The 121,896-nt window shown below is 40.4% G+C and overlaps 4 protein-coding genes across 10 annotated transcripts; 1 reads left to right on the top strand and 3 right to left on the bottom strand.

Moving 5' to 3' along the window:
- Positions 1-14,547: 14,547 nt before the first annotated feature.
- STK31 (serine/threonine kinase 31) lies at positions 14,548-50,030 on the bottom strand. Its single transcript, XM_061370315.1, has 24 exons — positions 49,934-50,030; positions 49,647-49,685; positions 49,497-49,552; positions 47,978-48,076; positions 46,609-46,683; positions 45,820-45,978; positions 44,574-44,929; positions 41,933-42,101; positions 40,170-40,285; positions 39,284-39,443; positions 37,917-38,039; positions 33,821-33,997; positions 31,067-31,183; positions 29,889-30,008; positions 29,303-29,434; positions 28,183-28,284; positions 27,273-27,353; positions 26,829-26,954; positions 25,866-25,991; positions 25,531-25,617; positions 24,479-24,628; positions 22,768-22,893; positions 20,751-20,819; positions 14,548-16,192 (listed from the first exon to the last, which is right to left on the bottom strand). The coding sequence occupies exons 1-24, from the start codon at positions 50,016-50,018 to the stop codon at positions 16,007-16,009; spliced, it is 3,036 nt and encodes a 1,011-aa protein (XP_061226299.1). The 5' UTR covers positions 50,019-50,030; the 3' UTR covers positions 14,548-16,006.
- Positions 50,031-53,527: 3,497 nt separating this feature from the next.
- Positions 53,528-63,918, bottom strand: FAM221A (family with sequence similarity 221 member A). 3 transcript variants are annotated; one of them, XM_061370316.1, is made up of 7 exons: positions 63,753-63,915; positions 60,736-60,909; positions 60,058-60,248; positions 57,466-57,672; positions 56,546-56,656; positions 55,800-55,888; positions 53,528-54,088 (listed from the first exon to the last, which is right to left on the bottom strand). In XM_061370316.1, the coding sequence occupies exons 1-7, from the start codon at positions 63,806-63,808 to the stop codon at positions 54,026-54,028; spliced, it is 891 nt and encodes a 296-aa protein (XP_061226300.1). In that variant the 5' UTR covers positions 63,809-63,915; the 3' UTR covers positions 53,528-54,025. The 3 variants fall into 3 exon arrangements, with proteins under 3 accessions (XP_061226300.1, XP_061226302.1, XP_061226301.1); XM_061370318.1 differs by lacking the exon at positions 63,753-63,915 and adding an exon at positions 63,333-63,355; XM_061370317.1 differs by lacking the exon at positions 56,546-56,656 and having other exon boundaries at positions 63,753-63,918.
- A 6,272-nt stretch (positions 63,919-70,190) lies between these two features.
- CCDC126 (coiled-coil domain containing 126) lies at positions 70,191-84,434 on the bottom strand. Of its 4 annotated transcripts, none has more exons than XM_061370322.1 (4): positions 84,419-84,434; positions 74,718-74,855; positions 73,692-74,095; positions 70,191-71,315 (listed from the first exon to the last, which is right to left on the bottom strand). In XM_061370322.1, the coding sequence occupies exons 3-4, from the start codon at positions 73,927-73,929 to the stop codon at positions 71,134-71,136; spliced, it is 420 nt and encodes a 139-aa protein (XP_061226306.1). In that variant the 5' UTR covers positions 73,930-74,095; positions 74,718-74,855; positions 84,419-84,434; the 3' UTR covers positions 70,191-71,133. The 4 variants fall into 4 exon arrangements, with proteins under 4 accessions (XP_061226306.1, XP_061226304.1, XP_061226305.1 ...); XM_061370320.1 differs by having other exon boundaries at positions 84,331-84,433; XM_061370321.1 differs by lacking the exon at positions 84,419-84,434 and adding an exon at positions 84,106-84,225.
- Positions 84,435-87,482: 3,048 nt separating this feature from the next.
- TRA2A (transformer 2 alpha homolog) lies at positions 87,483-114,514 on the top strand. 2 transcript variants are annotated; one of them, XM_061370339.1, is made up of 7 exons: positions 87,483-87,735; positions 97,230-97,363; positions 99,648-99,819; positions 103,451-103,639; positions 111,825-111,940; positions 112,450-112,572; positions 113,291-114,514. In XM_061370339.1, the coding sequence occupies exons 1-7, from the start codon at positions 87,700-87,702 to the stop codon at positions 113,364-113,366; spliced, it is 846 nt and encodes a 281-aa protein (XP_061226323.1). In that variant the 5' UTR covers positions 87,483-87,699; the 3' UTR covers positions 113,367-114,514. The 2 variants fall into 2 exon arrangements, with proteins under 2 accessions (XP_061226323.1, XP_061226324.1); XM_061370340.1 differs by having other exon boundaries at positions 87,485-87,735; positions 112,465-112,572.
- The last annotated feature ends 7,382 nt before the right edge of the window (positions 114,515-121,896 follow it).

Genomic DNA, 121,896 nt, shown 5'->3' on the forward strand with positions numbered 1-121,896 from the left:
ATAATGGTCATGGTAACAATTAGACTGAAGGGAAATTCTTGATACAACATTTGACGTTGGAATTGTAACAAACCTTTATTTAGGTCCATGCTAAACCCAATCTGCCTGAGCTCATCCAGAAAAAATAATGAAGGAATTACTTCTGTTCATCTGTTTGGCCTATTCTTGCCTCACAGTGCTGGAACAGACACTGAACTCCGTGTTCTTTTTTTCCCCAGCAAAACCAAACGATTGCCAGTTTGTTTCCACACTCAAACCTGAAATAAAAACAAGGATCCCACACACTCCTTGTGCAGCCTCTACAAAGTGACTCTTTTTCTCAGAACAAACTACAGTAATATGGACCTTTTTAGGTGGAGACTCAGCAAACAAAAAAAGCAAAGGTTATTATTTCCTTTTCTCTTTTATGTCCTAGAAATGCAGCCCAAAGACTTTGTTTTGTTCATCCCAAGACTTTCTTTTGCTTAGCACTTTTGTCAACAAAATTTAGGGATGTTGAATATGTTCTGTCTTTTCTCTGAAACAACCCAGAAATACCCAGCAAGAAACAGGGTTCTGAATGTTCAGCACCAACAGCTTTCCTTCCATTCGTCAGGATGTTAAGACGAATCTGCTTTATACACCACCTGCAAAAGAGAACTGTAAATGCTGTTACGAAAAAGAATCATGCTGCCTCAGTTAACCAGATTCATTTGCTTATAATGAACGACCCTGTAGGACAAGCCTGTGAACACCAGCACGCTAGTCTTCCATAAAAATGTGAAGTAAACAAGATAATTTTGTAATATGAAAGCAAACAGAAGCGAAAATTCTGGATGCTGTTCTAATACTTCTTAGAAGAGCAACAGAAAGTCCAACGCTTTTACCCTTTTGTAAGTTATCACATCAGTCACTTAGGAGCTGCACCATCATTTCCAGATGCCTTCTCTATCACGGGAAGTTTCAATTAAATTGGTTATTAAACCAAATTAATTAAAGTTGCAAGATTTCTGCACAGATGCTCTTTTTTGTTCAAGGGAGGCTTACTTGCTCCTCTTTCTAATCAACCTAAGCAAAATCAATATATGAAATCTGATGCAGTCTGTTGGTAGTTGAAGGAGGAATTCCAGCTCATTTAGTTACAGTTCATTTGGAAGAACTTTCTCTACTACACAGAGCCTACCCAAATTGCTACTCAGATTTTCTCTTACCTGAGAATCGATCCTTTGACTTGATGAAGGGGAGCTGAAGGGTGTTAAATGACTAATTACTGTTTTCCAGGTAACATTTTAAGTGAGGAAGAGGAGAACTCAGATGACAACAGCTTGTCAGAGCAGGAAACCTCCTGCAACACAAAATGGCCACAGCTGTGTAGTCACCACTCTGAGATCCCACAAGCTGCTCCACACAAGGCCTAACATGGAAAGTTTTGCCATAGTTTTGACTCATCTTCCCTCTCTTCCCACTCGCGTTCCGCTACCTTTTCTAAGTGCTTTTCATTTGGTTCCTACCACTCAACATTTCCTTCATCCCTTCTCCCCTTCAAATCCTCTCTTGACCTTCACTCCGCTTGTCTCCCACCTTCTCCCAGTTCACTCCTCCCATGCTTTTTCCTCTCCAAGTCCATTCCCAGGCACTTTTAAATGTGGCCACTCAGCAGCGAAGCAGAAAGGGAAAACCCAGGCGTCAGGGGAACCTTACTGCATAAGTCTAACCTGAAATAGACTGACATGGGAGCAATTAGAATGCAATTTTATGTAATAAGATGATTTATTCATTAGCACAAGGCAGGGATGAAAGCTTACCGCTGATGAGAGAAGCAGGTTTGTTACAGCTGTCAGTTCCACCAGTAAAACGTATTAGTCATTTAATTTCTTTATTTTTTTTAAACACCAAAAGCATCTTATAATTACATGTGTGTGCCCTTCCTTATAGAAGGAGGCTTTGCAGCGTTCTTTAATTTCATAATGAAACAGCAGCAATTAAAGCATCATGAGATGATTGGTCTGTCAGTGAGTTTGATTGACCTATGTATTACCAAAAAAACATGTTAAAGGAAAAAAAAAGTAATAGTAAGATATTGGACTCAAAATACCCATCTACTTCTCTGTAGTAGGAAGCTTAATTAGCAGCAGGTACTTCAAGCATACTCTTAACCAAGAGACCTATACAAAAAATCACACGGTTTCTTTTCAAGGACAGCTGCACTAACAGGAGACAGCTCTCATTTCTTCCAAAGCAATTTCAGCATAGGAATCCGAGTACCAACATCTAAAGCACTCCTAAAGTTGGCCTTCCAACCAATACCAGTAAGTCCCAGCAAAAGATCACCATGAACAACATCTGCACTGTTGATGGGCTGAGGAAGGAAATGAGAACCTCAAGGCTTTGGCTCATTGTCTCACACGCTAGCCACAAAGCCTGAGACTGTAGAGAGTAAAGAGCACTCTGCTTTATCTTAGCTATCATGACATGAGAGCACACTTTTATCTTTGCTATAGCTCCTACGTACAATTCAAATAGAATGGGAGCACTCAAAGCCTGTCCTATTTCTATCTGCTGGAGAGCCATGTGAACACTTAGACCTCAGCAAACCATACCTGAACACAGACCCAGCACTTAGTGGACTGAACTGGCAGGAAAAATGGTCAGGAAGGACCATTGCCCAGTACCAAGTCTCCTGGGTCACTCTACCTCCCCCTACTTCCCATCTGCCTCCCGAGCCCTTTATGTTCTTAAGAATATGAAATGATGTACTAAGCACCAAAGAAGGGTGCTTACCACAGGAACACTGATGATGGTTCACTTTAAGCAAGATTTCCAAACCCTATGGACCAGACCCTCTCTGCTATTCAACACACAACAGTGGAGAGCATAAGCACCACTTTTGCACTATTATGGGGGATTTTGATTGTTTGTACCTATCAGACCTCAGTAACTACATTAGTATGCCTGGCCCTGTAAATGTTTCAGACAGTAAAATTAAATCCCTAGGACCCAGCTTGAGATAGAAAGAAAGAAAGACAACTGGTGATTTGTGGAATCAACTATGGCTGGTAGAAAGGCATACACTCAACAGTGAGCCTTCAGCCCCAAAACCATGAAGTGTGACAAGAGGAAGGTCCCCTGAGGAATGGGGGAAACCAAGGAAGACTATACTCTGTCCATGGATTTCCCAGTGCAATAAGGACATCTTGGGGTAACCCCATCTTGGATGGGTCTTTGGAATGCTTTGATGCCTCACCTAGGCAAACTGCTAAAGAAATAACCTCATTATCAGAAGAGTGGGAGGTCTAACCTAATCTGCAAAGCAGGAGCTGTCTGCAAGAACTGATAGGCGTTATAGCTAAAAGGAAAAAATCTGTAAATAGCTCCTTGATTTTGTTTAAAACAACTCCGATTATGAAGTTCTGACCCTAAATGTCCTTTCTTCATGCTCTTTTTGAGAAAGGTGTCAGGAAAATAAAACCTTTAAAAAAAAAAAACAAAACACCACCACACTAACATCTTTCCACTGTTACAAATACCATTCATAACAGCCTTCAGGGACACCTCATTCCTCACAGGAAGGAAATAATCCACCACTAGAACATACTGACCTTGCAGCATTATTAAGGCAGGAGGTACACACAGCAGTGGAAGGGGTGTCTGTCTCTATTTAAACTGCAGAAGCACAACACAGAGAGAAATAACAAGGACTAGTCATACAGCACACAAGACACTTTGTTCTGTACTTTATGAGAAAGCATCAATTACAGAAGGGAAGGCAGCCGCATAACATGGGAATAGAGCAAAACCTTTCACAGACCATAGTGAGTAATGTGACCAACAGCCCAGAATGACTACAGGGAAGAGATTTCCCAGAAGAAATCCCACTATTTCCATTTGGAAATAACTTTCATCATGGCTGACTCTACACTCGTCACTTAGAACAGCACATCCAATGCGCTCTTACAATGCATTGTACCACTTAGAAATGGAAAAGCGTTCCTTCAAGTAGCTCCCCACAGGCTTTGTCTTGGAACAAGTTACACTCCCTATAGCCGCATCCAGGCACATCCTAAAACCTCAGATGGCTGACACTTGCATTGCAGCAGCTGTGCCGGGTGTCTTCCACCCTTCTGTCCAGACTCTACACCAGCCTACCAGTTACAGTGAAAACAGTGTCTCCTTCACAGGAAATAGTTGGTGAGGTTTTAACTTTAAATTATAGCAGGTCTGCCCAGAGTTTCAACAGTGCAGCTACCTGCTTACACGCTCTATCTTTCACCTCCCATTTTTCCTTCCCATTTGCTTGGATTTAGCTTACAATGACATACGTTTCTAAACAATTCCCACATACATTTTCTAGATTCTACAATCTTCTCCAAAAACCTCTATTTGACACCAAGTCTCACAGTGCACTGGTCAGGACAGAATAGTACCATCCAGAAGTGATTGCACAAGACCCATACGCAAACATGCCCACATCCCTCAGATATTAAATGACAATTTAGTATCTCAATCTCACTTTCAGATCCTCCTTAACATTCACTCCTTTCCTGCTAAAGAGGAAATCCTTAGGGATGTGTGCAGGCTGGAAGAGTGGAAAGGCTGGGGCTCTCCACCTGAGAACACCAACTGGTGGCTGTAAGTAACACACCACAGAAAGCGTGACTGGGAAGGATTTGCTCCACTGCTTCACAGCACACAGCAAAGGGAATACTTGGATTCAAGGTTAGAACCTCGGAAGTTGTAAAAATGTTTTTCCACCCAATCTCAGCTTTTAACAAAGATAACTGAAGCCAGATACAGGAGTAGACACAACTAATGAGCTGCAACCCAGGAATCAAGTGCCTGCTGTTTCTCCAACTCCTGAATGAGTTTCATTGGGATGCCATAGGACTCACATTCCATCAGCAGTTATGACTTTGGGTTTTTCGCTCTTTCCTTTAAGAGCAGGGATAGGTTCAAGAGTCATCACCCAAGACTTGTGTGCCTCAACTGGTCCAGTGTTTCCATCGGTTTGGCACAGAAGCAAGTTACACCCTCAAAGCAGTCCCTTTGGCAAAAGCCTTCTGCTTCCCAAAATACTTCAGAAATAATCATCTGCTCTATGAGATGCAAAGCATCCGGCTTCTGAGCAGCAGGTTCTGTGGCAATAAAATGACAAAACAGGTCATCTCCAGGGTCAGCAGTGCTGGTGCCTTTCTGCACTGATTAATATGCATGACTGTCACAACCAGGGACAATCAGTGAGTCTACAGCAGCCTTCAGCTGGATAGCTTGAAGATACAGATACATCAGTCATAAGCAGGCTCTTTCAGGAAAATATCAGTACAAACATTTCTGCTCCCTTCTAGAAAAAGCAGCCTTGTTTAAATGCTTAAGACGCTGGTATCACCTGAAAAAGTGGTAGGACACTGCACTGAGGGTCTGCTGTAAGAAACAGAAGAGATACTCTGCAAACTGTTGTGCCAAAACTTCAAAAACACAAAGAAAAATCCAACAAAACAGGACCATGCCATGCCGGTTCCATAACTAAATCAATAAGGAGAATTAAGTGATATTTTGGAGTGACCTTTGGAGAGACATGGTTTATTAGAAATCTTTGTTCCAGACCTGAAAAAATTATCTCCCCTTCTCTCTCAGGCAACAGGAACTGGCATAAAGCAAAGGCTGCTCCTGAAGCAAGCAGGTAACATGCTGAATTACACTGAGGATGAACGGCCTCCTCCAGCCAGCAGGCAAGGACACTGCACAGTTACTGTTCAACTGCATAGAGGTTTGCAGCCCGCAAGTGACTGCTGGACTGCGGCAGCATCCAGAGGCTTCTCTCAGGCTCTGGGCCTTGTTATGCCACAGAAGCTCACGCATGAAAACCTTCTGCTATGATTTTTCTAAACCAGGTGAAATGAATGGGTAACAGTAAGTGAAGGCAGCAGAAAGACTGAAAACAGCAGGTATGAGGTTATAGGGTCTCACTGCGTATAGGGCAAGAGCAGCTCCAAATTGGACGTAAAGTGCACACATGAAGACCATTATTTGTAGCTGCTGCTCGATCTTGCCATTAGCCTAACATCTCACAGATATCACAGACAAAGGTTACTGTAATCCTATGCACTCAAACCTCCTATTGAAATGTCCACATCAGTGCCCATACATCATCATAGAAAGGCTTGGAATGGAAGGGACCTTAAAGCTCACTCAGTTCCAACCCCCCTGCCACAGGCAGGGACACCTTCCACTAGAGCAGGTTGCTCCAAGTGCCGTCCAGCCTGGCCTTGAACACTGCCAGGGATGGGGCAGCCACAGCTTCTCTGGGCACCCTGTGCCAGTGCCTCAGCACCCTCACAGGGAAGAACTTTTTCCTAATGTCTAACATAAAACTACCCCCTGTCAGTTTAAAGCCATTGCCCCTTGTCCTGTCATTACATGGCCTTGTAAAAGCTCCTCTCCAGATTTCCTGTAGGCTGCCTTTAGGCACTGGAAGCTGCTATCAGGTCTTCCCTGCACTTTCTCTTCTCCAGGCTGAAGAAGCCCATTTCTTTCAGCCTGTCTCTGCAGGAGAGGTGCTCCAGCCCTCTGATCACCTTCGTGTCCTCCTTTGTACTTGCTCTGACAGCGTTATGTCCCAGAGCTGAAGGCAGTATGGGGGGGGAAGAGGAGGTATATGTGTGTGTCTCACAAGAGCAGAGGGGCAGGATCACCTTCTTTGACCTGCAGCTTATGCTCCTTTGATGCAGCCCAGGCTACGGTTGGCTTTCTGGGCTGCGAGTGCAGATTGAAGCTGGCTCTTGTTCAGTTTCTCACCAACCAATGCCCTCAAGTGCTTCTCCTCAGGGTTGTTCTCAACCCACTCTCTGCCCAGCCTGCGTTTGTGCTTGGGATTGCCCCTACCCAGGTGTAGAAACTTACACTTCAAACCCTTGGACATACTCAAGACCCAGCTGGGCACTGTTCTGAGCAACCTGCTGTAGCTGATCCTTCTTTCTGCAGGAGGCAGGACTAGACAATCTCCAGATGCCCCTTCCAATCTCATCCACTGTGTGGTTCTGCATTATGTTGGTTCTAAGTGTCTGTTGTTAGCCTAATATTCAAACAAGCCAGCAGCACTCAAGTGAAGGAGAATAAGCACAAAGGAATATGCAAGCTAAATCCATTTATCACAAACTTTTTTTCTTCTTTTTTTTTCTTTTCATAGCATGTGTACATCACAGATCTGTCTACCCACGCACTTGTGACAGTTGTGAGTTCTGCTGTGGCATGCCCCAAGTTGTTCACATCATCTCGGGGAATATTAAATTAAAATGTCAGCTTTCAGATTAGATACATTTGAGTGCCTTTCTGTATCGTTGTCAGCAACAGGAGACAAAGATCTTTGATGCAAACAAGGCTCTGCCGTAACATTTACTAACTCCTGGAGAAGACTAAGTGAGTTGAGTCACAGTGCAAAGAAGTGGATGCAAGCACATACACACACACACGCAGTTTTTAATCATCACCCCCAGGAGGCTGCACTGATTTCACACAGCAACACTTTGAGGAAGTATGAGGATGCAAACCCCTCCTTCTGCATGAAAATCAACAACTACAAATACAATTTCCAACAGGAATTTTACACTCCTGTGATACAAGAATTTTAAAGGCTTCATCATCTTGAGAAATTGAAGCACTAACTATGGTTTGATTGCTGTCAAATGATGCAGATAGATTGAGGTGGCAAGGTAAAGGCCCAATGCTGTAATGAAAATGTTCTGCATCCTTTAGTGACCTGTTAAAGAAAGTTCAAGTAGACACATGAATAGGGACACCTCCCGTGCCACTAGCCAGCATATGAAGTGATACAGCCCTGTGAGGTTGCACTCAAAGGAAAAATACCCAAAGACAAGAAGGAAAATGGAGGAAATGGAGGAAAACAAAGACGAAGATGCACAAACTGCATACTAAAAATGAGATTGAGATAAATCATTAGGTTAATGGAAGTGTAACAACTCCTCTTCCACCCTAGTCCTGCACAGGGCAGAATGTCCTTCGGCACAGAGGAAACGGTACACTGATGTGAACTGATCCATTAACTTCATCTGAAGAAGAAACTGAAAGTCACCCAAAATTTGTCCATGTCAACACCACCTCCTTTTGCACACATAGATGGTCATGGGACACACATCAAATCGAAGTAGTGATAATGAGCTAAACTTAATCCACAGAAAAAAAATGATGCTGATCTCTAGATGATCATCTTCTATGCCATTACAGAAAGACAAACATCAAAATGATAAAGGTATCAGTAATAGAAAGGAAACCTCACTCCAAACAAACCAATTCCAATGCATTTGGATATTTTTTCATGGTACTAAGGTATGAAACTTGACATCTTGGTCTGGAATTCAGATGAACTCTCTCCTCACTTCCACATCTAAACCAGCCCAGGAAAAGAACATGGTAAGTGTTCAGAGACCAAAACACCATCATTAACAACAAAAACACGCAAAAAAAAAAAAAGGAAAATGAATAAACAAACCCATACCAAAGCCAACCCACTGGCAAAACATCAGAAACTTGCAACTTTTTACATCATTTTAAGTGATTAAGAATGAGATATTTTTTTGAACAGTTTTTTTTTTTTCCTCAGAATTATCTGGAACATGAGATGTAAACCGCAAGGTCAGATCTCACCCCAGTGCTGGAGAACACCATGAGAAACATATGGTTGATACAGAAATTATTAAACAGAAGACTGAATTTTTTACAAATCTGTAGCTGTAAGAGAGCTTTTCAAATATGTTTTTTATTTGATAGATTTTCATCAAATCTTTTAATAACAATTTCAGAAGTCAACATTCCTATTTTCTTATTTCCTTAGCCACGTAAAGCGATGAATATTAAACATTTCAAAGTAGTTTCAACTGATCAGATTAACAATGAACTTTAGAAAATAAACTCCAAAATCCCCAAGTATTACTTTGTTTTTTTAAAGAAAGGCTGCATTTAGGTAAGTCTATCATAAAGTTTTCACAACTCTAAATTAAAATGAAAAATTAAACTGAATCTCTTCTGGAACTTTTGGCACATTGCTCTCTTTGAAAAAGAAGCCTCCTTGCATCACACCCCATGTATTATTACTTGTTTAGTATTAGTCCTACCAGGTATAGGTGAACAAAAGCAGGAGTTGCATTTCTTAGAAGTTCACTTTGTTCTGCTGCTTATTTCTCTGCCTGAAGGCAACCGTGACTAGACCATTATAACTACCTCTGCAGCAGGTATGCCAAACAAGCACAGCAGATGAGGAATCAAATTCAGATGATGACATATATAGGAAGCAAACCTGTTTTCATCATCAGGTACCATCTGTAAAAAAAGAAGAGATATAAAAACAATGGATAGGATTTTGGTAACCCCTCTCAAGGGACAAAGTCAGTTCCACTTCTAAGCAGGTATCTGGGAGGCGTTGGGGTCCATGTGAATACTGATGTGCATGCAGTTTCGTACCCAACCCAATGAAAATTTACTGGGAGGCAGTGTGTTATCCAGTAATTTTTCCCCCATGGCACATTAGACATACATGGAGCATACTCTAAAGAGAATGTTTCCCAACAGGATGAGACACCCATAGGTGCTTTCAGCCTTGTATCCAAACAAATGCTCAGTATCTTATACCCATGACGTTCTGACCACAGAAGACAATTACTGCTCACAGCAATACAACTGACAACCAGCTAAGGACAACAGGCCTTTGTATAAAATAAATCCAAATGCTTTAAAACTGAATTAGAGATGTACTGAATAATATTTCACAATTGATAAAGCCTTTGCTGAAGTCATCCTTATAGGCAGAGCCCCACTTTGAGTGCTGCAGGTCTCTGCAAATGTCAAGTTGCCTTTGGTACAGAGTAAGTCATGTGTGCAGCTTCCTATAAAGAAAGGCGGCCAGCTACTTTTTGAGCTTCCTAGGGCTGGAAACTGCAGATGCATCTCCATCGCATGCAGTTAACCTAGGTCTCCTTTCCCTACCACCTGCAAAAGAAAGATTCTGACCCAGGTTTCTACCTTTTAATTTACCCAATTCAAGGTACTCCAAGTTCACATGTTTTTTTTCTTGATGAAACCAACCTATCTAATGTTGGTGGCTTAAGGCAAATACATTAAAAAAAATAAGTAAGTTATAAAAGACAGAGACAACTAGAAGTGAAAAATAGTTATCTAGCCCAGCTTCCACCCCACAGAAGTTATACAAACCTGTGTCATTCCTGCCAGACAGTTGCTTTGTCTCACTACAGCACAGGAGGGTTCAAGCCTCCCTAAGCCATACATTCCAGTACTCAATTATGCTGAATTTGGAGGTTTCTTTCCCTAACATTTACCCTTAACTTCCTGTGCCGTAAAAATCAACCCATTAATCCCCAAAAGGCAGAAGTAGTAATAACTCCATTTTGCTCATCTCTGTTCTAAGCTTTTACCTCATTAAAGGCTTAAAATCCACCCTCTCTTTACCCAAATCTTTTTCTTTTTCTAGCTCACTGATCCTGGTTTCTAGACCTTTGATTTTCTCATACTCTTCCCTGATGAAGTTTTTATTCTTCCTTGATGTCTGAAGTCCAAGCTGCAAAAGGTACCCTGGCCAAGAAAAAAGTGTACCTCTCTTATTTTACTGAAAAAATGGATAGTAGCATCAAGATCACTAGAGATGTTTTAAGCCTCAAAAATTCTGTCTTCTCCAATTGATTTATTCTGAAGTTGCCTGGTATTCAACTTGATAAAACTGATTTAACCTGGTTCTGAGACTACTAGGATAATAAGTGTATGGTCAAAAGAGGTGATTCTGCATATTCATTAGAAGTGACCCGATCTTGCTCAGCAACTTACACAAACGAAAATGAGCTACTGGTTCCTGAAAAGGCAATAAACATTACTCAAGCAAATTCATTCTCCTGAATAATATAAGTTCTGATTTAGTACTGTATCTTTACCTACCCATCTATCTAAAGGCTGATCCTTTCTGCAAAGATTTTCAAATTTCAAACTGTAGTAAGTGGCAGGTACTGTTGCTGGCACAGCACCTAAAAAGAGGGGACATTCCAAACCAAATCACACCACTTGAGCATTTTAAACTGAAAGTGAACCCACAGGCAGTAACAGGTATATTACATCTCTCTAATCTGAGACATCAACCATTCAACAGCCTGACAGTACTCCTTTGGTAGCGCTGACTTAACATTAAGCAAATGCTGAATGATCCCTCCTTAAGCCAGCCCAGAATCATTCTGTGCCTGTGCACTGGTCTATGGTGTAGGCCACCTTCAGCAAATGAACAAATGCACTGCAAAACAATTTTAACAAAGTACAAATTTTAGGTTGAAGTAGAAGTCATTGGATAATCTGAATGACTTAATCAGCAAGTGCTCCACTGAAGACAGGCAGTTGTTCTGCAGATTAAAGAGGTCAGAGGGACAGATTTACTACATATATGTAGGAACAGTCAAAAATCACTCTCCTATGACTGTGCTAACACAGGACAATTCTGCCACCTTATATTGAGCTATTTATCTGGTGACACACTAAAAAGAGAAACTAATAGACTTATGAATCATAAAATGATACTAATAGCAGAAGATGATGAAATTCATGACTCAAGCTACTAAGATTATCACGTTCCAAATTATGCTACTTGCATTTCTTTTATTTATTGCTTTGCAGCTAGTGTAATTTGTAGTTACCATCTATTAAATGTCACAAATGGAACTTCTAAAAGATAAAATATGAATCGTGATGCTGAGCCAAAAAGCAAATAAAAATGTCAAAAGATTAACTTTATAAATGCCATGAGGCCTAGTATTAAGACTAGCACAAAATGCTGGTCTATCAGTACACTCGGACTAGAAAATGTTTACGTTTTTAGTAAACCAAGTTCAGCATTTTGGTCCATCTAACAGCACTAACAAGTTGTTTCCCACCATTGTGGTCTTGCAATGGACTAAAGTAGTAGCTTCTTGTGGAGTCAGAGCCAACAGGAAAGAATACTGCTCCCTGTGCTTTGAAATAGTGTATGGGTGGTACGTACAGACACTATCAAATACTCTTCAAATATATTGCTTAGAACAAGTTACAGTGCACATTTCTTAAGCTTCCTATCAAAACCTGTCCTTTTTCAGAGAGACTTTCACTGAACCAGAGATACCCAGCAAGGAAAAAGTAGTGTTCAAAAACTAAGTCACCGGTATCCAGTTATCTCCCCAATTTCCCCACACCATTTTTGTCTCCAGCAGTGGGAGCAGATTAAATAAGAGTGAGAGGTTTGATCTTATCTTTAAAGATCAATTGCTTCCCTAATAAGATAGTGAGACAAGATGCAGCACACATCCAGACGTGGCTGAAAGTCTATTATTAAGTTGGAGGGAAAAGTGCTGCTCCACGACAAATCACTACAGCATACCCAAATGCTCTGCCTCACAGTTCATACACATTAACAGTCACATTAGTGAAAACGGGACCACGAAGTAAGTGTCATCTCCAAGAGAACATCCACACCAAATCATTCTACAGTACCAATGTTCGTAGAGATAATGTAAGGGATTAAATAGTGAAATACAGACTAGATATACAGACATTTTTTTACAATGAGGATGGTGACAGACTGGAACAGGTTGGCCCATGTCTACCTGAATATAGCTCGGCTCATTGCAGAAGAGCTGGACTAGATGACTTTTAAAGGTCCTTTCCAACCCAAATCCTTATAACTTGAAGTGTATCCAGATGCTATAAAATTCAAAATGTAAGAATTAATCATTTCAGAAAAAAAACCTGACACAAATGTGCAGAGAAAACAGGTAGCCACAGCAGCCAATCTGAGTCAATGGAGAAGGTAAAATCAGACAAACAAAAGCTTCCAAATAGGTTAAAAATTTAAAAAAGGAAAATAAAAACTTTACAGAGGAAAGGAGACAGTAGGAAGTACAAATGAACAACAGCTCCATCTCCTGTTGGCAAGAACAGAGGATAAATAATACAGGCAGATTGATGAGTACAACAATTGCACACTTGCACCACGAACATGGACAGCAACTAGCTGGCAGTAGAGGTTGGCACTGCTTTTGTGGAATCATCATTTTGACACTTATCGTAAGTTAGGGCAAGGAAGTAAAGTTGCTATGGAACAGATCTGCATTCCCCAACAGGAGACTTCAACTTTAAACAAAGTCCTTGGGGGGGGGGGGGGAGATGTTTTTCAAATTAAACCACTTCCAATTCCAGCAGCCTCCACCTGCACCTCCTGATATTGAGGTGAGCAGGCTTTACTTTGGAGTATTCACCCAGCTTTCATCACAGTAGCTGGACTATAAGGAGAAAATTCTTCCCTGTGAGCGTGCTGAGGTGCTGGCACGGGTTGCCCAGAGAAGCTGTGGCTGCCCCATCCCTGGCAGTGTTCAAGACCACGCTGGAAAGGGCTTGGTGCAACCTGGTCTAGTGGAAGGTATCCCAGCCCGTGGCAGGGGATTGGAACTGGATGAGCTTTAGGGTGCCTTCCAACCCAAACATTCAATGACTCTATAATGACCAAAGCATCTTCACTCTATTAGCTCCAAATGCATCCTCCTGGTTATTCTCTCGTTTTTTCTCCTGAGGCAGACAGTCAAACTTGTAAAGTGCATGTGAGATACATGCAACAAAATAAACCCTCCGAGTTGTGGTGGCTATACACATTTGCACTGTATGTTACTTACACTGCACACGGCTTCTCACATGTTTGTTCAGTGTTTAGCTTGTAGGACTTCCACAGCTTGCAATTTATCACAGTTGATCCAAACACAGCATAAAAATTTCAAGTTTGCTAATTACCACTTAAGATCCTTCCACTGAACCTCGATACATTCAAAAGACCATCTACTGGGTACATAACTCTTATACTCTCCTTCAAGTCTTGCCCCTGTGTCTGCTCTACTCCTGCCTTGGCAGGGCAAGGCGAGAGCAGGCAGCAACTTAACCCACCACAGCGTACATAAGGCAACACTATTAAGAACCTGCATTTCACAGATTTTCAGATTCCAGTAATACCACCACAGACTGCCCTTGAGAGTAACAGAGAAACCTTATAACCAGTGAGGACTTGGAACAGAATAAAAGCTCTCAAGAAGCTAGTTACAAAGAGAAGCTGCAGCAATGCATAGAGGACTTGGAATTCAGCTTTGGCAGGACAGCTGTGCAACATGACTCTGAACCACCTTAACTTTTTAAGGCCTCTGGCAAGTAGAAAACAAAGCCAGAGCTACAAAACTGCCATAGAAAAGGTCGAAGTACAAACAGAACTGGTTACATTAAGACTGTAATCAACATTTAATTCAAATGGAAAGGCTGTCTTGTACCCTGACGCTCGTATGTACCAAAAGTTTTCATAAGTTTCATTGCTAGGTTCCACAGGTAAAATTGGGCTGAAGAGACTGCAGTTTTTTTTTTAATCAAGCATACACAGACTTCTGGTTTCAGAAAACCAAAAATGTTACCAATTTCGGGATTTAAGAAGTACACTTTAGGTTGCAGGAAAACTGGGCAAGAATTTATTCCAATGTATATGACACAGCACAACACAAACCATCAGGATAGTCTTCTAACCTCTATTCAGTGTTTAACATTCATTAAAACCAAAGCTAGCCTTTTATTAACAATGAAAGACTGCAATCAGTTAGCTAGAAAGCATCACAAAACTGATAAACTGTTTATTTTTGTTGACAAAATCCAAGGTATTATTCTTCTGTGATTTCTGTAATGAAAATATTTATCATGCTAACCAGAAATTCTACATAAAAAAAAAAAACTTTTAACAAAGGTTATGCTAGCATTGGTTATTACAGAAATAAAAAAAAAATATCATTATCATTTAATGAAAAAAAAGATGAAGCATCTTACAAGCTATCACATATAAAAAACCTAACTGGTTTAAGGGTAGAAAACCCAGTCTAATATCACAGGTGGACCTGCCAAGGTGGTATCTTCTATCCATGCTGGGTTGTATTATCATACCTGAGGGCTCCTCAATTCCCCTGGTGATGCTTCTTGCTCATTACATACTACACTTCTGCAGTCTTCATCTGACAAAATGCAGCTTCAAACATTCCTCTACAAAATACTATGTCTGCAAACAGTGCTGTCCAAGAGCAACACCCAGAGGCTAAAAAGACTGCTACAGCAACTCTGCACATTTTGACCTGTTTGTTTCTGAGATGAAAACCTTCACAAAGATAAGAAACAATTTCCTGTAAAAATAAAGAAATGACAAAACTCTTCCAATGGTAACATTAACAGCAAAGTGTTGCAGGCAAACAAACCTGCTCATGAAAATCACACCTTTATAGATATTGCAAACAAAAGTACAGATAATATATACACACACTTACATAGAGCAAATAAGCAGTAGTTCTTGCAAAGGTATGCGTAGTTTGGTTGGCAGCAGCATTGCAAAGGAACAACTGGAATGATGCCTGTTCTCTAGAAAGCCAACTGCATTTTTTAAATACAGAAAGATAGAAAAGAGGCAGGCTGCTCACCATTTCCTCTACCAGCTGTCAGAGCAGTACTTTTTCTTCCTTAAATATTGAAGGCAGTTGCTGTAGGAACAACTTGTCCATGCAATAATAAAAAACTTCCAGTAAACAGATAATTCCCTAGAGCACCTTTAAGAGGACCAGGTTATCTGGAATCACAGCAGGAAGAGTCACTACAGCTTCATCTTAAAGATCTCCAGCATCTAACAAGATTATTCTCTGTAAAGTTAAAGCCTAACCTAACAAAGAAAAAGGCTGACTACTAAGAATACAATCAGTAACACCATACTTATACCCCTGAACACTTATTTAGAACAAAACATACTCAAAAGAAAACACAGTGAAGATTGTGTAATCACAAAACATGACTGCATTCACCAAGCCTTTTGTATTTTCAGATTACAGATGAGGACAATGATTTAAAACCAAGCAAACCCAAAAGTCCCAATCAAACACCTGATGGAAAAGATCCTCATCTATTCTGTAGGGATTGCTCCATTCTCTTCAGTTAATCACTGATTATTTTTTTTTATGTGTCTTCTCAGAACCATGTTCTCATGTGGCTCATGCTCGTCACCTGCTTGTGGTGAAACTGGAAACTCATCAACTACAAGGAAGCAGTCATCCCTCAGCACCTGCTCAGCTGTCAGTCTGTTACAGCAGAACAAATTCAGGAGCAGAGATTTAACTTTCTCATCCTACAAACAACAGAGAGAAGGATGCAATCAGTAAGCAAAACAAACTTGATTACAAATAACAACCAATTATTTGATAAACACATCTTGTACATTCTTAGGACCAAAAGCCCTCACAAAATATTGTACCATTGCATTCCAAATGGTCAGCAACACTTGACAGTCATAGTGCTAATTAACAACAAAACAAAAGCAAGTGTTCAGCACCAGATCTGTCAACCTGGTGCCAAAAGATTTCACGGAAGAGCATCAGTTATTATATTTTAAAATACCAATGCACTGAACCAATATACATTAGAAAAATACTGCAGTTTGTCTTGCAACTGAGAAGGAACAAACTAGGCACCATTCACCTTCTCCAACTTCATTTTTTAACTTTTGTTATATTGTTTTCTCTCTCTACAAGAGCATGGGGGGCCAGGGGAGAAGTAAATTAAACTATGTAGACTAAAGTAATGGGCTCTAAGTCAACAGCAGCTATTTTGCTATTAACCCATCACTGACATACAGGCTCTCTGGATTTATCAGAAGGGATTACGTGCCTACATGCTTAGCACATTAACAGCACTTGACTCCATACGCAAAATGTAACAGGGCTGCTACACATATGCATAAACATCAGCTGTTGAGGGAGGAAGAGCGCACTCTGGATTTGGACAACGGGACTGCAAGAAAGACAATCTCAATGCTGCTCTAGAGATCTAGATTACCAAAACTCCTGGGTACAGAATCTTTCCGTAAGAAGGCTTGCTTGCTCACAGTCTCAAGCCTACACCTCTGACCCTAGCCCTCTGAGCAGGGTCAATAAAGCACAAGATGCATGTACACCTCTCACCTATCCAAGTTTCACCCAGATGGAAGAATGACTGTGATGCAAAGGAATGTACACAAAGTCCAAAACTTGGAAGAAACATGCTGACTATTTCCAATTCTTCCATTAATTACCAGAGTCACTCTGGAGAATTAGCCACTTCCCAAATAATGTTAAGTCTGGGTAAAAAGGTAAGAATCAACAGTTTTGAAACCTTACAGGCATAAAGATTGGTAAATACTTATAAAATATTTTAAATGCTTGAAGAAATGTCTCTAGTTAAGACAACCCAAACATGTGCAATGAAATACACGAGTGAACCATGACTATACCCTTCCTCTACAAAATTTAAACTGAAGAAAAGTCTGGGCATGTGGAAAGCTTGAAAATCTTTGTACTCGTGTATTTGCATTTCATGATACTATCAAATGCCTGTCAGCAACAAACATCCCCCTTCACAGCATTTTCTCTCACAAAGGAAACCAAAAAGTGATTCTACACAGAACACTGCTGTAGGACAACATTTCATCATGTTTATTCCATTTCACTGTGTTTGCTCTTATTTACCTTTTTTTTCTTTTCCCCTGAATACACAAAACTGGATGCTGAACCACACTGAACACTGAAGCTTGGCACATCTACAGAAGCAGCTACAAGATCTTATCTCTAAACTTTGCTTTCTTAACAGTTACCTTACATTAATATCCCTTTTTCCAAGCTTACTGTTATTTTCCTATGGCAATTTACATTTGCTGGAAACAACAAAAATTTTACTAGTTGCAATTGTGCTATTCCTCTGGGCACGAGGCTGATACAGAAGGGAAATTACCAGCCTGTCAAGAGCCTGCAGATGGGCATGGAGATTAATTCCAAATAAGCTGATTATAGGTAAAGCACTTAAAAGCAAAATAGATTTTCCCCAAGAACTGGGACAAGGATTAACAGCCAGGGGTCTAAAGCATTTCTCAAGAAACAGCTGAAAGATATTTACTAGTATTACATTTCTTAGTAAGACTCATGTGTGTTCCTGTGCACAGCAGGCAGCACAGACTGCTTTCCAGCAGACTTTGGTGGTTGGTGTACGTGCAAGCACATAACCCAGGATGAATCCTGAAAAACTGACAACAATGATATATTGATTATATCACCTGACAAGGTCAAAATCAAATGCTGCTTCTTTTCGTCAGGGGAAAAAAGTCAAAGAAACTTGCTCTTAGTAAAAGCTGTAAAATTAATTAATCTCTGCAAAGAACAATAATGGCTAAATTCATTAATTGTCCTTGAGATAAAGCAGCTCTTTGAACTTCAAAAGGTACCTACTAAAGGAGAACACAGAAGCATAATACCCTGAAACTGGCCATTTAAGCTTTGATTTGCATACTTCAGACCTTATTTGCACAACATTATCACAGCAGAAATTTTATGGAAACAGAAGTGAACCAACTCCTAGTTTTAACATCCCAAGACATCTTTTCAATTTCCTTGAACAATTAAGTTTTCCTTACGCTTGAGAGAAAGTTAGGGGTTTCTGTATCTAAAGATTACTGTGCATTATCCAGATCGATGCACTGGACAGACAGTTCTGTACAAGTTTTGTGGAATACATTTATAACCCCCTAGTTAGCCCTAATGGTGAACGATGAAGTACTGGATCCTCTTTCCTACAATATTGTGTGTATCATGAGATTCATTTAAGAAACCAAGCAACTATAATGAGCAATAATAAACACTAAATCAGAGGATCACCTCCCTGCTCAAATGATGTGTGTTTTATTTTCCATGGTAGTGTCATGCTAGAAATAACTTTGCAGAGGGATTTGGTAGACAGTCCTGTGCTTTATCAGTAATGCTTTCATCTCTGGATAACGCTGCTGAAAAGAAGTTATTACAACACATACTGTAGAGGGTAAGAGTCATCTAATAAAACAACATATTTACAGTGCTGTATCATGTAGTGATACACAAGCTACCCTGCCTGGACACTGGAATCCCTACAGTTGTGTTAGTCCAGCCCTGTATCACGACAGTTTCTTACCCTAAATACAGTTAAGCAGGATACATTATGCTTATAATGAACACAAATTCAGTAATTTAGCCCCATGCTTCAATAGTTATCTCTGCAAAGCAAGCAAATAATTAATACAAAAGTATAAACAATAAAGAGGGATTTACTATCTGGGTTTCTTTTTCCCTTGACACAACAACCCAAACTTATCTGACCAACAGCAACTCCACTGCTTTGTTTTCTACTTTTCCATTTAAAGTTTTTTTCTACTTTTCTGGAAAGCATGAGATTAATCTCTAACTCTTCTCTATGTTCCTTAGAAAATTCTAACCATAACTTAAGGCTTCACTTAAAAGCTAAACAGTCACCTGCTTGCAGGTCACTTAGTAAAAGTATAAGGCTTAATTTAAGGAGTTTCATGGCCTTCTCAAATCCAGATAAAGCAGCACTCATTTAAAGTAAGATCAACAGAATAAGTGTGATATGAGAAGCAGTCCATACAGATATAAGAAAGAAAAAAAAAAAAAAACAAAACTCAAGGGCAATCTTCTCAAGAGATGGGAGAGATAGAGAACAAAAACAAAGTGGTCAGTAACTAGCCAGCAGAAATACAGCAAAAAATATGAAGTGGAAACTAGTTTAGGAAAGCTAATGATCTGAAAGGTCCATAAACCCCCCAGTAAATGTCTTTAAACTAGATATGGTGGCATGTCTTTTGTTGTTCCAACTTTTTTGAGGAGGAAAAGGAATCACTTGTAGCAAAGGCAGAAGAGGCTAAAAGCAGGCAAGAAGAAAGGTTTTAACTCCTGGCCAGAAGGCTGAAAGCTTATGGGAAAGAGAGCTACACAAGAAAATAAACCCAAAGAGAAATGAGTGCTCAGGTAACTAAGACACACAGAGAGAAGGCCATGAAATTATCTGCTTAACATCCAAGAGATAGGCAAGTGAAGGATCTACTTCAAAGTTGGAGACCCAAGCTGGGAAACATGAAGGCACACAAGCTCTCTTCCCTATTCTCGAAGACTAAATGAGACAGTGGGCAAGGATAACCTTCAAAAAAGGGACTGAAGATAGTGTTCAAGGTGACAACAGTAGCTGGCATACAGTAGTCAGAGAACAACAGTTAAGAGTAGGAAGAATGAATGAAGCAACACAGATTTGTTATCATGCAGAGTCCATGCATTTGTTTCAGAGGCATAGGAAAGTTTGTTTCACACACACACAAAAAAAAAACCAACACAAAAACCCCAACACCACAATACCAAAACCAAACTGAGTAAGAATTGGCATAATACACTTTCACAACTGCATTTATGTGATCAAAGTGAAATGTGGCTGGTTTATAAATGCTCAAGCATTGTGCAACCATTATGTAGAAGACAGGTGAACAAAGACAACTTCCCTGACTTCAGAAAAGACAGGCTCCTAACTGAAATACCTCCTTTGAGGCTGAATCATAATCACTTATTCCCCAAGTCTGTAACTTGGTGTCATTCATTTAATAGTTATCTGTGAAGAAGCCGCTCCTCCTGAGGTCAGAGCTCGGTATTAAGAAAACTCTGGGGTTTTCTATCTTCCCAAACATCATTTTATTTTTGCATGCTATTTAAAATTATCCAGATAGTCCATTAAAACCATTTTCTCAACCCAGCACTTACAATGAAATGTCTGATGTTTTTAAAAGTATTGATTAACCACCTCTGAACAAGAGCAGTCTCATCTTCCTTATCTGACAATTAACATACCATGACAACCTCTTCCACCTCAGGTGTTCCATCTTCTTTTATCCCAAACTCCTGGTTTTGAATGCAGAGCTGTAAAGATACATACAACTTAATACCGGTGGGTTTCCCCCCCCGCAGTTACTTTAACAAAACCAAACATCACTCAAGGCGATTCCAGGTTTCAAGTGACAATGGATTGTTATGGTGAAACGGCAGGAAAAGGCTTTTTTCCTAATTTCACAGTAGGGTAAAACATGCAAGGATATCAAGTTTGCCTTACACAGAAACAAGCAGAAAACAAATCAGTTTCAGAAGAAACTTTTGGAGCTCAAAAGAAATAGACTTTTAAAAGCATGTCTCAAAGTCCATGCTCAAGCTGGATTAATTATATAATCCTCTTTAAGAAGTGCTATGGGGTAAGTGCACTCCAAGAGACAAATGTGAACCCTGTACCTATGAATAAAGCAAGATTTCCCCAGTCTTTACTATTGCTAAGAACCATGCCAGAGTACAGCACTTTTCAAAACCCTGCCTCCAGGTTAAGCTGAAAATTCCTCTATTCTGAACAATTACAAAGGCAGCAAAAGGAAGCACGTATTTAGTCAGTGCTGGGCTCTTGTGACACAGATCGGCAGAGAACTCTGAAAACCACCTCCATTTTAGAAGCAGCACTTCTGTTTAATGAGAGAGAATACAATTTCAGACACGCAACATGATACTGGCAACTGCTGAACATAATACTAACACTTGAGCTAGAATCTTCCATCAAATAATCAATACAATGACAAGTCTGAACTGAATATTAGTTACACATGGATTAATTGAAGTTCAGCTGGCAAACTTGGATGAGGTTTCAAAAGAATGACAATCATGCAGCACCCCAGATATTCTCTTCAAAAAGAATCAGCCATTTGTAAAACTTTGGTTTTTCTTTTTTTATTCATTTCTACTTGTAAAAAACTTCTTTTTGACCAGATGAAAATCTGAATAGTACTGAAATTGTCCAACTAAACCATACCACATGAATAAATTATAAATATCTATGATATTAAGCCACATTTTAGTTTATCCTTTTCAATACAAAATAATTATAAGCACCTGCCTCCTATATCAGGAATAAAACTTAATGAAGAGTGACTTTTACATGAACCAGCTTTGTCTTGTCAGCTCAGGTATCTGACAGCGGCTACCTACCAATTAGCAGTTTACATCTCTGTCAGGAAGTGTTTTTAAGATGCTAGGGCACAGAACGGATTACTGAAGCCATCACTGTGGAGTTACTGGAACTGCCAATGTTTCCCAGGAAGACCCCTATCTACTTGGAGCTCCAACTCACTCAGTGAACCAGTTCCAATATACCAAGTGCTCATGCAAAAATCAGTGCCTAGGAACATCAGCACTTGCTGGGCAACTTACGGCTTTTCAAGTCCAGGAGACTGGAAGTTTTCCTACTCAGAACACATGGTACTGACACCCTGAGTTGGGGAGGTAGCAATACAGCACCAGAAGACAAAAAGATATGGAGGAGATGCTGTGCAACATACCAGCTAACACAAGAAAGTCGATTGCTTTCTCCTCCCTGGCAAAACATGCACTGAGAAACAAAACAGCTCTCTAAGCACTGCTGCCAGCAACAAAACATTCAGCAGCCCATCCTTACCTTCATCTTCCCTCTCTTTTGGTTTAGGTAATTCCTCAGGGGCAAGGTCACAGAAAAAAAGTAAAAACAAAAGGCTCACACGGAATGAACAGGAAGTGCAGTAAGAACTGACAATCCACAGCATAAGGTACAAAAGGGTAATTTTTGTTCATATTTATATTGATATATAAATCATATTTATATTTACAGAAAATGCACTGTCTTCTGCCCATAATCATAACTCCCATTTGTTCCACACTTACTACTCAGTTGAAAACTTGGAACACTTATTTCGCCAAAATAGTTCAAAGCTGGAGTTGGAGACAACATTTACTGTTCTTTATAAGCCCACTACAGTTTCACAATATTACTAGAAACTCCCCACAAGCTACCACATACCCAGAACAGAAGGCAGCCATAAGCATACATGTCAGAGGCTGGAGAAGCTGGCTGTCCCATTTTCAGTTCAGGAGAAATTAAGCTCAAGGTACTGACAACCATAGTGTTTGCAGCAGCACGCTGTTCCTATGGGGAAAAAAACTGTAGCTGTAATTTCAAGCAAGACTGACAGCACATTGAAGCAAATGTATCACCCTCTCCTTTTTCATCTGTCAGACAAATTTACCATAGCTCTGTGCTGACACAGACTGAACTGTAAAGTCCCTCTTTACTGATAAAAACTGGTGCATAAAGATAATGTCAATTTATAGTATCTATAAATCTAAGAATAGGCATGGCAGATTTTACTCCACACTAGAACTATTAAAGCTCATAAGGTGGTAAGGAACACAAACTAGAAAACTTCTTAAATGAGGAAAAATCCACCCATGAGTATTAAAAATCATTCAAGTTCTAAAGTTCAGTTCTGCCAGCTTTCCTACTTTTTTCTTCTCTGCCAGACTTTTTTCTGTCTCCAAATTGCCAAGAGTACTTGGTAACACATCAGTTACCAGCTCCACTCCTGCTTTTTGTGATCATGCAGGAAGTACCATCACTGAGCAATACTGACATCCCTATAGAGAAGGCACAGACTGGATCCAGGCTGTGAAGCACAGATCCCTGCTCTATCACACTTGAACTGCTCTTTGCAGCACAGCCCATTCCTGCAGGTAAGAGTAAAGAGAGGGAGAGTCTTCCTCAGCTCCTGCAATATTCACAGTGACACCATCTGTACCGAGTATGACCTTGCAGAAAACTCAGCTGGCAAATAATTTTTAAGCATCTCTCTTTAGCATGTTGAAAACTGAAATTTATTTCCAAGGGAAGCACACCCTCCTGTCCCAACATTTGACACTTCATGAGATTAACAGATAGTACATCGCCAAAGCAGAGATAAGGGTTCTCAATGAAACTGTAATTTATAATATGCTTATTATATTAATATGACGTATTATTATATTACCATTTAAAGAATTAAATAAGCATGAAGCATACCCCAGCATAAAAATGTTTTAGCTCAACCAACTTCAGTTTAGAAAGTCAAAAGGTGACTACAGAACAGATGCCATTCTTGAAGACTTTGCTATGTAAACACAATGAATAGTAAGAAATATTATATATTATTATATATTATATAGTAAGAATATTATATTTTCCCTGAGAACCGCTAAGAAACTCTTTACTACAGAAACTGTGGACTAAATCACAAATACATATAAATACAGGTACACATAGGCAATGTGTAAAATCCTGTTAATTACCAAATACCACAACAGATTAAAAACACATACTAGAACTTCATTACCTACCAAACACAAAAGCAAACACTTCATTTGAGCTTGACTAGCCCTTCTCCAACCACATCACCTCTGATGATGCTGATTATGATTAAATATACAAGACAGCAACAAACAGCTACTGCACTTCTCTCTTTTATTCCACTGTTTTATTTAACCAGAGCCCACTCAGTAGTTCTTTTTTCCCCCTCCAAGATTTGACTGTGTTTACAAAAAATTTCAACAAGAGTCCACCAGCACAACCCTATTAAGATTACGAAACAGGAGTCTCACTGCAAAGCACGAAGTTTATCAAGAAATCTTTCAAACTGCAGACACAGTTATCTGGTTTGATGTATAATTCTGATTAAAAGTCACTAAAGGATTTTTTTTACCTCTGATTTTGTGAAATCAAAGTCTCCAACGATTCCTTGTTTTCGATCCACAGCAAAAACATTATTTCCATTCAGAGATCCATGTACTATATTAGCTCCATGCAATGTCTGTAGACCTCTGGCCACACCTTTCATCACTTTTAATGACTCCTAATGATTTGAGTGTTTATTGCAAAGATAGATAAGATAGTTAAGACAGATAGATAGGAAAAAAAACAAAGTACAGTAATAAGTAAGTTTCTATCCAGAACTAAAACTTTTCTTTCTTTTTTTAAAAAGGTTTGTACACAGAGTTCATTCCAATTCCATTTTATGAAGTATGGATTAATTCACAGTAAAACTGTTATGACTTGCAGAGCCAGGTAGGGTGAGACATGACACCACTAAAAAAAAAAACATGCAACTTGGATCTTTGCAAGTAGGTTCAAGTCAGCAAACAGAACTAGAAAAAAAGACTGTACTGGCTTCTAGCTACTGCTTCTTTGAGAAGAGATGACTATCCGAACTGCCTAAAGATTGTGCAGGGAGGAGGTAAAGGAAAGGAAGAGGAATGAAGGTGGAGGGATGATTTACACACACAGGAGTCCTCTAAAACTTCCATGTAGAAATGCCTGCCCCTGAACATAGAATCACAGATTACCTCAAGTTGAAAGGGACCCGTAAGTATCATCAAGCCCAACTTCCTGCTCCTCACAGGACCACCTAACACTATGACTAAGATTGTCATCCAGATGCTCCTTGAACTCTGACAAGCTTGGTGCTGTAGGGAGCCTGTTCAATTTTAGTACTTTTAAAATGTACGAGTAACACAGCTAAGGCAGTCAGTTAAATAAAAGAAAAAAGCATATCCAAGCAAACTCTCTTTGGGAAAGTTATAAATTACTGCCTGACCAGATGCTAAGAATGCCAGTCAAGCTATCCTGTGCAACTTTCAGCTACCAAAAAATACCCTAATAAAACATCATCAGCACCATAAGATAGAGACCAGCAAGAAGAGATCAGTTCAGAAACATACAAAATAGAACACTGATAGTTTAAGTAGTTATACTTACTTCTAAAGTTAAAGGTGTATCAGCCTGTACAGCTCCCAGACATGCTCCTGGGTAATACGGGACCATTAAATATATCAAAGGATCAGACTTCAACAACAAAAAAGAAAAGGAAAAATAAATTGCTTCAAATATCAGGTATATTGGGAAGTTTAGCATGCACTAGATGTGTGATAAATCAATTCATTATGTTTACAAAGTAAACAGTTTATCTATAGTCAGAAAGGAAATAACTTTTCTGATTCCATGCTCAAAGTTAAAATACATTAAAGCTTTAAGGTCCATCTGCACGTCTTCCAGCTTAAATCAGAAATCAAGGTCACTGATTTGAATCTTGCCTTGCAGAAAAGAAGAAACAACAGTTGTAATAATCCAGATTTTTCTTTCTGTTGATTCCAAGCTCTGTGATACTTGGCAACATTTTCTATGACTTTGGCTTCTGAGCTTACATCTACAGAGTAGCCCTTAAAAGCAAAAGAAGATACCAAACTGTTACTTTTAATGACCATGACATTACTGCATTTATTCCTTTTTTAATTAAAGAAAGGCATATTGTTAGGTGCCGTCAAATAACTTCCTCTTCTACTTGACACAAAACTCAATGCTGACTGTCATAGGCTATTCCTGTATTTTCTTGTTAATGCTTAGAAATTCTGTACCCACAAAACAGGGATCATGTCTTTAAGATTTAAATAAGTCAAGTCAAAACCAAGAATATTTACAATTATGCCTCTTGTAATACTACATCCCCTGGTTTCCCAATTGCTAGCACACCTGGCAAAGAAGTAGAGCATGGGAAAAGCAGCAGTTCCAGAAATTTCTCAGTGAAATCATCAGAAAGACAAACCAGCATCTGCCAAAAGGGACGGAAGTAATGAAGAGGATAAAAGGTCCACCAGATACTAGAAAGACAGACGGTAGAGGGGAAGCACTGCTCACTACAGCAGTCCTGAAAAGAAGGCGAGTGGGGAAAGAATTAGTAAGCAGTATGGAAGTAATCCAGAAGGAAAACCACTTCATGTTCTATAGGTCCCAGCATGAAAATCTGCCATTAGAAAAGGCAGACAAGGCCATGTAGATGAGGACCTCAGCAATACAGTTAAGTTGTGGTCTTGACCATCCTGGGGTAATGGTTGAACTTGATGATCTTAAAAGGTCTTTTCCAACCTAGTTGATTCTACGATTCTAAGGGCCGTTAAATACAAAGACATGGCAGGAACAGCAGAGTTCATTCAGAATCATCATGTTAATAAGCCAAGGCTTCACCTACAGCATCAACTGAAAGCCAGTGCCAACATTACCTTTAAAAGAACCTTCTGGCCCCAAATTTCTGAACACATTAACGGTCGCTTTTTGCTCAGTGCCTTCATGGGCTCAACATCCAAAAGATCTCGCTCCAGGCTGCATGTCAGGAGTCCACTGGAGTTCTGAAGCACATGCACACGTAGATATTCAGGGTAACAGCTGGTAAGATTCAGAGGCCTCATCTACCTCTCCTCTTCCTCACTCTTTAACAAAACAGCTGGGACATGTTAACAAGTTACAAGATCTATTACCAAGAGATTGGCCATGATGAGGCAGCTAATGAAATACACTCCTCGAACATCTCCCAGAAGACGGTAAGAAGGAGGAAGACTACAACAGACAATGCTCAGGGTGTCTGTCTCACAAATGGACAGACTGTGCAGAGCCCTGACTGTGCCCAAAACAGTCACTGACAGTGCATTCAAACAATTTCTGCTTACCATATAGTTTAGAATTCCTGCTTCTGGATAAAGAAGTGGTAACTCAGGGAACCATTTCTGTACCAACCATGTAAGCTTCTCCTAAATGAAGGAAACAAGGCCACAGCTTCAGGTCACTAGCTTCTCACATATATACTGACATCTGCAACATATACCCAGCATATTCAAATGTACATTGACCATGACTATACCTCCTTCAACAACACCAAGGTATCAGATTTTTTAAATCTCTGAAGATGGGTACTGTTAAGGCCCCAAACAGCTCATGCACTATCACAGAAAATGTGTCATCTTTTCTACAAGAGGTTTTATCAGGCCTAAACAAAGTAAAACAACTTCCCTACAGGTAAGTGGAGGAAGACAGAAATAAAGTTGTAACACAGACCAGGCCAGCATCTCACGCATCTCCGCATCCCACACAGCTGTAATGCTGCAAAGTAACTACTACACATAAACTTTACATCTGCAGAGGTAAGTATACCGCGACCACACACTATGGGGCCCTTTATTTGCTCACAAGGCAACGGTTTTTGATTCTTCTCTCCATATAGAGGGCTTAGAGAAAAAGTGGTCTCCTTCACTGCTTCAACCTAGTCATGAGGAAACAGTTCCCTTCTTCAGCAACAGAGCTTACACTTTCATCTGATGCTCTTCTGGGTTGAGAGCTACTGCTTACACTTTTTTTCTCAGCTCACCCCCTTACAGAGGAAAGAAAGGGGGGAAGACCTGAAGAAATTATATCCAAATAGAGATAAAACTTATCAGCCTCCATGCTTTCTACCATAGGTTTCACCAAAAAAGGGCCACCTTAACATTCAACACTATAAAAATCACCCAGAACACACGTTAAACCAACTAATGCAGGTGTGTCTCATATGGCTTTTAGTTGCCTCAGTAATTCAATACTTACATATTCTTCTTGTTCCTTGGCTATTTCCTGAAGAACCCTATTTCGAACTTCAGCAATTTCCTCTCTTATTCTTGTCATTTCACACTCACTGTAATCATCAGACTGCATTAGGAATAACAAAGTTAGTCTCATTTTGCTATTATACCAGAAAACAGCAGCCTACTACATCAGGATTAAAAAGCAGCTTCCATATCACATTTTTGGAGTGGAATGCATTCTCAAATACATATTTACTCAATCTGCTTCCTGGAAACAAGAGAGAATCTCTTAAAATCTAATCCCTGAGAAAGGTGTTCCCTTTATTTGACAGACCAAATGTTCTACCCCTTTGCTTACTTATTTCCTAAGTCAAAGAGTTGTGGTTTTTTTTTTAATTAACTGATCACATACAACCACAACAGCAACACCATTCATCTACCAGGAATGTCAGGTTCTATCATTCATTCATTTTTTTTTCCTCCCATAAGCAGGCATTTCATGATGTCAGCTCATTATTCAAAAATCCTTTTCCTATCCATTTCCTTAGTGTGCCTCATTTTAAATCCCTCTTGGAAGCTTACTGCCCCTTTACAATACTTATACAGAGACACAGACAGGTTTTTTCTCCTTAAGCATCACCAGAATAATTAAGGTGCAATCAAACAAACAGCACTGAAGCTGGAGTAATATTTACATTCTTCAGACTTCCCTGAGGGGTAGTGGGGAACCCTGAAAACTGGAACAGACATTGACTTCTGTCACCAAAGAGGAGGTACACACATTATTAACGAAGTAAAATCTTATAGTAATTCTCAACCAGCACAATAAAAAGAGCTGAACAAGCCTCCTCGTGCTGTGGACAGCAACTATCGCCAGAGGGACTCAGTTAAAAGCACAGTGCCATGATTGGGGAATGAAAAAGAAAAGTGGACATGCACTGAATGCATTTTATTTCTTTTAAGCCATTTAGGCTTCATCTCAGGGGCCTGTAAAACTTCCACAGTTAACAGCAAAATCAGGGTCAGAAAACAACACACAAAAAAAGTGTTCCTAATAGTTACCACTTAGCTGGAGTAGACAGAATTAATGTTTCTAAACCAATCTGAAAACAACAGACAAAAACACTGTAACGGTTTCATACTTCCTCCAAGTTGTTCTTTTCAACCAGCTTCCACCTTAACTGGGCCTTTAAGGCTTTCACAGTTTTCTTAATTGACAGTAAGCTGTTGATATTGGGTCTTATATTCATCCATTCCTCTGCCTGGTTTTTGAACTAGGATGTGAAAAAAAAATAGATGAGAAAGTGTTCAAGCATTTTATTTTACTACGCTTTAGTCCAATTCATTAGAGAAACTGCTTGAAGCCTATTTGAATGCAGCTTTTCACAGTATTTTTCCAAAGAAGAGAGGTTTTATTGTGTTTCATTGTAATTACATTAACAAACTTCTGAAAAAAACAATATTCTATTTAAAGCTCAATTCTTTAAGTTACACACCCACCAATCTGCAGCAAATCCAGAGGTTCCAGCTTCTGCTTTTTTTAAAAAGCATCTTTGTTTTTAACTGAAATTAATCATTGGCTAAGGCAATATACAACTGCAATTATCAAGCTTTAACTCAACCAATCTCTCATTACCAATACACTCCTAGAAGTTCCTTGTATCAAAAAGAATTTATATCAGAAAGGGTTACTACTACAGATCAGAAATAAAGAAGGCATAAATTCACCTCAACACTGGCCAAATATCTGTTCTCTATGACAGAGATCATACTTTGCTCCTGACGAACTTTATGTATAACTTCATTGTAAGCACTCATAATTATTCTCTTCTCTGCTTCATCATGCTCCTGGGATTGAATTACAGAGGGAGATTAAAGATTAAGAGCTGTTCTTCATCTATATACACCAACGTTTGAGTTGCAAAACCTTTACTGAGAAATTCCACTATTAATGGGAAAAAAAAATATCACATTTTTCTCTTCTTAAAATTGATTCTTAAAGGGAAGTTTGCAAGTGGAAGAATTCATCCAGTAGTTTCAATAGAATACAACTGATTGACACTTCTGTGCAGAAGACCAATTTCATATTCCACATGCTATGAAAGCATTTATTTAATTTTTTAGCGGTTAAATAAAATATGATGCAGCAAAACATGCCACTCTTCTTCTGAAGGACAGTCATTGGTTCTACTAGAGAGCAGTCACAAGCAGACTAAGCTACTGGTTTGTTGTTAATATAATGCTACATCAAAGGACAGGTTCAACTCTTGCTGACATGACCATTCTCTGGCACAGCAGGGACTTTCATTACAGAAACAATGCAAGTGCCTCCAAGAGTCAGCAAAAGAGAATGGAAGAAATGCTTATCAGAAAAAGTAAATAACTGGGGGAAAGGCTAACAGAAGCACAGAAAAACATCATCAGTAAGGCAAGAACAACTGTCCATGCAAAATGAAAGTGATGAAAAACTTAAGACTGGAAAACGTATATGTATCCATACATATCCACACACAGAGGCAGAGGCAATCTCTTTAATTTTAAAGAGAGACTTCCTTTCCTGTATTTTCAGCAAGCACCAAAACTCGGTAGAGCTCAAAGAGAGCTTCTCTGCACACAGAGAGGGAGGAACCAGTTTTCCCAGTGTTTCTTAGTTAAGCCAGTCATATATACAGCTAAGTTCCTGTAACCCAAAGATGTCCTCTGCCTCTGGAGAGGATTGGAAAACACATTCTCTTCTCTCTGGAGAGCAACCTGAGTGACTTCTATCACATTTCCACAAAAAAACAGATTCTGCCTTGCAGCAAATAAACTCATCTGATATATTAAGAAAAGCTTTAAGATGAAATTAAAGATGTATAAAATACACAGAAGTCATCACACAGTAGACATGATCAGAACTTACTTACATTTAAGTCAGCATCCAGTTCTTCACAAATAGCCAACTCAACCTTTTTCAGAATTTCATCTGCCTTGCCAACCACTTCATCTAGCTCTGAAGATGCTTCTGACATCAGGTCAAAACACTTCAAGGGGGGGAGGGGGAACAATCAGCCTTGCAATTGTAAGTAAGGCATTAGCAAGCATATAGCAAAAACAAGCAAGTTAGTGCTACTGGAAATCTAATCCGGATTTGTGTCAGATCTCACCTTTAACTGCCTCACACTTGAGTGATACAACCATTTCTAGAACTAACAGAGTTAAGATTCATCAGGCAAGAAGAAAGTTGATTCTTGCCTTAACTGGATTTTATTTTCTAATCTCTTTTTGATTTTTGCCAAAATGAAACAGTAGAAGAATCCAAATCCTTCTCTTACTGAGTCTGTCAAAAATCAACATGTGTGCTTCTCACACAGTGATACACAAGATGCACAATACGGCAGTTTCACTATCAAGTGCAGTTTACATTCCTATGTAGTACTACCTGAGATAAAGAAACACCCTAGCATCTATTTCACAGTCTATCAAGTGTGAAATAAGGTTAAGATTTCACCAGGAAACCCTAACTGTTTTCACATAAGTCGGAAATAACTTCAGCTTCAAGATACAACACAGGATATGCCAGAGAAAAAACAGTAAGATCAGCTTATAATTACGTTAAACGTTCTTTTCAGCAAAGTTTTGTTACTCCTATCTGCACAAGGAAAGACACTTCACTGGCAAACAGAACTGAAATGAAAATATGGTCCTGTAGTTACCACGCAAGATACACAGTCATGACAGAAACCTCTGAACTCCAAACCCACTTTGCTCATTTACCTAACACTAAAGACTGTAAAAATATTTTGTTGCCTTTACCTTAAAGGCACTTCAAATAAAACTGTTAACACTGCCAGTTCAAACAGGATGTTGCTCCCCAAAGCCTAGAGCTACTGGAAATGAGCCATCCAGTCTCTGAAAATTCCCTTGTCTGCCACTGACCCATTTCCTATTATAGATTCCAATCAGTGCTACACAAGATTAATATAGATTCAGGAAGAGAGGAAGAGGAGTTAATCTGTTTAAAAATAAGGGGAAAGGAAACACTTCAAAGAAATGTTTCCCTTACACAACTGCTCACACTTTTTATTAAAGAGGCAGAAATTATATTGCAACAGCATAATTGCATGTCAAAAGCTGACAGGATTAAGACAGGTAAATAAAAAAATTATTCCTTGTTCTACCTACAAGGGCTTTACCAACTCATGCCAAAAGCCTGTATGCTTCCTGTGCCTCTGAACTTTCCAGAGTTCAGATCTGGAATCTGAATGGGAAGTTCATCACCACACTAACAAACTTTAGCCAGTTTCATACATGACAAATAGCACTCTGAATTGCACCCAGCAATCACAGAAACCCACCTGCAGGTTTGTTTGCCCCCTCTAATAACTGACATGATTATTAACAAATATAATTACTTGCAGATGTTTATGTTGTACTGCACATGACACGCACCAACTGATGCTGCTTGCTGCTGCTGAACAGCATTTATCATCAGGTCAAGGAACAGTGTCATCTGTAACAGCATCTGACCACAATAAATGCTCTGGGTACAATGACATGCAAGGGCAGAAGACCTGTTCAGTATGAAAGCTCATGACCCTGGTGGATTATGTACAATTCATATGGGCAGGAAGTTTATGCTGACATAAACTGACAACATTTGCACAAAAAGCACAAGGAGATGAAGGAAGCTGGGCCTGCAGGAACAGAGAGAGAAAGAGCAGCTTACAGTCTTTCCACAGAGTCACAGACTTGTTAGGGTTGGACAGGACCTCTGAGATCATTTAGTCCAACCCCCCTGCCAAGCAAAGTCAAAATATCAAAGCTTAACCCAATCCTTTTGAATGAGGGAAGATTTCTTTTTTTCCCAGTGTCAGGAGTCCTAAACTGAGCAAGACCATAGATATTAAGCACAGAGACAGGGAAGTCATGAAGCTGCCTCCCTGCTTTGCACTTTCTTTACAATGAGAACTCAGTGGATGGTAACCCGCTTCCACCTTCCATCTCCTGTTAAGACAAACAGAATGCACTCCAACTTTAATGCTCCAAATCTCCTACAACTCAAGAGAGACACACAGCATCAGAATGGTATTCCAGAAAATACTGCAGGACATGCAAATAGGAGTGAACAATTTATGAGAATAAATTCTCCACACTCAGCATTTCAACAAGGAAAAAAAAAATCTACTATATATTTTTCTGTGACCTGTACCTAGATCATGTCAAGTCAGACTGACTTCTGCTTTGCACTCTATCACCTCTTCCAGCAGCATTTACAAGCTGCTTAATCTTTTAAAACCTTAAAGTTTTTCTATCCAAAGACCATGTGAAAGGACTAATTAAAGCATTTCAGTCACACAATGAACAGATAGAGCACACCCCTACAAAAGTTATACTTGCATAGAAAACCTGGTCTTGATACAAAAGATGTTCTTTCAAAGCAAGCATAAACTCTGGCTCACCAAGAAGGTACACTAAGAATAAAGGTAAATTAATACTTCATTCCTCAGCACATTCCCTTTCCTTTTGTATTACGGCACTTTCATTTAGAGCCACTAATTCATGGCACAATTCCCCTGCCACAAGTAGCTATCCCTATTAATGCCTACTGCTCACTAGCTCCATTAGCATCATACTTCATATTTTTCACCAACAGGAAAAAAATGACTGTACATCCTTACCTTTAAGACATCACTGAACCAGTCAGCAAGAATTCGCAGAGCTGTGTCTGTATCATTTCTGACACAAATTAATTTCTCTGTTTTAATACTCTTCCACTTAAAGAACTCTTGAAATACCTCCTCAGAGTCACCTGCTTCAGAACCTTGATCATACATCTCCAGAGAAGCAGACAGTTCCTGCACATGAAATGAATCAAAGAAAAAAAACAGGTCTGAAAACAAGAACAATTTTGTGACCACAAGCTATCTATAAAAGTTAAGACATTTAACACACGAAGGTTAGCACTACCTGCTGGCGTACCATTATTTCTACTACATAAGCCTCTTTCTGTATCCAGCGTAGTATATTTTATTTATACTTTCCTCTCAGTTCTAGTGCCAGTACGTCAACCAAAAACTTCGATGTAGAAAAGGATCCCACACAGAGGTCGCAGAGTCTGGTTTTTCCCTTCAACACATGGAAGGAAAAGACACCCCAAAACGTTTAACAGCTCTTAAGAAGTCATTTGCCTTCTAGTCATCTTACCCTATGGATTTAAAGTCATACTCATCAAGATAAAAAGAAAAATGGGGTTCACAGAATCATAGAATGGTTTGGGTTGGAAGGAACCTTAAAGATCACCTGGTTCCAACCCCCCTGCCATGGGCAGGGCCAGCTTCCACTAGACCAGGAGGCTCAAAACCCTGTCCAACCTGGCCTTGATTTATAACGGTCCTCATAGAATTGCTTGAATTCAGAAAACAAAGTGAACTTGTACTGAGAAACAAGGCAAGCAGCAACACACTCAAAGAGTGCTTCTGGACTGATTTATCCCTTCAAAAGTCACTAGCAAACCTCTTCAGAAGCACCTTCATCATCAAACCGATTCCTAGATGGAACAGGAATTACCTAGGTGCCATGACACCCGTAGGCTGTCTGAAACTAGTTTTACAGTCTGGAAACTTCCATTCCCATATAATAGTCAAGTATTCCACAAGTATACGAAGCACACAGGGTCCACCTTCTTTTGAACTGTATTAGAAAAGAAGCTGAAGTGCTACACTATGCACAACGGAACAGCACTGAGGCTAAAGCTCAGGGCAAACAGAAATCACTTTTAAACAAAGGGCAGTCTGTCAAATGACCTGAAGCAACAGCAGGGTCAGGGAGGAATGTATCAGTCAATTACCAGTGGAGACAACATCCTAACAGAAAGCAGCCTTCCTAGCACCTGGGTAGAAAGTCCCATGATAAAAAAATTCTCAAGAGCTACATTGGTGTTTGCAGGCGATTTGCTATAATTCAAAAGAGAAAATTCTCCTGAACAGTTGGATTTGACTGGATGAACCTGTGCTTTTGTAAAGCTCTCAAAATCCATCATTTTACTTACACACATCACACCTGACAAGATAACTAAAGAAACCCTGAGAAAGGCTGCTGGCAGCTTGGTTACATGCAGTGTTTCACTTTCTCTCCCTTTTCTCAGATCCTGGAACATTTGAGTTAAATGTCACAGACCTTCCCAAACAACAGTTGCGTCATCCTGATGAAGAAAAACACCAAAAGAGCTCTCCAACTTGAGAGAGGTTTCCATCTTTGCATCTCCTCATCCTCAGTGGCCAATACCATGGAAAAAGCAGTATGATGGAACTTAAAGTCATTTGTCAGAAGCCTTTTAGACATTTTCAATCCAGTGGTCATATAAGCAACCAAATATAACTTAGACTGACAGTATCACCACAGGCCTGAATGAAGCAGCAACAGCCTCCCCTTGCTGAGGATTGCAGGTACTGTGGCAGTGAGGAAGTGAGCTTGACATGATGATGCCACAACCAGGACTCATCTCTACACACCAAAGTTTGCAGCAAAAGTTCGGATTAGATACAAAAGCCTAAGATTTTCTTCACATTATAACTAAATACATTGACACACACATAAAAACTCCAAAACAAACAAAAGAAAACCACCACACCAGCAAACAGTACTTTGTAAGAATTATAAAAGCACCTTCATTACAATAGCTGCTACAAAGAACAGCATTCATTCAGTACAATTGCTTAAAACTGCAATTTCCAACTCAGCCAAGTGATATGAGCTTTGAACAAATATGCTTGTCTATAAACAAATACAAGACGGAGGTTTAGTGCTAAATTTATGGAGGCTGTTGAAGTTATTCAGGTGCACAACATTTTTCTCACATTCTTGTTTTGAACACCTGGAACTTAATACACCAGGATACACATGGTTAGAAAATGACACAGCAAAGTAGAAGCCAGGTTCAAAGTGAAGAGCCCGAAGGAGGCAGAAAAAAAATCATCCCATTTAACAGCAACCCAAAGGGGGTAATACAGCTGAGAAAAGTGCTCAGTAAGTTTCATATCTACTATCACACCGAGTTTACAAAAACAATAGCACCAGTCACACCAGTACAGTATCTGCACACATTCCATCAGGCTGCCCTCAAAGAATCCTGTAAGTTATGTCCTATTTCTTCACCCTTACATTTTCATATTATAACACACTTCCCTAAAACATTACCAACTTCACAAGTTACTATACAAAGATGGCTCAGTGGCATGCACCTGTCCCAGCCTCTAAGAGTGGTAATTCAAAGGGAACAGAACAAGCTACTACATACTACCAATGGGGCAAAAACCATGCTTACACAGGAGAGCTGATAACTGCTCAGCTCCCACTCTAGCTTGCTTTAGAATAACTTATGTGTATGCCCATGCTCTTGGCTTTCCTCTTAATCAATGCATTATCACTCAGGCAACATGGAGCTCACCAACTCTTATTTCCATCCTAGCCAGTTAGACCCAGCTGTGGCTGAAGCTGTTTGAATTTGTCTGCATTTTAGGCCAACAACAATTGTCATCAGAAGGCATAAAACAAGCCAGAAGAGATGTGTGATGCAGAAGAGAGGTTTGCAATATGCAGCCTCAGTGAGAGAAGCATCAGCCCCCAAGCTCCTGTTCTTCTGAAAGACACTGGAAAAACACTCATTTCTCTAGGACAGCACAGTATGACCCCTTCAACTCTGTAAAATTGCAACCAAGGTTCTCACTGATATTTTGTAAATATTTCTGTTTCCTTACTTAGGATCTAGAAGATCAAAATAGTTTCCCCAGTAGAAGGGACAGGATCATCAACACAGTTAATCTAAAGACCAAAATTCACTTAACACACCCAGCAGCACCTCAGTACCACTTCAAGTATTTTCAAAGCACTGTTACAATTTCACTGCAGTGCAATTATCTAGAAGATGCTTAATGCCTACCACCTAGTGGATTAGCACAGCATAACACACACCAAAAAAAAAAAAACCCAAAACCAAACCCACCACAAAACAGAACAACACAAACATCACACCACAACTTTCCATGAAATGACATGAAATCCTTACCCTTTCAGTTTCTTTTGCAATTAAACACCAATCTGTACATCAGACTAGGACCAAAAAATATTAAAACTTATTTCTGAATGACACTGAAAAATAATTCCGTTAGAAATGAAGTAATTCCATGAAAATTTGAATGCTTCCATTTATTAATGCTGTTCCAACCTTACTCTAACTTATGCACAGCCTGTAACCTTGGTGATTTTTCAAGTTAACAAGAAAAGAAATTATTTCTAGTAGCAAAGGCCAGTAACACCAGCTTAGTAATATTTCAGTTGGTGAAGTCCTCTTCAAATGTTCTTACTGCCTCTACAGAGTCTATTTCCCCATCTACTTCCCCACCTTCTGTTGTTGGCTTTGCTGAGAGGGACAGAGATTCTTGACATAAACATGTGCTTCTGTAGAGCTTAACTTTCGCATGGAAAAAGGGGTTTAAACTTTTTATACTTTGCTGCACCACTCCAAACTACACAGCCACCTTAACAAGAGGGCTTAGGAAAGCATATAATCAAACCACAAAACCCACTGCCATAATTCGCAGGGTAACTGCATTGACTTTTCCATTGTAGGTGTCAGATGTACAACTTGGAAGTGTCATCTAAAGCTTCACCTGCTGCTGTCAAGGTCTCCAGCTATAAAACGTTTAACATTTAAGAAGCACCCTCCACAGGCTCTCAGCCTTTCAGAACCAACACTGATAAGGGCAGCCTCCTTACCTGTAACGTTCTTGAGCGCTCAGAAAGGGGCAGTTGATCCACTTCCAAAATTAATTCTTTCACTGCTGAATACAAGTTCTGCTGCACCACATCTCTCTTGCTGATCAATTCATCTCTTTCATCCTATACAGAAGGAAAAACACATCAGCAACTCACACCCAAATGCCACATACACAATGTGGAAAGTAATATGAAAAAACATTATTCGTTGCAAAGTCTGAATAGCACAATACACACCTGACTTGGGATGGGTAAAAAGGCAAAGTTTGGTTTTAACCTCCTGTGGCAGAAGGGTTGGAACTACATGATTTTAAGGTCTTTTCCAACCCTAACTATTCTATGATTCTATGACATGACCACATTGCATAAAAACAGCATCCTTTAAAGCATAAAGATACGACATTATCAGACAACTAAAGACACAGTTTCTGCACGACTGTTGATCACAGTAGAAGTCCTAACAGCCACTGCAAACTTGAAATGTCCTATTTGTGCTGCAGTTTTTGACTGTATCACACAAATGAGAATTTGTATTTTCCACAAAGTCAGACTGCAGAAGATTTATTGCTGGAGAAAAATTCTTTATAATAATTATTATTATTATTATTATTTAAAAAAATCCTTGTACCATTTTTTCCCCTTGCCTTTCAGCAGGAAGGCCAGGTGACCTGTAAAATCCCTATTCATTATCTACAGTAAGATCATTAACCCAAAGTAATTTTCTACAAACAAAAAGGAAGTTTCTCTTGGGTGACTGGCAGGATTAGTTCTGCTCGTGAAACCCCACATTCATATCAGCCAAGGTACCTAACTGACTTGCCAAAACCTTTCAAAATCAGTAAAGTGCAATACAGCAATACAGCTTCAGCAAACATGTTTAAAATGTTTTAGGTTATACATACTGTGATACCTGAAAATAGTCACAACACATTGCTTTAATTCTCCGAGACACACAACTACCATCCCTTCCCTGCCTTTGCACAATGCCTGCAACAGATCAGGAAACCCTTCTGTTCCTAAAACAGCATCACCGCACGAGAGATGTGGTAGGTAACCATCCTTACCAACGCAGCTATGCCTGCACACCCAGGCAGGCTTTTCAGATCTGTGCTTACAGAGAAGTTACACTAGATGGCAGTTTTCCCCTGTATAAGACCATCCTTCAACACAACCGCATTTGCACACTGAGCTCTCTATCCCTCCCATACCAGGGAAGCCTATACTAAGGAGCTGCAAGCTGCTTTAACAAAAGGCTTTGAAGACAGATACTGCAGCTGCACAGCTATCTAGCTGCACTTACAAGACTAAAATACCATGTCAGTAGCTGTTAAATTTCAGCTCTTGAGAAAAGAATAATTCTAACCTACCATATTTGTGCATAACTGAATCCTCTCTTGAGCCAAGTCATACTCTGTCCAAATCTTCTTCAGTTCTTCCAAAGAACATGGAACAGTGAGACATCCTTCTGTAACCACCTTTATGGCTTCCAAGAGCTTCTCCCCAAAATGACAGCTCTTATTTGCATGCCTAAGTTTTTAAGGAGGTAACAACATTTTGCAATGTTAGTAACTCAATTTCTTTCAAAAGGTAGCAGCAGCAATTTCTCTCATTTAGCTGTTGAATCTATTTTTATCCAGGAAGGAGGAAGGACCAAGAACACATTCTTTATACTTCAAAACTGACGAGGCTTTAAATGGAAATTCCCTCCTGCTCTTAATTTCCCTTTTGTCCTATTCATCTTCCATGCACACATATACCAACATACTACATTTCTTCTTAAAGGATCCGATGGTTATTTCTATTTCAAGTCTTTGTCTCACTGCAGTTTTGTCTCTTCTTTTAAACCTGGAAGGATAAGCTGTGCTACTCAGAGATACACCTCTCCCAGCAATACAGACACACAAGGAACTCTGACTACACAGTTACTTTTAACACCTAGCAGCATTTACTAATTAGCATCTTCCCTGAAGAGGGAATTGAAAGCTTTTCTTGAAATAGCTACGGTAAAGGAGCAGAAGTGAACCAAAGTCATCTGATAAACACTGAGAAGCAGGCAACACAAATTCCAGTGTGAGCTTCCAAAAAGCTCAGTATTCAGCCTGGCTTCTGGGAAATACAGCCCTCTGCAGAAAACACTACATTTTTCTTAGAAAATTAACAAATGAAATGAATTATTTCAAGAGATTAGCAGGGCAATGAGAAATAGTATGGGGGGGCAGGGGGAAGGCGGAAAACAGAAACAAAACAACATACCTAACTTCTTTCAGTGCCTTCACCTTAGCAGCCAAGCTTCTCATTTTTGTTCCTATGTAAGTATGCAGGGTCTTCTCAAAACTTTCAGTAGTTTTCCTAGACAGTTCCTTTTCTTTCTGAATTATTTACCATTTGGGGAGCAATGTTTCAACAAAGAGAGGTAAAAACAGACCAACAGTCAAAACAGTCAGTCAGAGGTACTAACATGGAGATCACAATTTAGACTTTTGAAAACTAAACACCTAAATGCAAGCACGCACACATGCAGAACTGGCCCTCTTCAAAATGCTAACAAAATGCCTAGAAGGACATGAAAACCAATGAGAATAATTTTGTATTAATAGCTACTTAAAGGTTAATGGTTGGTTTCTTTTATCTCATTTCAGTAGTGATGTGCTCAAGCACGTTTCCTCAATTACCCCCCATTTGCTAGCAAGTCTTCAGGTAACATGGAATTTTTTCTTCCCTCGCTGAAAAATTCCTCCCCATTAATTGGAGGAAATCAAATCCAGGACCTCGGTAATCTCCTTATTGCCATCACTACCAAGCATCAAAGTGGAGCAGCAGAACAAGTACTGCTGCTCTACAATGCTGTATGTACAACCATCCTGACCTTCCTACAAGGAATATTCTTAAGACAAAATAAGGAATATTTCTGACCCACATCAGGCTATATTCCTTAAGGGGCGAAGGGTCAACCTAAAGGTAAAAGCTTTTGCTCTCATACCACAGAGATCTTTTTATAAACTCCTATTAAAGTAATGAAACAGTCTTTACATGCTGTTAGCCTTTCAGACTCACTACATATCCTTTCATTTAAGTATATTTTCTTAGATTCTTTTAAAAAACAGACATGTATTCTGTTCCTTGTTAAAGTGCATAAACATCGTATCTTCAGTGGATGGAGAATCTGTGCAACGACAGGTTAGCATATGTAGAAACAGAGGTGTCCTAGGTAGAGGTAATCAAGTAGCAAAGCTGGTTGTAAATAGTTTTATTCCACAAGAAAGAAAAAGGAAACAGCTGTGTGCAAGTTCAGGTCTGGGGGAAGGGGGGGTCAAAGGGATTTACACAATGGCAGATTTTCCTTTCACCTCTGTAAGGATCAGAGTTTGCACATTTTTTCTGAATTCATGCAAACATAACACCTTTCACACAATCTCTTCTTATTACTGCTGTTTATCACATTTAAAACCATTCACAACATTTGTAAGTCTAACAGTAACTATTACCAAGGACTGTGCTTCTCAGATAGTGCTAGGAAATTCACCTGAAAAGAAATATAAACATATTCTCTGTCACAGAGCAATTAAGGAAATACTTCCAGGTCTAGGATTCCACAGCTGCTGTGATTCTGTGATGCTTAGGAATTTCCAGCCCAACACACAAAAAGCTGTTTTTCCCTTCTAATGAAAAGCTGGCAAGGATTACATCCATACATACAAACAAGATTTTAATCACAAAACTCCATGTTTAAACTGAACACCTACATCCAAAGCAGCACTTGCATCAAGCACAGGAACAAACCAGTACATGCACCAAGGGGAGCGAGGGTCCAGCCTGGACTGCAAAACACATGCTAACACACACTGACAGCCTCTCCTCCCTGCACCAGGGCAAGTCTTCACTCAACCAGTTTAATCCTCTTGCATTCCAAACAAGAGTGCCCAGCTGAACTGCAGTATAATGAAACCGTAAGACAGAAGCATTGTCAAGAACACTTGCAACTAGGAGAGGAGCATCCTCTTCACACTTCCACATACCTGAAGCTCACATTTCAGCTGTTGAACCTTCAGTTCTAGATCCTTCTGCCTCCGCAAGAGATCCAGATTCTCCCTTCTCAGAACTTCGTTCTCTTCGGGCAGCTTCTGATCTGGTCTTACTTGTGCCAAGCTGGTGTCTGGCACTGAGGTGAAACCTAGCACCTTTTCCCTTTTAAAAATGAATTAAGAGGAATTAAATAAGTAAAATAAAGAAAACAAAGAAACCCACAATGTGCTCATTCATTCTTGCTGTTGTAATTTCAGTAACGACCACAGAACACATCAAAAAGACTACAGAAGCACCTACACAATCATGCTTTACTTCTTCAGAATTTGTATCCCCCTCAATGCCATTATTTACAAAGACTGTTACGTAACACAGAGGAAAAATATATGTAATCTGAAGACAACTCTATACATAATCATCACAGTCACTAACTCAAGTCTTTCCCATCCACAAGAACCATCTTAGGACACCACACACCATTTCCTCCTTCCCCTCTACTCTGCCCTGGTGAGACCTCATCTGGAATATTGTGTCCAGTTCTGCGCTCCTCAGTTTAAGAAGGACAGGGACCTGCTGGAGAGAGTCCAGCGCAGGGCAACTAAGATGATTAAGGGAGTGGAGCATCTCCCTTATGAGGTAAGACTGAGGGAGCTGGGTCTCTACAGTCTGGAGGAGATTGAGGGGTGACCTTATTAGTGTATATAAATATATAAAGGGGGAGTGTCACGAGGATGGAGCCAGGCTCTTCTCAGTGGCAAACAATGATAGGACAAGGGGCAATGGGTACAAACTGGAACACAAGAGGTTCCACTTAAACTTGAGAAGAAACTTCTTCTCAGTGAGGGTGACAGAACACTGGAACAGGCTGCCCAGGGAGGTTGTGGAGTCTCCCTCTCTGGAGACATTCAAAACCCGCCTGGACATGTTCCTGTGTAACCTTATCTAGGTGTTCCTGCTCCGGCAGGGGGATTGGACTAGATGATCTTTTGAGGTCCCATCCAATCTCTAACATACTGTGATACAGCATACCCAGAAAAGTCAAGGTCAATTGTAATTCAAATCTTCTATAAGCCAAAGAACTTTAATACTAGTGGTCTGAATCTACGCCCTAAAAGTATAACAAAGAGCAATGTGCTGCCATCTGTGTCCACGTACTGTGACAGTACTGCACAGTACCAAAGCTCCACCAGACCCCCCATCAACTTCATCATCATCACCTGCATAGCTCTGGTAGCATCCTACCTGCTTTATTTCTCCATTTCCCTCACTGCCATGCCAACCCAAAAATGCCCGTATGTGCAAAATTTAAAGGACACAAGAATATACAGAAATGGAATTGAGAATCCAGCTATTCAGGCTGGCCAGGACAGCCTTGTACACAGAAGAATCTCAGCACTGTGTGGGGCAAAGGAGGGGGCAAAGGGATGCTATTTCTTTTTAAAAATCAGATTCAGCGTCTCCCTGTAACTGCAAACAGGCTATAGCACAGCAAACTCAGGTTGAGGCACTTTACTATAAATTCAGACTCTTCTGAAGGGCACCTCATTTCATATGGACTTGCCTTAATCATAGAACTAGCTAGGCTCAAAAATCCCAGGACTGCCAAGACCACCACTAAACTGTATCACTGCGAATGATCTAATTGCATACCAGATTTGGATACCACGCTGGGATGTGGAAGGACATGCCCTCAGGTGGTTCATTAACATGTTCCAGAAGCTCAAATTAAGGAACGCTAGCGTATTCTAAACAAGTTTTTTTGGAGAACATTACTTCTTACACCCTCTCAACTTTCTGAACGCCAAGTACCATCTTTCCCACCCACAAACATTTCTCTCAGCAGCCTGTTGCCATGGCAATGCTAGCAACTGTAGGACAAGTCTCTTTAAAAAGATTTCTGACAACAACTGTAACTGCCAACTTACCACCACCTCTTGTCAATGTAATTACAAGGTGCAGAGAAACCGCTATCCGCTAAAGCTGACTTCAAACTGTGATAGCTGGCTTTATTTCTTGTAAGCACACACTGTTACATTCCTACACAAATCACCAAAATACATCTGTCTGCTCAGCAAGTGTACTTTTGCATTCCACATTTGTTTATACACCAATATTTTAATAGACGTAAGTAAATAGGGGGGAGCTACAAAAACCCTCAAGGACAAGCATATGGAAATTACACAGATGCTAAACCAAACACTACTCCATTGCCTATCGCTGCAAAAACCTGCTAGAGGCCTCATGTCCTACAACCTTCACTTCCAACTAAGCTTTCCAGTGTCATCTCTGCTTACTCACTGCCACTCCTTCCTTCTTTTTCAAAATCTTGCATTAAGATACATACAAATAGTCAGTTTCTGCAAAATAAATGAGGAACAAGCTATCCAACCAGTAACAACACTAATGAACAGTTTCTGACAGATCCATGTCCTAATTCCCATCACCACAGTGTGCACACGCACACACACACTCATATACAGCCTTTCATTGAGTACCACTATTACCTGATGCTGGAAAGACAGAAATTAAACCTTGTATTTTAGATACACACACACCCCCACCCATATAACCACCCAGCAACTAATCTGATCAGGTCACTCATACAAAGTCTTCTATGACATCTCACTGTCTTACTTTGGGGAAGACATTCGGTTTACAGGAAAATTCCAGTTCCTGGTGCCGGCAGGTCTTTGCTCAACACGCCCTCTTGAGGAGCTGTGCATTGTGTGATCCGACCTGTTTAACCACAGCGGAACCGAAACCTTCATCTTCCGATTCTGCATTTGTATGACATCTGCTTTTTTCTCTTCTGCCTCTTTAGTGTACCCTGGAGATGTGCATCTTTGAGCAAACCCTGCCTTGGCCACCTCTTCTCCAATATTTATGTTTTCATGTTCTGCCTGGGCAATGATGGCACCATCTTCGAGCTTGGCTTTTTGATGTATTTTTACTTCTTTTTCAAAAACTAGGCTGCTCAAGAACTTCTTCCCCTGTAAAATAAAAGACAATGAAGGTGTGTACTGGACATTTTGCATACTTCCATCTGAAACCAGCAATTCTTAGACAAAGATGAGTTTAAGATCAAAACCCAAAGAGCTGCACAGGCAAAGCTTATGTTTAGCACATTTACTCTGAAACAATGCTGTACCTCATCTAGTCACTGTCAATTCCAGACAGAACTTGAACACCAATAGCTCTCCCTCAATGTTCAGCTTTGAAGAATTCAGATTCATACATGACACAAGTCCAAAGTCCCATCAACCCTCAACAGAAGTTGGCAATCGCGTTATCCAATTCTTATAGAAGATACTAAACCAACTATGGAACAGTACAATACAAAATAATATGAAAATAATTGAATTACTACACTGTTTAACAGCCTTGTAATAAATAGTCCAGAAGTTGAAACTGAATATAGCAACAAAATAAATATTATGTGTATCTGCCTTACTGAAACTACTCATTTAGAAATTGGGATACATCACAGCATTCTAGCAGCTCACAGATGCAAGCGAATTTGGCACAGGTTCTGTGACCAATGGAAGTATTTCTGCCTCTGAAGGGAAAGGAACAGAGGTACTTTGTTTCCTCAGCACCAGAAAGAACTCAGGTTAGTCAGAAATAGACATGAGGCTCTGAAGATGGCACAAACGTACTCTAAAAAATCACCCTCCAGCACAACTTGAAACATTTTTTGATGAAACTATTTTAGTTTCTAGAGTATGTTCAGGGCAACAGGTCAAGACCATCCTTCCCAGCATGCCCTGCCTTCACAATTAAACATTCAGCTTTTAGAAGACTCCTCTGGTCACACTGTGCTGGTATCTGGCAGCATCTGTTACAGACCTATCATCTACATTCTTCAAAATCTGTTACTCACCTCATCAAACATGTTTACATTTTGATCAGCTGGTATCTGCAGTCCCTGCAGCCTGTACTTCTTGGCAATGCTCGGACACTGCAAGTCGAGTGGAATTTCCACTATGTCTGATCTATTCAGAACCTCAGAATTTCCATAGTCTATGTACAATACCTGACACTGCAACAATAACCCAAAATACAAAGCAGCAGAGGTTACACAAATGTCCTACAGAAATATGCACTAACAACTATGGGAGCATACACATTTTAACTTGTATGAATGTTGCAGAGATCAGAATCTTTCATGCTAAGCCTTCAGAGGAAGGAATCAAGTCAAATTATAGAAGCATTATAGAAGACTTTCTTCAGCGGACAGATGTCTAATCTAAAGTTTCCAAGCCAATCAGCCTGTCCAGATATCATAATTTTTAAATAAGAACTACTAGCCTTCTGTATCAGTCACCTAATGCTGATTAACAACTCTTTCAGGTTATCAGTGCTAAGTCACAAGAAGGCTGCCATTCTCACCACTCAGAAGTTTTGAAATTAAATTAGATTGCTTAACTACCACTCATGAACCTCCTTATCAGGAGATACAAACAGCCCTTTGCAAGTATATCATGTTTTGCCAGTCTTTTTATCAGTATTTGTCAAAACTACACCTCACGTGAATTTGTGTCCCCTGTATTCACTGTTTGTATATACATTCATGCAGCAAGTTTCAAAAAGAGAAGGGGCTGCACTTATTGCTATCATCCTGCAGGTAGAACTGATACATGATTGAAGTCTTAAAAAAAACAGTTCCTACTTTTTCATCGCTGATCACTTGCTGTACCATACACCTGTACCAACATCTGTCTTGAGAAAAACAGCCACCATAAATCTGGAAATTAGGGAAAAAAGATCATGAGTAGCATTCTGAAAATACAACCATACCTCAAAATGGTATTTGCAATACATTACAAATCTTATTCCCACACTTTCCAGTAATTATTCAAACAGCAGTATGAAAACAAAGTAATGCATTTGATATCCTATATTTTATAACAATCACAGAATCACAGACTGGTTTGGGCTAAAAAGGACCTTAAAGCTCATCCAGTTCCAACCCTCCTGCCATGGGCATGGACACCTTCCACTAGACCAGGCTGCTTCAAGCCTCAACCAACCTGGCCTTGAACACTGCCACAACTTCTCTGGGCACCCTGTGCCAGCACCTCACCACCCTCACAGAGAAGAGTTTCTTCCTAATGTCTAATCTCAGTCTCCCTCTGTCAGTTTAAAACCATTCCCTGTTGTTCTGTCACTACATGCCCTTGTAAAAAGGGCCTCTCCAGCTCTCTTGTAGGCCCCATTTAGGTATCAGAAGACTGCTCTAAGGTCTCCCCTGAGCCTTCTCCAAAAACAATAGCTCAAAGAGAATTTCGCAAGTAGAGAACACCAACATTTTACACAGCAGACTCCTGGGGCTTTTCTGTTAACGTGTGGCTACATTTTATGGACACTGACAGCTTAGCAAGCCCAACAAAGGAAGAAGCCAGTCACACCACAAACATGCCACATTTGCTGTTGGTGTGTTTTCTTCCTTTCCAAGAGGAATGAAGGTCATTTACCTGCGCACACCAGACAAATCACTTTATTTAAACCTTACTTTGCAACCCTTACTTTAGCCATTAGTACTTCACACAGAAAACCATCACTCTTTGTATGCTTGTCATAGAACTGCTATTAAGTGTCCTTTTTAACAGCACTTTGTCCAACACATTTAACATTACGGGTTACTGTAAGATCTTCCACAGAGCTTGAGATGGAGTAAAGAATCACTTCTCTGCCAAAGCACTGCTGTCTTGTTAAAGGTAACCCATATATTGGACAAAAAAAGAGAATTCAGCATTCTGTATATTATTGTCTTGTGTTATCCCCCCATTTTTAAAGAAAAGAAAACCCAAAACTATGGTCACATAATTTAACTGAAGTCTGAAGTGCAGAAAGATTTAAACTGCACTAACAAGTGTTTTCTTTCTTTAGGAAAGCCAGCAGTTCTTAAAGAAATCTTAAGAGAGTGTATCCCACACCATAATCAAAGATCAAGACAATACCTAAGGAAGTGGTGGCACAGAATTAAAGCTTTTAGATCCAGGTGAAAAACAAACTCCACATATACACAACCTACTTACCTTATCAAAATCAGGTTTGCCAAAAACTGCGTTAGCCTTGGGACAAGCATCTGCCAGCTCACAACTTAATTTCAAGAGGTCATTACATCTACTGACATTCTAAGAAGAGTGAGAGAGAGTGTTACGAGTTATTAACTGTCACTTTTAATAGACGCCTGATGGCTCATAACAGCCTAAAATTAAATCAAAACAGTTACACTGCTGTTGAGACAAGTAATACCCCACCTTAAGATTTCCATCTTCATGATTTCAAGTTGTGTTTGTAAGCCTGCTCTCATTTTCTTCCAAAAATTAATGGAACAGTTCAGAGCAGGTAACGTACCTCAGAGAAACAGTCTGCAATGAGTTCTTTTAACAGTTTAATTACCAGGTTCTGCGTGCTGTATACAGATCTCACTCATCAATCCTTCATCACAGATTTTAGTACCCTATTTGGTGTTCTTCCTTCTCTCCTTAATACAAGGAGACAACAGCTCTGGCACACCCCTCATATTCCTTACAGGCATGACTTGGGTTTTGGTTTGCCCGCTCTTTCCTTACACGCATGACTTGGGTTTTGGCTTGCGTGAGAGCAAGCAGTCTCTTTCCACTTACAACTTAGTATCTGGAACACTGTAAAACTGGGTCAGTTCCAGTAACGCAGCATTTACTAAACAACATTCTACATGCAAATCAGAGCAGGAAAACACCCACCGGTGCAACTGAGCATTTTGTTAACACTAAAAGTACACTGCTAACTTTTGTACTTCACAAAATTAAAGCCCTGTGATCAAGTCTCAGAATGCTAGGGTAAGAACCTAAAGGAGAATAACCTATGGCTACAACATCTAAAAATCCCTTTATTAGAATATGGTATTCCATTAACAGAACACCCCCCCAAGTTTCTATTAGGGATATAACAAGCAACATTACTCCACCAGCTGGCTCACAGGCACACAGTGTTGACTAACACACACCCCCCAATTAGCCAGCAGCCCAAATAGGAAAGGCAAGCTTTGGTACTCACTCTGGATTTCCCCCTCTCCCTGCTGCACCCCCACATTAATAAAAAACATCGATTTGGGTTTCTTCCTTTCCTTCACTCCCCTCATCCAACACCCTCCCGCCCATCTACACCAAACTTTAAAGGCCCTAGCACCTCTGAGCCACCCCCTCATCAGGCTTCATTGAAACTGTCCCGAATGCTCAGCTGGAACAGGGGGTTGTATACCCCCAGCAGGGCTTCAGCTGCCTCCTACCACATCCTAATGACAACAGCAGATAGTTCAACCCTACATTTGTATTTTTGTCCCTAACCATGAAAACCACTCAAACGGATGGGAAACTATTTTCGACATTTCACAGAAGAAAACTTATTTCAGCTTAAAAGGGAACAGTAACACTAGAAATTCTGAAATCTAAATTAAGTGTTTTCCAATGTGAAATGGTACCACTTACTCTCACTTTCATAAAAACTTCTAGGGGAAGGAAGGAGGCAATGAAACACCTCAGTTAAAATCAAACAGTTCTTTGAATTCACCTGTGCCCAAAATGTTACTGCATCTTCAACGTGGGTGCCCACAACATGTTCCACAACTGCAGGGAAGGGAAAGAAAAAAACACAACGAAGTCCATTATTCTCCAATATAAGATTATTCATGTGTTTGTTTTAAACACCACCTCGCAGTACCTTTGTCATGCTCCTTGTCTCCGTCCATAACAACGGACTCTGAAACAGGACAAGGGATTTGTAGTTAGAGAGCAGCGGCGTTCCCCCCGAGGGCCGCGGAGGAACACGCACCCACACGGTGACCCTCCTCAGCACACCATGGACTCACTAGGCTCCTACCGCCTCCCCCCACGTTGACCCTCACCCTTCTCCTCTCACCGGACAGAAGCCCGTTTCTTTAGCTGAAAACGCGTTTTAACGCACGGCTGCCGCGACCCCAACCCGCTCCCGACGCGGCCCGGCGCTACCTGAGGCGGCACCGCAGGCTCCCGCCGACGGCTCCTGCCGCGGCCGCACGTGCCCCCACCAGGGCCCGCCGCCGGCTCTGCGCATGCGGCCGCCGCGGCCGCCTCGCCCGCCCGGCGCCTCAGCGCTGCCGCGCGGCCCGACCAGCGCTTGCCAGGCGGGGTGCGGGAAGTGCCGCCGCTGCCAGCCGCGCCCGCGCATGCCTGCGGGGTGGAGGAGCCGCTGCTCCCGGCGTCCCGCACGGCGGAGAAGCCGAGCCTCGACTGCATCGACCCTTTACGCTGGGCGCGCTTTGGGTCTTATAGGCGCTGGGCTTTTCCCCCATTCCGTAACTGGGCCTGCATGCGTCCTTCACCACACGGGGTGTGCGGCTCTGAAGCAGGAAGGAAGCTTTTGTGTCCTCGACACTCTCTGCTCTGGCTTCCATGTACCCTTTGAACGTGCTCAGCTGGTTGCCTTTGCTTGACGTGTCCGTGCTCAGATTTTGGTGTGAATGAAAACTGCGGAGGCACCCTTGAGTTTCAGGTGCTGGTGTTACACAGGTGATGTGTTATGGTTGAGTCCCTCAAGGAGGCACGTGAAGTAGTGCATGGACTTTATGCCCAGCTGAGGCCCACCAGCAAATGTAAAATCAGTGCTAAAACCAGTGTAAAGCAAATAATGATCAGCTCCACTTGAAGACAAATGCCAAGGGCTCCAAAGCAAGAGTAGGCTTATGGACAAAATTAGTATCTTTTATTATGGAAAAAAACAAACAGGTACACCTGTGCAAGGCCTTTCACACTGGTAAACCCATGTTGTTGTTTTCAATTATATTCATGCTAAGAAAAAACACTATTGCTACCTGCAAAGTCATCTCTTAGGCTGCATAGCCACAGCAAAACCACAGCTAGAGGCCCCAGGGACACGCAGACACAAGACCTGCAAACCATTTAATATGCACAGCGCACTGTAAAGACACTGACAACTTGACAAAGTAATTCTGCATGGATGCCATTGCTGGATGTGGCTTCACACATCGCATTCCCCTTCCTCCCAAACCTGAGACAGGCAGACACATTCTGGATTTAGTATCAGAAAAGCACAGAATGCGAAGGAGCCGCTTGCCCTCCACTTGGGATCACTGACCAATCTGTGCTATAATAGCCAAGGTACATCAAAGCCATTTCATAGGACGAGCAATGAAAAGATGCTTTTCCATACTCTAGGAGTGTTACAGCAATGGCAAAACATCAATTTGCAGGCCGGCTACTTAAAACATGAGAAGTGCTTAGCACCTTGCCTGGGACCTATGCAATTAGGCTTTAACAGCTAGGAGTACTCCAGTTGTATGACAATAAACCATTTCCCCTGTGCCAGATTCCTTGGATTAGGGTCAGAAACGGTTAATGTGCCTAGCTGAATGACAGATACACACCCATCAATAAATCATACAGATAAACCAGTAATTCATCTGTCCTGTGATACTGTGTTCAAAGTTCGTGACTGCTCTCAGGAAAATAAACCCAATGTTAATAGCAAGCATAACAGCATGTGGTCTCTGCTTTTACCTTTACAGAAATATTCATCTTTAGAAAACAGAGAGAGATTTCTGAATAGAATTGAAGGTTGCAATTTTGATCCTACAAAATTGTGATTTTTTTTTTTTTTAGGCTAAAAAATAACAGTAAGTCCAGGTAGGTGCAAATTTCACTTAAGACATGACATTAGTGTCCAGTTTTTGCAGCCAGCAACATTATGAGATAAATTGTACCTGTTTTTTCATGTATATATAAAAATTCTGGGGAAAAGTCCTACATGAATATGAAGAAGTCAAAAGTGTGTCTTTTAGTAAGGAAAGTGAGTTTCTTTTACTTGGACATCAACATGGGTGAGAAGTGGTAAGAACTCCCAAGCAGTAGTTAATGCAGTTGATAGTTTTATGATTCCACCTGTTTTCCAACTGAAAACAAATATAGTGAAATAAATGTAGTAACTTTCTCATATCATTTAAGTGGAAATATTAGTTAAGTTTAAGCACAGAATAAAATCTTTGAAAATTTACTTTGTTAAAACCAGTTTACCATGGTCAAAGTAAAGTTTAATATAGAAGTACTTACGATTGAATTTGGTAGAGTGGTCATTTAAAACCGTCAACTGTATTTACCTTAAAATGTCAATAAAAGCACAATACAGTATTTCTTAAAATGTTATCAGCATAGAAACACAAAATACAATGTTTTTGTAACTATTAAAACCTCCCTCTATAACAATATTTTGCTGTGAGAAACCTCATCTCTGAAATACACGCATTTCTGGAACTGCATTCCCTAGTGGGCACAGCCACGGGGATAAATACTGAAGTGGAATAAGCTTCTGCTATTAAGCTTGTACTAATCTATCCGACGACTGAAATGGTTTTTCTATATATTTATTTACCATTTGTTTACCAATTGTTTTTACATTTGTTGTTTCTTGTAATTCTACTGTGAAACCCCATTTACTTACAAGATCCAGTAGAGGATCTGTAGAAATTATTGCTTATTGGGACCAGAAGAGGGAGCTCAAATTAACGTTTTTATTGATTAAGGTAAAGCAGCATGGAACAGTGTAGAATGTAAAGGTGAAGGTACTTCTAAAACATTAATTAGTCACTCTGATATATTATGCATTTAAATTGAAGTAATGGATTAACCTCTCTGATCAGCATCTGGAGTAATGGCAGCATAGGTTAGAGTTATGGTAAATGGCATTTTTTCATCTGTCATTTTGGGCAACTGAGCCTTCCATTCCCTCTTCACTCGAACTTCAGCCATCTCCATCAGTCACTGTACGACCTGCATGCACTCCTAAGAACTCTCTTTCCCTACAACAGGTGGTGTCTGAACAAAAGGCAAGCTGTCCTGCATGACATGCCTCCAATCTCACCTCTTTTCCACTGCCCATCAAGCACATACAGGCATCAGGCACACAGAAGCATTCTCTCTGATGGGTATCAGAGCTTTGCAAGCTATTCCCAGCTCTGGCTGTAATGTCTCAGTACACGCATATCACCTGTAAAATATTCAGTCCAACACACATCTTCAAGTATTTTTAATGACAAACTGACTTACAGCTCTCTTTTTAAAGGAGACTAGCAAAGTGATTTCAGACTCTGCTTTTGCCTCCTAAACTGCAGCCTCTGCCAGTTATTCTGTACCAAGTTCTTGCTGTAGTGCTTCAGATTTAAACCACCACACAAAGTTACCAAATATTACATTTTCCTGTGCACTACCTTTAATACAACATATGCTGCCACAGCTGAGAATATAGACCAAAAAAAAAAACCAAACCCAAGCTCATCTCCCTTCTTGGTATGTTTTATCTGTTGTATAAGTGTTTGTACCAAACACTATATAATTATTTGTTTACAGGCAATAAATAGTATATCCATTTCCATTTAATGTTTTCAGAAGTTTAGTGTAATAGAATCATTGTTATGGACATCATGCTACAGAAAGCAGCATCCCTTCAAGTAGCCACTAAGCACATGTGGAAATGGGTTTACAAGCATACAGAACTTCACATGTAAAAAATATTTATACATTGGCAAGAACAGAGCCTAGAGAAGCCTGAGAAAAGAAGGCTATGTTTGAATTTTATGTGAAGGCAATGAAACCAATAGGAAAAAAAGTATTTAAATAAAATTAAAATGTTAATATAAACAGAACAAATTTCACCAAATAAAAATTCATGAATGAGACGAGTTCTAAGGACTCTACAAATAAAGTGTGTTATAGAAGTTTAAGAATAAGGCATATTTTCTTTGCCCTACTACAACATTATACTTAAATACATGATTATTCTCTCAGATCTTCAATAACAGTTCTGTAAATCTCTAAATATGATTTTCCGTTCTCAAAGGAATATCTATGTAATAATTCTGGAGATTAGAAGTGTATTGATTAAAGTACCAATTTTACTGCAACATGATAATAAAAAATTCATTTCAGCAATAGAACAAACCATCAGAATAAAGAAATTAAGAAATAAAGTATGCAGGTAGGCACAGTAAAAAATACTCTTCAATGCAATGATTAATACTGTGGTATATAATAAATAGTTCTTTATTAAACTTATGGCTTCTTTGATGGCACTGCACTTTTCTGTTTCTGTTTAGCAGCCTTCTCCTTTTTCAGCTGTAACAAAGAAAGAAACCAACATTGGTTCAAGTACTAATCTGCAAGTCAGCTAGTAATGCAATATTAAATCTCCACATCCAGTCACAACTTTAAGAGTGATATACGCAGTGGAGAGAGCTACAGATCCTTGTTAGCCCAATCTAGCATTGCTTACTTTTGTACTGTAGGACAAAGCAGCACTGCCAATACCTATGCAGCTCCTTCACTATTCAAAACAGGACTGCCTTTATCTCTGATAATGCCAATCTAGGCATTTATGCATCCCTCAAGGCCAATGTGCCTCACAAATGCTCACGGGTTTATATTTATGTCAATGAAACATAAAGAAGCTTTATCACAGGTGTGCAACAGACATATTTAGACTAATCAGCATGCACAAAATCACAGGGGAAGTCCTTACTGACCCACAAGGTCATGTCTTCCTCTCATAAGGTTTTTCCTTATACAGTAGGCTCTTAAAACGTGGTCTGATTTACATATACATTTAAATCTGCCGTTTTGTAATAAGACTATTAATACAAACAAATATTTCTGTTGGTTTTAGAAGCAACAATTCCCAAGTATTGTTAAATTAGTGAATGACATTCTATTTAGAAGAATTATGTAAAATGCATGCATGGACTTTTTTATCCCATGTAATGTAAGATAACTTGTTGCTATCAAAAATGCAAGAAAATACAAAATAGTATTTTTTAAATGCTTTTTTTTTTTTCCTCATGTAATAGTGTCAAAAGGAAGAAAGCCCCAGTCCTGATTTGGATGTCTACAGATGAGCTCACCGCTAAGCAATTCTGCTGTTGGTCTACACAGGAACTCATTTTAAAACATTTTTCCATATTTGGAGGCTTGAGCTTGTTTCTGAAATTCCTGCTACCTTTTACAAAGAAAGTAAAATCTTGGGGGTCAAAGAAACATAGCAATTTCCTAATTTCTTGTTTCCTAATTTCCTAATAACTCGTTTTCCCCTATAAGCTGATAATGCATTTTTAACATCCTACCGTATTTTGTGATGATTTCCAAAATAAAGTATTTAAAATTTCACAGAGCTAGATCAGCTTTTTCATTAACAGATGCCGTGTTGCAAGCAGCAAGTATAACAGCAGTTAAGGTTTTAGAAGTTAATTATGCAATATTGCCTTACAAAAGAATTCATAAACAGTCAAGACATACTTCCAACTGAGATGGGGGAGCTAAGGAGACAGTGCAGGGAAAGAACAGGTATTCAAGCATCTAAGTAAACTACACTGCAGAGCATTTAAATTTAAGTCAGTCAGTTGAGTGGAGGAGGCACCTCTAAGGGGTGATTCTGATCATCTATGAAAGACACACCAGATTTAGCCCAACTACACAGATATTCTCATGGAAAAGAACATCGGAAAGTTTAATAAATGAGGCAGCAAACACACATTCCTACATGTCACAGGGGACTTTCTGTGAGTCTGCTTTGCTGTTTCTTTTTGTCACAAAGTAATGGAGAGCTACCTGAATAAACACCTGTCCAGTTAAGGTACATGCCATCCCAGACATGACTGATATCTGAAATCCTGCAGTCTCTCATAATTGTATTAAAAAATTTAAGTGGCTAGTGTTTTCTCAGGAAGAGAACGATAGAATGCATTTATATGCCACTTAAATCATGCACTGATCTTTTTTTAGATATTCTCTTGTGCAAACATGTCTAAATTAAGCAATAAATGTAGTAACTTGCCCGTTCTTGATAACGTTTCTCAAAGTAAGCCATGTCATCTTGTTCTGTATACTTTCCAGGACAAACTTGCCTTTTGCCACTAGAACCACCTGAAAAACAAAACCAAAACCCCACCTTTTTCATTCATTATACTTGCTATTCCATTAGTCATATTTTACATTTGGCAAAACAGATTTAAAATGAGAACTCAACTCTACAGGCAAGTAAAAAAAAACCCTGCAATCGGGACCACAGAGTAACCTGTTTAGTCTAGGCTAGCAGCTATTATAAATAGTCTTGGCGAAGTTCAGCAGTTTTATTGCTAAATTCTTAAACTAAATAAAGGACATAAAATAAGGATAACCAATCCATAATTCTATGCAGAAAAGACTTTCTGGCAGAAGGCAATTTCAGAGGATTGTGCTGAATATGTATGATCCATTCAGATTTGATGAACTTCCAGCAGGAATGAAAAATTTAAGAAAACTGATCCAATGAATAAATGGCACCATTAAAGGGGAAGATACCAAATTCCAGGGAAAAAAATCATTAAAGGTTAAAAAACTCATCATGGGCAAAAGTAACAAGCAGTAACAAAAGTTATTCTAAGCAGCTCAGCTACGTGGATGTTCTACAACTTTTCACATAACAAGGTTTCAATACTCAACTTTGATTTTACTTCTAAGCATCCTTCAACTCTTAAATAAAACCGATTAATTCTATATTAAATACTTTTTGTAAACGGTATTATCCTACTAATATAGCACCTGCTATCTCTGGGATGGTTTGAGCAGAACTAGAAGGTCCCTGAAATGCTTTGAGAAATGGATGATCCGTGCTGGTAACAGGGGATTCTGAAAGTTCATCAGAAGGAGCCCCTGTTAGAAAATAAGTTGAATGAAAACAACAATGAAATTCACGAGAATATGACAAGCCAAAACAAGGCTACAGATTCAGATCTACAACACTCAGTGCACACCCCATAAACTTCAGTTAATAAAAGCATAACAGAGGATGGCTTCAAAAGAAATGAAAAACCCTGTTTCTTTAATTATTATTACCGCTACACTGCTTTAGTTTCTAAACTTCAGGCAACTTCAGTAAAACAGACCAGAATTTAAAAAAGAAATAATCAGTACATGGCAATAATAAGTAAAACAGCACTTTAAGACAAAATGTGAGAATTACTAAATGACAAAATCACACAGCAGCACACATATTGAGGCCAACTAACATGCCTGTCAAAAAGTTCTACAAATGACCTTTTCTATGTGAACAGCTATTAACCTTTGTGTTTGGGGGGGAAAAATGCTGTAACTGTATAACCAAGGGCATAACTGTATAACTGATACCTGGGCAGTATCAGGCTAAAGGACTAACATAAATATAACATGGAAGTATTAACAGAAAAACAGAAGTGGCAGAGATCTTTCTAAAAGATGTGTCTCATTTCAACCAGAAACTATTGGGCTGGACACCAGACTTGTTGATGAAGAGTTATTTTATCAGTTCACTACAGGAAGTTGGACAAGATGGCCACAGTGATCTCTTCACACTTAAGGACTGTTACAGAAGAAGAAAAATCTTTCTTAAGTCCTACTCCTATTGATGCAGTTTGCTTTTGAACTTTGAAAAACTATGTCGAATTACTACTTTTCAAACAACTTAGTTGGTCAGTTGCACTTACCTACACCACTGTTGTCAAGTCTCATGTAGCCTTCTGCTAGTGAACTAAAACCAGTCAGTCCTCCCATGGCAGCATAAGGAACATCCTGGCCCACAGGCTTTCCTTGAGCTAAGCGTTCTTCTTTAGTTTCCACGACTGTTTCATGAGCATATGTTGGCTCACCACATGCACAGGTAAAGCAACTACGAAAGCCCAAACACTTGGAACCTGATTAACAAAAATACAACTGTAATTTATACCTCACTTCAGACAAAACAGCTTGTCAAAAACTAGAGTTCTTTCACTGCAAAAGCGTCCAGCTATATGAAAATGTGGGGATTAGATCATAGGGGTTGTCTAGTCTCAGGGTCTTGTTCAGTCCAGTTTTGAGTACCTTCGAGGATGCAGATTACACCTCTCAGAGCAGCTTGAATCAACATTGTTTTTCCTTTGAAGCAGACATCTATTTCCTAGTATCTATTGTATTTCCCATGCTGTGACTTATGTCCACTGCCATCAGTAACACCCTTCTCTGTCCCTCCCCTGGCAAAAGATGAAAAGAACAAAATTTCTGTCACTGGGTGAAGCAACCAACCTGCCAGCATTCTGGCAGTGTTATTTCCAGAGGTGTATGGCACGTGTCAATGTTGCATGGACAGAAAACTTCACATCACAATTTATGATACAAACCACAATTTAAATGCCTTTTGCAATTAGAAAAATCATCTCGGCAGTAAACAGAGGCTGTGGCAGTAGCAAAATGGTTTCTAAGGAAGAGTACCATTAGACTGTCTTTTGGGGTTTTTTTAAGCCACAGGATGTAACTGAAATAGCTGTACAAGTCACATGTGACATTCAGAAACACAGAGTGAAGTGAGGTATCTACCCTAGCTACAGGTAAGACTGTCATAAAAGCCCTGCTGAAGCAATGTTGTGAACAAGAAATTGATGAACTGATTTTTGCACATTTCATTATACAAATTACCCTGCTTCCAATTCCCCATTACAGTTCATTTTGCAGAGCACCAACTAAGATTTTTTAAGTCTTGTGTAGTATGTTCAAGGATCACATTTTGGAATGTTGAAAAGCTTTTTCACATAATTCTGGGCACTCCTCAGTAAGAGAGCTCTTACTCTGTGTTTGGATACAGATATAAAGGGCAACAGCAGTATTTTTTTTCAGTTATAATTTTCATTTCATGTTAGATTTATACAACACTGAGCTAGACTAATACCAGTACATTAAATCAACACAAGCCCAAAATGGAAGTTTTGACACTTCTCTGTTTAATCTGTTAAGCCCTCAGAAGTGCCCAGTATTTTTGAGAAACACTAGAAAAAGTGCATAATGTCAATCACAGAAATCACAGAATTATTGAGGTTGGAAGGAACAACCAAGGGTCATCTAGTCCAGCCCTCCTGCTCAAGCAGGGTCACCTACAGCACACTGGCTCAGGATTGCATCCAGATGACTCTTGACTATCACCAGGGAAGGAGACTCCAGAGCCTCTCTGAGCAACCTATTCCAGTGCTTAGTCACCCTCACAGGAAAGAAGTTCTTCCTCATGTAGTGATTTAATTATTATTAGACACGCTGTGTTTACAGATTCAGTCTGAATCATCCAACTGCGCATTTAAGACTTGCACATTACTTAGAGCAAATTCCTGAAAGGCTGTCATATAAATATTTAATGTTTTAATTCTGTGGGATGTGATTTTCATCCAGCAGAAGCTGTTTACAATCTTTCCTGTACAAATTAGACACACTTCATGAAATAAATTTACTACCAGTATTGAAGGCTAAGCTGGACGGGGCTTTGGGCAACCTAGTCTAGTGGAAGGTGTCCCTGACCATGGCAGGGGGTGGAACTGGATGAGCTTTAGGGTCTCGTCCAACCCAAACCATTCTAAGATTCTATGAACTATAGAAAAAAAACAAAATCTTCCATTTACATAATTTGAGGTTTCAAACTAAAACATCTTTATGCATTATTTTTTATAGTTAATAATTACTGCTATTTCATTATAACAGCTTGAACAACTGAAGCAAAAAGTTTCCTCTTAATGCCTTCTCAAACCTTTTTCTTGAAACTCCATTCCAATTTACATTTCTAGACCCACAGTGTGCTCAGAAACTGCTTTGTTAGAGTGCTAACAATAGTACTATTTGACAACAGAGCACTGCTTCCTATTGGGTTGAGAAAAGACATAAAAATACATTAACATTATATTCAACCAGGCAACAGAGGAATGGGGATCAACACTTCACTCTCTCAAACCACCAAGTTCAAGTAAAAAAACGTCATGTGCCTGAAGCAGTGGAAGTGACAAACTGCAAATGGGACGCTTTCATACTGCCTGATTTTAGTTGGCTGTCTCCATTTGTACCTAACTGAATCATTCAGACACACTCCTTCACAGGAGTTAGGAGAGCTAAGGATGTTGTTCTAAACCCTCCTGTGCAAAAGGCGATGTCTTTCTTCCCATCTCACATCCTTCCGTCACTGACAAGTGCAGTGCATACTTAATACTCCGTGAGCAGAATACAGATCCCTAACGCTGTTCCTGTTAAGTTTCCTCACAAAGGACACTGCGAGCCCATCAGTAACTTACAAGAGTTACATGAATGTCCAGGTGCTGCACTGTGCTGGTCAGCAAAGTGTTTGCATCTGCAACGGATGGGCTGTGTGCCATTTACAGGGACGTAGTGGTAGGACTGGCATGGACAGCGGCTCACTCTGCAAGGCACATAAATAGGACGGTCTTCAGGAATCACTTCATAGTCCGTTTTGTGTTGTTTATACCTGAAACAGTTAAAAATAACTTTTATAACTGTGTTAATATTTAGCAGAAAACTAACTGACGGGCTTATAATTTATCTTTTAAGTTCTGTTTTGAAATATCTTGATTTTTATTATTGCTGTTAATTGTTACTTTTCGATTAAAGGTATAATATCAGGTGCTTTTACGTCCATTCATTACATAAATAGAACAGATCTTTAGGTTTCTTTTTGATAGATCAGAATTCTGATATTGATCAGAATCAATCTGATCTATAAAAACTCATGCCTTAAAGCTGAATTTATTGAAGACTAAAACAATCATTTTGGTCTCAAAAAAATGTAGCAAGATTTATATTTAAGAACAGTTCTTATGATTTAAAACCTAATTTTCTCGACCCTTAGACCTTAAATTAGCTTCCTTATACTGCATTGCAGTGCACCTGGACATACTTTACATTTTCCTGATTTTTAAAACTACAACAGTGCAAAAAGCAGAAGAGATACCTACCGGTGAGTACAAAAGCACAGTGTCTCTGGCCCCACAAGCTTACAGTCCATGCCAGTTGGTGATCTCCAGCTCACGTACAGCCTGTTCCGTAACCGAATTGGCCCAACTTTTCTATTGTACTCCTCATATTCCTCAGGGGTAAAGAGCTTTCCTCCATCATCATCACCTACAATTCTTTAAGCATGCATTAAAACACATAACAAAATGAAGACAATTAAAGTAGGTTCCTGAAGTTACTTTTTCAATAATACATAGAAACACATCTGTCGTAAATGCAAAAAACCTTCATATTCCATAATACCATTCTAGTGATATACATTTAACAGAACTATAGCTGATCTTCAGAGAAATTTTGTGAATAATGCTTTTTTAATAAATTTGCTTTGACAGACTGAAAATCAGCACTTTAAGGAAAAAAAAATAAACTATGAAGCTGCTTTTCATGTATCTGAAAAAGCAATGGGCATCAAGGGTTGTGTAAGCAGCCAGCTCTGCTGCAGGCATTTTGAATGGCTTCTTGCAAGTCATTTCACCCATATGTACCTAACCCTACTGCAGATTTTTATCAGGTTATCTAATCTTAGTCTAGTCTGAGTTAAGATTACTCAACTGCATGTAGGTAGCCACACTGCCATGAAAGTAACAAACAGTACATTCAAGTGGGCTGCTTGCTGATTTGCAAGAAGAGCATGCTATTACTGCACAGAAAGTTGGTAACAGATGTATCCTACACCTCACAAAGGCCTATTTGTTTAAACTATCAGTACACTCAAATTCAGGTCACTGAATAGCTGGAATTCCAGAGCAGCACCCAAATACTTGATTTATGGAGACAACTGAAGACAATGTCCATTTGGAGACCAATAACGAGTGGTGTCACTCAGGGATTGGTGTTGGGACTGGGCTTCTTCAACGCCTTTGATGGTGACATGGACAGTGGGATTGAGTGCACCCTCAGCAAGTTTGCTGTGTGGTTTGGTTGATACGCTGGAGGGAAGGAATGCCATCCAGAAGGACCTTGACACACTTGTGAGGTGGGCTGATGCCAACCTCATGCAGTTTAACCATGCCAAGTGCAAGGTCCTACACCTGGGTCAGAGCAATCCCAGGCACAGCTACAGGTTGGGCAGAGAAGAGATTCAGAGCAGCCCTGCAGAGAAGGACTTGGGGGTGCTTGTCGATGAGAAAATGAACATGAGCCGGCTTCAGTGTGTGCTCACAGCCCAGAAAGCCAACCGTATCCTGGGCTGCATCAAAAGGAGCGTGACCAGCAGGTCGAAGGAGGTGATCCTGCCCCTCTACTCTGCTCTTGTGAGACCTCACCTGGAGTATTGTGTACAGTTCTGGTGTCCTCAACATAAAAAGGACATGGAACTGTTGGAACAAGTCCAGAGGAGGGCCACGAGGATGATCAGGGGACTGGAGCACCTCCTGTATGAAGACAGGCTGAGAAAGTTGGGGCTGTTCAGCCTGGAGAAGAGAAGGCTGCGTGGAGACCTCATAGCAGCCTTCCAGTATCTGAAGGGGGGCTATAGGGGTGCTGGAGAGGGACTCTTCATTAGGGACTGTAGTGATAGGACAAGGGGTAATGGGTTAAATCTTAAACAGGGGAAGTTTAGGTTGGATATAAGGAAGAAGTTCTTTACTGTAAGGGTGGGGAGGCACTGGAATGGGTTGCCCAAGGAAGTTGTGAATGCTCCATCCCTGGCAGTGTTCAAGGCCAGGTTGGACAGAGCCTTGGGTGACATGGTTTAGTGTGACGTGTCCCTGCCCATGGCAGGGGGGTTTGAACTTGATGATCTTAAGGTCCTTTCCAGCCCTAACTATTCTATGATTCTATGAGAATTGTCAAATTGAAGACAAATGCAAAATACAATTTAGAATTAATTGCAGCACTTTACTGAAGTTTAGTTTTTTAATGCATGCAAATATTTCAGTTATTATTTGTTGGGTGTGCTAAAACATGCGGAATGATCCTTTGTTAAGTATCTCTGTGGGTCTGTACATTACCAGTACTGTGCAGCACCAGAATGATGTGCCAACACATCACTGTCATTTGCTTGTCAACCCAGCTGACATCCACTGATTCACTGTGTAACTACTTATGGAAGAAATACCACTCCAGTGTTTCACTCAAGATTTTTGTAAGCTAAATTAAGACCACATTTCACTAGAACCATAGAATGGTTTGGGTTGGAAGAGACCTTAAAGCTCATCCCATTCCAACCCCCTGCCGTGGACAGGGACACCTTTCACTAGAGCAGGTTGCTTCAAGCCCCTGTGTCCAACCTGGCCTTGAACACTGCCAGGGATGGGGCAGACACAGCTTCTCTGGGAAGCCTGTGCCAGTGCCTCAGCACTCTCATAGCAAAGGACTGCTTCCTTATATCCAACCTAAACCTCCCCTGTTTAAGTTTGAACCCACTGCCCCTTGTCTTACCACTTTGCTCAACTCAAGACGAATGACAAGATGAGCAAAGACACACGCAGGAGTGCAAGGGCACATGTTTATAACGCTGCAAAGCTTCATCCAGGTGCATGGAGTCCCTGTTTCCTGAAGGAGAGGTACAGCTGTCAGACAGCCCCTTTCTCCACACCTCACAGCACACTGTCAGGACCGCAGGTACGTAGTCCTGGACGGGGGACACGACGCATTCCTGTGCTCGCAGACAGCCACATTCACAGCACGTCTTCACACCAGGGAGGTGCGGGGTGCAAGTGGCTGAGGCCTCTCCAGCGCAGCTGCTGCAGCCCAGGAAGGGATGCTCCCTCCCCGCGGAGAGCGGCTCTCGCCACCTTCACGGAGCCAGTCACGGCACTCCCGATTTCGCCAGTGCATGGCGAAGCACGGAGGGAGGGACACAACGAGCCCGCCAGGAACGGCTTAGGAGAAACGCGGCCCGCGGGCGGGCTGCGGCCGTCGCCTGTCCCCACGGCCGGGATGCAGGCACCCGGCCTCCTCCCCAGCGACCCCCGCCGCGCCGCCCGTGTCCCCTCCGGCCCGGCCCTTCCCTCACCGCCGGTACTCCGCGTACTCGTCCAGGGCCGCCGCGTCCACCCGCAGCCGCTCCATGGGGCCGCCCGCGGGGAGAGGCCGGGGTGAGAACGGCTGCGGCGGCGGCGGTCCGCAGCAGGTGAGTGCCCGCCCCCCGTCAGCACGGCAGGCCGGCGGCTGAGGGGCGGCCGTGTCCCCGGAGGCTTGTGCCCGCGTAGAGCGGCACAACGGCACAACGGCCCCGGCGTGGATGGCGGTGACCCTCCGCGGCCCTCCTGGACTGCAGAGCCGGGGCGCGGGCACCGGTTTGTTGGTAGCTCAGCACAAAAGGAGGCGGACTTTGCGCAGCTTCGTAGACTGGCAACCTGCAATTCCCAGTTCCGGTCCGTATGCCACGAACAATGGCACCTTGTTAAAATAACTCCAATGTGTTTGAAGGCTGTAGTAAATAGACCACAGGCTGCTGTTTCTGGTGCTGCGCTGTGTAAATCGACTGCTTCCTCTTGATACAAACATGTTGGTCACATAGTGACTGAACATGTGAGCTAAAGTAGTGTGTTGGTCTTAACTGAGCTTTAGGAAATTGGCATTTAAACTGCGCTTTGCATTGTTGGCATAAGCCACAAGCTTTATGAGCTCCAAGAGGGTAGGCAGGCTTTTCACATACAGTCAAATGACAGGTGCCTGTCAAAAAGGCACAGCAGTCAAGGAAGCCTCCAGATCGTTTTGCACCAGGCAAGCCACCAGCAGTGGAGCAGAAGGTGCAAAGAGCACAAGGACCCAGGCAATGTTTTGCCAAAACATTCCCCAGAGAGAGATGAAACAACAAGGAGACTCGGGTTCCCAGCAGTATCAAAATAAGGATAGGGCATATGGTCTGGGCATTTGTCCTGTGGCTATGCCGCATGTATGAAATGTCAGCAGGGCGATGCAGGATGTACGTTCTGTCACACTGAGATATGAGCACAAACAGGTCCCCGTACAGGCAGAAAAGATGTGGGAGCAAGTCATCGCTGCAGTCAATGTGTCTGCAAGCAAGCAAGCTGAGGAAAATAAAACCACACAAGGAAGTCGGGATTGTTTCTCCAGGGAAAACTGCTCCTGTGGCTTCACATTCCCCCAAAGCTTCAAAAAAGAAACAGGTGGGGAAAGGGGGCCTCGAAAGCAGGAGCAGCAGCTCTGTAGACAGGGAAGTCAAACATACTGAGTGAGGAACACACTGCTGCACAGGAGCTACACAAAACTGAAGAGCTTCCAGACACCTTATCTGTATGCACATCACACTGGTGCCAGAGATCCCAGTACTGCCAATAAGGTGCGGGGGGAGAGCTCTGGCACTCCGGGTTCACAGACAATGAGCAGAGCTCCTATGTCATCCATTGATGTACCTCATCTGTGCAAGATTTCTCTTAAAAGCAGTGCTCTGAGACACAGTTCTGTTTTGGAGAGCAGAGCCAGGTTTCTGAATAAAGCAGCTTCTAGTGAGAGCTACAAATGTTGGTCTGTATTGTACTTTAGTATCAAAAAGCCGGTGAACAGCCAGTGAGAAGGTAGTAACAGTAGGAAAATGAAAGCGGCTTTTTGACAGGCACCTGTCCTAGGAACCACCTCCCATCTTAAAAATAGAGCCTTTATTCCTAGATTTGATCACAGCAAGTTGTTTCCTGCAATAAAGAGACTGCATGCAGCTTATTAGCACCCCAGCATCTGCTTGGATTTGAATTTGTGCTCACAGGCTTACTTGGGAACAGATATAAAAGGTAAGACTTTAAGAAATAGTTCTTAGGTAATAAAGGTATTTCAAGCACCTGCTGGTTTACTGTCATAGCATGGGTATTAGAACACATGCTGGACTCAGGAAGCCCTTTCCTGTCTCTCATCCCTTCTAAGAGATTGTTAATGGACACCTGAGATAAAATTCATTAAAGAGTGAATCAAACCAGGTTTTTCATGGTAAACTGTCAAATAATTTCGAATAGAAGAAGAAAGAAAATGCATTCTGCTATTGTGAAGAGACCATGGCACAAGGTAAGTAGAAGGAACAGAAACCCAGATGGCATGTTTTACCTCCTATGGCTGATGTAGCATACGGATGCTGCTGGCCCAAGATCTCTGAACACATCAAAATGGGTTGAACATATGGACCTCCACTTACAGTACAGCTCTCTGAGACCTAAGGTGCTGCCTACACATCAAAGCAACAGCTTAATGCCGTGTAGGGTGTTGACAGCCTCTCTCAACACTCTGTTAACAATAAAATGTGTGACCCTTTACATTTTTTAAAATCCTTACAAGTTTGACAAGTGTTTTAAAATTCATGTCGGTGAAATACCTATGTAAATGGAAGAGAGCTGCTTTATTAATGCAATAATAAATAATTCAGAAACAACTGATTTAATATTTTAGACCTCGAGTCATCATTCTGAAGTAGTAGTTATTCTGGAGTAGCAGTTAGTAATCCTGTTTCTATGCATCTGGTCTCTCAGTAGCTATTCTGAGAATGAAGTGGCATAAAGAATAATGGAAACAGTTTCCATCAAATTGTTTCCTCCTCCTGTGTTTGCTACCAATATTCTGATAAAGGCAAATGCAAGAAGTACTCACAAACTTCTAGCCATGACCATACATTATGCTACAATAAAAACCAGGTTTTGTATTGTTAACTCTAGTTTATAGGCATTTCAAAATGTCAGCATGCTTCTCTTCAGTTTTCCTATCAGAGAGACAGAACATGATTAGACATCTACCAAACAGAGTAAGTTGATGAATGCCACAGGGGATATGTAAGCTCATATGCAAGCAAAGGTCAATTAATTGCTGGAGGTACTGACAAACATCCTGGGAAATTTGTAGTAATTAAGATCGCTTACAGGTAAGACAATACAGTAGGATGTGATGCCGCTGATGTTTAGGATTTCATGTGTGCATGTGATGTGAATTTTTTTCTTTAACTTGGGCTTCATTTTTATAACCTAAATGATATTTTTAAACAGATACAAATGCACAAGTGCATTATCCCAGACAAACTGAGATGCAGTGAAATATCATAAATGGTTTGTTCTCCTCAACCAACAGCTTGTAAAACTGTTCATCAGGCAGCAAGTTAAAGATACTCTAATAGTATGCTACCTCTAGTTTTACACGAAACCAGCGTTATCAGGGATTGATACAGCAATATGTATGTCAGTGTCCATGATACATCTTGCCCCAACATTTGTGGCCAGTTTTTCTGTGCTGTATAGCCTCTGACTTCTTTCACCAGCTACATCCATGACATCTGTGCTCGAGCAGCACAGAGAGTGGAAGCTGAGCTTCATCCATTCTGCTGAGATGACAGCACTTTTCAGAATGGCAAAACTAGACTGCAGGTGTGCAGGCTAAAGAAAAAAGGACAAGGAAGGGATAAGGAGAGGGTCTCAGCTGCCTTTTCTATAAACAGCAGTAGCAAGAAAACATCTGCATGTTCTACCTTGTTGCCTTCTTTATAGGGATATTTTGAGAGGTATGAGAGCTCTACAGTTGCAGGAGGTTGTGTGAAGAACCCAAGGGCTTGCCAAAAGGAAGGCAGAGAACCCTATAACTCACCTCACATCTGAAATGCTTTTGGTTGTGTTGCCAAATATTTTTTTTTTTTTTTTAAGAATATTTAAACTGTATTTGTGCTTACAGTTCCTATGATGCACCTACGTATTTCCCATTTCAGATGATAGCACAGATCCCCTCAAAGTGACCTGCTTCAAGTTTTGTGAATTACAGAATCTCCTTAGGGTTGGTTGGTTCTTAGGCCGGATTGGGGATAGTTGGTTTTGATTTTACTTCCTTTTTCTTTAGAGGGCAAGGGAACATACAACCTCCCTAATATAAAGGACTCCTGATCTGAGGGTTGCAGGAGGTATTTGTTTCAGTTTAGTTCTTGACATCTTACAGTAAATTGCGAGACTTGAATTTTCCCAGCTGTGTTTCCCATTGGCATCCAGCAATATGTCCAACATATTGCAGAGCTCTCTATTCTTCCAAGTAACTGCCAAATACTTGTTTTTCATTAGCACAGCCATTTAAAGAAGCTGGCTAGATAGATCTAAATTGTAATTAAGAATATTTGCTAATGCAGGCTGCATAATCTCTGATGTGTGGAAATTGCCTAAGTGACCAAGTGCCTCCTGTGCAAATATGTATTCTGAGGGTAATTGCTGCTGTTGCAGCCTTTCTTCATGGGAATGCAGAAGAAAATTAAATTTGGGAACCTCTACAAGTTTGTTAATATTCTGATTAACAGAATGAAATAAACATCTAAAACATTCTTATTTAACTGGTGTGGTATTTTGTAAAGGTGATGTAGAGTGTCAGTTGACACCTTTAACAGTTAATCCAGATAGGACCCTCCTTACCTAATGATTTTGTCCTGTCATTATTTTGTGCTTTACAAAGTAATGCAGTCTGCTGTCTGTGGGGTTCAATTTAATACATCTGATAGTATGCCTTTCTCAAAAGCAAGAGCAAAATGGGAGAGGTTTTTTTTCATAGCAGCTAAAAAATTATTTAAACTTTTGTAATGTTTTTCATGTGCAACGAATTGTTGCTTTCTTAATACTGGTGTTGGCTGATGAAAAGCTCAACATGAGCTGGCCATGGTCATTTACAGCCCAGAAAGCCAACCATATCCTGGGCTGCATCAAAAGAAGCAAGACACACAGGTCAAAAGGGGTGATTCTCCCCTCTACACTGCACTGATGTCCCACCTGCAGTACTGCCTTCAGCTTTGGGGCCCACAGTGCAAGAAGGATGTGCACATATTGGAGCACGACCAGAAGAGGCCACGAAGGTGATCAGAGGGCTGGAGCATCTCTGCTATGAAGACAGGCTGAGAGAGTTCAGCTTGCTCAATCTGGAGATGGCCCCCAGAGACTTTACAGCAGCTTCCAGTGCCTGAAGGGGGCCTACAGAAAAGCTGGAAAGGGATTTTTTACAAGGACATGTAACAATATGGCAAGGAGTAATGGTTCTAAACTGAAAGAGAGAAGATTTAGATGAGACATTAGGAAGAAATTTTTTCCTGTGAGGTGCTGAGGCACTGGCACAGGGTACCCAGAGAAGCTGTGGCTGCCCCATCCCTGGCAGCGTTCAAGGCTTTGAATGGGGCTTTGAGCAACCTGCTCTAGAGTGGAAGGTGTCCCTGCCCATGGCAGGGAGTTGGAACTGGATGAGCTTTAAGGTCTATTCCAACCCAAGCCTTTCTATGACTCAGTGAACCATATTAATTAATGGAATTTATAGGTAGTTCACAGTTCTCCCTATATATTTGTCAAATACAAGCTAATTCCAATGAGTCACTGTACTGCTGAAACCTGAGAGAAGCAACTATTTGCTAATGGCACCATGAATTACTATGTACATAGCTACACATAAGCTAGTATAGCAGCCTCCAAAACTCCTGAATAGAACCTCTGTGTGCACACAGGGACAAATACCTTGCAACTTTTGTTATGCTTGTTTAATAATCCTTAATAACTTTAAGATTTCACATACCCTTGCAAGAAAAGAAAAAGTCACACACAGAGAACTACCCATATTACTGTTTACAGTGCAAAGGGACACTCTCCATCAAGGTTTTGGTTGGCACCAATCAAGTACCCAGGGAATGAAAAGCACAGATAAGATATAAAAACCCACCTTCACATTGTCAGTAGAGATTTGCAGGTTCAGTAGAAGTTAAGCACTGGTCTTCACTTTTCAGAAGTGAATCTTTACCATTAAAAAATCTAAATTTTTAATTCATTTCTTCCCTCACCTCTAACCTGAGGAAAGTCCCACAGCATTAGGATCTCAAGAACAACAGAATTCACTGATCAAACAGGAATAATAAAGAATACCAGAGAGACTACTACTAAACTTGAGGGACGTAAGATTTTTCCAGTCCAGAAACGCCTAAACCATGTGTAACCAGAGAGGCTTTGTCCAAAAAACAGCAACAAAAAAACAATCAAACAGGAGCTTTTACAAGTACAATTAAAAATTTATTTTTCTCTTTCTGCATTGAAGTGAGTACACGTTTACACACAATGTAACAGGGGAAAAAAAAAATCACCTGGATTCTAACTAAGGTTGTAAGTGTATTTTCCTTTATAACAGTCCAAAGTGTCAGCAGATAAATTAAACCCAAACCAAACTCCAGATGGTATACCTGAAGCACCTCCATTTTTACCCACCCCCAAAAATCCCACTCAGAGCACACTTTTGGCAGAAATCCCTGAACATACCCTCCCCCCCACAAAAAAACATTCAGCACATATTAAAAGTCAGGCTCAGCGGCACTTTCTCTTGAATATGACTTCAGTAACATTTTGAAGTACAGTGCATTTGCACTGTACTTCACTTTGATGTAAGGCTAGCTTAGACATAAGGCAAACATCACCTTAGCTCTCAAGCGCTCCATGCTAACATACCCTTAGTACATGGGGTGTACTAAGTATAGAGATGCCTTGCTTCCTTTCATTGCTTTTACTCCCAACGAAAAAAGCAATTTAGGGAGATGGTGTGCTGTACTCATCATGAATTGCAAGGTACTAAAAGGTTCAAGAGAAACAGCAGTGAATAAAAATAAACAGTATTCACATATCCAAAACTTATTTCCATCACTTAAATAGTTTTATCTGCAATTACAAAATACATACACTTAAATATCTTTGTAAGAAATTATCATCTAAGGTATCACATATTATGATTTGCTTTTGATATTCTAACCGCACTAACTCTGGCATAAAGATACACCTAGACAGTGTTACTACCTAGGGTGCTTTCCCATTATAATTAATTTTCTTAAATATACAGTAAATTCTCTCTAGCTATTCTGACAAACAGTGCAAATAAAGACATTCTTTGGGTCACAATTTTTAAATATTACTGCCAATGCTATCCTCAATATTGTTTAGTAAATGAATAACAAAATACTGTAAGTATATACATTTTCTGCCATCTGTTTAGCAATGTGTTTTCCTGTTACCTCAGCTTAATGCAGATCACAAAACATGAATAAGCTACAATACTGCTCACCTATCCAAAAGATATGTTCTATTTATACTTAAATAAATATACTTAGAAACCTACCTTTAAGTTCCCCGTTGCTTTCCATTTATTGTTATTATCCAATGGCATACTACGTCAAACCGTGATATCAAAATATCTTTAAAGACAACAATCACTTCGGAAGTATGGCTCAAAGGCAATGACATTATGCTTTGAAAACCTATGCACGTAAGTTAGACCTATATAGAGCCAGCACATTGTATAATAGAATAGTTTATGCTTCTTTTAGAGTCAACTACTGCATTGCCCTAGCCAGAGATAAAATGCTTATCTTAAAGATTACCCATCATAGATGTAGCAACACAAAGTGCCCCTGTGTGCTATCTAATGTTGCTCGCTGGTTTTGCACGTCTATTTGAAGTTACTGGCATCTGATTGCTAGTTCCATTAGTGGTATTCGTTGCTGAGCCATTCACAACGATGTAATCAACTTTGTTTTCCAATTTCACAAGGCGTTGTAAGATGTCCTCTAGAAGAACAGCAATTGTTCTTTTAAGATCAGCTGAAGATAATGGAAAAAATAACCAGATTAGATCCTGTTATTTGGACTGTGTGGAAAAGAACTGCTATTTCAGCATACTCACATCTTAAGACTGGCTATCCTTCCCACTTTTGGGAAAGAGTGCAGATTAGTATACAAATACAGAAATAAAGAGCTGCTTGATTTTTCATATTTTAGGCAAGGAAGATACCACCATAATAGTGAACTGTAAAGGAAGTGCAAGAACAAAACCACTAGTTGGAACATTGGACTAGTGACTTTTCAAAGACAGTATTTCAAAGTTAATTTGACAACAGCACTAGGATACTCAGCTACGACAGCTTTTAGCCTTGGACAGCAACAGAATATACTTATTTTCCAACATAAAAAAGGTTGTTCTAAATAGTAGATCTGTACCACAGAAAAACAGCTACAAGAAAGTATCTTACCACTTTTTACATAAGCTATGAAGAAGGAAAATAGAAATATCCATATATTTAGACCTATATTGACTGAAAAATAAGAGAAAGGACAGTAAAAAAAAAAAGTCCATGTTCTGGAACACAAAACCAGTAACAGACCTCTCAACAAAAGCTAATTATGCTGTTGTCAATACTGTCTTCTGTCAGATTTGGAAAAAATGAACAAACTTGTCAAGTTTTACAAGGCATTAAGATTGCCCCAAAACATATGCAGACACATTCTTTCCCTCTGATTTAGTTCATCAGTTCTTAACTAACCACAGAAATTGGGGAGTAAAAACACGGGTATGAAGAAAAAGGCATTAACCAAGATAAAATTAAAATACTAGCAGTAAAATAAAGTCTCAGATCAGTTTCTCCCTCTAAAACTAACTAGTTCTGGTTTAGCAATGTTATCTTAGGGGCTGGTAAGCGAGTTAAAATCTGAACCAGAGCAGGGTCTGCAGTCAGTGACACAGTAGGCCATGTAGTCTGTAGTACCATAGTGAAGAAAGGAACTGCCTATTCAAGTTGCAAGTCCGATGTTCAGCATGTAGATCAAGAGTTGACTTCATTATTTTTATTAAACTTCAGAGAAAACCTCAGAAGGCAAATCTCATTTGGAAATACACTGGAAGATTTATGCAGCAGTAGAAAGCTGCAGTACACAAGGGTTTTTAAAAGAAATTACACAGAAAAGTAATTACACAGTAAAGACAGAAAATCCTTGAAGACGTAAAAAAAGGGGGGGGGGGGGAGGAAGGGGGAAGAAAGGGAAAAAAAGTGTTTGACTGGCAAAAATGTTAACTCAATGAATGAAAGAATTCAAGACCAGGACATTTTAATACTGCTGTCCTCGCCTTCAGTTGCTTCCTGCTCATCTTGTCATCAGACTCGCCTCCTTGTTCCTGTGCAGCAGCCAAAAGCGTTCAGATCCACTTTTGCTCTTTGTGCTCCTATCAGAGTGCCTTTTAAGGACATCCTACAACTGGTACAGCCCACTCTTTCAACAATTCCTTAAAAAGGGGATCAAAGTACATTAACATAGATCTTTACATATATTCTTTTTAAAACATACTTCTTTTTAAACCTCATACTTCCCTTATTTTCACAGATACATTTCTTAAATTTGACAGAACACAGGTAGTTTCTTCAGACCTAATACCTAAGAGACTAACTAGAGCTCACTGCAGCCTTCCCTCAAAAGAAGCTATGAGAGACCAGAGAGTTCCAATTAAGACATTTTTGTAGCTTTGCTGAGAAGATCTCAAAACTACAGTCCCAAAGCTATCTTTTCTGTATTTCAGAAGATGGTGAATAGTGGCCACATACTCATCAAGTTAACACATAAATCAGAGAGATATGATGCAGCAAGTATCAAAGCTACAGAGACAAGGGACCTTACCTCTAATGGCTACTTCTAAAGCAATAAGAGATTCTCCTAAACTAATAATTGCCTTGCAGTCTCAAGACTGTAAACTTAACCAATATGTTGGTTTCTGCTGCTTTTTTTACTACTTGAAGAGAATAAAATTACAGAAATAAAAGCAGAAAGTTAGCAGTGAGGCATAAAAAGAATCCAGAATGTTGAAGTGACTTAGTCTAAAACTGTCCCCTTAGCAGACATGTGCTTATTCCTCAGTAATGTAAGATTCAGAAAAAGCACAATGCTTCTCTTAATCCCGTAACAGTAGTCATATACCTGGAGATACATAAACATTCCTGGAAAACGAGAAATCTCATGTCTCAAGCTTGATTTTGTATCACATCTTAATCTTCACCTTCAGTGAATAAACTAAAGTCAACTTCGTTAATACAGAGAGCTTTTCCTCTTACATAGCAGTATATATTACTTTTAAAAAGTAGGAAAGTATAGCTTTACAGTTTGCAGGGAAAAGGGGTATTTGAATAACTAATGTTTGTTTTTTTCTCTTACCATATCCAGCCATAGAGGCTCCACCACCACCATTCATTAAGTTTTTATTTTCTTCTGCCAGTGCTTTGACATATCTTTTGCTTAGATCTAATATCTGTCCACGCAACTCAGCACTGCTTTGGCGTCTTGGATACTGAAAAGTGTAGCGTAGCAACATCAAACCCCAGATGATGCCAAAAACTAGTAAAAACATGCTCAGTTTCTGGGACATATTTTTCCTTGAAAATGCTAGAAACATTTCTGATGAAGGTCACAGGCGTGTCTTAATTTCAAGATAAATAATTGAACCTGGCTCTGTCAAATTATATTACATTATAAACAAAAATAAGATTCTATGAGGTGAAAAAATCTTCTGGTTCGATCATCTTGAGTACATCTTCTCATGTTGTAGCTGATCTGGACTCCTGAAATTTGTAAAAGATCACCTGGTTATTCAAAACTGCTACAGTTGTGGAGATCAAGGACAAATACCAGTTTCCAGTATTATCGCAGTCTAGCAAACAGGTGTGGATTTGTATCGCCTTAGAGATATAGCCATCTTCCCATCGCATGTGTAATTTACAAGTTTTCCTCTGATTTTACCAATTTTTATTCTCCAAACCCCAAACTTTTATGCTTCTACAAATCACCTGAAGTATTTTAAATACCATAATTTGAACTGACATTAAACCTATTTCACACAAAATGCAGTATCTAGAAGAGACCTGTAAGGGACTTACACAGAACATTTTGATAAATGTTATATCATTTGTATACACACACGCAAAAAAGATCTTGTGAAATTCTTCACTTGATCTTTATTTTCCACTTAGAAACATAGGACAACTATAAACAGATAAAATGCAGAACAGAGTTTCTTGTTTTATTAGTTAGTTCAGAATTAGGCATCATCCTTTTCTGGTTTTGTACAGCATTAATATTCTTTTAGATTTTGTATCTTGCTAATAAATAAAGAAATAAAACCAAAATTCACTGACACATTGCACCCATTTTTAGCACTTTACTACCACTTTAAAATTGTCTTACCATAGCAGCCAATTATGATCCCTTAATAGATTAAGGCTTCAGGAGAAAAATAGATGGCAGAAAAGCTTCAGGAGTTAAACAGCAAATGTCCAGACAGTTTGAAGCAATATGAGCCAGACATCTTCAGGGAGCTCTGCACTGGGGGAGGACAAAAAAATACAAATTAAATGAAGTGCAGGACTAAACAGACCTTCATTTTCATGTGGAGTGGCTGAAGTTTAGAGCTTCAAACCACATGCGTTTAAACCAGAAATTTTTAACTTAACTTCAAGGGAAGAAAATAGAATCTATTTCCATATTATTATAAATGCATACATTTAAATGCCTAATATCCGATTTCAACATACTTTAAAAAATTGTAAGAATCTCACAAAAATGTGTCCCTCTTCTCATGTTACCAGGCAGTGACGGCAGATGTTCCAGATTCATCATAAATGATACGTATGTACATATATGCTTACATATGTTCTCTTACTCATTTTTCTCCCCCAGATGACTCTGATCTTTTCCATCTCTTTACATGTACCTACCTCGTATTTCTCAGTTTCAGCCAACTCTGAAACTTCTCCAGTTATTCAATATTTTTGAGAGGGAATTTCTATTATTTCACAAAATCTGGATAAAGCCACTTAATTTTACATAATAATTACATTTCCCCTGTTATTCCCCATTCTTCCCCATATATTGCCTGACATGAGTGATTTTCAGACTGAAATCACACATTTAACAGTGTTCCCCACCAGACTTTCTATAGTGGTACTTCAGTGTCTGGTTTTGTTGGACTACTGAGACAGAATTTTTAATCCTGCTAAGCACTCATTTAAACCCAACTCTTCCTCCATGGCATCTTTCATTGCCTCTGCTGACCAGTACAACTGGCCTTATGCCAGCACACCAGTTTGCTGCAAACACAAGTGTCATTGCAGCAGGGTTCCAAGTTGTGCTTGTCACCCTTCACCTTCACTCCTCAGATAATGCTCTCAATAGGCAGGCCAAAATGACTGATTCAAGTAGCAAATTTTCAAAGTGCTCTAAAATCAACATGTATATCTAAATTAATCTGAAAGTTATCAGCCCAAGGCAGAGGCAATATTAGGACCTTGATGCCAAAGCTGCTGTAAAGTAACAAGTTATTGTGTGTAAAATGACCTATAGTAACTGCCGATACATAAAATCTTCCTGTTGCCACTGCAAGTGGCAATCACAAGTCATTTAATGAGGAATAGCTTACTTCACCTTAACGGTGAGATATGACCGCACACACAGACAGACAGCCAACATACAATAATATGAAATCCCACTGTAAATTCAGTGTGGTGTACTTTGGTCAAAAAGTGTGCTTATACCTCCAAAAATACTTAAGACATAAATTTGTCTTAAGTACCTAAGAGAGAAAACAATAAAAGCTTATCTTCTACAGTATCAGCACGATTATTTGGAATTGTGTGGTTAAAGATTTCCTGAAACAGATCCTCTCTACACACGAGTTAACCAAAACTTCTTTTCCCTAGCTCTTTGCCAAATCCATGGCTCTGCACTCACACTTTAAAGCATAAACTGTACCTACATCATTATGAACCCTACACAATTCCCAATTAGTATGAACTATGATGGAACACATTCACATATAAGGTCCAGGAGTAGGGTATTAACATTATGACTCAGAAGACCAAATAGTATCTCTCAAGGAGAGACCACAAGCATCAACCCCTATTCCCAAAAGCCTACATTCTGCATTATTTAAAAAAAAATTAAAAAAACAACCCAACAAAAAAAAACCTCTGACAATAACAGACACCTTTTGCAGAATTTAAATTAAGTTCAGCTCTCCACAGATCTCCAGCCATATCTCCTCCTAAAGCATTCAGACAATCTCACTACAGAGCTTTGGAATGGAAGTAACTCAGCATCACACTGTAAGAGCACAAGCCAGGACAAGAAGCAGAGCCAAAAGGAACAGACTGCATAAACTCCAGCCAAAGAGCAGCAGGAATTGCAGACTGGGTCTCTGCCACGTATATTTGATTCACAGTGCACATGCCGACTACTGAAACTAGCGGAAATCAAGGATTTAACCTGCTGAGCAAATGGCGTAACACCCAAATACTGACACAGGGCAAAGGAACTGGGAGTAAGGTGTACCAAAATGAAGGAAAGTATTTGTACTTGTCACTTTTCCTACGCATTTTTAGAGGCCATTCCCCCTAACTGAATTTAAGGTAATTTTAAAGTTCTGCAGATTGGGCACTGAATCATGCCCTTCTAGTGACCCATAACACACTTCCTGCAAGAGCCTTCCAAGATTACACAGTGTGGAGCAGCAATAAAAATAAAAGCAAGCTCATACCCATGTGTTCTGCAAGTAGGAAAACAGGGTATTGGAGCAGCAGGTGTACATATAAGGAAGAAAATAGCACAACAAGTAAGATGGATAGATTGGAATATTCTTTTGCCTCTTGTTGCCCTGAAGGGTCAGCATTTCTCTATATGAACATTATAATTTAAACAAAACTTGTCCTCAGAATGGACCTTTGATTTTAGTATTTCAGAGGTAATACCCCATGAGATAAGAGCATACATGTGAGAAGGGAACCATAAGTCTTGTGATCTTTCCACTCCCTCATTCTTCATATTCCTCCTTACCCACCAGTCCCTAAGCAAGGAAAAAGGAAGCTGAGACTTCCTTCATCACACCGATTTATCCTGGGTGGGAACCCAACCTCATCCCTCTCTACAGAGATCAACAGGAAAAAAGGGCACAACAGAGCTACACCTTGTTGGAATCCCTACCATCTATAATCATAAAGACTGAGACAAAAGGAAGTCGACCATGAAGATGAAGGAGTATAGGCATGACAAAATTTGAAAATCTGGAGAAAGGAAAAAACAAGAACAAAACCAAACAAGACTGAAAACAATAAATAAAAACCAGCCAACTAAAACAAACAGAAAAAACACATACCAAATGAAACTGCTGACCTGACTATGCAGGGAAAAGGTCAATCAAAAAAATCCATAAAGAGGAGAATATCTTTCAGATAAATCTTTCACTAGGCAGCCTGAAGTGACTGACTCAAGTGGCAAGTTCTCAAAGTTCTTTAAAATCAACATGCATACATATTATTCTGAAAATTTACAATTTGGAACTACAAGCAATTCCTGAACAAAGTATCTGAGACTAGGTCTGCCTTTCACAGACATAAAGTTTGGTTTACTTCACTGTTGCCACTGCTGGTTGTCTAAAAAATGTATTGCCAAAGCCTGCCAATGTGGATTTAACATTGTCCAGTGGTACCACAACAAACACTGACGTGCAGCTGGCAATGAAACCAATGAACTAAGGCACTCAGCAACTCCAAAACAAATCCTGTCTCTATCCTCAGAGCTGCATTCCAACATCAGTCATGTATAAATTATATTACTGAGTGCATGCAACAAAAAGAACAAGGGCCAAAGAAAAAGCAACAGAAAATCCATTCTATGTTCTGTAATAAAGCAAAGTTCTAGTATCTCTCATGCTAATTAACTGAACAGCAGCATCAGACTTAAGTTTGAACTGACTCTTCACCATGGAAACCAGCCCATACTTAACAAAGCATCATATTTGAAATTTGTTGGAGTCTTCCTCAGATTCTGCTTTACTTATTCTAAGCAAAACCCAGAGATTATATTCAAGTACAGCACAAAAAATGTAAGTCTGTAAGGCAAAGGAATACCTCGTACGTCCTCTGAAACATCTCAGGGTATCATGAAAACCAGGCATACCCAAATCCTTTAAAGGTTACAATGCAACTTACAGCACCATCAATTCTGCTAGACAGCTTATAAAAGAACAGTACATGTTTATCATCGTTTTTCTACACCTGTATGAGACATTTCTATTAAATTCATTGCAGCAAACACCTCTCAGTACAGCAAGATTGCTGTATTAATATACAATAACCTATGTTGTAAACAGGCCCAATGATAACCTCACTGCAATAGCCAACCAAGCTTTCAGAAAAACAAAATTCACATGGAATTACAGATACCAGGAAATATTCTCACTGCTCAACCAGCTCTATCCTATTAGTTTCCTTTTTTGCATCTATTTAAGGTGAGGCCCTCCCCCAGCCCATTTACCTCTGTGACCTCCAGAATCTTTTATTTTCCAACATAAAACTTTGAGCATCACGGTCATTCAGCTGCCAGGCATTGTGCTGACCATTTTGAGTGCAGACAGCCTTGTTCTGTGTTATTTGGAAATTTGTCAGTGCAGTTGCTGTGCAGCAATGAAAATGGGAATTCTGAAGAATGACTGATGCACACGAAAAAAGCACAGAACATAGTCACTAACCAATAAATCTTAGAAGACGGGCAATGAAATAAGCATGCAGAAGCTCAGGAGCTACATGCCGAGACTTTTTGGAATGCCAAAAATTATGTTTGCAGTCTTAGATGGCTGTTGGTTTGGCAGTAAGAGAAAAATCTGCATGAGGTGCAGCTGACAAAGAAGTTAAGTATGTCCTGTTTTTGAAAACCACATGTCCTGGCAATACACAGAAACTTCAGTTCTCCATTCCTATAACACATAACACAAAGCCCCTCTAACAAATCATATTACCCACATCATGCATTATTTAAAACTGGTGCCCAAGGAAGAATCACCTTCCTCATATTTTTAAGAGCACATGAGTTCTTAAAAAGATGCCATTTTCCTGTACTGGCACATCCGTACTGGTGACTTTTGCAGACCAACGCTGCCTTTTGGTTCCCAGGTTCATTAATTAGGTTCAGACAACTGCACAGCACCACAAAAGTGCAGAATATTCTACCTGGAAGCAAACAATTAACAGAAACATGTGACCCCAAAGAAGTGAGACCATGTTTGAGCTGTCTTTTGATGACATCAGCTCTCAGCATGTGAAGTATTTCTATTATTGTTACTGTAAAACTTGGTCAACAGAAAAATGTCATCAGCAGAGAGGGAAAGAGAAGGATACCCTATTGACAAATCTCAACAATGCCTGACGCACCACAGCCCATCAAAATGTTGTACCTATGGGCTATGAGACTTGAGGGTCTTTGGAGACTGCATCATAGATAAGGTGATAGAAGACAATTTATTTAATCGCTGGTAGGCTCAAGTAAAAAAATAACAGCACTATACAACACACTGCCATCTTCAGAATAGGTAACAAGGCATATTTCTGGGAATAAAAAAAGGCTGCCTTATCAAAATGACAGTTGCAGGACTGCAGGTTTTAACAGTTCTGTACCATGTTTGGAATGCACTGACAAAGGAGTCTGCCTAGTGCTTGGTGTCTTTTCCAGGGCATCTATCTTTATACCTTCTCCCACAGCATATGTTCCTTCACTCCCCAACTGCATGCCCCATACTTGAATCACCAGGAAATGCCGAAAGAAAAAAAAAAAACAAACCCTTGCCTTATTGCTACCCATATTTCAAGGAATAACTTTAATAGATATTCCAAGTGACATCATAGAAAGACAAGAGGTTTAAGGGAATAGCAAAAACGGGAAACTACCAAGAAAATCTTTTCTTTTAGTGCTGCAAAAAAAGAAAACCACCTTGTGTGCTACCACCAGTCCCCTCACCAGTCTCTCAATGAGGTGCTGATGAGCTGCTAGGACAATCTCAAACATATCTTAAATCAGGAAGTTTTACCTCCTACGGTCTTCCAAGAACAGCACACAACCAATTTGTTTTGTAGCTGGACTTCGAGTTGAAAGGAAAACCATACTGCTTTAGACTTGAAAACCCACACATCAAGTTTACAGTGGCTCTGGTATAAAATTATCTGAGTGCCCACACACTAAATTACCTTTTGTGCTAATTTGAAGGCATGTACTCCTATTTGCATTGGTTTTATTTTACACTTTGCACCAACAACCGGTTTGGGGTTTTTTGCATGTCTAAGGAGTCTGCTCAAGTACTTTTTGGTACCTTAAAGTATCCTAGCTTTTTTTCCAGCACCTCTCTCCTTTATTTTCCTTACTACTCTCAGCGAATGCTTTTAAAACAAATCAACTATTTGAGAACAGAAATTCTTTGTTCCTTGCCTGTGGGCAGTCAGCCAAGATTCAAGATTTTGAGAGGGGAAGTGACTTGGCAAGGGTTGTGAAGAAAATTAAAGAAAGCAGATATCAATGGGGACAGTATGTTATACTTTCTTGAAGTCCCCCTCCTCCCACTGGATCCATCTGGACCTCAAAATGTTTCTACATCTCTGTATCAGCTTCTTAAAATAAATAAATAAATAAATAGAAATCTCAGCTTCATTCCATCTGGGACACTTCATTACTTCTTTATACTTTATCGCTGCTGTTCAGATCACAGCAGTAGAACCCTTGCTCAGATGAGCCACATGACAGAGCATGTGGTACCTTCTTAAGTTCCTATTTCCCAATAAAACTGCCACAATTTTTTTCACAGCAGTTGAACATTAGGCTATGACAAGTACTCCCTTTCAAAGCCTTAACTAGTATCTCTATTTCCTGAAATTTCATAGCTGTGCTTGCATCCCTCTTTCCAAACCCCTGGCACCCCAAAACTTCCTTCTGAGATGATCATGGCTTGACTTCACGAACAAAGAGTTGGGAATTCTGAGATGATAATGTTCAGCTAACTGTAGTTAGTTTTAGGGAGCCATACCTGCAATTATTAATGTAGGCTACTGAGAAGATATTTTCACTGCACATTTTAAAGAGAATTAAGAGGAAGGGGGGTGTCCTTAAAGCGAACTGAAAGGGGAGGGGGGAGTCAACTAATAAAGTGACAGCTGCACTGGTAGAGACTTTGCCACTGCAGAACTGGTCATACATGTATACATGGTGCAACATATACACAAACACAATTCCTGTAGAATAGTAACAAAAAAAGAAGGGAGAGGAAGAATTTAACTTGTCTTTTTTATTTCAAAAAACCTGCAGAATTCAGCCGAGTATGGAAGTATGCAAGGTTTGTTTCAGTAGTAAAACTACAATACAGACCTGGCCTCAGTCACACTCTTTCCTAGGAGCCGGATCCATTTGAAGATTTTAGTAGACTAACACTGGAGGAGGCATTAAAGACAGACAGATTCTTTTACTGTACATCTTTTATTATTTCTATATGGACTTGTCAGTTTATCTTAGCATAGTGAGGCCACAGCTGTGTGCACTGCAAAATATTTCATTGTTAAAATTAAGTAAAAGGTACCCAGAAATTTAATTGGACAATTTATAGAATGGTAGCCTCTTACTTCTTTAATATTATGCAAGAGACCAATTTCAGTGGAATAAGTTTTAAGTCCTCCTTTCTTGGTTCTGTTTCCCACAAGCAAAGTAGCCATTCAGTTCTGAGTGACCCAAAATTAATCCTTTCAATTACATAGGGAAATGGCTATATAAATTCTTCATAAAGTTGACAATCACAAATTTAGGAGACCATTAATAATGCTTATATGAGGAAACCCAGCTCACGTAACGGTACAAGTTTTCAATCACAGGTGAAAAAGCCTGTCAAATAAAAAATACCATATAAAGTACATTTTAGCAGTAAACTTGTACTAGCACAAAACACATTCATTTGAATGACTGCACCCCACAGATTTTTGACAGCTACTGAAAACAATTTAATGGCTATTTCTGACACTTACTAGTCTTCAGATATACTGACTACATGCCTGACAATTCAAGCTGACAGCATGCATTTATCCTACTTAAAGCGTGGGCAAGATGCAAGAACTAGTGCTCTTAACTGCTCTTGAAAAATGTGCAAGCGATCACGAACTCCAGGAAAAATACCTTACTTTTAGCAGTTAAATGACATCCAATCCCCAAGCTAAATCACAAGCTTGGGAAGCTAGTACCAGTGCCTCTTTCAAGAAGCTAAAAGCCAAAAGAAGTCTCTAAAAGCAGAGACTACAAAAGCTTAAGAAAAAAAAAAATAGAAAGTAGCTTTATTTCCAGCTGTAAAAGCTTTAGGAAAAAGGCCTATTTACTAGACCAAAGGATTTCCAGCCTAATTGCTTAATCCTCTCGAGTGCTCAAGTACCTGAAATGAATTATTAAACAATTATATATTGTAACACATAAAATGACAAAAAGAGGGCAGAATAATTTAGCCTTTATACACATGGGTACCTCCAGCAGTCAAAACGGAAACAAAAGATAGCAATAAATTTCCACATTTGACCCAAAACTGAAATCGCTCCACTTGTGACACTTGAATTTAGAATAGATCATCATCGTTTTCATATTGTCTCCTTTCTTTGACATTCTCACAAGAGCAAAACAGTAATTCAAGCCATTTGCTCCAAAATAAACATTACAGTTAGAATGAATCACATGCTTAGCTATTATGTGCAGCATGCTCGTAATCTGGGGGTCCTGTTAAAATAAAGCCACAATTCCTACAAAGCTCACCTTTCACAATGAAAAAATGCCTACCCCTTTCCCAATTCACTGAGTGGGCAAAACAACAAAACCCTAGTTGTTAACCTCATGTAAAGTGCACTAAGGAAACTCCATGTCATGTCACAGGAAAAAACAAAAAATTCTCCCCGCTTTGCTTTGTGGCATACAGACACAAAAATTACACCCATTCTAGCTGGCAGCATTTTTCAGATGACAAAACACATCAAAGAGAATTCACAGGATGCTACCATGTTAGATTAGGAAATTAAAGATAAGAAAGTTTATTAATAATGAATTATTAATGAAGCTGCAAAAGTAAGGCAGACTGAATAATACATTATAAATATTTACAGAAACTTAATGAAAAATTAAAAACATAGTTACAATCAGAGATTATAGTTTTATTATATTGTAAGAAGAAAACATTATTCCACACTCCCGCTGTCATGAAGCTGCATATATTGTACTCTCCTAAAATTAGATATTTCACCCGCTTTTTTTTATGCGGACTTCTTAGTGCCAGATTACTTAACGTGACTAAGGATCCTACCTTTGCTTGAATAGGAATTAGAAAAGAATTTTCTTCTTTCCAAGTTCTATCACATCACTGTAAACATGCTTTTGAAAGTTACGTCCTGACAGTACAAGACAGACATCAATCCTGCAGAGTCACTGCAGTCAGTTTATGACAGATGAGGAAGGAAACCACAAAACCCTTATTTCCTTCACTGCTTCCTCAGCACCCAAGGACATTGCACCACAGCCCTGGCTCACGGCCGTCCAGCGGAACGCACCATCCCCGCGCACCTGTGAGAGGGGAACACAGCCACCGACAGCCCGAGCCGAGGGGGGCCCGACCTGCCCTGCCGGCAACACGACCCGCAGCGGAACGACGAAGGGAGGGAAGGAGGAAGGAGGGAAAGCTGACGGCTGCACAAACGCCAACGGGGGAAGCAGAAGCACGGCCAAAGCCAGGAAGTACATAAACCTGTGCCGAGGCACGGGGCAAGCCCGAGGAGGAGAGCAAAGCGGAGCGCTCAGGCGAGGTGAAAACCCGGGCTTACCCGGCAGCTGCTGCCAGGCTGCTGCCGCTCTGCTCCCCCCACCGGCCAGGCCAGCGGGGGGGCACCCCAGCTCCGCATACGGACTGATGGGCCTGCGCCACCCGACTCAGCTGAAGGCCCTGCCTTCCTCAGGCACAGCTCTCTCGCACCCCACTCCTATCAGCCGCTCAGCACGGCACCTCAGGAAGAACAGGCCCGCCCCTGAGCGAGCCCCTCGAAGCAACAACCCCACAGTACCTCAACTCCACCGCCGGCCACCAGCCTTCTACCAAGCACCCTGGCTCCGCCCCACCCGCCCCGCCCCGCGACGCAGCACCTCACGCCCCGCCTAACCCGGTCAAAGGGGTTGCCGCACTCTGTGGGGCGCATGCGCGACTCGGTGCCTGCCCCCTTCCCCACCCCTGGGGAGGAAGCGTGAGAGGTGTTGGTGCTGGTGTTGGCTCAGGGCGAGGTGGTTGGTCAGTTTCCGCAGGGGTTTCGTCTGCAGCAGAGGCAGGGAGAGCCACAGCCCGCTGTGCGGGGACCGGGAAGGTGATACGTAACTGTAGGGCTAGTAGCATTCATCCCCTGGGCAGCGATAAAGCTGTCCACTCCCTTTTGATGCTCGTGAGTAGTTTGCTTGCGGGAGTTTAAGCCAGGGAAGGCATCCCTTTCTGCCCTCTAACGGCGTAAGTGAACGTTGCCAGTGGCCTCAGAAACATCTCTATCCCTCCTGAGGTCAGGTGCAGGGACGGTTTGCCTTCACGGTATTCTAGTTCTTGTAGCACGCAGCTGCACAAGCTGGGCTGTTGGTGGCTGGGGCAGTATGTGAGCTCCCACCACGATAGTCATGTAAATAATACCCATTGTGGGTGTAGGGCTGTGCTTGCAAGTTACCTCAAGCTCTTCCTGCAAGGTGGGATTTAAAGGAGGCTTAATCAGTTTAAAGATATCAGTTAACTAAGGTGACTATAAGGGCACGTCCAACAGCTGCCAGTGTTCTGGAGTATGTTGTTCACTCTCGCTCAACCCCTTCAGGGTTGTCTCCACCTAGACAAGCTAAGGTACCTGTTACTGGTCAGGTGCAGCAGGTGCGTGTAAAGGGAAGGTTCTGCTTGCAACATCGCACCCTCTGTAAAATAAACAGTTACAGCAAGAGTTGTCCTGGCAACCATGGCCTCAGCTTCCCATCAGTACCTCCACACCTGCACTGTACTGCAGCTTTCCTGCTTTCCTGCTTCCCTCCTTTCCTCCTTTCCAGCCTGCATCAGAGCCTGCCTGGCTCCTCTCTGGTCATCAACCTTTCTTTTTGGCATGGATTACATGCGGGAAAAATCAGTATTTAAATCCATTGCTCTAGTAGAAAAAAGGATATTGATACATCGGTGGCGTTAGTGGCCTAGACCTAAGTAGATAGACAAAACTATTGGCGGGTGTTACTATGTCAGCTGATGAGTCGGTCACATATAAAACTTTTCTAATGTCAACTCCCTCACAGTACCTTATTTCAGAGCCTTGTGAAACGTATTTTGGAAAAGTTGGTGTTTGGTAGTTTGGGTTTTTTTCTTGTTTATCTGGAAAATATTGGTATTCACCTAAGAGTTAATTTAAATTTGATAAAATTAGGCAAGCGTAGAACTGGATAGAATATTCAGAAGAAGCTGCATTAAGGGAATTATATATTTATTTGATTATGTAATCCATCCCATGGGCAAAAGTCTGTTGCTAAGTTATACAATGTTGAATGACAGGCAAAAAACCAAACAACCCAACCTGAAATATTTGGTGAGTAAGCTTTTGAGTGAACAGATTGACTGTATTTTGTGCAGTACCGATAAAATTGTTGCTAGAAGTATTTTCAAAAGTGGAAATCACCTCATCAGTTTCTGTGGGTATTTCCTTGTGAAGACTTCCTCCTGACAAGATCAAAACCAGGTAGTCTGAAATGGACTTCACAGAACAAACGCACTGCAGCTATTTACTGCCATTTATTACTGTACTATTTTCTCAGTGATTAATCCTTTATTTTCACAGATGTGCAGTGAGCAGCTGTAATGTCTTTGCAAATGTAATTTACATTGTGTTTAGAGCTTACTGGGAAGAGAAAGGGAAATCTGTCAGTGGCGTAGTAACAGGAAGATTTGCTTGTGGAGGTCACAAAATTGTATTAAGAAATCTGTCTCCCTTACAAATGTATCCTCTGTTGACAGGAACTCTCAGCTGTTAATAACATACCTAATTCCTATTGCCTGAAGGCCTCATGCATTTGGTCATCTTTCATGAACGTGCATTTCACAATATTACGTGACAGATTTTCCCTTTATCCAAGATGTGTGGTAAAATCGATATCACAAAATAATATCCAACACCCTGTTTCTCCTCAGTGACATATGAATATCATACCTTAACAGTGTTTCCATGTTCCTCATATTGGTGCGCAAGAATCAGAATAATTTCCCAAGGGACAGATAAAATCCCAGGATTTCAGGGGTGAAAACTTGCTATACTGCAGTGCTCTGTATTAGCTTTTAAAATCCAAAACCGCAAAAATAGGTTGCTGCTGTGATCTTTGTTCCTTTCCCATGCCATTCCGTACCTGTAGGCTATCCTTCCCTATTAATTTGCATATCTGTTGCTCTGTCCTTTCCAACCCATTTGGCCTCGGTGCTGAGCCTCTGCTGCCTGCAAGATAAGGGCTGCTGTAGGTACTAGCTTGTGCTGGAGGAAGAAGTGCCAAAACTGCGTAGGATACAAAGGAGGATCTTCTCTGTTCGGCCACAACTCAGCCCTTGAGTTGCGGCCAAGCAGAGGCGCCTTTCGGTAAAACCCCGCTTGAAAGGCAATTCTCCTCACTGAAAGTGGAAATTCAGGCCTTTGTTTTCTGGAAGTATTCGGACTGAATCACGCGCCTTCGTTTTCATTTAGTACAAGGAAAGCACCCTTCCAGCCTTACATGTTAAATAACCGCTTCCCCTAACAAAGGACCACCAACAGCGGGGACCCGAACACATAAACTTTAAACACCCTTTCCCACGGCGGGTTTGGACGCAAGGCCGATGTTCATGCCGAGCAGGAGCATCCGCGATTCAGACAGGACTGGAGGAAAGGAGTTGTAATCATCCGGGGAGCGGCAGACCTACCCCCGTAACTGGTCGGACTCGCAGCGCGCTCGCTTCCGCGGCGGCGCGCCCCCGACAGCGGGGCGGGGGGAAGGCGGGGGGAAGGAGGGGGGAAGAAGCGTCTGCGCATGCTCGGCGGACCCTCGCGAGGCTCTTCGCAGCCCGCTCGTTGTCCCGCCGGCGGCGTCTCCTTCTTTGTGACAGGCGGGCCCCGCCTCCCGCGCGGTGTCGGGCGCACACGGAGCGGAGGCGCCATTTTGCGGTGCTGCGGGAGACGGCTTAGGAGGGTTTGGGGGGAGGGAGGTGGCAGTGCGCGGTAGTCATAACAGAAACAATAACAGTGGTAGTGGCCGTGGGTACGGTTGCTGCTTGGGACTACTGTCCCTGTTCGCCCAGTCCCGCGTCCAGGACTTCGCCGACATGAGCGACGTGGAGGAAAACAACTTCGAGGGGAGGGTGAGTAGCCGTCCCGACTCGACCCGGGCCGTATGGGAGGGGGGTGAGCTGCCCCGGGGAAGGGGGGAGGGCGCTCTTCCTCCTCCGGCCCGCTAGGGGTGGGGGCAACGCAGCCTGTCTCTAAAATGGCTTCTTCAAGTGCCCGAGTCTGGAGTGGGCCTGGGCCGCTCGCATCTCTCTCCTCTCCCTGCCTCCTTTTCTGTTTGCTTGGTTGGTTTTTCGGACCTGGCGCTGAGGAACTGGCCTAGCGCGAGGCTGAGCTGCGCTGCCTCACTCTTCACAAGCTTCCTTCTCCCATCACCCCCTTCCCACCCCCCCGCCGGAGTGCGGGCCCTGCGCTCGGGCGGTGCGGGTTCGCCCCCACCGTGCTAGCGCTTGTTTTTTATCTAAGAACAGGGCTTGGATTGGTGGTGCAGCCCAGTGTTTCTCTCCGCTTTCCTCTCCCTTTTCTTTCTTTCCCGTGGTTTTGAGCCGCCCTATTGTCCGGCCTTCTGTTGTGTGCCGGTACTAGGCTTTGGGGTCGCTGCCGTTCCCCGTCCGTCACCGCTCTGCCCGCGGGCAGTATCGGCCCCCTGGTCGTGGCATGGAGAGCGCGGTCCCGCGCGGTGTAGCCGAGGCCCACGCCCGCCTAAGAGACGAGAGACCCGGTCCTTTTGTGAGAGGTGCGCTGCCTTTCCTGGCTGCTGGCCCGCAGGCAGGATCTTCTTCGGGCTACGCTTCCCGAAGCCGGCAGGGAGGTATGGCCTTCGTTGTCAAACCGTTGAAACGCATTGATCACGCAGCTGGAGACTTTCTCTCAACAAGCTGCTGTGGCTTTGTAACCTTGTTAAGCCTGTTCCTTCTCTCTCCCCTCTGATTGCTGCGGTTTTTCATGTACACGTATGACTGGTCCCTTATATTTTTCATGGCTTTCTTCCTTAGTGATGATCAGGGCAAGCAGGAATTGCTTTGTCCTCACTCCACCTCTACTTACTCTTTTAACTTTGCAGAGATTTGTTGTTGCTTACTCTTTTAAGCGATCCTTTAGAGGAACAGCTCAGGTCGCTTTCTCTGATGAACCAGTGACAGCAACTTTGCAGTTATTTATGTAGGGTTAATGTTTGGGGAAACAAGCAATGAAATTATTGAAGAGTAGTGTCACATTCCATTAATATTTTGTTTTACACGACTATTGTTACCCTTTGTGATGTTAGTAAAAAGACCAAACAAACAAAATGAAAACAAACACCCCCAAAACCAACACTGCTTAGGTTGAGTGCTGCACTTGACAGTGTAGTGACCGCCGCTGCTTCCTCAGGTGAGGTAAAGAAAATCTATTCTGTGATGGCTGCTTGGACAAAGATGGCAGTATAGCTAAGGTCTTTTCAGCTAGATAAGCTAATATCTGAAGGGAAAACTGAGTCTGAGAAATTTGAGCAATAAGTGTGTTTTGTTGTTAAACTTTTGAAATTTTTACGTCAGTTTCCCATCTTACAGTCAGATTTATGGAGGTATTATTATTTTATTATTATTTTAGTATTATTATTTTATTATTATTATTGCCTGTATTCCCGCTGCTATTTGTTATTAGGAAATACTTATGTTGGGTTCATTGACTTAACATTTTCATTAGGTTCCTTAATGGATCTGTTCGCATTATGGCACTGATATAGCTTTGCAGGTTCAGTATTTCTGCATGCTGCCAAACGTAGAAGCGAAGTAATGTTTTGAGAGTATGTGGAGTCTGAAAAGTCCTGTGTAACAGATTCTGCTGCTTCTTAGCTGGCTTGTTCTTTCTTTGGTGGTGGAAAATGCACCTGTTGGCAAGGGCTTCTGATCACGTTGAATCTTTATTTGGAAAACTTTAATTCTTTTTTTTCCGTAACACTGGACTTTCTCAATCAGTCTGGCATTTGGCAATGTCTTTATCTACCAGTGGGTTTTGTTTTGGTTTTGTAACTGGACATAATGGTAGGTAACTAATTCGTTTACAGGTTATGGTGTTTTTCTGGTGCTATTAATAAAAAAACTTTTTTTTTTTTCCTTCAGTAATGCTTTTTTGGTTGTTGATGCTATCAAAATACTTGAAATACAAAATTATATTTCAGGCTGCAACATTTTATATTTCATTTCCTCTGAAAGTGCTTGCTGGCATAAAATTAAGCATGCTCAACTTTGGGTCTTTAGATTGCTGTTCCCAGTTGGATAGAACTCTAGTACATGGTGGTGAATGCTGTGCTGCTTCAGTTTGGTATATGCAGGCATGTGGAACTGAGAGGGTATGGGATAAGTTTTCAATGGAAGAAAGAACTGCAGAAACTAGAAACAAGTTTGAAAAGAAATTGCCACAAATAAGACTTGAGTACCCTTTCAGTTCTGTCCCCCTCAGTTTAAATACTAAATAGGGTGACATGTTTTTAAAAAACTAAATGCCAAGAGTAAGGGAGTTCAAGCTTAGTTTAAGTCTGTTTGTATTCTATCCATGCAGATGCATGTTGTCCTAAAAGTACATCCGTACTACTCTTGTAAGCAGTGAAGTCTGATATTAAGATGAAGGTGCTTATTGGTATGTAATAAGCTTGGTCTTAGAGAGATTAATTAGAAATTATTTTCCTGGTTTGCTACTTTATGAAAAAAAGAAGATTAAAAATATTATAATTCAGTTAAATTCAAAGATTTCTCTACAATATGATTAGGGATTTTACTTTTTCAAAAAAGTGTATTTTTAGCAGCTTTCGGGTACTGTCTGTGCATATGTTTTGCCTCTTTATTATTTTAAGATCATAATATTAATTAATCTGAACAGGAAATTTAAAAAAAATCATGGAAATAACTCCAATGAGGCTGCACTATTTAAAAAATCACAGTTCTAAAATGTTGGATAAAATCATTGTAGAGATACGTTTGGGATTTTTTTTTTTTTGTTCTTGAGCTTTTTTTTTCTGTTGACTTTTTAAAAGCTAATGTTAATAAATAGACTAATTAGCATCTGCTCTGGTTTTGTATCATTTTGTTTCAGCATAAGCAAGTTCTGTATTAAGAATGTGGCTGGTTGAACAGAAGACACCCCCTCTTTCAAACATGGTGATTTAGTGAAAGAAATTGACAAAAGGAGAAATGTAGTGGATGTGCTAGATAAAGCTAAGTTTATGGAGATTAAGGAGGAAAAAAAACATTCTAAGTCATGCTTCTTATCCAGTGACTTGACTTTTGGGGAAGTCATAGAATTTTATCACCACAGAATGTTTTTTTCTTAGCAGGTTAGACATTTGAATGTTGTTTGGGTTTTGTTTTATATATATATATATATATATATATATATAATTGCTGTCAGATGATAGGCAATTCTTATTTCCTTTCAGATTTCTTGTTATTTTTAATAGCACGTCATTCATTTGGGGTGCATTCTGTGATGCAGCTTTATTAAAATGTTCCACAGAGCAGTGGACAAATTAGAGTGTGAACAAATGTCACTGCAGGAGCTCCACTTGAAACTAATCAATTGGTTTAGCTTCTGATGTTTGATTAAAATCAATAATCTTAAAAGGTTATTAGTTTTCTACCAATATTAATGTGCTTTTTGTCTAAATAGGTAAAACTGTTTATCAGAATAAAGACAGAACTCCACATTCTTTGTCTTCCTTCATCCTAATGAGATACCTCTTCCTGCTCTGCAGAATCTCACCGTGATCTCACTCTAATAAAGTCCTTGAAGAAATAAGATTTTTGCATGTGAGCCATCTTGTTGAAGCTCATATATCTGCAAGCAGCTTTTGGCTTAGCTTAACTGTGAATACTTACTGTATTTGCTTCATGCAGCTTGTACGCAAAATACTTAATTTCATATGTGTTCTAATGTTAGTTGCCTAAATCTGATCAGTTTTTAAATCATTTCTTGGGGGGAGGGTGGATGATAGGGGAGAAGGCTGTTTAGCTATTGTATTCAGTCTCACCTTTAGTGGCAGTCTGCCACCTCTGTGGAAGTAAAGGCGTGCTGCATTCCATACCTTTTGAAATACAGGCATGAGGGTCTGCTTATACTCAGGAGTTCTGCTTCGAGAGTGCTGCGGTTTCTAATGGCCAGTGTGGGAAAGGAGACTTTGTTTGGAAGTCAAATTTTTCTTTTTTCCTTTTTTCTTTTTTTTTATTAAGCTTAATGAATTCTGTATTGTTCTGGATCATATCATCTGGGAACGCTGTTCTTCTTGAAAACAAATTCCATTTCCTATCTTATATATGTGATAAAGGAGCGAGTACAGAACCCTCCCTGAAGAGGCATACTTTCAAGCCTCAGTGAGATTAACTTGCAGCTGCAAAAAGTTTTTTGCTGAAGCTTCCTCCTCTTTTTTTTTTTTCCCTTTTAATCAGAGCAGTATCACTGAGAAGTGCATAAAGTTTGCTGATGTTGGTAACTTTTAAAATATGCATGTCTTCAAGATAGCATAACTTATGAGTTGCCTTTTATACAGAAGCATGTTACATATACTATTGAAATATTTATAGAAGAATAGCTAATTAAGGGGTGAGTTATATTTTTAGTAATGACTGACAGAACAGAGTATGAAGCAAAAATTACATGTGTTACAGGAAAGGTTGGTAGATTCCTGACAAAAAAGTGGTTAAACTGTGAACTGTAAGGGTGGTGAGGCACTGGAATGGGTTGCCTAGGGAAGCTGTGAATGCTTCATCCCTGTTGGTGTTCACAGCCAGGTTGGACAGAGCCTTGGGTGGCATGATTTAGTGTGAGGTGTCCCTGCCCATGGCAGGAGGGTTGGAATTAGATAGTCTTAAGGTCCTTTCCAACCCTAAATATTCTGTGATTTTATGAAAATGTAATTTTGTCCTTTCTGATTAATACAAAGTCGTTATATTGACAGTTTTAGCCAGGGAATGTAGGCTGCTTTAAATTTCTGTTTCTTTTTCAAATGTTTAAATTTTTCTGTCCAATTACGAAGTTCAACTTAATTTCTTTCTTGAGTTTGGGCTGGGTTTGTGTAAGGTTTAACTGTTGTTTTGCTGGCTTAAGGGTACTGCTAGACTACTTGTTGTCCTGTCCTCTTTTCTCACCCCATGTGTATTTCTTAACAAGGTCAAATGAATTTAAACTGAAATTTCTGTGATTTAATGATTTTCATCTTCCCGTTGCACTTGCTGTGCTTTGCTATAGACAGCCTAATTTAAACTTACTTTAACTTTTGATATTCTTTCTGTTGTACTCTGAAAGGGTAAGGTAAGAAGTGACAGAAGTTGGAGGACAGAAAGGTGGTATAAAAGAAAGAATACTGCCTTTTGTTTTGGTGTGTTTCTTTGTTTTTCTCATGTTGTTTCTCGTATCCTTTTCTGAAAGGTGGAAAGCTGAAAGGATACTTATTAATGACTTCTGCAATTCTACTTTGCATTGAAATGTTTCAAAAGCATTTGAAACAGTAATTATGTTGGAAAGTAGCATTTATTTTGAAGGATGTGAGGAAGATAAATGGTAGCTATAACTTGCTTCGATTACGTGATCTAAACAGTTGCACCAGTACAGATGAAATACATTTACGTGACTGACATTTTGCTCAACTGGACCATCTGAAGTTGATACTTGTTAAGTAACTGGGTTTATGTGATCATGAGGTGAGGAGGGACAGTCGAATAGCCTTTCCATACCATTTTATTTCACATTGCTCTTTCTGGGAAGAGGGAAGGTAGAAAGGATGAAAAATAGTCTCCAGTGTTCTCTTTAAGTACTTCTAGCTGTGCATCATCTTATCCAGAAAATCAGTAACTGAAGCCGAAGTCTTCAGATTGGGTGTTTACCTGCAATATTTTCTTTGGCTGCAAGTTTTATTTCTTGGTGGATCATCAATCCCATTTCCTCGTGTGTACTTGAGGAAACCTCCGCATCGTATTCTGAGGAAGCAAGCTGTTACAACTGAGGTTTTTAAAATGATTGGTTTAGGTGGGATATTTGGTGGGGTTTTTTTGTTTGTTGTTTTGTTTTGCCCTGGGAAAAGTGTTACTGATAGACATAGTATTTGTTTTGAAAGGAAAGTCAGAGCTGAAGAATGTTAAGGAGTTAGCTGACTGTCTTTTTCTACAGGCTTTAGTGGCAGCAAATCTAGATAGTTTGACAAGGTCACAGTCAGTATCTGCCTATAAGTTTGTAAGGGTGAGACCAGTGACTAGACATTTGCATGATAAAGCCGAAGACATTGAAATATGTACTGTTTTATAAGAAAATTGTGGGATGAGAAACTGGGTTTAAGAAATGCGGCCTTATCTGTGGCCATTAAATAGCTGAGGATCTTAAGAACAGAAAGATAAGAAAATGTTGAGGATCCAGAGAAAAAGTTTAATCCTTTTTGCTCTTAAACAGTATTTAAATTAATTCCTGTGATAATGATGGAATTAAGATCAGCATGTATAGATTGTTTAAAGATGAGTACAGAACCAAGATTTGGCTAGGAAGTTTTGGGTAATAGAGCTGTCTATTTTCTCTCATTAAAGATGATGTACTAAGAAGGAATGTTAACTGTTTAATTTTCTTGTTCGTATTGCAGAGTGGGTACAGATTGTTTATGCAGAACAGTTGGGTCAGTCTATGATACAAACTGAGATAAAGTTGGTAATTATTTCCTTATAGTAGGAAGTAGAGGAGGAAGATTCATTAAAATATCTCTTTGTGACTGCTTGAAGCTCTGAATCTCTTAATCTTTGCCTGTAGAATTGCTGTTATAAATCTTATTAGGTACTTTTTCCAGCGTCATCCTTAAATCCTTAAACTCCAGCAGATTATTGTGGTTCCGTTAGTCTCTCCTTTTGAAGCACTGTAGGAGATATAACTAGGCGATCTGTGTTGCATCAGGAGATGAGATGCAATTGCCTGCCACTGACAGACACAGTATGCAACTACCACCAGGTAATCTCTTTAGTTGCAGTTTACATCTACGGTTTCTTTGTTTGAGGAAGTTCGAAACATGTAAGAATTTAGCTGTCACCTCTGACATACCAATTGTGAAGTTGTATGTTTGTGAATGCAGCCCCTAAAAGGTCTAATCAGATAGTTCTAAAAGGACTTGACCTACATGAAATGATGTAACATTTGCTTTTGGCAATTTAATACAGATTCGTTGTTTTAACTGATATTATTAGAAACTGTATGGTTGGTGTGACAAGATTTAGTTGAATAGCTAAGGACACTAACTTTTACATTGTATGGGAGTGATTTGGTCCTTGGTATTTTTGGCACCTCCCAGCACTTCTAGGTTGTGCACTGTCTGGTTTGGGGGATTGGTTTTGGTCAAGTTTCCAAAGTTGTTCTTGTTGAAGAGTTGATCTTTCAATTGTAAAAAGTATGGACAAAGCAGAAAGCAGTATTCTCATGAAAGAGTAACTGAGGTGAATTCTTTGTCTTTTTATTGAAGGAGGTTTTCTAAATCAGGATTATCTGTGTTGCTGATCACTTTGGTAGGGAGGGAAGTGGAAACAGTTCTGAAATGGGTAATAGTTGTGCAGGGGATGAAGTGAAAGGGAAGAATTGAGGAAACTCAAACAATGAAGAGTACAAAAATAGAGGCAAAGTGATTAAAAAGCAAGTTGGTGGTTATAAAAGGAAATTGGTTTTTACAGTGATAAGTGGATTTCAAGTGTAAAAATAAATATGTAATAGTTAAGTGCACAAAAAATCATTTTATTTCAGTGAAAGTTATGTAGCTAGATCAGTAGCTTGTAATGGTAACCTGTAATGTAGACCTGATTATATGGTCCATGTGTCCCAGCCAAGCTTCAAATTTGGTCTTCATTGCTAAGTTTGGCAGGTCAATTATCCCAGCAGGTGACATTCTGCATGTGTCCCTTGTCCTTTTTATTGCGATAAAGGGGAAAGGTAGCATAGCTGTAATACTTAATAATACCCAAGTCTCTCAGGTTCCATTTCTGGTGGATGTCTTGTCTTTAAATGCGAGGAGAGTATCCTTTGAAAAGAATTTCAGCACAAAGTAGTACAGAATTTAACTGCAAAAGAAAATCCAAGTCTGGACATAAAAAGACTAAGAAATAATAAAAATACAGTGAGGACGGGCTGGAGGAGAAATGCTAATAAATGTGAAATTTCATACTTGGGGGGGGGGGCTTGCTATATGTTTTTTAATTAAGAATTTTGCACTTCTGTAGTTACAGGTTTATATAGCATACTATTCTGTAGAGGATTTTATAGCTGAGCTCCCTAGAAATGCTGTAAACTGAAACATGAGGAAATCCTAACCAGCTCTTTCTTTGTTTGCTCGTTTTCCTAGTTTTTCTCTTGTGTGCATTACCATGCAAGAAAAAAACCCTCCTGTCTTTACTTCTGTTGGATTGCTTTGAACTGTACTATTGCATATCTTGTTTTATATGGTTTAAGTTGTATGCAAGGAAAACAGGATAACAATGAGGAAGATAAAGTAGGAAGAAAAATGCATTGTTGCATATATCTGTGTGCATGTATTACGCGAGTAAGTATGTGCATAGATAGGTTTTGACTAGAAATCTTTGGCCATTCTGTTGAACTGAGTGTCTAAAGTAATAGTGTGTAGGAGTAGAATGGGGAATATTTGATACTGAGAATTACATAGCTATTATTTTAGGGGGGAATCACAGTTATTGGTATCAGTACTTTATTTGTGCTATTTAGTTTTTAGTGTATGTGTGTATCTTACAAAAACTCTGAAAGGGGAGGAGGGTAGCTTTGAAAATAGATTAAAGCACTGAGAACTCAGTAAGCTTATTGTTAGACCATAGACATATACATTTTTAAAGAGTATTTTTTTTAAGTTGTTTTATAAAATAGTTTCTTGCACTTTACCTGCTGGCTTTTCAATTTGGTAGATAACATCTGAACTCCAGCAGAGTTTTATAATCCCCACGTGCTTAAATATACTAAATGTTCTTTTTCCATTAAGGTTAATGTTCGTGAAGAAATTGAAGAGTTTTTTCCAAGAATGTGGAAGATAAATCAAGATAAAAGAAGGCTAATGAAAAGTATTAAAGATCAGAAAATTAAAATTGAATGGGGGAAAAAATTGAACAGAAGATTGGTCAGATAGAAGCACTTGAATATTTTTTTAAGGCTATAATGAATTGTTTGAATTGGGGAAGAATACACGAAGTATGAAAAATGAAAAACTCAATGAAGAATGAAGAAAAGTAGAAAGCAAGAGTGAAGTAGAATTAAAAGAATCTGGAAGAATGAATGGGTCCTAGGTTAAGTAAATGTATGGTTTATGTTCCAGTGTCTGTATGATCAAGTTGTAGATGAATTTGCATGATTACTTAGTTAATAGAGAATTGGTGATCTGGTTCAAGCAGGGACCTATTTGAGGAAAGCATACAATATTAACAGTGGGTTAGCAAAATGAAATTTGTTTTGGAGGGTATTGCCTAACCATTTGTTTTTCAGGAGCAATCAGTATAATAGAATTACTGTACTTTAAATGTTAGGAGTTAGGCATTTATACAACCAATACCATTTTTAATACTATCTTTTTTGTTAGGAGTCTCGCTCCCAGTCAAAATCTCCAGCTGGGAGTCCTGCTCGTGTAAAATCGGAGAGCAGGTCAGGATCTCGCAGTCCATCGCGGGCCTCCAAACATTCTGAATCGCACTCTAGGTCAAGATCAAAATCAAGGTAGGTCCATGAAGTTATTTGTGTTAATATAGTGTTCCTGCTTATGCCTGCTTTTGGGTATACTGGTAAGATTTCCCCTGTTGGAAAAAGTTATAAACCTTGTGAGGTGCATTAACCAGGGCTATGTTAATTTCCATGTTAGCAGTCATATACGTTGACCGAGTTGAGATTAGAGTTCATGAGTAATAAAGCATGGGTGTGAATAGGGAAAGTAATATAAATAAAAGAAGTAATGTAGAAATAACAAATGTGTAGGTTTATCTCTTCCAGAAGAGAGCGAGAAGGGATTATGTCTCAGTTTTGTAAAAGCTCCTGCCTCCTTCACCCAGATCTTTTTCTGGGGAGACGGACTTTTGTGCGGACCTCTCTTTCTTGGGGAAAAAAAAGTCAAGTGAGAACTTCAGCAAAGGTAGTCTGGGTTAGGTAGAAGGAGTAAGCTTTCTAACTGTTGGAAGGTGCTACTTGGGAAGTTCTTGACATTCCTTCATTGGAGGCTTTATAAACAAAATCTGAGAACTGTGATTTAAAATGGGCATGGAGAGCTTGATTTCTGGAAGCTTTAAGATTTAAATTCATTTTTTAATGCTGCACATGTCCTTCTGCGTCCTTTTTTATCCCAAGTGTATGTTTGCAGAGGCCAAGTTTTATAGTTCTGAGAGAGTTTGCTAAGAACAGAGGAGAGATGTCATATTCTCCCCCGCCCCCCAAGTATGTGTCTGATTTAAGCCCACCCAGTAACTCAGCACCACACAGCTGCTTGCTCACTCCCTTCCTCCCTCTCTCCTGGCAGGATGGGAAGTTGAATCGAAAGAATGTAAACCCTACGTCTTGAGATAAGAATAGTCCAGTAACTAAAGTATAATATAAAACTACTAGTAATAATAATGATAAGGGAAATAACAAAGGGAGAGAATATAAAACTAAAAAGGAAAGAGGAAAAAAAAACAATAAAACCATGTGTTCACATTACAGTTGTTCACCACCTGCTGACCAATTCCCAGCCCAATCCAAGCAGGTATTCGGGCCGAAGGGTGATTTCCCCTAGTATATATATTGCGCATGACATGCTGTGTTATGGAATACCCCTGTGGCTAGTTTGGGTCAGGTGTCCTGTCTCTGCTTCCTCCTGGCTTCTTGTGCCCCTCCTCACTGGCAAAGCATGAGACTGAAAAGTCCTTGATGAGGGTAAATGCTACTGAGCAACAACTAAAGCATTAATGTATTATCAGCATTGTTCTCAGACTAAAGGTAAAACACAGCACTGCACCAGCTACTAGGAAGGAGAAAAATAAGCTGTTACACCTGAACCCAGTGTTGCCTGGCTTATACCACCTATCTTCTCTCTTGTACCATTTTACTGGTGAAAATGGGGGTAGCTACCAAATCCTTCTTTTGTCAATGGAGAGAGAAGACAAAATGGAATTTGTAGCTCCAGAGGGAAAAGAGGCATTGCGCAGTATTATGTTGTCATTGTCATCCCCTCCCACAGTTATTGGGAGAGGTCAGTATTCCATCTTCCCTGTTCCTGTATACCTATATATGCTTTGTACTAGGGCAGCTGAAAAAGAGTTACTGTGCTCTTAATTCCCAAAGTTCAGCCTAATGTTATAGCTTCTTGCAGTGTTTAGCCATATTACTAACATAATGCCTGTATTTAAATCATGCAGCTTTAGGATGATGCTGGACAGGATGCTGGGACATCCAGTCTGGGTCATGCATTGCCTGGAAAGGTTGGACCAAATGATCCTTAAGGTCCCTTCCAACCTGGTATTCTATGGTTCTGTAACAAAATTGAGCTAATCATTGCCAGATATCTGCAAAGGAATGTTTCAGGAGTTAAGCAGGGTTTTTTTTGGTCTTGAATACTTTTAAAGTCTAGGTGGAAGTTCATTTGTAGATACTACTTCACTGTTGTGCTGCTAGATCTTTCCATTTTTTACAGCCAAGACAGTATTTTACAGTGTGGCATATCTGGTTTCTCTATCATTGTGCAAGTGTTAGTTACATGTGCAGCCAAGCTGATAAAAATTTTAATTTTGAACTTCCTGAAAACTGTCATGAATGTAATCCTCGTTGTATGCCAGAAGCACTCTCACAAAGTTAAAAATGATGCTACCAAGGAGGTTATTAGAGATCCACACAATCTTCAGATGTGCAAAGTAGGCGAAACTTAGCTATTTTAATTGTATCTTAAAATAAATAGATTTTTCTTCAGGAAATGTAAGGCTGACAGTTCAATACACCATCTGCATATGCCTAACTAAAAGTTTTCTTTTTGTTAAAGATCCAGGTCCAGAAGACACTCGCACAGACGTTACACTCGTTCCAGATCCCATTCCCATTCTCATTCCCATAGGAGACGTTCTCGAAGCAGATCGTACACGCCAGAATACCGTCGCCGAAGGAGCCGTAGTCATTCTCCAATGTCCAACAGGAGAAGGCACACTGGCAGCAGAGTATGTCATGTTCATCAAGGCTGAGTATCAAAAACCAGTTACTGCTTACACCAGTGTAGTCCAAAAGCATGCACCTTTTCTGTGCATGCTTGCAAATGTACAGTATTGATAAGATTGACTAGAGAAGACAAAGAAAATTCTGAAGTGTTTATTTGGTTAATAACAAACAGTACATTGTGTTGAAGGTTGCTTGTGATTTTATACTTGTGAGTAATTAAATTGGTTTTAACTTGACAAAATAACCCATGTATTATTAACATGTAATAGGAAAATTTACAGTTAAGAAAAGGATCAGCAAGTCTCTCAAAATGTAAATGAGAAGTATCTCTCTATGGACAGGAGGAATTTTAAGTACACCACCCAAGATCTAACATCTTAGGTCACTCTGAGAGTTTTCTCCCAATGGCCTTTATGATCTGTTTCAGTGCCTTAGCTTCTGGTTCCACATCGCTTCAGACTGATCTAAATGAGAGCTGTTAAACACAGGTCTGCCTGTTTCTTCGTGAGGGCTGTTTTACTTCCTGATCCTTTAGGTTTATTCTGGTTTAGTTTGTTAGTAATCCCATGGAAAAGAGTATAGTTTTTTTTGCTGGCTTGCCTTGTTAAAACAGCTCACCAGGACCAGATAATACCGGTGTGAGGGAGAAGACGAGCATATGAAAAAGGGCAAGACTAAAACAGTGCTAACGTACAGTGGCTTAAGCTGTTGGGAAGCAATGTTCATAGTTACACGTCTTGTGGATTGTTGCCAGTGTGTAATCATGATGTAGTAAATATGACTCTAATGTCTTGAAAATTGGCAGGAATAACTGAAAAGAGTTAGCAGATTTCCTGGTAAGAGATGAACAAATCCACTTTACTATTTTAGGAAATATTAGAATATATTGCTGTGCAAAGAAGACTTTTTGCCTTGGAAGTGGCTGTGAAACAGTTTTGTTTTCAGAGAGTTTCACATTAATTCTAAGGAGTAGTTCTAGTAGTGTTGAAACTGAAGTCAGCCATATTTGGGTCCCCTCAATAACAAGGTACTGAAGACACCAGGAAAATTGCTAGCAATTTTGCCACCTCTGATCTTGTAGAGAGAACTTGCCTACTGTGTTGATAGGAGGCAGTACAAAAAAAACCCCTCCTATAAAAGCCTTTAGTCCTCTGCAGTCAGTTTAGTGCTTCCAGTGGTGATGTAACTGTCACTTGCTGCTTAGGGTGTGGAGACTGATTCTCAGTATTTCTCTTGCCTAGAAAATGTAGTTGGGTTTAAGTGTATGGGGGATGTATAAAAAAGGACAGTATACTGCTATATGCTGTGTGGAGGGGCATGTCCAAACAATGATTTAAAAGACTGAGGGATTTCATTAGAATCACGAGAGTTTGAGCGATAAGAAGGCTATTAGTGCCATTGAATTATCAGGTAGATTGAAATATTTATTATTAAAGAAGCTTAAACCTCTATAATTAAAACTTTCAAATGACAGACTGCTAGATTGTGTTCTGCTTTTCAGATATTACAAGGAATTGTAAAAGATTCATGTCTTAAAGTTTAAAGTTTGGCAAAGGGAAAGAATGAAAGAAACTTCAAATATATGAATAGTTTGGGCATTTTATTTTCAAAATGGATTCCTGAACAAAAGCACTGAAAAGAACATGACAGAAGATATAAATATGTTTGTTCTTTGAATCAGGCTGAAACGCAAGCTCTGAGGCATAAATTACTGTGCATCAGGGGCTTTGAAAATCTGAAACACGTTTTGACTGTGTCAACTTCCAGTTACTATTCTAACAGAAACATTAAATCCCTGTGACTGTTGCTGCTGTTTTAAACAACTGAATCTAGAATAACGTGCCAGAAATTTAACTGAAAAAAATGCTAATTAATAATTCTTACAGTGGAATTTGAATTAGGTAAGCTCTGTAGCACGTAGAGAAACCTTAAACCTAATGGAGAAATTGTACAATTTCACAGAATGATTTGTGTTGGAAGCACCCTTAAATGTCATCCACTTCCAGCCCCCCTGCCACAGGCAGGGACACCTCCCACTAGACCAGGTTGCTCCAAGCCCTGTCCAACCTGGCTTTGAAAACTGCCAGGGATGGGACAGCCACAGCTTCTCTGGACAACCTGTGCCAGCGCCTCACCACCCTCACAGTGAACAACTACTTCCTAATATCTAATCTAAATCTCCCCTCTGTCAGTTTGAAGTCATTCCCCCTTGTCCTGTCATTATCTGCTCTTATAAGAAGTCCCTGTACAGCTTTCCTGTAGCCCCCCTTTAAGCACTGGAAGCTGCTCTAAGGTCTCCCTGGAGCCTTCTCTTCTCCAGGCTGAACAAGCCCAGCTCCCTCAGCCTGTCTCTGTAAGAGAGGTGCTTCAGCCCTCTGATCATCTTTGTGGCCTCCTCTGGACTCTGGCAGAGTAGAGGAGGAGAATCACCTCCTTTGATCTGGTGGTCACACTTCTTCTGATGCAGCCCAGGATACAGTTGGCTTTCTGGGTGCAGGCGCACACTACTGGGTCATGTTGAGCTTCTCATCAGCCAGTACCCCCAGGTCTTTCTCCTGAGGGCTGCTCTCAATGCAGTCTCTTCCTAGCCTGTATTTGTGCCTGGGATTGACCCAACCCAGGTGCAAGGCCTTGTACTTGGTCTTGCTGACCTTGATGAGGTTGGCATTGGCCCACCTCTTGAGCCTGTTAAGGTCCCTTTCTATGGCATCCCTTCCCTCAGGTGTATTGATTGCATCACACAGATGGTGCCGATAGTAAACTTGCTGAAGGTGCACTCTTTCCTACTGTCACATCACTGAGAATGAAGTTGAACAGTGTCAGGCCCAACACTGGCCACTAAGGAACATCACTGGTCTCCATTTGAGCATCAAGCAGTTGGCAGAAAAATTCATATTTGACTTCCTTTAGTTGAAGTAACATGTATGAAGTAGATCCATATCCCACATCGTGTTAAAGAATCATGAGTCGTCTTGACGAGTTTCACACAACTGGCCTTCAACACTTCTTACTCTCTAGATAAAAGAAGCAGGTCGCTTTCATCCAGCTCACAAGTGGAAAGAGAAACTTTCAAATGTGAATACTGACTTTCAGTATAGTTGGATATGAAATGTTGAAGGGGGAGGAAGCTTTGGTGGACACTAAATTATAGTTCAGCTTCTGGTGCTGAAGAGCTCAAATGCATTTATTGTGTGCAACTGGAGCCAGTGTGCACAGTACTGATGGTGATGGTGCAGAAGGACTGATGGTGGGAGTTGAAGCTGGCTGACGTATTTCTAGCACGCATTAATGTCATCTGTGTAGCTTGTTGGTCACTCAAGTGTGAAGAACTAATAAAATAGGTTGCTGTTAATTCTGTAGCTTTTCTGTAATAATACTTAATTTTTATCAACTGAATTCTTTACCAACACAGGTTCCTCTTTGTCTTTTTTTTCTACAATGCCATAAAAACAGGTTGGTGGGTTTTTTTGAAAATGGGAATATTGAAATGGTAACAGCTCAAGTTAAGTTTTGTAATAAACCATGTGTAGTTTTCTTCAGATTAAAAATGGTTAATAACTGAGAAATTTTGATATGCAAATGTTTAACTTGTTTTTTATAAACTTAATGGGAGTTGAACATTTGTCTTACCAGGCTAATCCAGATCCTAATACCTGCCTTGGAGTGTTTGGTCTCAGTTTGTATACCACTGAGAGAGATTTGCGTGAAGTCTTTTCCCGTTATGGACCTCTGACTGGTGTCAATGTGGTTTATGATCAACGGACTGGACGATCAAGAGGATTTGCTTTCGTCTATTTTGAGAGAATTGATGATTCTAAAGAGGTAAATTCACACTTTGCGACTTGTAACAGATGTGCTCTTTGTGCATTGTCTTCATCACTATCTCTGTGAAAAACAAGCCCGTGGTTTTTGATGTATATTTCACTAGCAGGTTTTCACAGTGAGATTAGTTTAAAATACTTTATTCAAACAACATGGTGTTTTTGAGCATGTTAGCATTTTAGTTCAGTGTTCTGATGCTTGGGTAAATATTGAGCATGAGCTGCATTGAATCACTAATGCACATTGTGTATTGATTTTAGTCTCTTACTTCAAAATGAAAATAAGTCTTTAGACCTAGAAACCTCTTAGTATTTTTGAAATATTTTGAAAGTTAATTTTTCAGAATAGTTTTCTCTGTCTACCAAAGTTCTGAAGGTTCTCTTTGCTTTACATTTTCTTCTTTAAAAGCACATCATCATGCATTTGAAAAACAATGTGGTTTGTCTCAATTTCTGCCTTGGTCAGTGTCTGCTGGTTATGGAGATAGCTATTTACAGTTGGACTGAGTTGTTGTTAGTATAATAGATCTGTAAGGAAAGAATCGAAACATATGAACAGCAGCTTGTATTATAGTTTATGACAGTAAGCAGTACTTTATCTGTGAGAGGAAGGATACTGTGAGCTTTACTACATTTACTGAAATTTGTAGTTGAAATTGCTATTAAAACTAAAGTAATTTTCTGAAAAAAAAATCTTTTTTCAAAAGTTGGGCTTTTTTCTTTAGGCTTTCAGTGTGGGATTATCTGTTTATTTTGGGCAAACTGAGTCACAGACTTCAAGCATCTTGTTTATGGATTAGTATTCTTGGGCACATGTTTCAGATTATCTGTGATTCTGTTTACATTTGTCAAGTGTATTCATAATGTTTGGATGTGATTTCTCACTTAGCATTGAAGGGAGGGAGGGTAACAGCTGTGGAACCTACTGTCAGTAGCTGAAAAATGAAAACTGATGGTAGCTGATGATATTTTAATGAAAATAGCTTTGTGGATGAATTGGTTTAACTAGAATCAGTTCTCATCTTTGATTGATTTATGATATACACAGAGAATCAGTTTATGGGAAGAGTAGGGTTTGTATATGTGTGGTTGTTGCAGGTTGTTAGGGGTAAGTAAAAGAACACAAAACTTCCTTTAGTGTCCCTTCTGTATTTTCCCCACTATCACTCGCACAGGTAGAGAGGGGAGTTAATAGGGTGGATAGCTGTATATTCCATCTTTTGTGGCCTTCTGTCTTCTACTTTCAGCTTTGTATTTCTTTGCACTCTGAGCTCAGCAGGATTTTGAAACTGTTTCGTAGAACATTTAATGTACAAAATACTTGCACAATATTTCTTGTCACATCCGTGTGCCAGTCTTGTCTGTTTTACAGCTTCATATATCTTCAGAAGTAGGGTTTTTTTTCCTTGTTGCCATGGACAATGGTCATGCATGACACCATGCATTTCTTAAAATGTTCCGTGTAAATAGCATGAAGTAATTTATTTTAGTATAAAGCTCTTTTGGCAGATACGGCAAAACTGGAATGCAGAGAGAAAAAATAGGATATTATGTACAGTCAAAAATACGGAAATAAAGATGAGCATGTTGAACAGGAACTGAAATAATTGAGAATGTAATTAAACCCTTTTGTTTTTTCTCTCCAATGGGCTAGTGCGTGAAAAGGGGGAAAGGGTGCAAAACTTCCCAACGCTTGGAATATGCATAACTGAAGTACTTTGGCAAAAACAGTGGGAGAAGAACTTGTTTGTTTGACTTATTTCATGGACCTTGAAGATGAATTTAACGATGGCATTGAATGGCAGCTAGTGTAGAAAAAGGGAATATAGCTACAGGCATGAAACTCTGTGGCACGTCCTGTAGGAGAACACTTGAAGGACATGAAGTAATTCTCTGTGTGGAAGGTAGATCAGATCTGAAAAGTTGAATATGCATAAAAACAATGACACTTGAATTACTGTTGTTCTGAGTAAATACCTTTTCTCTTAAAAAAGCCCTAAACCAAAACCCCAAACCTCCAACACCCTGAGCATCTGAACAAAGAGAATATAAAACTTGAGATGTTAGAAGTATGTTTCAGCCTTCGTAAAGCAGTCATAGACGAATTATATGTATGTAGAACTCTACAGAGAGATAAGGATTTCCCATTATCTCTACTATTGTCCTTCCAGGAGAGGTAAAATGGGACACCTATAAGTTGACATGCTCTCAAACACTTAATATGAAAGTTCAGTAGCAGTACTGAGTGGTTTCTATCACAGCTGAGGTCCCTCAGGGCCATGTAAGATAGCATTTCTTAAAAGTACTTTGCTGTATCCTAAAAGTAACAAAGGGGCAACAGTAAAGTTTATTTTGACTTAAGCTGGTTTAGACTTTCAGAACTTCAGTTTGATTAGCAGCCTAGTTGTTAACTGTTTATGATCATCTTAGTTATAAAGAGGAGCAGAGATTTATTACTTTTTCAGAACTACTAGTTGAGCAGCTGTCAGAGCATCACAGTACCCTCAGTGATTCCACCTTAACAGGAGTGGGAAAGAAATGTTGGATGCATGTGTCCATTGTAAAGGAGATTTCTTGTGGAATTTCTTCTACTCTGAAGCTCTACTACTGTGATGAAACTGTATGGTCTGGCTGAAGGTTTCTTTTCCATCAAATGCCTTTCTGCAATGGCCTGGTTTTTGCAACATAGTACTTAGCTGATTGTTTATGTTCTGACCCATAAGGAAGATGCTCACAGATGTTGAGGATTGATAGATGATTGTCCGGAAACCCTGAGGGTTTGCTGTGGTAATGTTCATTCTGCTGTGCTAGTTCAAAAGCTATTTAAAAAACTTACGTTGTTAACTACCCTTTTCTAGGAGAAGGGGTATTCTTTCTTGTGTGTGTAGTGCTTTTTGGTTTTTGTAAAGTTATGTTGGTTTACTTTATAAAAAAAAACCCAAAACCCTAAACCTTTTCTAAGTAATAGTTGGTACTGCTTTTTTGTCTTGTGTGTTGCAGTGTCTTGTCTTATGTTGGCCATCCTTCTGCTCAGTCTTTAGAGCCACATGTGCAACATTATGCAAAGGTCAAGATCTGTAAACATCTGTTCAAGACCTGTTTCTCAAAATTGGCATTCTTACATAGTTCTAAGTATTGTCGATGCTGGCACTGAGCCAGTGTTATAATATTGTCATTTTGCAATATTTACACTAAATTATAGAGGATATTCACCTGATTATCACATCAGGATTTTCTTTCTGTGTTTAGAGGAACCCAAGCTTTTATATATTAGAAGTAGTGGTGGGAAGGTTGGTGGAAGGGGATTGATTATCTTGGGTTAACCATAAATTGAGAATGATGAGTAAAAAGTGCTGGCAGTTCTAGGGAGATGATTCGTATTACAGTTATTAGGGATTTAATACACCACTATCCAGCTTTTTAGTAACTCAGAAAATGAGGTATTGTTTTTTGAGAATACTGTGAATGTACTATATATCTGTAGCAAGAATTCATCTGACAACCATTAGCTACGGCAGCTGTTGGCAACATGGTGTTTTCTGATTTCTTATGCTAGTTACATGCTATTTGCAGTTCTGACCACCTTCCAGAACCGTTTTCTGAAGTAGTGTTCATTAGCAATCAGTACAAACTTTATCTAGACAAACTGAACTATTAGCATAATGCAGTTACCAGAGACCAGAATAACAGGGTTTATCATTTTAATTTGTAAGACATTTAATCTGTGGTGCAAGCAGACCATCTTAGAAGCACCATTATTGGCCAAAACTTCTTCCATAGCTTGTTGAAGAAATGCTTTAAGTACTGTTTGTGGTATCAAAAGGGACCTTAGTATACCAGAAAAAGACACAAGAATGTCTCAAATGTTTGGAATTACAAGTTGCAGACTTGTGGAGACTCTGAAATACCATGAAATCATTAATGCTTGCAGAAACATACCCAGTTACTCATTCTGGTTCTCTAAAATTCTGTATTTCTTGACTCTGCAACTCTTTAAAGTACACTTTAAAGAGTATACATTCACTCAATAGGTGTTTAAGCTCAGAAAATTATATTTTAAAATATTATCATTGTCAGTATTCTGATAATGGTTTAAAACCCCCAAAGCCTTAGAGAATATGAATTGACTGTTGTTCAAAAGTGACATGAACACTTGAAATCAGCTTAGCAGATCACAGTAAGTGGGGGAAAAAAAAGGGTTTCATAGTTTGTTTTTTCATCCCATCAGTTTGGGTTGGTTTTTTTTCCATAGGGTCCTTTCAGATGTCCTCATTAAAATCCAGACTTGAACTGGTGATACCAGTATACTGTGGTGTGAAGGGCTAATCTGTTGTGCCTGTGTGTCCCATGCTGCACCTGTGATACAGTGGAGATGATGTTTTCATGGGTAGCATTACATTCAATATGGGAAGGACTTGAGTAGAAAACAAGTCAGAACCCTCTCCAAAATCAGCAAATGGAATAAGGCAGTATCTTATGTCTTTCAAATCATTAAAATACATTTTCACAGTAGTCCCAACATATATTGCTCGTGCTTGACTCTTTGGTTGTATTCAGTCTGTGCATCACTAATGTTGTGGTGATGCCACGCTATTGAAGTAACTCAGAGCAGTTACTCACTTGAAATAATAGACTCTATGATCTCTTGTATGATACCAGTGGTATCTTGAACTCCATAGTAGAAATGTCAAGTGACTGTGACATCAGCTCTGCCACTGCCAAGTCTCCTCTCCCCTGTTCCTCCCCACACCCTTTCCCCCAGTGATCACAGTGCAGGTTGCAGAAATTTCCCACATTGTCCCTGTCCAAGCTGCTCTTACTGGCATAATCCAGGCTGAAAGATTATTTCGTCTTTTTCAGTGAACTCTTGATTGCTTAAGTACCAGTCACCTCTGCAAATTTGTGCATATATGAAAAGTTCTGTGTTTCCAAGCTTGCTTTGTGCTACCTAATTGCTAATACATGTAGAAAGCACCACATGTAATAAATATAAAATGAAATACAAATCTGTTAGATTTAATGCTTGCTTTCTATCTGTTAGAGCCACTGAAGGCTGTGATCCTGTAGTTTGGGAACTGCTCATTTTGTCAAACTAGCACTTTACGCATTATCACTCGAAGGAGTTTTGTTATTATAGATAGCCTGCTGAAGGTTTAAAACTGTACTCTAAGGCTGAATTACTACCTCTGCCATTCCCAATCTCATTCTCTTGTTTTCTGACTGCAACCACGTATTGATGCGTATTCTGGCCTACAAAGTCATTTTTTCCTTAGGCTTTGCAACCAAACCTAGCAGTACATGTTTATAGAAATCCTGTTTGCTTGCTTACCATCACTGTGAAGAAGCTGTGCAAGTCTTCTAACAACATTTGCATATTTGGAAGAAAATCCAGGTTGAAATAAAAGTGGACTGTTGAGTTGAAGGCTTCTAAGAGGGTATTGTGTGTCTCAAACCCCTTTGAACTTTTTGTTTTTCTGTTTAAAATGTTTCATGTGATGATCTGGAAAATACACTTCTGTCTCTTAAACAGTATTTGAGAATGTCTTCTGCAGTGTTAGAGCAAGTGTGCAATTTTTTTCCCTTGGACATTTACATGTTCTTAACACAGCATTTGTGCATACCCAAAACTAGTAAGAAAAGCAAACTGAAATTTGTTTTGACTATTGCATTCTGGTCTAATGAAATTTTAAATCCAAAATTTGATTATGAGCTGTTCTAACTTTAACAGAAAACACAAAAGTTTCAGAAATTGGAAGCACAAATGGTTTTACGGCCTTTGTAGAAAATAACTACTGTTGTATCACTTGGCTGAAACAAGGTTTTCAAATAGGGCTTTTGGTCCTATTGTAGCAGTCCTTAGCCAACAATGTAAATACTTTGTTTCAAAAACCCCTGGTGTGTGCATTAAGAATAATGCGGAGAATTTAAAAACCTCCTTGGGAGGAATTTCCAGTTACTGACTGTGATACATACTATCAATTGTTGTTAGCTTCATAATGTCTGTGTGGCTTTTGGCTTTTCTGCACTCGGGGAATACAGTCGAAACTTGTAAAAGGCTTTGTTATGTCTGTATATTTAATAAATACTTTGATTATTTTTATTTATTTCTTTTGTTGGCAGTTGTTGATGGCAGCTGTTGAAAGCTAAGAAAAGTTTTAATACTGAGTAGGTAATTAGATTTTGTGACCAGGGTGTGTGGGTTTCGTGCGGACTGGTAACTATGAACTGATCTTCATCCACTGAAATGTTACACGTACTTGGTACTTTCAAAAGAAGCAAGCTTCAAAACCAGCTCTTCATCTGTCTTGCTGTTATGTTGGCTGTTCTCTGTATCATCCTTATGTCAAAAAACTCTTCCTCTTAAAAAGGTGTTTATTCTTTTAACTAAATGATGTGCCAGATATTCTGGATTTGAGGTGGCTTCTTGTTAGTTAAGCTTATTATTCTGCAAGTTGCTGATGAGATATAAAAATGCCATGTAGCAGAAGTGTCCTTAGCTTTCAAAATTGCATGTTGCTGCATTTCCAGAAAGATGCTTTTCATCATGAAGCTAATTTCTCAACCAGCTATTTGCAGTTTTCATTTTTAGGTTTGTGTGCACATAGATTCCTAGGATCTGTGCAAAAATTTAGTTTAGTTTAGTTTAGATCATCCTTGTGAAACAGGACTTAAAAAAAGTCTCAGGGCTGCGAAACTAAAGTTAATGTTCCCGTTCTGTTCGAGAAACATACTTCAGTGTGTGCTGAAAGACTTTATATCCTCTTTGGCTCTGCCTTGCAGTTAGCCAAAAGTAGTTGGTTTATTTTTGTGCGGGAATAGAACTCACTAGGTGGCGATGTAGTACAGATATAAACAACACTACTAACACCAAACTAAGTGTAGTTAAATAGGTTAGTGATAATTCAGTCACTTCTAGTTTGGGGGCATCACAGTTAAATCATGTGAGTGTCGTATTTTTGTTTCCTCCTCTGAGTTGTGTGTTAATTCAGTAAGTCCTTGTTAGCAGCAAAAAGGTAAATTTCCAAATAGTTGTTTGCTTCATTATGTAATTAAAAAAACAAAAAGAAAAGCTCTACTTAAGTAAAGAGGCACCCTCTCATTTTGAGGTTGTGTGTGGCTCCTCACAGTTAAATAATAGCAAAGTGCTTGTGTTCCTTAACTCAAGATTGTAACACTCCACACATGGAAAATACGAATAGTGTATGTTGGGCAGAGTGCTGTGCTTAGTGACATGAAGAGGTGTGTGCTGGTATTTCAGAGATCCCAGAGCAGCTCATGAAAGGATTAAAAAAAAAAAAGTTGTTTTGCAAAGTTTTATATTTTTTAAGTCCAGCGTTAACTCTTTGTCAAATTCTTACGGCTGTGGGCTTGGTCTGGGTTTTTTTGTAAAGTGATTGTTGCCTGAATATAATTTGCAAAAGTACACTGTGCTCCCTTGAAAAACTAATTTCAGGATTTTGAGTTTGTGAAAGGCCATTGTATTGATTCTCAAAGAGTAGAAGCAGGGGCTAGAACACCCAGTGAGTATGTGCAGGGGCTGCAGGCGGCTCTGAAGGCACAGGCTTCTCAAGCGCAGCCCCTTCTGTGTATCGCTTTAGCGAGCTGCTATTGTCAGAGTGAGTGGGGAGGAAGGTTGTAATTAGGTATCCATGTAGGCTGAACCCGCCATTTTACTAAGCTCTGCTGGAGTAGGTCCTTGTAAGGGAGATGGCAGGAGGCTGGGAGAGCATGAAATGGCAGCCGACTAGCAGTAATCCGGCCATATGCACCCTACAGGAAGCCACTGTTTTGCACAGCTTTTGAATCCGCCCGTCCCCTCTGGGTCAGAGACGGCGGGAGGAAAGATGCAGTTTTCAGAAAAAAAGATGTTTTGATTTTCAGCTCTACCTTTCTGATGGGTGCAAGACAAAGTCTAGGGAAAGTGACTGTGTTAGTGGTTAGCACTGTGCTCTCTTAAAGGATTGTGTATCACGTTAGTCCGCCACCCCAGTGTGGTCCTGTAGCATGGCAAACGGGCCAGGGGACAGAGATGAGCCATTCACCACAGTGGGGCACTAGTAACCAGTCAAAATAAAACACGTGCAGGACTTGCTTTTCTGATGGAAAATAATGTGTTCTATACATAGCCTTCCACAGTTACCAGTAGGTTGCAGGTTTCATGCCCCTGTTCCTTGTGTCTCCTGCAGGCAATGGAGCATGCAAACGGTATGGAGCTGGATGGCAGGAGGATTCGGGTGGATTACTCAATCACCAAAAGAGCACATACACCCACCCCGGGGATCTACATGGGCAGGCCAACACAGTAAGGATTCACTCATTTCCTGTAATGGGACTAAAATGGATTTAAATTGAATGCTTGGAGTCTGGTTGAAGAAACAGAATTACAGATATTTTTTGAAATTTTAGAGTTTTGCTAGTTGTATCTTATTACAAAGTTATTAATGGAAAGAACTCCTTACTGTGGTTCAGGTATACTATTAAATTCTACTGTAATTTATTGCCTCTATTTATAAAAAAATGAGTTATTTTTAAACAACACATATGCAGCACAGTCAGTTAATGTGGCCTTAGCTTACTGAAATTGGTTATTCTGGGAATTAGGCTCAAATCCCTGGTGGGGTTTCTGTTTGGTATTTTTGTTTGGCTTTTTTATTTTTGAAGGTGTTTTTCTGTCAGTGTTTCATTCTGAGATTGTTTTGGCGTGACATAATCTTAAGTGTCTTGATTTACAAGAACAATTTAAAAAAGCTTTTAAATCATTTTAATCAAGCTGAAGAGTAGATGTATAAAGTGATGATTTTGTGTTTTTTGGTTTTTCCTGAATAGTAGTGGAGGAGGTGGTGGCGGTGGAGCCGGTCGTCGCCGTGACTCATATTATGATAGGGGGTATGACAGAGGATATGACAGATATGAGGAATATGACTACAGATACAGGTACCTAGCCTTTATTTGATTTCTGTACAAACAGTGGATTTGTTGGAAAACCTGAAAAGTTAGGTGACAAAACTGTCACTCCATTCATAGCAAGATTCTGTATGTGTGCTTGTTGTGTGTTAGAGCCTCATTGCATTAGGCTTTGTGGGATTAATAAGTGATCGTAATCTCCAGTTTTTATGTTAATTCAGTTGTATAGTGAACAGTTGGGCAAGAGGTTAATTTTGCTACCTGAAGGAGGTAGAGCATGTGCCCTGTAAATCTAGTGGACAGATAGAAAGGAAAGTAATTTTTCCATGCTGTATATAGAACCAGGGACAGCTGATACACAGTGCTGTTTCAAAAGGGGTTATTTGTAGATGGGACTTTTAATGCTTGACATTTCATAACCATCTCACTGTTTTGAAAGTTATCTAGTTTCAGAGAATGTTGTTCAACAAGAATTGAAGGCATCTGGAGAAGCACTTCATGTGTTCACAGGGCTAGTGAGAGTTTAATAAATTCTTTGTCTGGGAGTATCTAACAGTTTTAAACACATCAAATAGAGAAATATAAAAGCATTTGTTAAATAACTAAGCCACAGCCAAATAAAGCTGAAATCATTCATGCAGGCCAAGTATTTCAGTGCTGAGAAAATGGTTGTGTTCTGTAGAAGTGATGTGAATAAGGCTTCTTTCATAATGGATGTTGTTGGGTTTCTTTTTCATTTCCTTTAAAGGAGACGATCACCATCGCCTTATTATAGCCGATACCGATCACGATCAAGGTCCCGTTCCTATAGTCCAAGTAAGTAAATACATGTGCATAAATACAATCTGGCTGGCTTGAACCTTGTTGTTACTAGTATTAAGTGATCAGTTGGAATTCTGAATGTGAAAGCAAGAAAGCTGAGATGATGTGGGTTCAGTTCGTGTGTAGTAACTGGTGTTGTCTTTTGTTTTGTTTTTGCAGGGCGTTACTGATGATCAGAAGTTACAGTTGAGGACGTGATTTTTAAATACAAAGTTCACATCTTGGCTTCCCTACTGCTTTCCCTCCCATCCTCCCTTCCTTGTCCTCCATCCAGCTCTTTTACAAATCTTTGGTTCATTTAGAATATACATATTTCAGTTGAAGTATTCCTGTTTTCCATCCCTTCTTATTGTAATACTCTTAAATATTGTAATTGTTGTAGTTTTTGTGTAGTAAAGCATCTTAAGGAAAATGAATTAGAGACCCCAAAGTGCTCATACATTTTGGAAGTCATTCCTATTTTGTTTTTAAAACAATTGGACTCCTGACTAATCAGAAGAGAGCGTTGGTATTTTTAAAGCTTGCATGTCATATGTAGTATACACACTCAGATACTTTAATCGAAACCTGCATTTCCAAGTAACTCGTTAATGTTTCTGTTAAAATGTTTACCTATTACTTTGATAAACAAGTAACGACTTTGAGCCTTTTCTGTAATGACAGATTTACTTAGATAGTCATGAACCAGAGGACTTGGTTTTGTTTTGTGTTGTTTCGTTGTTCTTTATTTGTCAGGTAGTTGCTTTGAGTGTAGATTATTTGAGCTAGAGTAAAATTTGGTATTTGACTGACTGGGAAAAGGAGAACCTTGTACACTCAAAATTGAGTCTCTGTTTTATAGACAAAGTTTCTGAATTGCTACACAGTGGATAATATTTGAAGTTAAAACTAAAAATCAGGGGTTTAATTGTACTAGGTTGAATATTTCCCCTTAATTGGTACAGGAGAGAAAATATTTATTGAACATGGCAATTAGTTATATAATTTGCTGTTTATTTAAAAGGGTAACAATAAAACCCACCAATATTTTGGTATTGCAGTAAAGATTAAGCAAGTTTTGTTTCCAGTCCATTTTGAAAGTATGGATGGAAGAACCTACAACTACACATAAACCTTTTTTCCCCTCTTCAATAAAAGCTAATTCCACTGAGATATGGTTTCTTGTCTTTTGTTCTGCATGTTGTCACCATAGGATACAGGTTAAACAAAACTTGATAATGCTGTGTGGATAATAAAGTCAGCATTTGCCTGTCTTCTTGGGAGTCTTGTCTTCCCTGAGAATTTGCCTGTGGTTACACAGGGTGGCAAAGCAGAGTGGGTCTTCCAGCTTCCTCTTGTGCCAGCTTTGGCACTCGCTGGGGTCATGGTGAGATGGTTTGAGAAACACGATTGACTTTGTTTAGATTTCTGGCAGGTTTTGCCCTCTGAAATAATGTGCCATGTGGCTGGTTGAATGTCAGTATTGGCACAGCAAAAGGAGTAGGACTACAAAGCCCTTGCAGCAAAGATCATCCTGATTGTCAGGGAGAGCCACCAAAAGTTTGTCAGCATTTTAAGATGGTTAGGGTATGAAATGTCATTTTGCTAACTACTTCTCAATGTCAGTGCCAGGAACTATTATCAAGTAATTAAAAGAAACGCACACATCTGGCTATTTCAAGAGCTTGGTAGAATAAATGAGGAGAAATGGGTGACAAAACAAGTTCTCGGTGGTTATTGCTCAATACTTCTTATCCATTGTTTTATTCACAAATTGCAGAGTTTTCACTCTCAGTAAAATGAAAGCAGAGAATCTGAAACACTGAAGTTAACATTCCAATTCTGATGATGTTACTGGGATTTATGGGTGATCCAGACCAATTAGGGGACATTAAGAAAATTGTTCTCTGTAAACCAAAATGCCAAAGTCTCAATGTGGAGAGCTCTTGGTATTCTTAATTTTGTTTTTGTTCTTTCAAAATTAATGAGTTGTGTGCAGAAATAGGCAACCGGATGCAAAAGCATGGGAAATGGCCACAGGGCTGGTTGCAGAGGCATTCAGGCTCGGGGAGTTACAATAATGGGAAGGGAGAAAGAAGAGGTGGCTGCTTCTTGCCAGGTTATGGGATTTGTGGCCAATAATTGCCATGGGTCAGGAAGTTAGCAAAGCAGCTGGGGAGCAGTTCAACAAACATGTTGCCTGCAAGCCGGAAAGAAGCATCTTAATCTGTACCTTGGAGACTGGTTTTTTTGAGCAGTCAGACCTAACAACCTGACGGTCCTGTTTGTCACGAGCCCATGTAAAGCTCCAAGTGGCAACAGTGAGGTATTGTGTGGTGTGTTTTGTGCTTTTATGCTGACTGATGTGATTCAGTCTGTTGGAAGAACAGGTGACAGCAGTAATTCTTGCTGTATTGGACATACCAGCACATGTATGTAATGGGTGAATAATCATAGTAAGGTTTGGGTTGGGAGGGACCCTAAAGCTCACCCAGTTCCAACCCCCTGCCATGGGCAGGGGCACCTTCCACTAGAGCAGGTTGCTCCAAGCCCCTGTGTCCAACCTGGCCTTGAACACTGCCAGGGATGGGGCAGCCACAGCTTCTCTGGGCAGCCTGTGCCAGCGCCTCAGCACCCTCACAGGGAGGAATTTTATTGTCAGCCCTGAATTGGGGCAGATAATTTGTATTTATTTCCTCATTTGTGTATTTTTTTGTAGTATTACTATTTTTTAACAGACCTATTGGTCAGAGATCTCTGTGTTAACAGTATTCTGGTAACTTCATCCTTGTGTTGTGCTCAGCGATGGAAACCGTGTCTGCTTTGTCGTGAAGGGATTCAGGAACTCCATTTTTACAAGCTCCTGATTCTGTTCATGAACTGAAATAGCCTGTGTAACTCATACTGTGTTTCTAAACACAGCTAGTTAAATAGATCCATACTTTCTATAGTCATTTTTCTATTTTCTCTAGTTCTAGATCACAGATCACATGCATAGTGACAGCACTGATCAAATACTGAAGTTTTGCAACGTAAGTCAACCTAAGTAACAAAGCTTACTGTTACTTTATGCTGGTCTACAGTATGATACAATGACTTGGGATTGTATTGAGGGGAATATTTAAATGATGAGTTTAGCCAAACCTGACAGTTCATCTGTGGGTTTGTATAGCCTCAATCCTAGGCATAGACTATAGAATGCAAGGTAACACTTGCTCTTAAATGTACTGTGTTCCCAAATGCTTCGAAGAAGTGGCCACGAGAAGCTCACCAGAGTTGCTACACAGGCTAGTCCCAGACTGTGTGTAATGGGAAACGTGCACCAGATGACAACAGCCAGACATACTGGTTTATATGTTGGGTCAAAAGAACTTCTGAGCGAGGGTGAGTGTGTGTGTGTGTGTAAAGATGGTGGCCATGAGGTGAGGTTTATTAAGGCAATACCACTTGGTCATTTGGCCTGTATGGCTCTACCTCAAACCTGTAATGAGATTAAGCCTGTGGTCTCGCTGTACTTACCGAAGTGTTTGGCTGTGGTGCTGCCTGGTACAGCAGAAGTGTGACCCAGCCAGCTGATGAATGCTTTTTTGGGCAAGCACAGGATGAACAGCAAGGTGTACTTACACCATTGCTGCCGTTTACTCTCGGGCTGCTGTGCTTAGCTGCTACAGTCCTCTAGATCTGAGGTGAATTCTCTGGAGCAGAGAAGGAAAACAACCTGGGATGAACACTTTCTATCGCTTTCCTTCTGCTGCTTTACACACAATATGAAACACCCATTTAAAAACCTCTGTCAAATACACCAGTGGCCTCGAAAAGGCCAGGAGCCACTTCAGCAGGTCTGTTGGGTTCCATGAGGAAGTGAGAGACCACCTTACGCAGAAGGAGTTCTTACCCCTTGTGCTAGCAACTGGGTTCCATCTGGTAGCTAACAGCAGATCTCTCACGTTCAGATTAACAGCCAAATTTATCTGACGAAACATGAACGAAGATCTTCCTTAACCAAGATCTGCAAACCTTTCTTTAGACCAGTTCTTGCACAAGTTGGAACTTGATGATCTTAAGGTCCTTTCCAGCCCTAACTATTCTATGATTCTAAGTGGCTGCAGTGCAGAAGGCTAGCGGTGCTTCCTGCGTAAAACAGTTTTTAAGCTTAAAAAGCAGTTATTTTCCTCCTTTCCAACCTGTGATATTTTTCAATTTCTTCTTTTGCTTTGGTGGGGCTCTTCGATTACAGAGGTGTCTGATGCTTTGGGCATCAAGAGTAGAGAACTGGTCACCAAGACCCAGACTGGTTGACTGTTCCACCATCCCCATCTGTGATTCCACCCTTATCCTCCTCCCAGCACCTCACTGGGAACAGGGCACATATTCTCTGCACAGCATCTCAAATACAGTCATTATGATCTGCCAGATTTTCCAGGCTGAATTTTCTCATGCCAACCCAGTCCCTAACACATGAAATAGAGCATCGGGAGCAAAGCAGCACAGGCACGAGTGATAACCCTCCAAGATGCTTCTGTATCTCTGTCTTTCAAGATTTATCCCAAAGGAAAATACTGACAAGTAACTCCTTAAGTTGCACACATGTATCATAGGAGCTTGCACAGGTCTTTATATTAGCTTTGAATGAAAAACAAAACCCCACATATAAACTCATTGGGGTAGAACAACAGATCAGTGCTGTGCAGAGAGCAGTCTTGCAGATCTCCAGATGAAGGAACCACAGGCTGATTGGAACCTTCTCTTTCATTGCTCCATTTTCACTCCTGTTCTCAGCATGATGGTAAGTAGCCAAGCTTTTACTGGTTTGGTATGTGGACCCAAGGTTATTTACAGCACTTCTTCAATGACTGTAAGCTGGCCCTCTCTGTATCACAGTAGAAACCTTTTAAACTCATGGAGATAAAAAGAACCTGAAGGATGGCTAAAGGTAACTGGTGTTCATACCCTACGTGACACTAGGCTTTAATAATTCACAGTGGCTCCATATCTTATATGGGCTCTGAAATCAGACACCCAACTCCCACAGCAGGGCAGGAAAGAAGAGCCACTGAATGCTGATTACTAAATCACTGTTGATGTGTGATTCTGCTACACTGGCAACACTGACCTTTACAAATGTTGTGTGGTACCAAACCTCCCAACAAACACACAAAATGCCTTCATCAGGGAGCATTCAACCGGTTGATGGCTTCATGTGCTCTGCTGGGATGTTTTGGGATGACCTCGGGTGATGGCCACAGAATGGATGGCTTGGGCAGTAGCTGCTGTCTCCTGCTTCCACAGTCTAGCATGTTTTCCTAATACTTCTCTTCCTCTTCTTCTCCTTGCTCTAGATGTCAGGTTTTCCTTTTCCCCAGGCTACAGGTTTCAGTGCAGGACTGGGCAGAGAGGAGCAACACCATGGGAGCAGGAGGTGATCAGTTTTACACTGAAAAATCCTACATGCCAAATCCCATGGTTACTTTACAGCTGAATTCCTCCTGGTTGAGGATCCTCTCTTCCATAAGGAGCTGCCCATTTGGATTCCTAGGTTCTGGCTTTAACAGCATTGTGTAGTAAATGCTTAAAAATCGGTCACTTAAAAGAAACAGAAAAAAAGACCCCAACAACAACCAAACAACCCCCCAAACCCCAAGATTTTAACAGTGCTTCAAATACAACTCCAGTATGACTGAAATATTCCCATAGTTCCACAGGGCATGAACACTTCTCACAGTTTTTCACCTTCCTTCAGAGCAATTAATGCGCTTTCGATGAAGGTTAATTACAGGTAGCCAAGTTTCCCATTAGCAGAACACTGACTGCCCCACTGTTGCCCCTAGCCAGGTAGAGGGATGCTGCTCAGCACCCCTTGTTCTCACTGGCTTTCTTTCCCCCCCTTGCATGGGGTGATGTACATGATAGTGCACTGAACGCTCTGTTCTCCTTGGCCAGAAGAGAAGGGGGAAAAGCAGAGATAGTCGGTCCTAACTTGCATTTCACATTCCAAAGGCTTTCCTCCTCGTGTATCAGTGCACATCTGATCAGTAAAGATGCCAGCTCGTCCCAGTGGACCATGACAAGGGAACATCTAGCAGACCTGCTGTGTCTTCAGAGCAGGTAAGGAAGGGTTATTTGTCGAGCTGAAGACTATCAAGGTGTGTCAAGGTGTGCTTCACAGGTTTACGACAACATAAGTCATAATTACAAGTGGCTAATGCCAAATCTTCTGACAGAGCTATGGCAGCAGAGGTAACTGCAGCTGTTGCTGCACAGCCGGGGTAGCTGTGGCCCTCTGCAATGCAGCTGGCTCTCCCAGCGGTGTTTGGTACCAGCACATTAGCTGCTAGCACTTCAAGGGAAAAGGTAGCAAAAACTAAGCTTCACTCAACACCAGCATTCTAGTGCTGGGCTCACACTCACAATGGAACATAAAGTGAAGGGATCTTTTGTTGTTTCAAAATGAGACATCCTTTCAAAGCCCAGATTTCCAGGTAGTCTTACACACAGTGTGTTGAATTTCCATCTACTCGAGGCTAGAAAGGAACCCATGCAGCAACCCAGCTGAGGATTTCACAGAAAGGAAACAAGAACAATAGGTCTTCGAAACGTAGAGACACAAAACCTCATGGAAGTTAACACCAGACTAGATATTGGTATAGCTGAGAACATTCCCTGGAAAGGGAAGTTCATGCTGGGATAGAGCTACCGGATGTGGTGGGAACGTAGGAGGTCTGGTTTCAGTTCCTACCTCAGCCTGTGTGGGTACCCTTGGGTAGAACAGTTAATCTCAGTTTCCCATGTATGAAGATGAGGTTAATAAATGCCCTTCTTGCATCATTTTTTCATCTGGTCTGTTCCAGCGTTGGAGGACAGTGGGCGATCCGCGAGAGGATCTGTGAGAGATGATTAAACAACTTATATAAATCCATAAATAAGTTCATAAAGTCTGTACCAGCACTGACAGATGCAGAGCAGACAAGAGCAGCCATGCACGCACAGACCACGTCTGCCCAGTCCCAAGCAGATGTTGCAGGAGAGGATGGGTTTGGGGAGAGTCCAGTTCTTGAACTACAGCACCTAGAGGTTCCTACCTCAGATGATGAAGGGACAGACAGCTTGCTTCAGCCTGGGGAAGGGGCTGAGCCCCAGTCCTCAGCCCATGCTTACCCCACGCCACGCCAGCCCTGGTGGGACAGGCCCTTCCTTGCTGATCACCCATATGGTGCCTGCAGGCTGCACAAGGCAGAGGAGACAGAAACACATGCTCGAACACCAGCACTTCTTAAAGATATGACAGAAGCCATGCTTTAACATTCCCTAAACTCCTGGGTGTCAGTGCACCCTGGATGGTGCCACACAGCCAGTTCAGCTCTCCAAAGAGAGAATCCTGGGCTCTTTGCTTGCACCATTCGGGGCCCCTTGAGCCGGTGGTTATCCCTGCATTAATCAAGAAGCATCTGTACAGCCCATCCGCAGGCTGACCATACAGCCTAACCCAGCAACAGCACCCAAGCTGGTTTAGGCACCTCCTGGGGTGCCTCTCACTTCCCCTGACTCTGCCTTGCCGCTCACAGAGGAAGGGGGAGCAAAAGCTGCAGCTCTGGGGCCGTGGGGACCCAGCAGCTTCTTCCCCTGCTCTGGTACAGAGCAAAACCCACTGGCCTGACCTTACCTGGGGCAGCCACGCTGTGAGCCCAGCTGTGGGCTCCATCGGCTGCCTGGCAGGTAGGACTGGCAGTAACTGGCATTGTGCTTGGGTTATGGGGAGGGGATGTGTTCAGAAAGCTGGAAGTGGGGTCGCTGTATTCTGTTTGAGTCCTGTGGGAAGAAGATGCTACTTGTGCTCCTGACCCTGGTTGTGCTCCTGACTCTGGTTCCTTTTAAATGGCTGGAGGAGTCCAGAGGTGAGTGAATAAATAAAGAAAGGATTTGTTCCTTGTGAGGTCCCCGGTGCCCACCTCTGACAGGGGAGCACAAAGGAGGAGCCACCCCAGCATCTGTGTCTGTTTCTGCCTCCCACCGGCCAGCCCCCATCCCTCTGTGCTTAACCCCCGCCTTGCCACATGCCACCTGCCCATGCCTTCCAGACTGCTGCCTTTCTCTTCTTCTTTCTTTTCCTTTTTTTGTTTCTTTTTCTTTTCCCATCTTACTCCTTCTCTTCCCTTTCCTTTATGTTTCTCTTCCCTTTATCCTTCTTTTCCCTTCCTTTTATCCTACCCTTCCTTTCCCTTCCCTTTATCCTTCCCTTCCTTTTCCTCCCCTTTATCCTTCCCTTTCCTTTTCATTTATCCTTCTTTTCCCTTCCCTTTCCCCTTTCTGCTTTCCTTTTCCTTTGCTTTCCCCTCTCCTCTCCTTTTCCTTTCCCTTCCTATTTTATTTTCTATAAAGGTTTCCTGCATTGCAGCCGTGAGGAAGACTCAGTGGAGCCTTCATCCAGTGAACAGCCATGCTGCAGCACTGCGCTGTCTCCACGCCAGCCAGCACAAAGGGTGAGCTCGGGGATCTCGGGCCCCACACCTGGCTGCTCCCCAGGCTTTGCTGCCAGCCCCTCCGGGCTGTGTCCAG

The sequence above is a fragment of the Neopsephotus bourkii genome, unplaced genomic scaffold (genome assembly GCF_033783945.1).
Source record: "Neopsephotus bourkii isolate Nb327-2 ecotype Australia unplaced genomic scaffold, CSIRO-AGI_Nbou_v1 NB_1539, whole genome shotgun sequence".
Taxonomy (NCBI): Eukaryota; Metazoa; Chordata; class Aves; order Psittaciformes; family Psittacidae; genus Neopsephotus; species Neopsephotus bourkii.

What these genes read in the sequence shown, in the direction of transcription:
- STK31 (XM_061370315.1), bottom strand. Translation starts at nt 50,018, where the DNA reads ATGCGCAGAGCCGGCGGCGGGCCCTGGTGGGGGCACGTGCGGCCGCGG. An exon ending in GCAAACCTGATTTTGATAAG is followed by an intron (nt 46,684 to 47,977) that starts GTAAGTAGGTTG and finishes CCTAATTTCCAG; the next exon opens with ATTTATGGTGGCTGTTTTTC. An exon ending in CCAAGGAACAAGAAGAATAT is followed by an intron (nt 27,354 to 28,182) that starts GTAAGTATTGAA and finishes TCCTTCATTTAG; the next exon opens with GAGAAGCTTACATGGTTGGT.
- FAM221A (XM_061370316.1), bottom strand. Translation starts at nt 63,808, where the DNA reads ATGGAGCGGCTGCGGGTGGACGCGGCGGCCCTGGACGAGTACGCGGAG. An exon ending in GAGTACGCGGAGTACCGGCG is followed by an intron (nt 60,910 to 63,752) that starts GTGAGGGAAGGG and finishes GCATGCTTAAAG; the next exon opens with AATTGTAGGTGATGATGATG. An exon ending in AACCATCCCAGAGATAGCAG is followed by an intron (nt 55,889 to 56,545) that starts GTGCTATATTAG and finishes TTTGTTTTTCAG; the next exon opens with GTGGTTCTAGTGGCAAAAGG.
- CCDC126 (XM_061370322.1), bottom strand. Translation starts at nt 73,929, where the DNA reads ATGTTTCTAGCATTTTCAAGGAAAAATATGTCCCAGAAACTGAGCATG. An exon ending in AGCCTCTATGGCTGGATATG is followed by an intron (nt 71,316 to 73,691) that starts GTAAGAGAAAAA and finishes CATTATCTTCAG; the next exon opens with CTGATCTTAAAAGAACAATT.
- TRA2A (XM_061370339.1), top strand. Translation starts at nt 87,700, where the DNA reads ATGAGCGACGTGGAGGAAAACAACTTCGAGGGGAGG. An exon ending in AGGTCAAGATCAAAATCAAG is followed by an intron (nt 97,364 to 99,647) that starts GTAGGTCCATGA and finishes TTTTTGTTAAAG; the next exon opens with ATCCAGGTCCAGAAGACACT. An exon ending in GAATATGACTACAGATACAG is followed by an intron (nt 112,573 to 113,290) that starts GTACCTAGCCTT and finishes TTTCCTTTAAAG; the next exon opens with GAGACGATCACCATCGCCTT.